Here is a 103,487-nt window from a genome sequence, read left to right on the forward strand (position 1 = left end):
ATGGAATATTTCTTCCATAACGTGGTGAACATCACTCTAATTAAGGATTTTATGCTAGTGAAATGAAAAATTTCAATTAAAAGTGAGGAATGTTAGAGATTTTAACAAGACAATTTGAATTTTTGCTTATCTGCCCTTCGTCAATCTGCTTCTATGTGTTAAACGGATAGGGCTTGATGCCCGAAAGTGGTAGATCTTGGCTCGGTTTTACTTTATACCCATACCTTTAGTAACAAGTAAAGTTCTTATCGAGGCCAAGAGTTTAATAACTAATCACCAAATCAAAATGAGTTATGAAGCAATCAACTGTCTCTAACCTCCTCATCTGACGTGTGTGGGTTGGTCACGGAGAGCTTCCTCGGGAAGGTGTCGACTTCACCCGAAGGAATGGGCAATTTCAACGGAAAAGTTACGTTTGAAAGGTATTGTTCCCCTTTAACTTCGTTCCTAGTGCGTTTCTTGTGCGTTTACTCAGTAACCTGACTTTAAAATGCACCTTATAAAATGGAGAGCCTTTCCTTTCTCTATAATGGCTCAGTTCTAAAATTTGTCGAAGATGTGAGTTCGTAATCCAATTTAAAACCCTCGTACCTTAATCCTGAGCGTAAACGCACCAAACAAAAGAAAACAATCCTTTTCGGGACGGTAAACAAACGGGAGTGGAGAGAAGCGGGACCTTGTCTACGTGAGGCAGTACCCTCGCCGCCAGCGTGAAACGAATGCGAGGTTTCCCCTCTCCCTCCCTCCCTCCCGTTTCATCTGGGGGGAAGGGTAAGGCTACACGTAGGCCAAACGGGCCCGGAAGGTGGGTTTGAGGTGTGCGTGACCACAACCGGATACCGTGTCTCCAGACAACCAATAAGAGTGACGAAAGATTAGGATCAGACTTTGGCTTGGAGTGGTCCACTGTGTAGTGGCGTACTCGATTTTCGGTTTTGTTTGTTACAAAGAGGCATCGGTCCAGGGAGTAATTAAAGTGCAAACCTGGCGTTTTTCAGTTCAGTTTAAGATAAGTCAAAACAAGGAAGTTCCGTCTATTTTTTATAGTGAAGATGGAAAGTTATCAGTCGACACTACCGAGATCTATAACTAACGTAACGGTGGGCGTGCTTCTCCGGCTCCATCTCGTGAAATTAACTTATTATTGAGATGATTGAGGGGAAAGTTTGCGACCAGCTTAGGTTAACGAGATCTGTAGAAGCTAGAAACTTTTTACCGTTTTAGTTAGATTTTTTAGTTGAATTTACGGCTCTAACTTCAAATCAGTAAGGAAAAGAGTTGTTAATTAACCACACACCAATTTTGCCTTGTAGGAATTCGAAGATTAACCTGATTACTTTGAGTGACCTCGTAAACTGATAAGTTTGAATCTACCGGATCGACTGCAACCTTATGGATCTGGGGTCTTTCAGGGAATAATTGTAAGGGCCTTTCCGCACTGGCGGAAAAGTTGTTTATCTAGTCAAATTTCTGTCATCAACATTTTACTAGCTCTGCATAAAAAAATCTGTATAAGGACCCTTCCTTCATTAGAATATACACAGCCTAAGGGGAGGTATCCTAAGGGGAGGTATCAGGAAAATTTTATTGTGACACGACCAAAATCCTTCAGAAGTTAGAGTACTTTTCACTGACGTATTCAAGAGATTTTCAGTTTCCTCCGTTTCAAACCTAAAATGCTAACTTCAAAACAGGATATATACTATTATTGTTATATTTCATTGGAATTTTTATGTTAATAGATCAAGGTAAATAAGTCCTTCTCATTATGTCTTATATTTAAACTTAACGGAAATGAAAGCAAAATAGAGTCTAACACAAATTTCTCTCCCTATAAACAAGTACGGGTAACGGTCTCTTTTCATGGCCGGTTCAAATAAATGCATTCTACGCACACTTTTTAGAAATACAGATCTGACCCGTTAACAAATGGCAATTTTCTTTAGAATCACGCTCTTCTCAAACACTCTCTGTGTAAGTCAGCGATTGGTCGAGGCCATTCTGAAGGTCAGCCACTCTTTCGAAAACTGTCCATCATCTGATTAAAAACATGTCTGTCTACAACTACATAATAAGCCTTTGAATGTGTGAGGTCAAGCTAAATTTACACGATTCTCAGAAATCTTGCATATCGAATATGCCAAAGACAACTCTCGTGTAATTGGTCAAAATTAATAGCATTTCTATCGCATGACTACTTTGTAATTTGTTTTACGCTTGTTTGATTCATGAAGCGAAAGCCTTATCAAGCCTTTAATCATGGATATCAAAACGTTGCTCGCCAATCTTCATGAAGAAGTATCCTGCTCTGTGTGTAGGGTCACATTTACTGAACCAAAACAGCTTCCATGTTTGCACAGCTTTTGCCTCCACTGTTTAGCAGGAATCCAAAGAACCAGCGGCCGCCATGATGTCATAACATGTCCTGAGTGTCGAAGGGAGAGTCGAGTTCCTGGAAAAAATCTTAAAGATCTGCCCACCAACTTTCGCATCAACAGCTTACTAGATGTGTTGGCCATAAGGGACTGCAATTCTACTGGAGTCAAATGCGGAAACTGCGACAAACGAAGAGTAGAAAGTTTCTACTGTTTTCAGTGCTGTTCATTTTGGTGTGACGAGTGTATCACTGTGCATAACTTACTCCGAGCAAATAAAGACCACCGAGTTCTTGCGCTCAAAGATTTTGAAGATCAAGACATCGAGGATGTCTTAAAACGACCAGCATTTTGCCCACGACCGGGCCACGAAAAGAAAGAATTGGAATTCTTCTGTAAGAAATGTGAACAAGCCATTTGCAATTCTTGTGTTGCAACCACTCACGATGGACATGTTAAGATACTACTAGAAGAAGCGGCAAATGAAAAGAAATTGCAAGTCATGTCTGAGATTGAGTCCAGAAAAGCAAGAGTGCAAAGGATGAGAAACAAAATATCTCAACTTGACGAAAGCTTTGATAGAATCCAAACCCAAGTGGCAAAAGTAAAAAGAAGCGCGCAACAGTTTGCCGAAAGCATGATTGCTGTCATCGAAGCCAAGAAACAGGAAATCTTTTCTGAAGCGGATCATGAGGCACAACAGTACCTGGAACGTTTGCGAATACAAAGGATCGAGATTGAAAACAAAGTAAAAATGGTCGAAACAGCTGTAGGAAAATCTGAAACACTATTACAACGGAGCACAAACGCAGAGCTTGCACAGTTCGATGAATCACGAAACACAACACTGTTGAAAGGCGTTGATGATGAGAGAGAAGAAGTCGACTGCAACCTTGAACATTTAACATTTATTTTCGAGGAAAACAAAGCTTTGAAGAGAAAAGCAATCCACGAGGGAATCGGCTCCTTTAGAGCATTTCTCAGCAAGACCAGAGCGGATCAAGCAACTGCTGTAGGAGAAGGACTCACTAAGGCGATCGTTGGAATTCAAGCAAAATTTGTTTTGACGACAAGAAATGCTGAAGGACGACAATGCCACGACGAGCGTAACCGAATAACAGTGGAAATTAAAAATCAGCAAGGCCTTGACAGTGCGACGGAAGTGCGAGTCCAAGATATTAAAGAAGGTAGCTATAAAGTCGGTTATTTTTCCAAAGAAACTGGAAGATGTAAGGCAGAAGTTAAACTAAACGGAGAACATGTTGCAGGCAGTCCATTTGCGGTTCGAGTGAAACCCAGACAATTCAGACCCGTGCTATCTTTTGGCCAACGAGGTTCGTCTGCTGGAGTGTTAAAAGAACCCTGGGGAGTGGCAGTGAATGAACGCGATGAAATTGTAGTGAGTGAACTAGGTAACAACAGGGTTCAAATATTCAGTAGTGATGGAACTTACTTACGGTCGTTTGGTAGACAAGGTAATAAACAGGGAGAATTTAATTGCCCACGCGGAATGACAATACATGAGACTAATAACATTATAGTCGTGGACAGCAGTAACCACCGTGTTCAATTGTTCAGTGAGCAGGGTGAGTACCTGAGCCAGTTTGGTGGTAAAGGAAATCTTGATCACCAGCTGTCTAATCCTTTCGGTCTATCTGTAGATAATAAAGGCAATATTATTGTTGCTGATAGCGGTAACAAATCAATTAAGATCTTTTCTCCTGACGGCCATTATTTAAGTAAATTCGGGGATGAGGGTTCTTTTACCTTTCCCTTTCACTGCATACAATATGACAAATATCTGATAGTGTCAGACAATGAAGAACATTGTATCAAAGTGTTTGATAGAAATGGTAATTTTTTATACAAATTTGGAAATATGGGGGAGGGGGACGGGGAGTTCAATTACCCTTATTGTTTATCAGTTAACAAGGCAGGACACCTGATGGTTTGTGATACATTTAATCACAGAGTACAAGTATTTGAGCTTAGTGGAAAATTTGTAACAAAATTTGGATCAGAAGGAGAGAAAAAAGGAGAATTGGATTCCCCTACCTCTACTGCAGTTCTCAGTGATGGTCGAATAGTTGTGTCTGACTTTTTTAACCATCGCATTCAGATATTTGAATAGACATCACATCACTATGCCTTACCAGCAGGTTTGAGGTCATTTTTTCAAACTTTTAAGCATGAAACTGCTTTTGACACGTGATTTATATTCTCTGTAAGAATCTTCTGAATGGTCACTGAAATTACAACATTATAGTTTCAATTAATACTACATCCAAGATAAATATCTTGTTACACCTATTTTATATGATATTGTTAATTAAGTAATTACAGAATTTACTACTATTGTCATAAAACAGATCATCTATTCCACTGGTTTAACTCAGAAAAAGGCTCCAAAGTAAAAAATTGTAAATAATCAAACGGTAGAAATGTGTCATTAAAGTATTTGTGATTGCATTTGCAAACTTTGCCGTATAGTAATTACTTGGCAAAAACAAAAAGGAGGGATGTGAAACTTTCCGACTGATTTTAGTCCAATATATCTGAGAAGGTCACAATTACATCTCATTCATAATGAAAGGAAGCTAGGATAAGAAAAACCTTAAAAAATTTTTAGGATTTGGGGTAGTTTCCGCCGTTCTGTCTTTCAGGATTTCGGGCAATTTTTACGTCGCTTCGTCTTTGAGGACTTGGGGTAATTTTCCGCCGTTCGGTGTTTAGGATTTTGGGTAGTTTTCCGCCATTCCACCATTCCATCATTCCACCGTTCCGGTGTCCTAGCGGAATTGGACCCTAGATTTGGAACCCCCAGTCCAAATCCGCTAACGGATATGGACCCCCCTCCGCAGATTTGGAACCCCCCCCCCCCCCAACAGAACTGAGTCAAACACCATCATTAACGTTCTCGTAGAAATAGATAATACGTTTCGGTGCGTACTAAAGTATGTTTTTAATTCAAAATATGCGTATCGCCGATGCATACGAACTGGCAAAATGTGCAAACATTTTGTTCAATGTTCGGATAAGGTCGTTTTTGAACCTTTTCCGCGGTAGTCGAACACCGCTAGATTTAGTAAGAGACAAACTTATGACACTAATTTATTTTGTTATTGTTCAATGCCCAAGTGTTGAGACGACATGGTACACTGCAAGTTTGTCGTTTCAGATCCCTCGACAGTTAATAATCGTTAAAATTAGAAAATAAAATTTGTCTTTTCAGATCCCTCGACAGTTAATAATCGTTAAAATTAGAAAATAAGATTGAGTTCGATGAAATAGTCTCCACTTTGTAAATAGGACCTGAAAAAATTCAGGCCCGTACGGGATTTGAACCCATGACCTCTGCGATACCGGTGCAGCGCTCTACCAATTGAGCTAACAAGCCAACTGGGAGCTGGTCAATGAATTGGGTCCAAATAAACATCCAAGTGAATGAAGATTTTAGATATATGAAAATTCACATATTTGCACTGCGGTGGAAAGATGAAATTAAGAGATCCTCGCAGCTAAGAACACTACTGAAACGAGTAGTTGTAAATAGGACCTGAAAAAATTCAGGCCCGTACGGGATTTGAACCCATGACCTCTGCGATACCGGTGCAGCGCTCTACCAATTGAGCTAACAAGCCAACTGGACCAGCTCCCAGTTGGCTTGTTAGCTCAATTGGTAGAGCGCTGCACCGGTATCGCAGAGGTCATGGGTTCAAATCCCGTACGGGCCTGAATTTTTTCAGGTCCTATTTACAACTACTCGTTTCAGTAGTGTTCTTAGCTGCGAGGATCTCTTAATTTCATCTTTCCACCGCAGTGCAAATATGTGAATTTTCATATATCTAAAATCTTCATTCACTTGGATGTTTATTTGGACCCAATTCATTGACCAGCTCCCAGTTGGCTTGTTAGCTCAATTGGTAGAGCGCTGCACCGGTATCGCAGAGGTCATGGGTTCAAATCCCGTACGGGCCTGAATTTTTTCAGGTCCTATTTACAACTTGACCAGCTCCCAGTTGGCTTTATTGAGGAATGTTGTGTTGTAATTGAAAAGAACATCGACAAAAAGCTTGCAAATAGAATTAGTTATCAAATATGATACAATCGATGCTTAAAAGGAAAGTTTGGTGGGGGGATCCAAATCTGCGATCTGGGGGTCCAAATCCACTGTGAGGCCAGGCCATGTGCAGCCATTCCTCACACAAATCGCACTGCAGCATGTCGTCCCAGCACTCGGGCATCGAGCAATAACAAAATAGGCCAATGTCGTATGTTTGTCTCTTATTGAATCTGTAATTGTAATGTAATGTTTTTACTCAGTTTTGTTAAAGGGGTCCAAATCCGCGGAGGGGAGTCCATATCCGCTAGCGGATTTGGACCGAGGGGTCCAATTCTAGCGGGGTCCAAATCCGCTGGGACACCGGCTTTAATGGTGTCCTTTCCGGTGAGATGTCTAAAAAGCACCTCGTGGAAGGTAGTGACCGATCAAATAACATATTTACTTCAATCTCATCAGCAATTTCCACATTAATGTTATAGGAAATGTCTCGTAATTGCGGAAGTTCCGGGTGAATTTCAGGGAACGCGGTTCGATTAGCTTTAGACACCAGTTGTTTGTTTGCTTGATATGGAGGGCGCCCTCTAGGTTTTTTCACACAAGAGCAATCTTGTTCACGATGAGATGTCCACATATAGGGTTGTTTGAAGTTGAAATGATTTTTTACTGAGCTGAGTTTTCTCGGACTTGATAAAGTATTCTTTTCCTTACCGAGAGGACCCATTTAGGATAAATTCCTTCAAAACCCTGGTCGATATCATTTTTAATTGAACAGAAAGCTTATTTTTGAATAAGCTTTTGTCAGACTGTCTTACTTGAAAGTCCTTTGTCATGAAGTCGACAGACTGTTCTCAAGAAGGAGATATGATAATCCATAAGCTGAGACAAAAAACGAAATGACCTTTATGAATACCGAGAAAATCACTAGCTGGTAAACGCCATGACGTCATGACACCGTAGGACATATGTCACAACAAGAACAGCCATGCACATAAATACGTTTCTCGGCGAAACCAAAGCGGATCAATCAACTTCTAAAGGAAAAGGACGCACGGAAGCGATTATTGGAACTCAAGCGAACTTTGTTTTCACATAGAGAAATGCTGAAGGACAATGCCACGAGAAGCGTGACCAAATAACAGTGAGAATTAAAAATCGGCGAGGCCATGACTGTGCGACGGAAGTGAGAATTCAGGGTAATAAAGATGGCAGCTACAAGATCAGCTATTTCCCCAAAGATAGCGAAAGATAAGAGGCAGTAGTCAAAGTGAGCAAAGAACAAGCTCGAGGCAGTCCCTCTCCGGCTCTAGTTAAACCCAGACAGTTCTGTCCTGTGTTATCTTTTGGCCAACGAGGTTCGTCTGCTTGAATGTTAAACAAACCCTGGGGAGTGGCGGTGAATGAATGCGATGAAATTGCAGTGACTGATACTGGTAACCACAGGGTTCAGGTATTCAGTAGTGATAAAACCAATACTTAAGATCTTTTAATAGAGATGGTGATAAACAGGGAAAACTCACTCGTCCTAGAGGAGTAGCATTTGATAAGAATAATAACATTATAGTGGTGGATACTCTTAACAGCCTTGTTCAATTGTTCAGTAAGCAGGGTGAGTACCTGAGCCAGTTTGGTGGTAAAGGAAATCTTGACCACCAGCTGGATTATCCTCATGGTTTATCTGTAGATAATAAAGGCAATATTATTGTTGCTGATAGGTATAACGAATCAATTAAGATCTTTTCTCCTGATGGCCATCACTCATGTAAATTCAGGGATGAGGGTTCTTTTACCTTCCCCTCTCACTACGTACAATATCACAAATATCTGGTAGTGTCAGATGCAAACGAACATTGCATCAAAGTGTTTGCTGGAAATGGTAATTTTCTTTACAAATTTGGAAATAAGGGGGAGGGGAATGGGGAGTTCATTAACCTTTGTCATTTGTCAGTTAACAAGGGGGACACCTGGTGGTTTATGAGACTTCAAACCACAGAGTTCTGGTATTTGAGCTGAGTGGAAAATTTGTAACAAAATTTGGATCAAAAGGAAATAAGGAAGGAGAATTCAATACTGTTATCTCTACTGCAGTGCTTAGCGACGGTCGCATACCAGTAGTTGTTTCTGACTATTTGACCCATTGCATTCACATATTTGAGTAGACATAACATCACCTTGTCCAAACATATTTGAATCTAATTCATCAAATCTTTCATACATGTAACTGCCATCGGCTAGTGTTTTATATGATCTGCAAGAATCTTCTCACTGGTTATTGAAACTTTAACAAAACCTACAACATTGAAAATTTCAGAGAATCTCCATTAACTTAAGTGTAGTTTTTTAGTTCATCGTGTTTACAATCTTAGCTTGATCAATCATGGACATATTTCAATATTTTTCTTTGAGATCGAGTTTTTAATGACGTAAAACTACAAATTAAAAATGCTGCTATAAATTCTTAGTATAATCATGTTTAGAAATGAAACAACATTTCACTCAAATGTACTCAAATGTTGTAGGAGGGCCACAAGTGTATCAGCATTGTAACTGTTTCATGCCACCCTTGACAAATAAAGTTGGGATGATTGATGGATTGAAACAACAAGTAATGCTACATTAGAGGTAAGGAGTTTGTTACAGCCATTACTCCTCCTTAAGCTATTTTTAACTTTGTAAATTTGGAAACTTATCACTGAGGTAGGAACTTACTACTGGGTTTAATGAGAAGAGTGAATGGACTTAACGGTGGCTGGTAAGAACAAAACAGAGTCACAAAAACTACAACACAAACACAAACTTGTAGAGTTTTGTGTTAGTGTTGTGGATTTTGTGATTCTGTTTTAAGTTTGTGTTTGTGTTGTAGGTTTTGTGACTTTGTTTTATTCTTACTGGCCACTGTAATGGACAGTTAACTGACAAAAGCAGTTATTGAATAATTGACCACATCATTCCAATTTTTAAACTTTTAAAAGTTAGAAGTGTGTCAATAAATGTTGTTACAATGGTTCAAAGACTTTGCTGTACAGAAAGTGTTTGATGAACTAGAAAAAAAGAGGAGAGTGTAAAAAGACTTATTCATTCTAAGTGGATGTCTAACCATTGTTTTTATGGTATGAGGATGTGCAGATTTTGAATTAAAATATATAGAAAAAAAATAACATGCTAGGCAAAAGTAGTGTTTTACACTTGCTAGAAACAACTAATTGAAAATTCTTACAGTGCAGCATTAAAATTTCATGATGCATCATGCCCCTACTTCAAAATCTGATTGATAAAATGTTTAGGTAAAGTTTGAATTTGCACTTTCAAGTGCTAAGTTGTGAGACTGCATGAATTTTGAGACAGAATAACAGAAGAAACCCATGCTCTTTTCCTTTTTAACCCTTTACACCTTAGCATCAGTATGCATATTTTCCTAAGGCGCTGACAAGAAGAATTTGTTTGCCAATCTAAGGGTTCTTTTCATGGTGATCATTCACTTTATTCTCATGACCTTAATGTGTGATTAAGGGCTGATATTGTAGGGAGAAATAAGAAGCTGGTCAATCTTAGGGTTTAAAGGGTTAAGTGGATCTGTCATTCTTATTTTCATCAAGCACCCTAAACAACCACCAGCTGAGTCCTCTTATCGATTGACAGTGGATGAAGGATGGTGGAATTTGCAGTGATGCTCAGTTGTTATTTATCAAATCCAACACTGTGATATGACAGTGATCTAAATCTTACAGAGTGTGTTGTTTGTTTTGTTTAGGCTCCCATGGGCGGAGTTACATAATTGATTGCATTGTTGTGGTTTTGCTGTTCAATGAACCTTTGAGCAAAAGTCGTCAACACTTGCTGTCCTTGTCAGAGTAAAAATTTACCAATGTTTAAGTTTTGACAATCTATTCTTTTATGTCTGCTCTGTAATAAATAACTGGAATTTTTCTTTTTAATTCCGCACTTCAATTGGGTGGATAGCTCAGTATGTTTCACTATCACTGATCTGCTAAATAGGGATTTATTTGTAGGATAGTCTCTTACAGTGTATGCCCTCTATGCAACAGGGGCCTGTTCTGTGAGATTATGACACTCAGCTCTATTGAAATGTTGTATGCAATACTTGTATGCTGTTGTAGCTCATGATAGGGCTTTTCAAAGTCATCATTATTTTTCATGTAGTTCTAGCCACCTACTTTTTGCTTTTCATTTAACTTGGTTTTATACAAGAAATGAGGGTGATCAGTAGAGATGGAAAGCTTTTCACTCACGGGAGCTTTAAGGAGCTCTGTTGCTATAGGTTGTTTCTTGTAGTGCGATATTGCTGTTGGGTGGAAGAGTGTAAGGGTGCTATCCCTTCCCCCCGTATGCAGGGGAAGAAGTGGTAATTTATCATAATCAAAAGCTAGGGATGCTTAAAAATGCCTGTAAGGTATCAGTGGAGAAGCTCCGCCAACCCCTCTCTATAGAAAGAATCTTGCTTAAAGCACTACTTCTTTTAAATTCGTTCCTGAATTTTTTTCTTAACCCTTTACATCAGCATGTATATTCTCCATACTGTTCTTCAGACATTTCCTACGGCTCTGACAAGGAAATTTAAGTGAAAACTCAAGAGCTTTGCAAGCTAATGAGTATTTCTTCAATTTTTCTTGAGCTTAATGTTTGGTTTAGCAGTGATACCTTAGTGAGAAATTAGATGCTAGTCACCCTCAAAGGTTAAAGGGTTAAGAGTGTGATGTATCGCTAATTAAAAGTAGATTCAAAGCACTTTGTTAACAGAGTACTAGCTTCGATTCATAAGTTTGTCTTGTATTTGTTCAATCGGTGCTCTATGTCGGAGGATGTTCTTTCCACTTACCGATATCGTTAATTCCCTAAAACTACTTTTCCGCAACAAGGTTAGCTGGTGGTTAGTATCGCTGAGGCTTCTTTCCATACTAATTTAAACCATTTTGTTTTCGGTCCATCTTGAAGGTGTTAACGTGTCTCGGTATTCACCTGTGGGAAAGACTTCGTCGACTGTGGCAGAAACTAAGGGCTGAGGAGCAAACGTGGCAGATGCTGTTTTATCTGGGAGTGGAAGCTCTAAGGAAAAGTTTTGAGGCAAGATAAGAGGCGCTTTCATTTTATTTGTTGACTTCCTTTTCATTATTTGCTGAGGAATAGTTGGATTGACCAGAGTTTGAATAGAACGATTGATTGAATAAACAAGAACCGGATTCCTTAGCTTCACGGAACGATCAACGGAAGCTCTAACTTTTAACCCAATCAAACCGATATCATACGAAGATACGCAAAAAAGGAAACAAACAAACAAAAAACAGAAATGAACAAACGAAGGAACAAACGATCCACAGTAGTTACCGAGTGAAATAAAGAACGAGCGAACGAATTACATGATCAAACCAAAAAAAAACCAGGTTATTTTACCTGTTGATTATCTTTACGGAACTTGACCATAGTTCCAGCAACAAGTAATGTTGGTTGGCGATGTTTTGAGTTGTTTTTCACATGGGTGCCGTTTTGACTTTGTCAGGTGGCGGTTGAAGAAAAGCAAGGCATATCGCGCCTGGAACAAGTCGTCGAAGAGATTTCTGAGGCGGAGAGAGCCAAGGAACTCAGAAGAGAGCAGAAGCGATTGAAAAAGAAAGCGAGACGCAAAGAGAAATGTAAATGTGGTACTCACTTAACTATCTCGACAGCGAACAATGAACTGCAAACAGAGGAAACTGCGAAAAATGAGGAGGAATTGGAAGAGGAAGAGGTATGTACGAATGAGATCGTGGAAGAGACAAGGGATATGAATGGACATGGCGATAGCTGTGAAGATGATGAAGACGACGGAGACAGTGGCGGTTCACCGTGCAGTTGTGAAGATTTGAGCAACTCTGAGCGAAGCAAGAGCAAAAAATCGGGTTTTAGGAATGGTGACTGCGGGTACGTATCTTTTCCAGGTTACCAGACCCAGTTGCTCAAAGGGTGGCAAACGCTATCTAAAGGATAAATCGCTATATAAAGGATAAATTGCTATCTAGCGGATAAGTGTGAAGTAAAGGTGCAGGGCTATCCAATGGACAGATATTTATTCAGTGGAAAGTGTTATCCAACCTTCAAACAACCGGGGCCAGATTGTTAGCATCGAAAACACTTTTGTGTAGCTTGTTACGGAGGAAGTTGATAAAGTACTTCAGAGTTAAACCGACGCTAAAATTGCTAGTTGCCTTTCCTGGTTGATCTTTTGCGCCTTAAAATAAGTATGTAGAAGGTGAGTAGGTGTATATTGTCCATACTTTTCGCTTTACGTTTCCTAAGGAAATGACGAGGAGAATATGTGAAACAATCGGGAGCTTCTCATTTTCTTTGTTCTCATGACCTTAATGCTTGATTCATAGACGATGCTGATAAATTAGAGTCTAGACGCAGTATTGGTTTAAGGATTGAGAAACTTTTATACTGTAATCCCAGCTATTTTCCTTTCATTTATTGACTTGAAGTGATCTGTTTTAGGTACGTAGCAGATTACAATAAATGGTCCAGGATGGTACACCAGAGTGGAGACATGTGTAATCATGGCGAAGATTCTTCGACGCTAGGAGCAGAGGAAGAGGATATATGTACAGATTGTTTGAGTGGGAGCCCAATTAGTGGTGGATCTCCACAGAGCAATAATGGAAAGGGAAGAAAGAAGAAGGGAAAAAACAAGGAGAAGAAGGTAAACATATAAGCTTCCTATCCACACCCCTTCACGATGCTTGATTAGTTATCTCTTTTCACTCCCATGAGCGACCAAGAGAGAATTTCTCCTAACAATATCAATACAATCTCAATCAGACAAATGATGAGAATAAAGAATAATATCATTTAGGGGATTATAAGTTGATCCAATATCAAATTCTCTAAACTAACATCGCAAGAACTGTATGGCAGACAGTTAGGAGAATTACTAATGAGATCTTGGGAGTTAAAGGGTTATTGTGCGGTAGTTTCAATCGTCATGCAATCTTGTCACTCTAACTAAGGCGGTCACGCTTTTTTGCCGTGTGAAGCTTGCGTGACTAGAGGGAAGATGCTAAATGTAATTTTGCAAATCGTCACTTTGTCCTTCCTCACCGTTAAGTCAATGAAAGTATTCACTCCTTCATTCATTCATTCTAGTCTTCAATATTGTTTTTATCTATCTCTTTAGCAAAATTCGCCGAGACATGAAAAGCAAGAAAAGCTTGTAGAAAATATTGATGACGAAGAAAAACGGCTCCTGAAGCTAATGGGTTGGAAGGATGGAGGAACAGAGTCAATGGTGAGTTATTTTTAACTATACTTCCGTCGCTCTATGGCGATTTAGGTTTTCTCTGGGATCCGATACCCTCAAGGGTAGAATATCCCCTGATCTCAAACTTCCTGTTGCGTCACGATTTGTGCTTCTTGAAAAAGAAAGCTTAAGTTTAGATAGTCTTTCTTAATTTTTATGTACAATCTGCTTAAGTCTTCTCCATCCTTAGCTATCTTTACTTCCCCCTAGTTTATCTTTAACTTATCTTCGTTTGTCTTTATTATCGTGTTAGTATTTTGTATTCTCCGTCACGTTGGGCACCACTGAGCCAGTTGCGACTGGTCACGCGATCATAAATTAATGCGAGAGGTTACGTCACACAAACGTATATTGGGATCGTGAACAACAGGACGCCTTTCTCTCGATTGGTATGCTATCGATTAACCTTTGTCGTCTTTCTTCATTTTACATCGTAGGAGTGTTTTTCGTCGGAGGAAGATCTCTGTATATCCGAGCAGGAAATTCTACGGTTCAAAGCGAACCAATCGTCAGTGTCACAGCAGCGACGGAAGCTTCGAGAGAAACTTCGCCAACAATTTAACAATTTGACGCTTAAGGAGGGTCTTAACGTCGCTATTGTTCATTAGGCCTTGTTAAAAATGCAATCACAACAGGAGATGGGGAGATGGGCGATAGGAAATGGGCAGCGGATAGTGGGGATGGGTAGGAAAGTGACTGTACTAGAGAGACAACTTCCCTGCCCCATCCATGTTGGTAGAAAGTAGTCACGGGTTTCTGTAGTTACGGTGGAAAGATTGTGTGTGTGTGTGTGTGATGTTGTTTATTGTATGCAAGTGAAGTCCGCAAGGTGTGCAGCGATGTAGCAATGTTAATAAGGTTCTCCTTTGTTTTAATTCTTTATTTTAATTTTACTCCCTGATTACACTGTAAATCAGGATGAGTTTATGTGAAAACGGAAATAAATCTCTTGAATCAGATACTATCAGATATCCAGGCTGAATCTTTACTCGACTTATAAAGTCTTTGTTTTCAGTCGTTTTCACCAGAAGCAAAGTTTATTCACTTGTCTTGGGAATTTCCCCCGCTATGGACTTACGAGTGTCATTGTAGAAATACCAAATAGTAATTTGCGTTTGCGGCAAAACGAAAAATGAATTTCAAAGACTGTACCTTTTAATGGGAACTCCTCTTTTGCTTGCTCTTACCTGTTCTTTGAAACTTATTGCTATACTTTGCCCCTTGCTCGAACTCATGGTAGGGCGAAAGTGTCAGCCGAGATGTTTGATGGAATATTTCTTCTAGAACCTGGTGAACATCTCTTTAATTAAGGATTTTATGCCAGTGTAATGAACAATTTCCATTAAAAGTGAGGAATGTTAGAGATTTTAACAAGACAATTTGAATTTTTGCTTATCTGCCCTTCGTCAATCTGCCTCTATGTGTTAAACGGATAGGGTCTGATGCCCGAAAGTGGTAGATCTTGGCTCGGTTTTACTTTAAACCAATACCTTTAGTAACAAGTAAAGTTCTTATCGAGGCCAAGAGTTTAATAACCAATCACCATATCAAAATGAGTCGTGAAGCAATCAGCTGTCTCTAACCTCCTCATCTGACGTGTGTGGGTTGGTCACGGAGAGCTTCCTCGGGAAGGTGTCGACTTCACCCGAAGGAATGGGCAATTTCAACGGAAAAGTTACGTTTGAAAGGTATTGTTCCCCTTTAACTTCGTTCCTGGTGCATTATTTCTACGTTTACTCAGTAACCTGACTTTAAATGCACCTTATAAAATGGAGAGCCTTTCCTTTCTCTATAATGACTCCGTTCTAAAATTTGTCGAAAATGTGAGTTCGTAATCCAATTTAAAACCCTCGTACCTTAATCCTGAGCGTAAACACACCAAACAAAAGAAAACAATCCTTTTCGGGACGGTAAACAAACGGGAGTGGAGAGAAGCGGGACCTTGTCTACGTGAGGCAGTACCCTCCCCGCCAGCGTGAAACGAATGCGAGGTTTCCCCTCTCCCTCCCTCCCTTCCGTTTCATCTGGGGGGAAGGGTGGGGGTCATTAGCATATACACAGCCTAAGGGGAGGTATCCTAAAGGAAGGTATCAGGAAAATTTTATTGTGACACGACCAAAATCCTTCAGAAGTTAGAGTACTTTTCTCTGGCGTATTCAAGAGATTTTCAGTTTCCTCCGTTTCAAACTGAAAATGCTAACTTCAAAACAGGATATATATTATTATTGATATCAGTTTCATTGGAATCTATATGTTAATAGATCAAGGTAAGTAAGTCCTTCTCATTTTGTCTAATATTTAAACTTACGGAAATGAAAGCAAAATAGAGTCTAACACAAATTTCTCTCCCTATAAACAAGTACGGGTAACGGTCTCTTTTCATGGCCGGTTCAAATAAATGCATTCTATGCGCATTTTTTTGGAAATACAGATCTGACCCGATAATAAATGGCAATTTTCTTTAGAATCACGCTCTTCTCAAACACGCTCTGTAAAAGTCAGCGATTGGTCGAGGCCATTCTGAAGGTCAGCCGCTCTTTCGAAAACTGATTAAAAACATGTCTGTCTACAACTGCATAATAAGCCTTTGAATGTGTGAGGTCAAGGTAAATTTTCACGATTCTCAGAAATCTTACATAACGAATATGCCAAAGACAACTCTCATTTAATTGGTCAATATTAATAGCATTTCTATCGCATGACTACTTTGTAATTTGTTTTACGCTTGTTTGATGCATGAAACGAAAGTCTTATCAAGCCTTTAAACATGGATATCAAAACGTTGCTCGCCAATCTTCATGAAGAAGTATCCTGCTCTGTGTGTATGGTCACATTTATTGAACCAAAGCAGCTTCCATGTTTGCACAGCTTTTGCCTCCACTGTTTAGCAGGAATCCAAAGAAACAGCGGCCGCCATGATGTCATAACATGTCCTGAGTGTCGAAGGGAGAGTCAAGTCCCTGGAGGAAATCTTAAAGATCTGCCCACAAACTTTCGCATCGACAGCTTACTAGATGTGTTGGCCATAAGGGAGTGCAATTCTACTGGAGTCAAATGCGGAAACTGCGACAAACGCAGAGTGGAAAGTTTCTACTGTTTTCAGTGCTGTTCATTTTGGTGTGACGAGTGTATCACTGTGCATAACTTACTCCGAGCAAATAAAGACCACCGAGTTCTTGCGCTCAAAGATTTTGAAGATCAAGACATCGAGGATGTCTTAAAACGACCAGCATTTTGCCCACGACCGGGCCACGAAAAGAAAGAATTGGAATTCTTCTGTAAGAAATGTGAACAAGCCATTTGCAATTCTTGTGTTGTAACCACTCACGATGGACATGTTAAGATACTGCTGGAAGAAGCGGCAAATGAAAAGAAATTGCAAGTCATGTCTGAGATTGAGTCCAGAAAAGCAAGAGTGCAAAGAATGAGAAACAAAATATCTCAACTTGACGAAAGCTGTGATAGAATCCAAACCCAAGTGGCAAAAGTAAAAAGAAGCGCGCAACAGTTTGCCGAAAGCATGATTGCTGTCATCGAAGCCAAGAAACAGGAAATCTTTTCTGAAGCGGATCATGAGGCACAACAGTACCTGGAACGTTTGCGAATACAAAGGATCGAGATTGAAAACAAAGTAAAAATGGTCGAAACAGCTGTAGGAAAATCTGAAACACTATTACAACGGAGCACAAACGCAGAGCTTGCACAGTTGGATGACTCACAAAACACAACACTCTTGAAAGGAGTTGAAGATGAGAGAGAAGAAGTCGACTGCAACCTCGAACATTTAACATTTATTTTCGAGGAAAACAAAGCTCTGAAGACAAAAGTAATCCACGAGGAAATCGGCTCCATTAGAGGGTTTCTCAGCAAGACCAGAGCGGATAAAGCAACTGCTGAAGGAGAAGGACTCACTGAGGCGATCGTTGGAATTCAAGCGAAATTTGTCTTGACGACAAGAAATGCTGAAGGACGACAATGCCACGACGAGCGTGACCGAGTAACAGTGGAAATTAAAAATCAGCAAGGCCATGACTGTGCGACGGAAGTGCGAGTCCAAGATATTAAAGATGGTAGCTATAAAGTGGGTTATTTTTCCAAAGAAACTGGAAGATGTAAGGCAGAAGTTAAACTAAACGAAGAACATGTTCCAGGCAGTCCATTTCCGGTTCGAGTGAAACTCAGACAATTCAGACCCGTGCTATCTTTTGGACAACAAGGTTCGTCTGCTGAAATGTTACTCAAACCCTGGGGAGTGGCAGTGAATGAACGCGATGAAATTGTAGTGACTGAACAAGGTAACAACAGGGTTCAGGTATTCAGTAGTGATGGAACTTACTTACGGTCGTTTGGTAGAAAAGGTAATAAACAGGGAGAATTTTATTACCCACGCGGAATAACAATACACGAGACTAATAACATTATAGTCGTGGACTGCGGTAACCACCGTGTTCAATTGTTCAGTGAGCAGGGTGAGTACCTGAGCCAGTTTGGTGGTAAGGGAAATCTTGATCACCAGCTGTCTTATCCTATCGGTGTATCTGTAGATAATACAGGCAATATTCTTGTTGCTGATAGCGGTAACAAATCAATTAAGATCTTTTCTACTGACGGCCATTATTTAAGTAAATTCGGGGATGAGGGTTCTTTTACCTTTCCCTTTCACTGCATACAATATGACAAATATCTGATAGTGTCAGACGTAGATGAAGATTGTGTCAAAGTGTTTGATAGAAATGGTAATTTTTTATACAAATTTGGAAATAAGGGGAAGGGGTACGGGGAGTTCAATGAACCTCATTGTTTATCAGTTAACAAGGCAGGACACCTGATGGTTTGTGATACATGGAATCACAGAGTACAAGTATTTGAGCTAAGTGGAAAATTTGTAACAAAATTTGAATCAAGAGGAGAGAAAAAAGGAGAATTTGATTTCCCTGTCTCTACTGCAGTGCTCAGTGATGGTCGAGTAGTTGTATCTGACTTTGATAACCATCGCATTCAGATATTTGAATAGACATCACATCACTATGCCTTACCAGATTTGAGCTCATTTTTTCAAACTTTTAAACATGAAACTGCTTTCAACACGTGATTTATATTCTCTGTAAGAATCTTCTGAATGGTCAGTGAAACTACAACACTATAGTTTTAATTAATGCTACATCCAAGATAAATATCTTGTTACACCTATTTTATATGATATTGTTAATTAAGTAATTACAGAATTTACTACTAGTGTCATAAAAGAGATCATCTGCTCTACTGGTTGAACTCAGAAAAAGGCTCCAAACTCAAAAATTGTAAATAATCAAACGGTAGAAATGTGTCATTAAAGTATTTGTGATTGCATTTGCATCGCCCAGAATGCTATTGTCTTTCGCGACATGTACTTGCAGTGCCCATTTAATCAGCGGGCAGCATAATAATTTGCATATCCTGAACTAGTCGGTTGTGATTGGTCAGCAGGTAAAGCTTTGGGAATACATGAGTCTCTTTGCAGATTTCAGCTGCTGTCAATCAAACGGTTGGATGCGTAAAGTAAATCCCAAGGTGACATAAAGTGAACAATAGCAATAATTAACAATAGCCACGCTCTTAGCAAAGCGTTTAGCAAATTCGTTTGCAGCGAATTCTTATATGGACTGACAGACTCCCGTTGGTCAAAATGTTATCGGAATTATAAAAATTAGTATCATGAAAATAGAAAATAGAAAAAAAAGAAAAATTTATAAAAAAAGTATCATGAAGAATCTACTTCGTTAAAATCGCTTGAATCGGTAGAGAAAAATATGAGCGATGCTTCCGACAACCGGCTTGTGAGTGCGACGATCGTCGAGATAGAACTAGGGTCTATCTTGCGACAATAATAGGAATGTGGTTTCCATATGATAGTAACGATTGCTGAATATTTCTGCAGCGATCTCAGCGATCATATCTTAAAAGCTTTTACAGTTTTTTAAGCATTGTCTAGTTACCACCTCAATTTCAATACTAATTAGGCGGCGTGTGCGCGATTGTTTGCGGAGGCGGAGCTTAACATACCTTGATATTCTCGCGGGAAGTTTAAAATAGGTCACTTGTATTCTCGTGGGGGTCTCCAAAGGACAAATTTGGATAGAACACTACGATGCTTAGCAAACGTTTTCGAAATTCGCGTTTTGCGACTACTTCCAGAGTTTGGAATCCCTTGAAAATTTCTATGACGCTTTCTAGAATGTCAAATAAAAATAACCATATGGTAAAAGAGAAATCTAGCAATTGAGTGAAGATAAATTACGCCTGAAAGTGCGCTGAGATCGACTTCTCATACAAGCAGGATGCTAACATAGTCAATTTTCAAGGAAAATTTGCGACCTCTTCTGAAAGCGCAAGAACAAAGTGAGAATGATACACTATTCAATTGAACTTTCCTCTTTAAAAGCCATATGGTAAAAGTAGCATTTGAAAAGTAGTTTATCCGTAAACGAAGAGAACGTAAGCCTTCCTCGACATTTTCAGCCCTTTTCCTTTATTGTTTGACAATCATTTTCTAATTAGCTTTTAAATTTAGCGCCAGCGTTCTAGAACCTTTTCCGCGATAGTCGAACACCGCTAGATGAAGTAAGAGACAAACTTATGACTCTTATTTATTTTGTTATTGTTCAATGCCCAAGTGTTGAGACGACATGGTTCAGTGCAAGTTTGTTATTTCAGATCCCTCGACAGTTAATAATCGTTAAAATTAGAAAATAAGATTGAGTTCGCTGAAATAGTCTCCACTTTGTTAAGACGTAGACATGTTGATTTGCATCTGAAAATAAGCTGAGAGTTCCAATAGTTCAGAATAGAAACATTTTTTCTTATAATAGGCTTTACGAACGACTTGTAGTAGGAGTTGTTACTTCCTTCTTGTTTAGAAACTGTTTAATGTTATTTAATTAGAAAATCAGACTGAGTTATTTTTGTGACTGGACGCAACAGTCTCCACTATTATTATGACGTTTCGTATCAATGTTGATTTGCATCAGAAGAAGCAAAGATTTATTGTTACAATTTCAATCGTTCGAATGCAGTAGTTTGTTCGCATCTAATTCTTGCGTATACTGTACGACTCGCTCTAATAAATGCGGCAGGATTGGAGCGAAATGGCTGTTTTTCTTTACCTTTATTTAGGAATGTTGTGTTGTAATTGAAAAGAACATCGGCAAAAAGCTTGCAACTAGAATTAGTTATCAAATATGATAAAATCAATGCTTAAAAGAAAAGCTTGGTAGGGGGATCCAAATCTGCAAAGAGGGGTCCAAATCCGCTGTGACACCGGCTTTAAGGGTGCCCTTTCCGGTGAGATGTCTAAAAAGCACCTCGTGGAAGGTAGCGACCGATCAAATAACGTATTTGCTTCAATCTCATCTGCAATTTCCACATAAATCGGAAATGTCTCGTAACTGCGGAAGTTCTGGGTGAATTTCAGGGAACGCGGTTCGATCAGCTTTTGACACCAGTTGTTTGTTTGCTTGATATGGAGGGCGCCCTTTAGGTTTTTTTCACACAAGAGCAGTCTTGTTCACGATGAGATGTCCACATAATGGGTTGTTTGAAGTTGAAATAATTTTTTGTCGAACTGAGTTTTCTCGGACTTGATAAAGTATTCTTTTCCTTACCGAGAGGACCCATTTGGGAGAAATTTCTTCAAAACCCTGGTCGATATCATTTTGAATTGAACGGAAAGTTTATTTTTGAATAAGCTTTTGTCAGACTGTCTTCCTTGAAAGTCCTTGGCATGAAGTCGACAGACTGTTCTCAAAAAGGAGATATGATCATCCATAAGCTGAGACAAAAAACAAAATGACCTTTAGGAATACTGAGAAAATGACTAGCTGGTAAACGCCACGACGTCATGACATCGAAGGACAACATGCGACAACAAGAACAGCCGTGCACGTGAATACGTTTCTCGGCGAAAACAAAGCGGATCAATTAACTGCTGAAGGAAAAGGACGCACTGAAGCGACTGTTGGAATTCAAGCGAACTTTGTTTTCACATAAAGAAATGCTGAAGGACAATGCCACGAGAAGCGTGATTGAATAACATTGAAAATTAAAAATCGGCAGGGCCATGACTGTGCGACGGAAGTGAGAGTTCAGGGTAATAAAGATGGCAGCTACAAGATCAGCTATTTCCCCAAAGATAGCGAAAGGTAAGAGGCAGTAGTTAAAGTGAGCGAAGAACAAGTTCGAGGCAGTCCCTTTCCGACTCTAGTTAAACCCAGACAGTTCTGTCCTGTGTTATCTTTTGGCCAATGATGTTCGTCTGCTTGAATGTTAAACAAATCCTGGGGAGTGGCAGTGAATGAACGCGATGAAATTGCAGTGACTGATACTGGTAACCACAGGGTTCAGGTATTCAGTAGTGATGGAACTAATAGATAGGATCTTTTGATAGAGACGGTGATAAACATGCAGGGAAAACTCACTTGTCTTAGAGGAGTAGCATTTGATAAGAATAATAACATTGAAGTGAATGAAAGTGATCCTCGCAGTAATTTGCACTACTTAGGCAGTAGTGAAAATAAGGCCTGAAAAAAAAAAAAATTCAGGCCTGTACGGGATTTGAACCCATGACCTCTGCGATACCGGTGCAGCGCTCTACCAACTGAGCTAACAAGCCAACTGGGAGCTGGTCATGAAGTTGGTTCTAAATAAACCCGTGAAGTGATTGAAAAAATGGTTAACCATTTTTTCAATCACTTCACGGGTTTATTTAGAACCAACTTCATGACCAACTTCATGACCAGCTCCCAGTTGGCTTGTAGTAGAGATGGAAAGCTTTTCACCCACGGGAGCTTTAAGGAGCTCTGTCGCTCTGTCGCTATAGGTTGTTTCCTGTAGTGTGATATTGCTGTTGGGTGGAAGAGTGTAAGGGTGCTATCCCTTCCCCCCGTGTGCTGGGGAAGAAGTGGTAATTTATCATGATTAAAAGCTAGGGGTGCTTAAAAAATGCCTGTAAGGCATCAGTGGAGAAGCTCGGCCAACCCCTCTCTATAGAGAGAACCTTGCTTAAAGCACTACTTCTTTTAGATTCGTTCCTAAATTTTTTCTTAACCCTTTACATCAGCATGTATATTCTCCATACTGTTCTTCAGATATTTCCTACGGGTCTGACAAGGAGATTTAATTTAAAACTCAAGGGATTTTCAAGTTAATGAGCATTTCCTCGATTTTTCTTGAGCTTAATGTTTGGTTTAGAAGTGATATCTTAGTGAGAAATTGGATCCTAGTCACCCTCAGAGGTTAAAGGGTTAAGAGTGTGGCGTACCGCTAAAGTAGATTCAAAACACTTTGTAAACAGAGTACTGGCTTCGATTCATAAGCTTGTCTTAAAGTTTGAATATGTACTTTCAAGTGCTAAGTCGTGAGACTGCATGAACGTTGGATCACAATGTCCTCCATTGACCCATAGGACTTGAAACATAGTTGGATACAACCAAAACAGCCAACAATTAATCTTAAAAAGTGTGGCAAAATCAGCTACCAGAATCCAAGGTTTGACTTTGTTTGAAATAGTAAAATACATTAGTTACTAATGACACTTCACTCTTGTTTTGAGAGACACTTTAATTGTCACAATGTACTAACAAATTCTTTCCCTCAAACAGGTGATGCAGATTGACTCCAATGCTCTGCTTGACACATTGGAAAATTACCTCAGAAAACATAGGTAAATGTACATAGATGATCTTTCTAACATCTGTTGATTTTTTGTACTGAGTTCCTTAATGTCCAAGTGCCCTGAACCCTTTCACTCCCAAGATGAAAAGATCAATTCTGTGCTCTGTACTTCAAACATTTATAACAAGTTTGGCTTTGATAATTTTTGTCAATTAAAAAAATATACCTAAGCTAATCTTCTCCTTTCTTTCTCAGTACCTTTTTATTTGAATTTGTGTTAATATTGTAAGGAGAAATTTCTTTTTGGTCACACTAGGGAGTACATGTACATGTGCATGTTTTATTTTACCATGTAACTCCTATAACTGACATATTATATGTGTATAGTATGGTTATGCTGTTCTACTTTCAACCAGGAGACACATGTGCACTGTGTTCAGACAAAAGCTGTTCACTTGAAGTTCATCATGATTACTTAGCTCATAATGGAAAGGGAAGAAAGAGGAAGGGCAAAAGCAAGGGGAAGAAGGTAAACATATAAGCCTCCTATCCACACCCCTTCACAATGCTTGATTAATACAGTAAATGGTTTGAACCCGGGGGTAACATGTAATAGTGTAGTTTGATCATCCAGGTGAGTGTAGTCCTGAGAAGGACTGTTGTGGGTAATGGCGACTGACGTTTCAACAACCTGAGCGGAAGTCATCATCAGAGTCAAGTGAAAGGTTGTTGTGGATTTGACTCTGATGATAACTTTCCATCACATATTCGAGTAGACATAACATCACCTTGCCCAAACATATTTGAATCTAATTCATCAAATCTTTCATACATGTAACTGCTATCAGCTAGTGTTTTATACGATCCACAAGAATCTTCTCACTGGTTATCAAAACTTCAACATTGCAAATTTCAGAGAATCTCCATTAACTTAAGAACTTAAGTGTAGTTTTTAAGTTCATCTTGTTTACAATCTTAGTTTGATCAATCATGGAACATATTTTAATATTTTTCTTTGAGATCAAGTTTATAATGACGTAAAACTACAAATTAAAAATACTGCTATAAATTCTTAGTATAATCATGTTTAGAAATGAAACAACATTTCACTCAAATGTACTCAAATGTTGTAGGAGGGCCACAAGTGTATCAGCATTGTAACTGTTTCATGCCACCCTTGACAAATAAAGTTGGGATGATTGATGGATTGAAACAACAAGTAATGCTACATCAGAGGTAAGGAGTTTGTTACAGCCATTACTCCTCCTTAAGCTATTTTTAACTTTGTAAATTTGGAAACTTATCACTGAGGTAGGAACTTACTACTGGGTTTAATGAGAAGAGTGAATGGACTCAACGGTGGCTGGTAAGAACAAAACAGAGTCACAAAAACTACAACACAAACACAAACTTGTAGAGTTTTGTGTTAGTGTTGTGGATTTTGTGATTCTGTTTTAAGTTTGTGTTTGTGTTGTAGGTTTTGTGACTTTGTTTTATTCTTACTGGCCACTGTAATGGACAGTTAACTGACAATAGCAGTAATTGAATAATTGACCACATCATTCCAATTTTTAAACTTTTAAAAGTTTGAAGTGTGTCAATAAATGTTGTTACAATGGTTCAAAGACTTTGCTGTACAGAAAGTGTTTGATGAACTAGAAAAAAAGAGGAGTGTGTAAAAAGACTAATTCATTCTAAGTGGATGTCTAACCATTGTTTTTATGGTATGAGGATGTGCAGATTTTGAATTAGAATATATAGAAAAAAAATAACATGCTAGAAGGCGAAAGTAGTGTTTCACACTTGCTAGAAACAACTAATTGAAAATTCTTACAGTGCAGCACTAAAATTTCATGATGCATCATGCCCCTACTTCAAAATCTGATTGATAACTTGGTTAGGTAAAGTTTGAATGTGTACTTTCAAGTGCTAAGTTGTGAGACTGCATGAATTTTGAGACAGAATAACAGAAGAAACCCATGCTCTTTTCCTTTTTAACCCTTTACACCTTAGCATCAGTATGCATATTCTCCACACTGTTCTTTATACATTTCCTAGGGCACTGACAAGGAGAATTTGTTTGCCGATCTAAGGGTTCTCATGGTGATCATTCACTTTATTCTCATGACCTTAATGTGTGATTAAGGGCTGATATTGTAGGGAGAAATAAGAAGCTGGTCAATCTTAGGGTTTAAAGGGTTAAGTGGATCTGTCATTCTTATTTTCATCAAGTGCCCTAAACAACCACCAGCTGAGTCCTCCTATTGATTGACGGTGGATGAAGGACGGTGGAATTTGCAGTGATGCTCAGTTGTTATTTATCAAATCCAACACTGTGATATGACAGTGATCTAAATCTTACAGAGTGTGTTGTTTGTTTTGTTTAGGCTCCCATGGGCAGAGTTACATAATTGATCACATTGTTGAGGTTTTGCTGTTCAATGAACCTTTGTGCAAAAGTCGTCGACACTTGCCGTCCTTGTCAGAGTAAAAATTTACCAATGTTTTAAGTTTTGACAACCTATTCTTTAATGTCTGCTCTGTAATAAGTAACTGGAATTTTTCTTTTTAATTCCACACTTCAATTGAGTGGATAGCTGAGTATGTATCACTATCACTGATCTACTAAATAGGGATTTATTTATAGGATAGCCTCATACAGTGTATGCCCTCTATGCAACTGGGGCCTGTTCCGTAAGACTATGACACTCAGTTCTATTGAAATGTTGTAACTTAATTTCACTGTGACGTTGGATCACAATGTCCTCCATTGACCCATAAGACTTGCAACAAAGTGGGATACAACCAAAACATCCTACAATTAATCTTAAAAAGTGTGGCAAAATCAGCTACCAGAAGCTGAGGTTTGACTTTATTTGAAATAGTAAAAGACATCAGTTACTAATGGCACTTCTCTCTTGTTTTGAGAGACACTCTCACCTAATGCACAGGAATACTTGACTGTAAAAGTGATATGATATCATTTACAATTTTCCCACTTACCAAAAGATGATAAAAAGGCATTTAATTGTCACAATGTACTAACAAATTCTTTTCCCTCAAACAGGTGATGCTGATTGACTCCAATGCTCTGCTTGACACATTGGAAAATTACCTCAGAAAAGATGAGACAGTAAATGTACATAGATGATCTTTCTAACATCTGTTGATTTTTTTACTGAGTTCCTTAATGTCCAAGTGCCCTGAACTCTTTTACTCCAAGATGAAAAGATCAATTCTCTGCTCTGTACTTCATACATTTATTACAAGTTTGGCTTTGATAATTTTTTGTCAATTAAAACAATATACCCAAGTTTATTTTCTCCTTTCTTTCTCATCACCTTTTTATTTGAATTTGTGTTAATATTGTAAGGAGAAATTTCTTTTTGGTCACACTAGGGAGTACATGTACATGTTTTATTTTACCATGTAACTCCTATAACTGATATATTTTATGTATCTAGTATGGTAATGCTGTTCTACTTTCAACCAGGAGACACATGTGCACTTTGTTCAGACAAAAGCTGTTCACTTGAAGTTCATCATGATTACTTAGCTCATAATGGAAAGGGAAGAAAGAGGAAGGGCAAAAGCAAGGGGAAGAAGGTAAACATATAAGCCTCCTATCCACACCCCTTCACAATGCTTGATTAATACAGTAAATGGTTTGAACCCGGGGGTAACATGTAATAGTGTAGTTTGATCATCCAGGTGAGTGTAGTCCTGAGAAGGACTGTTGTGGGCAATGGTGACTGACGTTTCAACAACCTGAGCGGAAGTCATCATCAGAGTCAAGTGAAAGGTTGTTGTGGATTTGACTCTGATGATAAGTTCCTCTCAGGTTGTCGAAACGTCGGTCACCATTACCGACAACAGTCCTTCTCAGGACTACACTTACCCAAACGATCGAACTACACTATTGAATGCTTAAATTAGTTATCTCTTTTCACTACCATGAGCCACCAAGACAGAATTTCTCCTTACAATATCAATACAATCTCAAGCAGACAAGTGATGAGAATAAAGAAAAATATCATTTAGGGGATTGTAAGTTGATCCAATGCCAAATTCTCCAAACTAACATTGCAAGAACTGTATGACAGACAGTTAGGAGAATTACAAATGAGATCTTGGGAGTTAAAGGGTTATTGTGCTGTAGTTTCAATCGTCATGCAATCTTGTCACTCTAACTTAGGCGGTCACGCTTTTTTACCGTGTGAAGCTTACGTGACTGAAGATGTTCAAATGTAATTTTGCAAATCGTTACGTTGTTCTTCCTCACCGTTAAGTCAGTGAAAGTATTCGCTCATTCATTAACTCATTCATTCATTCATTCTAGTGTTCAATAATGTTTTTATATATCTCTTTAGCAAAATTCGCCGTGACATAATAAGCAAGAAAAGCTTGTAGAAAATATTGATGACGAAGAAAAACGGCTCCTAAAGCTAATGGGTTGGAAGGATGGAGGAACAGAGTCAATGGTGAGTTATTTTTAACTATACTTCCGTCGTTCTATGACGATTTAGGTTTTCCCTGGGATCCGATAACCCCAAGGGTAGAATATCCCCTGATCTCAAACTTCCTGTTGCGTCACGATTTGTGCTTCTTGAAAAAGTAAGCTTAAGTTTATATAGTCTTTCTTAATTTTGATGTACAATCTGTTGTAGTTGTAGTTTGTTTATTAATACCAATTGCAGCCACGAGGCTGGATTACAGGTACAGCGCAACACCCTAATTAACAATACTGTGTGCATAACGAAACGTTACAAAATCTTTAAACCTATTAGTATTAACAATAACCTTGTGTTGAAGCTGGTGCCTTAGATTGTATTTTGATTCATTATTAACCAACAACCCCTCACATATGGGAAGCAGTGGGTTGCCAGATTTAACGCTTTTCACGAAATTGACGCACGACTCAGCCCTACGAACTTCCAACGGCGCAAAGCCGGACTGACACAGCGCTTCCTGGTACGATACTCCAGGCAAAATAATTGACAATGCACGCTTTTGCATTCTTTCTGGAGCGTAGCATAGAACTGCGGGCAGATCTGAAAATACAGGCGACGCGTATTCTACAACAGAACGAATGACTGCGCAATATATGTATAATCTGCTTAAGTCTTCTCCATCCTTAGCTATCTTTACTTCCTCCTAGTTTGTCTTTAACTTATCTTCGTTTGTCTTTATTATCGTGTTAGTATTTTGTATTCTCCGTCACGTTGTGCACCACTGAGCCAGTTGCGACTGGTCACGCGATCATAAATTAATGCGAGAGGTTACGTCACACAAACGTATATTGGGATCGTGAACAACAGGACGCTTTTCTCTAGATTGGTATACTATCGATTAACCTTTGTCGTCTTTCTTCATTTTACATCGTAGGAGTGTTTTTCGTCGGAGGAAGATCTCTGTATATCCGAGCAGGAAATTCTACGGTTCAAAGCGAACCAATCGTCAGTGTCACAGCAGCGACGGAAGCTTCAAGAGAAACTTCGCCAACAATTTAACAATTTGACGCTTAAGGAGGGTCTTAAAGTCGCTATTGTTCATTAGGCCTTGTTAAAAATGCACTCACAACAGGAGATGGGGAGATGGACGATAGGAAATGGGCAGCGGATAGTGGGGATGGGTGGGAAAGTGACTGTACTAGAGAGACAACTTCCCTACCCCATCCATGTTGGTAGAAAGTAGTCACGGGTTTCTGTAGTTACGGTGAAAAGATTGTGTGTGTGTGTGATGTTGTTTATTGTATGCAAGTGAAGTCCGCAAGTTGTGCAGCGATGTAGCAATGTTAATAAGGTTTTCCCTTGTTTTAATTCTTTATTTTAATTTTACTCCCTGATTACACTGTAAATCAGGATGAGTTTATGTGAAAACGGAAATAAATCTCTTGAATCAGATACTGTCAGATATCCAGGCTGAATCTTTACTCGACTTATAAAGTCTTTGTTTTCAGTCGTTTTCACCAGAAGCAAAGTTTATTCACTTGTCTTGGGAATTTCCCCCGCTATGGACTTCCGAGTGTCATTGTAGAAATACCAAATAGTAATTTGCGTTTGCGGCAAAACGAAAAATGAATTTCAAAGACTGTACCTTTTAATGGGAACTCCTCTTTTGCTTGCTCTTACCTGTCCTTTGAAACTTATTGCTATACTTTGCCCCTTGCACGAACTCATGGTAGGGCGAAAGTGTCAACCGAGATGTTTGATGGGATATTTCTTCCAGAACCTGGTGAACATCTCTTTAATTAAGGATTTTTTGCCAGTGTAATGAACAATTTCAATTAAAAGTGAGGAATGTTAGAGATTTTAACAAGACTATTTGAATTTTTGCCTATCTGCCCTTGGTCAATCTGCTTCTATGTGTTAAACGGATAGGGCCTGATGCCCGAAAGTGGTAGATCTTGGCTCCGTTTTACTTTATACCCATACCTTTAGTAACAAGTAAAGTTCTTATCGAGGCCAAGAGTTTAATAACCAATCACGAAATCAAAATGAGTTATGAAGCAATCAACTGTCTCTAACCTCCTCATCTGACGTGTGTGGGTTGGTCACGGAGAGCTTCCTTGGGAAGGTGTCGACTACACCCGAAGGAATGGGCAATTTCAACGGAAAAGTTACGTTTGAAAGGTATTGTTCCCCTTTAACTTCGTTCCTAGTGCGTTTTTTCTACGTTTACTCAGTAAGCTGACTTTAAAATGCACCTTATAAAATGGAGAGCCTTTCCTTTCTCTATAATGACTCAGTTCTAAAATTTGTCGAAGATGTGAGTTCGTAATCCAATTTAAAACCCTCGTACCTTAATCCTGAGCGTAAACGCACCAAACAAAAGAAAACAATCCTTTTCGGGACGGTAAACAAACGGGAGTGGAGAGAAGCGGGACCTTGTCTACGTGAGGCAGTACCCTCGCCGCCAGCGTGAAACGAATGCGAGGTTTCCCCTCTCCCTCCCTCCCTTCCGTTTCATCTGGGGGGAAGGGTGGGGGTCATTAGCATATACACAGCCTAAGGGGAGGTATCCTAAAGGGAGGTATCAGGAAAATTTTATTGTGACACGACCAAAATCCTTCAGAAGTTAGAGTACTTTTCCCTGGCGTATTCAAGAGATTTTCAGTTTCCTCCGTTTCAAACTGAAAATGCAAACTTAAAAACAGGATATATATTATTATTGATATATTTCATTGGAATCTATATGTTAATAGATCAAGGTAAATAAGTCCTTCTCATTTTGTCTTATATTTAAACTTAACGGAAATGAAAGCAAAATAGAGTCTACCACAAATTTCTCTCCCTATAAACAAGTACGGGTAACGGTCTCTTTTCATGGTCGGTTCAAATAAATGCATTCTACGCGCATTTTTTAGAAATACAGATCTGACCCGATAATAAATGGCAATTTCCTTTAGAATCACGCTCTTCTCAAACACGCTCTGTAAAAGTCAGCGATTGGTCGAGGCCATTCTGAAGGTCAGCCACTCTTTCGAAAACTGATTAAAAACAAGTCTGTCTACAACTGCATAATAAGCCTTTGAATGTGTGAGGTCAAGGTAAATTTACACGATTCTCAGAAATCTTACATAACGAATATGCCAAAGACAACTCTCATGTAATTGGTCAAAATTAATAGCATTTCTATCGCATGACTACTTTGTAATTTGTTTTACGCCTGTTTGATTCATGAAGCGAAAGCCTTATCAAGCCTCTAATCATGGATATCAAAACGTTGCTCGCCAATCTTCATGAAGAAGTATCCTGCTCTGTGTGTATGGTCACATTTACTGAACCGAAACAGCTTCCATGTTTGCACAGCTTTTGCCTCCACTGTTTAGTAGGAATGCAAAGAAACAGCGGCCGCCATGATGTCATAACATGTCCTGAGTGTCGAAGGGAGAGTCAAGTCCCTGGTGGAAATCTTAAAGATCTGCCCACAAACTTTCGCATCAACAGCTTACTAGATGTGTTGGCCATAAGGGAGTGCAGTTCTACTGGAGTGAAATGCGGAAACTGCGACAAACGTAGAGTAGAAAGTTTCTACTGTTTTCAGTGCTGTTCATTTTGGTGTGACGAGTGTATCACTGTGCATAACTTACTCCGAGCAAATAAAGACCACCGAGTTCTTGCGCTCAAAGATTTTGGAGATCAAGACATAGAAGATGTCTTAAAACGACCAGCATTTTGCCCACGACCGGGCCACGAAAAGAAAGAATTGGAATTCTTCTGTAAGAAATGTGAACAAGCCATTTGCAGTTCTTGTGTTGCAACCACTCACGATGGACATGTTAAGATACTACTGGAAGAAGCGGCAAATGAAAAGAAATTGCAAGTCATGTCTCAGATTGAGTCCAGAAAAGTAAAAGTGCAAAGAATGAGAAACAAAATATCTCAACTTGACGAAAGCTGTGATAGAATCCAAACCCAAGTCGCAAAAGTAAAAAGAAGTGCGCAACAGTTTGCCGAAAGCATGATTGCTGTCATCGAAACCAAGAAACAGGAAATCTTTTCTGAAGCGGATCATGAGGCACAACAGTACCTGGAACGTTTGCGAATACAAAGGATCGAGATTGAAAACAAAGTAAAAACGGTCGAAACAGCTGTAGGAAAATCTGAAACACTATTACAACGGAGCACAAACGCAGAGCTTGCACAGTTGGATGACTCACAAAACACAACACTCTTGAAAGGAGTTGATGATGAGAGAGAAGAAGTCGACTGCAACCTTGAACATTTAACATTTATTTTCGAGGAAAACAAAGCTTTGAAGACAAAAGCAATCCACGAGGGAATCGGCTCCATTAGAACGTATCTCAGCAAGACCAGAGCGGATCAAGCAACTGCTGAAGGAGAAGGACTCACTGAGGCGATCGTTGGAATTCAAGCGAAATTTGTTTTGACGACAAGAAATGCTGAAGGACAACAATGCCACGTCGAGCGTGACCGAGTAACAGTGGAAATTAAAAATCAGCAAGGCCTTGACTGTGCGACGGAAGTGCGAGTCCAAGATATTAAAGATGGTAGCTATAAAGTCGGTTATTTTTCCAAAGAAACTGGAAGATATAAGGCAGAAGTTAAACTAAACGGAGAACATGTTCCAGGCAGTCCATTTCCGGTGCGAGTGAAACCCAGAGAATTCAGACCCGTGCTATCTTTTGGCCAACTAGGTTCGTCTGCTGGAGAGTTAAGAGAACCCTGGGGAGTGGCAGTGAATGAACGGGATGAAATTGTAGTGACTGAACCAGGTAACAACAGGGTTCAGGTATTCAGTAGTGATGGAACTTACTTACGGTCGTTTGGTAGACAAGGTAATAAACAGGGAAAATTTTATCACCCACTCGGAATAACAATACATGAGACTAATAACATTATAGTCGTGGACAGCAGAAACCACCGTGTTCAATTGTTCAGTGAGCAGGGTGGGTACCTGAGCCAGTTTGGTGGTAAGGGAAATCTTGTTCACCAGCTGTCTAATCCTCACGGTCTATCTGTGGATACTAAAGGCAATATACTTGTTGCTGATAGCGTTAACAAATCAATTAAGATCTTTTCTCCTGACGGCCATTATTTAAGTAAATTCGGGGGTGAGGGTTCTTTTACCTTTCCCTTTCACTGCATACAATATGACAAATATCTGATAGTGTCAGACAGAGATGAACATTGTATCAAAGTGTTTGATAGAAATGGTAATTTTTTATACAAATTTGGAAAGAAGGGGGAGAGGGATGGAGAGTTCAATGGCCTTCGTTGTTTATCAGTTAACAAGGCAGGTCACCTGATGGTTTGTGATGCATGGAATCACAGAGTACAAGTATTTGAGCTAAGTGGAAAATTTGTAACAAAATTTGGATCAAAAGGAGGGGAAAAAGGAGAATTTCATATCCCTATCTCTACTGCAGTGCTCAGTGATGGTCGAATAGTTGTGTCCGACTGTTGGAACTATCGCATTCAGATATTTGAATAATAATCACATTACTATGCCTTACCAGATTTGAGCTCATATTTTCAAATTTTTAAACATGAAACTGCTTTTGACACGTAATTTATATTCTCTGTAAGAATCTTCTGAATGGTCAATGAAACTACAACACTATAGTTTCAATTAATACTACATCCAAGATAAATATCTTGTTACACCTATTTTATATGATATTGTTAATTAAGTAATTACAGAATTTACTACTATTGTCATAAAACAGATCATCTACTCCACTGGTTTAACTCACAAAAAGGCTCCAAACTCAAAAATTGTAAATAATCAAACGGTAGAAATGTGTCATTAAAGTATTTGTGATTGCATTTGCAAACTTCGCTGTATAGTAATCACTTGGCAAAAACAAAAAGGAGTGATTTGAAACTTTCCGACTGATTTTAGTCCAATATATCTGGGAAGGTCACAATTACACCTCATTTATTATGAAAGAAAGCTAAGATGAGAAAAACCTTAAAATTTTTTAGGATTTGGGGTAGTTTCCACCGTTCTGTCTTTTAGGATTTCGGGTAATTTTTCTGCAGCTTCGTCTTTAAGGACTTGGGGTAATTTTCCGCCTTTCGGTGTTTAGGATTTTGGGTAGTTTTCCGCCATTCCGCCATTCCATCATTCTCCTGCTCCGGCTTTAAGTGCGTCCCTTTCCGGTGAGATGCCACTAATGTGGGGAATTAGTAAGGATAGCCCACACTGTCTCGTCTTCACTAGATTTTTATTCTTCTCCTCTTCTATTCTCGCTAGGTTTCACAACTGTCACAACTCCTCGACTCGACTGATTTTTAAAAGATTTCTTCGACTGAAAGCTAAATAAATCACAGACAATTGTTCCTTATCTTTGCGGGACACCTTAGTTAAAAAGAACGCTGATTGGCTAGATACAAATCTTCCAGACATAAGAATAACAAAATTTCCAGACAAACATTTCACAATCGCTATTTGATATCTATGCTATTATTCTGTTTCCGACAGCGTCCCTTTCCGGTGAGATGTCTAAAAAGCACCTCGTGGAAGGTAGCGACCGACCAAATAACATATTTACTTCAATCTCATATTCAATTTCTACATTAATGTTTTAGGAAATGTCTCGTAATTGCGGAAGTTCTCGGTGAATTTCAGGGAACACGGTTCGATCAGCTTTAGACACCAGTTGTTTGTTTGCTTTATATGGAGGGCGCCCTCTTGGTTTTTTCACACAAGAGCATTCTTGTTCATGATGAGATGTCCACAGAAAAGGTTGTTTGAAATTTAAATAATTTTTTGTCGAACTGAGTTTTCTCGGACTTGATAAAGTATTCTTTTCCTTACCGAGAGGACCCATTAATGGCATGAATTTCTTCAAAACCCTGGTCGATATCATTTTGAATTGAACAGAAAGCTCATTTTTTAATAAGCTTTTGTCAGACTGTCTTAATAACTTAAAAGTCCTTTGTCATGAAGTCGACAGACTGTTCTCAAGAAGGAGATATGATCATCCATAAGCTGAGACGAAAAACAAAATGACCTTTAGGAATACTGAGAAAATCACGAGCTGGTAAAAGCCATGACGTCATGACACCGTGGACAACAAGTTACAACGAGAACAGCGGTGCACATGAATACTTTTCTCGGCGAAACCAAAGCAGATTAATCAACTGCTGAAGGAAAAGGACGCACTGAAGCGATTGTTGGAATTCAAGCAAACTTTGTTTGCTTGTTTCCAAATAACAGTGAAAATTAAAAATAGGCAAGGCCATGACTGTGCGACGGAAGTGAGAGTTCAGGATAATAAAGATGGCAGCTACAAGATCAGCTATTTCCCCAAAGATAGCGAAAGATAAGAGGCAGTAGTCAAAGTGAGCGAAAAACAAGCTCGAGGCAGTCCCTCTCCGGCTCCAGTTAAACCCAGACAGTTCTCTCCTTTGTTATCTTTTGGCCAGCGAGGTTCGTCTGCTTAAATGTTAAATAAACCCTGGGGAGTGGCAGTGAATGAACGCGATGAAATTGCAGTGACTGATACTGGTAACCATAGGGTTCAGGTATTCAGTAGTGATGGAACTAATACTTAAGATCTTTTGATAGAGACGGTGATTAACGGGGAAAACTCACTCGTCCCAGAGGAGTAGCATTTGATAAGAATAATAACCTTATGGTGGTTGATACTCTTAACAGCCTTGTCTAATTGTTCAGCGAGCAGGGTGAGTACCTGAGCCAGTTTGGTGGTAAAGGAAATCTTGATCACCAGCTGGATTATCCTCATGGTTTATCTGTAGATACTATAGGCAATATTATTGTTGCTGATAGGTATAACAAATCAATTAAGATCTTTTCTCCTGATGGTCATTACTTAAATTATGTAAATTCGGGGATGAGGGTTCTTTTCCACCTTCCACTCTCACTTCGTACAATATGACAAATATCTGATAGTGTCAGATGCAAACGAACATTGTATCAAAGTGTTTGCTGGAAATGGTAATTTTCTATACAAATTTGGAAATAAGGGGGAGGGGAATGGAGAGTTCAATAACCCTCGTCATTTGGTTTATGAGACTTCAAACCACAGAGTTCTGGTATTTGAGCTGAGTGGAAAATTTGCGACAAAATTTGGATCAAAAGGAAATAAGGAAGGAGAATTTAATACAGTTATCTCTACTGCAGTGCTTAGCGACGGTCGCATACCAGTAGTTGTTTCTGACTATTTGACCCATCGCATTCACATATTTGAGTGGACATAACATCACCTTGCCCAAACATATTTGAATCTACTTCATTAAATCTTTCATACATGTGACTGCTATCGGCTAGTGTTTTATATGATCCGCAAGAATCTTCTCACTGGTTATCGAAACTTCAACAAAACCTACAACATTGCAAATTTCAGAGAATCTCCATTAACTTAAGTGTAGTTTTTAAGTTTATCTTGTTTACAATCTTAGTTTGATCAATCATGGAACATATTTCAATATTTTTCTTTGAGATCAAGTTTATAATGATGTAAAACTACAAATTAAAAATGCTGCTATACATTCTTAGTATAATCATGTTTAGAAATGAAACAACATTTCACTCAAATGTACTCAAATGTTGTAGGAGGGCCACAAGTGTATCAGCATTGTAACTGTTTCATGCCACCCTTGACAAATAAAGTTGGGATGATTGATGGATTGAAACAACAAGTAATGCTACATCAGAGGTAAGGAGTTTGTTACAGCCATTACTCCTCCTTAAGCTATTTTTAACTTTGTAAATTTGGAAACTTATCACTGAGGTAGGAACTTACTACTGGGTTTTATGAGAAGAGTGAATGGACTTAACGGTGGCTGGTAAGAACAAACAGAGTCACAAAAACTACAACACAAACACAAACTTGTAGAGTTTTGTGTTAGTGTTGTGGATTTTGTGATTCTGTTTTTAAGTTTGTGTTTGTGTTGTAGGTTTTGTGACTTTGTTTTATTCTTACTGGCCACTGTAATGGACAGTTAACTGACAATAGCAGTAATTGAATAATTGACCACATCATTCCAATTTTTAAACTTTTAAAAGTTAGAAGTGTGTCAATAAATGTTGTTACAATGGTTCAAAGACTTTGCTGTACAGAAAGTGTTTGATGAACTAGAAAAAAAGAGGAGAGTGTAAAAAGACTAATTCATTCTAAGTGGATGTCTAACCATTGTTTTTATGGTATGAGGATGTGCAGATTTTGAATTAGAATATATAGAAAAATAATAACATGCTAGGCGAAAGTAGTGTTTCACACTTGCTTAGAAACAACTAATTGAAAATTCTTACAGTACAGCACTAAAATTTCAAAATGCATCATGCCCCTACTTCAAAATCTGATTGATAACTTGTTTAGGTAAAGTTTGAATGTGTACTTTAAAGTGCTAAATTGTGAGACTGCATGAATTTTGAGACAGAATAACAGAAGAAACCCATGCTCTTTTCCTTTTTAACCCTTTACACCTTAGCATCAGTATGCATATTCTCCTCACTGTTCTTTATACATTTCCTAAGGCACTGACAAGGAGAATTTGTTTGCTGATCTAAAGGTTCTTTTCATGGTGATCATTCACTTTATTCTCATGACCTTAATGTGTGATTAAGGGCTGATATTGTAGGGAGAAATAAGAAGCTGGTCAATCTTAGGTTTTAAAGGGTTAAGTGGATCCATCATTCTTATTTTCATCCAGTGCCCTAAACAACCACCAGCTGAGTCCTCTTATTGATTGATGGTGGATGAAGGATGGTGGAATTTGCAGTGATGCTCAGTTGTTATTTATCAAATCCAACACTGTGATATGACAGTGATCTAAATCTTACAGAGTGTGTTGTTTGTTTTGTTTAGGCTCCCATGGCAGAGTTACATGATTGATCGCGTTGTTGTGGTTTTACTGTTCAATGAAACTTTGTGCAAAAGTTGTTGACTTGCTATCCTTGTCAGAGTAAAAATTTACCAATGTTTTAAGTTTTGACAATCTATTCTTTTATGTCTGCTCTGTAATAAGTAACTGGAATTTTTCTTTTTAATTCCACACTTCAATTGGGTGGATAGCTCAGTATGTTTCGCTATCACTGATCTGCTAGATAGGGATTTATTTATAGGATAGCCTCATACAGTGTATGCCCTCTATGCAACTGGGGCCTGTTCCGTAAGACTATGACACTCAGTTCTATTGAAATGTTGTAACTTAATTTCACTGTGACGTTGGATCACAATGTCCTCCATTGACCCATAAGACTTGCAACAAAGTGGGATACAACCAAAACATCCTACAATTAATCTTAAAAAGTGTGGCAAAATCAGCTACCAGAAGCTGAGGTTTGACTTTATTTGAAATAGTAAAAGACATCAGTTACTAATGGCACTTCTCTCTTGTTTTGAGAGACAGTCTCACCTAATGCACAGGAATACTTGACTGTAAAAGTGATATGATATCATTTACAATTTTCCCACTTACCAAAAGATGATAAAAAGGCATTTAATTGTCACAATGTACTAACAAATTCTTTCCCTCAAACAGGTGATGCTGATTGACTCCAATGCTCTGCTTGACACATTGGAAAATTACCTCAGAAAAGATGAGACAGTAAATGTACATAGATGATCTTTCTAACATCTGTTGATGTTTTCTACTGAGTTCCTTAATGTCCAAGTGCCCTGAACTCTTTTACTCCAAGATCAAAAGATCAATTCTCTGCTCTGTACTTCATACATTTATTACAAGTTTGGCTTTGATAATTTTTTGTCAATTAAAACAATATTAACCCAAGTTTATTTTCTCCTTTCTTTCTCATCACCTTTTTTTTTAAATTTGTTTTAATATTGTAAGGAGAAATTTCTTTTTGGTCACACAAGGGAGTACATGTACATGTGCATGTTTTATTTTACCATGTAACTCCTATAACTGACATATTTTATGTCTATAGTATGGTAATGCTGTTCTACTTTCAACCAGGAGACACATGTGCACTGTTCAGACAAAAGCTGTTCACTTGAAGTTCATCATGATTACTTAGCTCATAATGGAAAGAGAAGAAAGAGAAAGGGCAAAAGCAAGGGGAAGAAGGTAAACATATAAGCCTCCTATCCACACCCCTTCACAATGCTTGATTAATACAGTAAATGGTTTGGACCCTGGGGTAACATGTAATAGTGTAGTTTGATCATCCAGGTGAGTGTAGTCCTGAGAAGGACTGTTGTGGGTAATGGTGACTGACGTTTCAACAACCTGAGCGGAAGTCATCATCAGAGTCAAGTGAAAGGTTGTTGTGGATTTGACTCTGATGATAAGTTCCTCTCAAGTTGTCGAAACGTCGGTCACCATTACCGACAACAGTCCTTCTCAGGACTACACTCACCCAAACGATCAAACTGCACTATTGAATGCTTAAATTAGTTATCTCTTTTCACTACCATGAGCCACCAAGACAGAATTTCTCCTTACAATATCAATACAATCTCAAGCAGACAAGTGATGAGAATAAAGAAAAATATCATTTAGGGGATTGTAAGTTGATCCAATACCAAATTCTCCAAACTAACATCGCAAGAACTGTATTGCAGACAGTTAGGAGAATTACTAATGAGATCTTGGGAGTTAAAGGGTTATTGTGCGGTAGTTTCAATCGTCAGGCAATCTTGTCACTCTAACTTAAGCGGTCACGCTTTTTTACCGTGTTAAGCTTACGTGACTGAAGATGTTCAAATGTAATTTTGCAAATCGTTACGTTGTTCTTCCTCACCGTTAAGTCAGTGAAAGTATTCGCTCATTCATTCATTCATTCATTCTAGTGTTCAATATTGTTTTTATCTATCTCTTTAGCAAAATTCGCCGAGACATGATAAGCAAGAAAAGCTTGTAGAAAATATTGATGACGAAGAAAAACGGCTCCTGAAGCTAATGGGTTGGAAGGATGGAGGAACAGAGTCAATGGTGAGTTATTTTTAACTATACTTCTGTCGTTCTATGGCGATTTAGGTTTTCCCTGGGATCCGATAACCCCAAGGGTAGAATATCCCCTGATCTCAAACTTCCTGTTGCGTCACGATTTGTGCTTCTTGAAAAAGTAAGCTTAAGTTTATATAGTCTTTTTTAATTTTTATGTACAGTCAGCTTAAGTCTTCTCCATCCTTAGCTATCTTTACTTCCTCCTAGTTTGTCTTTGACTTATCTTCGTTTGTCTTTATTATCGTGGTAGAATTTTGTATTCTCCGTCACGTTGAACATAATTCTGTGCACCACTGAGCCAGTTGCGACTGGTCACGCGATCATAAGTTGATGCGTGACTGAGGATATGTCACACAAATATATTAGGATCGTGACCAACAGGATGCCTTTCTCCGAATTGATATACTATCGATTAACCTTAGTCGTCGTTCTTCATTTTACATCGTAGGAGTGTTTTTCGTCGGAGGAAGATCTCTGTATATCCGAGCAGGAAATTCTACGGTTCAAAGCGAACCAATCGTCAGTGTCACAGCAGCGACGGAAGCTTCGAGAGAAACTTCGCCAACAATTTAACAATATGACGCTTAAGAAAGGTCTCAACATCGCTATTGTTCATTAGGCCTTGTTAAAAATGCACACACAACAGGAGATGGGGAGATGGACGATAGGAAATGGGCAGCAGATAGTGGGGATGGGTGGGAAAGTGACTGAACTAGAGAGACAACTTCCCTGCCCGATCCATCTCGGTAGAATGTAGTCACGGTTTTCTGTAGTTACAGTGGAAAGATTGTGTATGTGTGTGTGTGATGTTGTTTGTTGTATGCAAGTGAAGTCCGCAAGGTGTGCAACGATGTAACAATGTTAATAAGGTTCTCTTTTGTTTTAATTCTTTATTTTAATTTTACTCCCTGATTACACTGTAAATCAGGATGAGTTTACGTGAAAACGGAAATAAATCTCTTGAATCAGATACCGTCAGATATTAAACATCCAGGCTGGAATCTTTACTCGACTTATAAAGTCTTTGTTTTTAGTCGTTTTCACCAGAACCAAAGTTTATTCACTTGTCTCGGGAATTTCCCCCGTTATAGCAAATAGTAATTTGCGTTTGCGGCAAAACGAAAAATGAATTTCAGACTGTAACTCTTCATGGGGATTCCCTTTTTTGCTCGCTTTGACTTGTTCTTTCAAACTTATTGCTATATTTAAAATGTCCCTTGCTCGAACTCATGGTAAGGCGAAAGTGTCTGCCGAGATGTTTGATGGAATATTTCTTCCACAACCTGGTGAACATCACTCTAATTAAGGATTTTATGCCAGTGTAATAAACAATTTCAATTGAAAGTGAGTGTTGGAGATTTTAATAAGACAATTTGAATTTTTGACTATCTGCCCTTCGTCAATCTGCTTCTATGTGTTAAACGGATGGGGCCTGATGACCCAAAGTGGTAGAACTTGGCTCTGTTTTACTTTATACCCATACCTGTAGTAACAAATAAAGTTCCTACAGAGGCCAATAGTTTAATAACCAATCACCAAATCAAAATGAGATATGAAGTAATCAACTGTCTCTAATCTCCACATCTGACGTGTGTGGGTCGATCACAGAGAGCTTCCCTGGGAAGGTGTCGACTTCACCCGAAGGAATGGGCAATTTCAACGGAAACGGATATTTACGTCGGAAGCGTGGCAAAGATCACAGTACTGCTTAGTTCCCTTTACTGGTCACAATAATTCTAAGCAACAGAACTAGGTACCCGCGGGGAAGTTACGTTTGAAAGACATCGTTCCCCTATACCTTCGTTCCCAATGCGTTTTTCCCTCGTTTACTCAGTTACCTGACTTTGGAATGCGCCTAATAAAATAGAAAACCTTGTTGAAGGCCTAAATGTAATAACTGTCCTAGATGTAATAACATTTGGTCCCAAATTTAATGAAGTCCTAAATATAACAACATTTAGTCCTAAATGTAATAAGCCTCCAATACAATCGTTTAACTCCGTCAGTGCATTGTTGTTGTAGCGGACATTCACAGTGAGATGTTTGAGTGACGGCTGTTGCATCGAGGAATCCTCGGACCAATATTTACGGTATATTGCGGGCTCGTAGATATTAATCAGCGTCTCTTTATTTGCTAGAGACGTAAGTCGAGAAGCAGTGGCCACAAACCCTTATACTGATGTGCTTTTGGCATCAAATTGACAGACATGAAAACAAATAAGCTTGGTCAAGAGAGAACATATATTCCACTTTCGATCTCAAATCGATCTCATTTCATTTTTTGTCTTTTTCTCTTCTCCCCGCCGTGAGGGGAGAAAATGAATAGATAAACAAAAAAATAAATGAAAGAAGAAAGCTCGTCAGTTTGCACTTATAGTTACATAGCACATGACCCGATTACCGAGGTGGAGTGAAGCCATAAAGGGATCCCAGGTGCGAAAAATGTATATTCGAGCCTGCAAATTGTCCTACAAGTCAGCGGACTCCCTTGTCCAAGTTTGTAATTTGGTTTGTGACTTGTTAACTCGATCACTGATCGCACAAGTGTCACGTTATCCCATTTTTCTAAAGGCTATTGTACCTGAGAGTCTGAGCCAGTGATATTTGGAGAGAGATATAGGTTAGCGTATTCATTGTTTTGCCAGCTGTTATTTGATGCTATATTGTTTATCAGTATAACGGTTTGCAGCTAATATTTCTCGACTTAGTTCTAGCAAATAAGAAGACACTGATTAACATCAACGAGCCCCCAATGTGACATGAATACTGGTCAGAAGATTTTTTGGTGCAACAGCTGTCACTTTAACATCTCAAAATGGATGTCCGCTACAACAACAATGCACTGGCGGAGTTATACGATTGCATTGGAGGCTTATTATATTTAGGATTAAATTTTATTACATTTAGGACTTTATTAAATTTAGGACCAAATGTTATGTTGATTTAGGACTAATTACATTTAGGACAGTTATTACAACTAGGCCTTCAACAAGCCCTTCCTTTCTTTCTAATGACTCAATATCTAAACTTTGTCGAAGATGTGATTTCATAATATTCCAATTTGCAACCCTGTTACCTTGATCCTGAGCGTAAACACACCAAACGAAAGAAAACAATCCTTTCCGAAACAGCAAACAAACAGGATCACGTACGTTAGGGACCCTCCCCGCCATGGTGAAACGGATGCGAGGTTTCTCCTCTCCCTCCCTCGCTTCCGATTCACCTTGGGGGGGGAGGGAGGGTAAGGCTACACATAGGCCAAACGGGACCCTGGAAGGTGGATTTGAGATGTGCGTGACAACGAGTGGATACTGCGTCTCTAGAAAATCAATAGGAGTGACGAAAGATTAGGATCAGACTTTGACTTGGAGTGGCCAGTGGCCAGTGTGGAGTGACGTACTCGATTTTCGGTTTTGTTTGCTACAATCCATAACGCAAAGGAACAAAAGACGTCGGTCCAGAGAGTAATTAAATTGCAAACCTGGCGTTTTTTTAAGGTAAGTCAAAACAAGGATGTTCTGTGTATTTCGAAAGGCTTTGATTTAGTAAAAGATGGAAAGTCACTAGTCGACACTAGTCTTGTGACTAACGTAACGATGGACTTACTTCTCCGGCTCTATTAGTTGAAATTAACTTACTATCGAGATAATTGAGGGGAAAGTTTGCGACCAGCTTAGGTTAACGAGATCTGTAGAAGCTAGAAACATTTTACCGTTTTAGTTAGATTTTTGAGATGAATTTACCGCTCTAACTTCAAATCATTAAGGAATCGAGTTACTGTTTAAACCACAGACCAATTTTCCGTGCTGAAATTTACTGCGGATGCAACAGACGAAAACAAAATGTGCTATGACAAAATTTCTCTTTTGATTTTGTTAGGACTTCACTAGTTTTGTCTGGTCTTCACTGTCTTTGTCTGGAAAGGCTGTGAGACAGCAAAATATTAATTGAAAGCAGGAGGAGGCTTAATATTTCGAATTTTTGCGAATGTCGTCGAGTATTTTTCCCTACGCTCGTAAATTACCAAAAGAAGCCATTACTTGCACATGTCACGCGGTTCAAGATGAACCCGCGTTTTATCTTTCTTTTTCGGAGGCATTTCGTGTCATGTTTCAAATCAATTGTATTGCCCTCACGAGAAGTACTTCAATAAGTACAATGCACTCACGTACTTTTAATGTTTCCATAAATGGTACAGCATTTCCGGGCTTTTCTTCGAACGTAACGGAATTTTTTCAAACAAGGCTCCAACGGTAACCAAGAAACCTTGAACACTCTTGCCAAAATCATTGTGATCGTCAGAAAGAAAATGGGATTATAAACGCCATCGGATATTTGACTTTCCTAGTTTGATATTGGTCTCATACTAATTCTAAATTGCTGTGTCGAGTTAGTTGTGCAAAATTTAGTAGAGGATAAATTTGATCTCAGGAGCCATGGGTCGAATTACGTTTTTTTGTGGGGGGATCACACTATTTTTTTTAGGGAGAGCAGAAGGGAATCAGTCATCGCAAGAGATTACACTCTCTTAGCCATCGCTTACGGAGTATAAAGGAGGGACTGTCTATAAGGGTTGAGGGGGGGGGGGTCATTAGAATATACACAGCTTAGAGGGAGGCATAAGGAAAATTTTATTGTGACACGACCAAAATCCTCCTCATCCCTCCTCCCAGGCAACAATCTACGACCGGTCTCTTTTAATAGACTCAATTTTTATTGGCTTAACACTTTACACCCTAACATCAGCATTCATTTTCTCCATGCTGTTCTCTGTACATTTACTAATGTGCTGACAAGGAGAATTTGTTTAACAATCAAGAGTTTCTTTAGTTGGAGACCATTTCCTTTATTCTCATAACATTAATGTGTGATTCAGCGGTGATATTGTAAGGAGAAATTAGATACCAGTCACTCTTAGGAGTTTAAAGGGTTAATAATGATGGTATATGAGCCATTATGAGGACAGCGGAGACCAAAACACCTGAAATGGTAATGTGAGAAAAAAAATTGACAAATCCGAACAACACAAACAAAAATGAGTTTTACTGAAGTAGTACAGTCGAACCTGTATTAAGCGGCACCGTATCAAGCGGTCACCTTGTATTAAGCAGTCAATTTTCAAAGACTCAAAATTAATTTTTTTCCTCATCAAGCGGTCACGGTCATCCTTTACTGAGTCCCAACGGCCTACTTTTCTTCCACCTGTATTGAACGGTCACGAAAACTAAGAATAATCTTTCAAGAGAAATTAAACCTATCTATTTATCTACGTTTATCATCGTTTCTATATAATATCCCTATTATGTGGAACCTGTATTAAGCGGTCTACCTGTCTCAAGCATTCACTGCGCCTTTCAACGTGGGTGACCACTTAAAACAGGTTTGACTATATTTAACAAAATTTGAAAATGCGTTCTTCATATTTTTATTATAAAGTTTCTATCTGCTGAAGGTAACATGGAAGGACAGAAATACAAGATGTGAGTGAAGCACTTTGAAATTTTTAAATTAAAATAATTTGTAACACCCTCACTAACTCCATTCACAGTGTTTTACAGTTTAGTTAATAACTTTGTGCGCTCTACACATAATTTGTGTTCTTGGCGATGACGTCAAGCATAACAATTTTTAATTGTGTACAATATCCTGAAGGCACTTGAAGCCTTGAATTCAAAATGCAAAGTAGTTCCTTTCTCGGATCACTTATAGTCCATTTTACAGTTGTGTGCTTGGTTGCCAAGCCTTTGAACAGAAATGAGGCTAAGTGTGACCTTGTTATGATACAAACCTTGCTGCTTTTCAAATGCAAATTATATTGTTATCATGCTAGCTAGATACTGGTCTCTATCACAACATAGTTAATCGAGGGGACCCAACAAGGTCACTTTCAGCCTCAGTCCAAATCAAAGGCTTGGCAACTAAGTACACAACTGTAAAATAGCTTATTTGTTTCGTTTCGAAAGCGAAAAATTTCACGGTAAAAAGGTCATTGCCTGTCTCGCACAGGCCTTCTAGTGTGAATTTCTTGGAAATTGTTTTGAATAAAGGCGACAGCTGAAAGGAAACAACAGGTAAACGCTTGGCAAAAACCAACGAGGACAATTCTACTGCAGACAAAAGGCTTTAAACTCCACGTGCACTTGTTCATCGCAAGATGGAAAAAAATGAATTTGAACCGCTACGGTAATTTCAAGTGCAATATTTCTCAATCTGACGTTTGTTTATAAACTTTTCTAAAACGTATTTATTTGCTCAGAGATTGATATCTTGCATATTGTAAGTTGAGCAATTTTCTTTCACAGGGAGGTTGAGGACGGCCCAGATGCAGATCAGAAGGTGGAATTAAAGTTTGAACAACGTCCCAAAATGTGAGTAAAAATTCGTACAGGATGTGGACTTCGGTAGAAGTTTTGGTAAAATTTCCGCACAGCCCCATACTTCATTATGCATTCAGTTCTTGAATAGAGAAAACAATGACTAAAACAATACATTGCCATTGGGAAAACAGATTTGTTTTACAATAGTATGGGGCTGTGCGGAAATTTTACCGAACTTAAAGTTCCAATTAGAATGATCGGTTTCATGGTAAACATCTTCGCTCTGTAAGACTGACGTGTTGAATCGCCATTGAATTCCGCGAAGTTGATTTCGAACGTATTATTCTTTCGCACCGTAATCGTGCTCGAAACAAGAGTCTTTGTGATGATTCCTACTAATTTGCGCAAAACCATGAGAATGTTTATTTGGATCAGTTAGTACGTGAGATACAAAAGAAGCAGCAGGTTTATTGCACAGTTTTTCGAGAATTTCAAGATCAACGATTGCAATAGCTTTGAGCAGAAACGACGATTGAATGTTGATTGCATGAGTGCTGATATTTTTCCTTTGCTGTTTTATTGTGTTATGGAGAAAGAAAACAAAGCCATTATATTGTTCGCTGGATTATCCAACAATTACTCTGTCAAACATGGCTCTTCTTATGACATAAACAGAACCGTAAATTACAGTTCTGTTTACGTCATAAGGATACGCATAAGAGATGTTTTAACATCAGAAGCCCTAGGAAGAGAAGGAAGAGAAAACCTGTGTATGAAATGAAGGCTTGTACCTATTGTCGCTTGGGAGCAACTTCAGAATACCCCGCAACTCATTTACATGTCATTGAATAAGAATAGCGTCTATTGTGTTATGCCTCGTGTCGCTTGTCAACATCGGAGTTAAACACACCAGTTGAACTAGACCTGTTCTTTCGGCTTCATAATGTTACCTGTTTATTACTGTGGTGCTTAAATGGTGAACATTTCTCTCTTAAGAGCATTTCGGTCTGTGGTCTTCGTAAACTGTTATAAACTCTCAATTGGACGAGTATGATTGTCAGAACAAAGGCCCTTTAAAATAGTCTAGACAACTGGTCCGGCTGCTTATCGAGCAAATATTAGCTACGGTTCATTAAGGAAAACTAAATTTGTTATAATCTTAAATTTGCATAAACAACTATTTGCCGGTGACACAGCAGATTTGGACCCCCCGCGGATTTGGACCGGTGGATATGGACCCCCTTCGCAGATATGCACCCCCCCTTACCAAATTTTCCTTTTAAGCATCGTTTGTATCATATTTGGTACCTAATTCTATCTGCAACCTTTTTTTCGATGTTCTTTTCAATCACAACACAACATTCCTCAATAAAGGTAAAGAAAAACAGCCATTTCATTGCAATTCTGCCGCATTTATTATAGCGAGTCGTACACTGTACGCAAGAATTAAATGCGAACAAACTACTGCATTCGAACCATTGAAATTGTTACAATAAATCTTTGCTTCTGCTGATGCGAATCAACATTGATACGAAACATCATAACAGTAGTGTAAACTATTGCGACCAGTCACAAAAATAACTCAATCTGATTTTCTAATTAAATAACATTAAACAGTTTCTGAACAAGAACGAAGTAACTACTCATACTATAAGTCGTTTGTAAAGCCTATGATAAGTAAAAATGTTCTATTCTGAACTATTGGAACTCTCAGCTTATTTCCAGATGTAAATCAACATTAATGTCTACGTCTTAACAAAAGTGGAGACTATTACATCGAACTCAATCTTATTGCCCAATTTTAGCGATTATTTACTGTTGAGGGATCCGAAATACCACCTTAACAGTTACGAAGACGTCTAGAGTCTGGCGGTCTGCAGACAATGCAGAGCCACTCGCCCTCCGGGGCAGTCTTAAATCCCTCGCAGCTCATGTGTAACCATTACTCGCACAACTCGCACTGTGCCATTTCGTCCCAACACTCGGGCATTGAACAATAAAATAAATTAGTGTCACAAGTTTGTCACTTATTGAATCTAGAGGTGTTCGACTATCGCGGAAAAGGTTCAAAAACGACCTTTCTCCAAACATTACACCAAATGCTTGCCCATTTTCCCTTGGTCAAAAGAAACATCCAACGAGTCCTTTCCGGCTGCCAGTTCGTATGCATTGGCAATACGCATGTTTTGAATTAGAAACATACTTTAGTACGCACTGGAACGTAAAGTATTATCTGTTGCTACTAGGACGTTAAGGATGTTGGGGGGGGTCCAAATCCGCGGAGGGGGGGGGGGTCCGTATCCGCTAGGACACCGGCACCAGACATCTTTAGGGGGGTGGGGAGGGAGGGTTAGTTGCTGGTGCGCAGAGCGCAAATAGCCAAGATAGCTATGGGATGAGAGTTGGTAGAAAAAGTCCCACGGGTATCACCATCACTTGGGAAGGGTCGCACATTCCCCATTTTCCCCACCGGCTTGTTTTCAAACATTATCTTATTTTTTACAAAGCGTAATCTCGGAAACAGAATTAGCTCGGTTTAACAGAATCATACTTAAAAGAATTCCCCCCCCCCCCTCCTCTCCACTCACCTCAGAAACAAAGCAATGAAGATTATGGACCAATGTCAGTATCTGAGCAACGGCATGCGTACTTACCCCTCCCCTAAGCCAAAAGTAACCCTAATTTGTTATCAGTTGACTGTTAATGGTTAGGAGAAGGGTAGGTGCAAAGTTGCTCAGGTACTTAGGAGTTTGCAAAACGACAACGGCGACGCCGTGAACAATGTCAGTTAAAAAATGAACTTATGTTTTACCTACGAATCTCGCACTGCTCTTAAGTTGTTAAGTTTGTTTCTCACTGTCAAAACTATCTCGAAAACTGAGTTTGGAACACAGGATTACAATTAAAATTAAAAACAATTAGCCGTCGTCGTTCACGCTTACCAGACTACGCAAAGTTTGTTCTTTCACGTTGTTGTTTTGCAAAGGAGGCAAAGAAATTTACAAAGATTTATGACGCACGTGTACAGCCATTGTTCTGCTTATTGAACCTTTTGTCTACTGCCGTTCCCGTTGGCGTTGCCATCGTGGTTTTCTTTAACACCCCACTTACATTGATCCGACACTATTATCATGTTGTCGAACTGAATCCCTGAGGGTTCTGCGGTTCACTGGTGCGACACATGCATCTTCACAAGTTATTGTCATCTTCAAATCGGCTTCCTAGGTCGATGCGTATATGCCATTATCCTCAAACCGTAATTTCAGATTTCGATAGGTGGTTTGCAAGAGACATTCTCTGATATGGGGTGATTTAAACATTCTGTTTACTTTTGTAGCTCCAAAAAATGGAAAATCATCATAGCAGTAGCGATTATCGTTGTGATTGTGATAATTCTCGCTATTGTTCTTGCCTTGGTGCTGAGAAAAAAAGAAGGAGAACAAGAAAAACAAGGAAAACAAGAAAAAACTGTGCCGGGGCCTACTGAGTTCATAGTGCCGCCGCTACCTACTGGAGGTAAGAGGCTGGACAGATACTGAAGCCAGTGCGCTTGCACGGCTTGAAATCGTTCTTAAATTTCATAACAAAATAATTCATAATAACATTTTGAAAGTTTTACAACGATGATGCAGGTTTTTATTTCCTAGATTTAGTGTACACTCTGATCACTTTATTTCTTCCTTTGCATTTTGTATTGGGAGAGAATTAAATAGAAGAGATTACTTTTAAAAAAACTTGTTCTTCTCGAAATATTTATCAGTACTTTACAAGATTTTAATCAAGTCTGACTGACTGATTTTAAAACTTAAGTTTCCTTGAGAAAAAAACTTTGATATTTTTAAAAAATTGGAAACCATCTTTTTTGCGGTTTCCCTTAACACGATTGATTTTTATCCTGAAGAAGCGTCTAACACTTTTTCTTGACTGTGGCTAATTGTGACGATCATGTCTTTTCACCTCACCCTAGCTCCCGCAGGGGCCGATGGACCTTACACTCACGGAGTAGTAGCAGCGGACGCCGCCCCTTGTTCAGTAGTGGGACGAGATATCCTCAAGAAGAATGGGTCAGCGGTGGACTCTGCCATTGCTGCCCTATTTTGTATAGGTATTATCAATATGCACTCGGCCGGCATCGGTGGCGGTGGTTTCATGACCGTGTATAATAGGAGTCTAGGACTGGCCAAAGTGTACGATTTCAGAGAAGTTGCTCCTGGGAATGCAAGCGCTAATATGTATGTCAACAGCAGCCTCAGCTCCAAATTAGGTGAGATATACAGGTTTTGTTCCTTTTGGAGGAATCCGCCCACGCTTAGCCAAAACGAGGAAATCATTTTCACCCACAATAGCTTGTTCATCACCTCACTGCGTTTCCGTTTTGAAAACGCTTACTCTTAAATGCGTTTTAACCTATCGTCCATGTACACTTGAAAAGTTCAGAAGCGCTCATAGCGCTTTCTTGTCCCTGCATCCTGCGGGAACCGTGATGAACTGTGGGCACAAGGCCCACTACAACGCATCACTACAACACATAATGACATATGAGGCTACAGGTCCCGAGAACACAACACAATAACCTGGCCAAGGTTAAACTGAGCAGTTATAAGAAAAGCTTCATTGCTAAAAGATAACCTCCCCTTTCCCCACCTTTTACTGTAGGAGCTTCAGCCACAGGTGTGCCAGGTGAGGTCAGCGGATACCTTGCAGCATGGAAGGCACACGGAAGGCTTCCTTGGAAGGATCTAGTCCAACCGGCTATTGATTTAGCCAAGAATGGATTTCGATTTGGACGTGCTGCACATTATGCGGCAAGCCGTAATTCCACGTTGGCAGCGATCAAGAAAGATCCTGGACTGAGGTAAAAAATGGGTTACTACCGTGAGAGGGATCAGGTGGTTTAGCGTGGTCGCGATGGCCTGATAATTGGCCTCACTAATGCACCTACTTACTCAGTCTACACTAATTCTTTAAATTGTGTGATTTTGCTCAAAATTAAGAGCGCCCCTCGGACGAAAAACTTTATGTTGCAAGTTTCGTGCCATACTTTTGTTTAATCTTGCTCTTAAGTATAATAGTCTGCTAGAATTTGATGAAAGATTTGTGGTTAGTTTCCTCGTGGTGATTTCGTCTTCGCTGTCGGGAGTAATCTCGGAACTGCAAAAAACATTTTACTTTGGCCTAGCTTAAAGTATGCCTTAAGGAATTGTAGCATTGGTTAACTGTGCTTCAAAACAGTTCTTTTTTCTCTTTAGTTCTTGTGCTTTGTCCTCTTTCAAGAGTAATTGTCTTGAAAAGGAGTCCAGGATAACTAGTTAGTCCGTGTTGTCGTAAATGAAAGCTTATGAGGTGGAAACACTGGTTTTTTTTTTTAATAACTACATATCTATAAAACATGCTGAGGTTGAATATGAATTGAATACATTGTTCTCCTTTAGTTAACCTCATTTTTGTTTGCATGTCTATTTTCAGTGAATTACTGTTGGACAGTAAAGGAAACTTGAAGGAATTAGGAGCCGTTTTGGAAATGCCAAAGCTCGGTAGAACTTTGGAGCGAATTCGCGATGATCCAAGTAGTTTCTACACCGGCGAACTGGCTCAGGACATAGTAAAAGACATTCGCGATGGTGGGGGCATCATTACCTTGGAGGATTTGAAAAACTACCAAACGGTAGTTCGTACGCCACTTACAGTAAAGATGGATAATTACACTTTATATACGAACCCACCTCCGGGTAGTGGCGCCGTCTTGTCGTTAATCATGAACATTGTGAAAGGTATGTGGTGTGCTGGTGTCGTAATTTCCTTCTGAATCAGTCCCTCTGGTGTTTTTTTTTCCTGTTTCATATAGCTCGTTCCTGATGTTCAACTATTTGGTAAAACAGAGTGAAAGAAACGAAAGGCACGAGCAAAACAAAAAAATCGAGTTTGAGTCGGGTCGCGCAAGGAACGTGACTCGACCCAACCCTCTCTCCTTTTCGCGCAGCTGCAACAATTGTGCCATTTACAATCCCGCCACGTTTAGTGATTGAGTGCATGTAAGAGGCTAATCTATTTAAGGTTAAGATCAGAAGGTCCTGAAGTTCGATTTCCAAGCAGGCATCTTTGAGAATTCCACGAAAGGATTATGTGGAAAGTTTAATACTAGCATGCGAGGTATCAAAGGTAGTTCATTCACAATGATAAACCAGAACAGAGCTAGATGTCACTGAGTCACCTAGAATTAAAAATAAAAATAAAAAAACAGTGTGATAACTAAGGTTTGCCAGGGCTGGAAACTGAAATTAACCCAACAGCGACCCAAAATAATCTAAGGGCTTATGCGGCATAATCTAAAAGTCGTTATGACGCAATTAATTTGTATCATTTGAAATGGCTAGTTCAGAGTTGAATACATTTAGTTATGAACTTCGATAGCAAAAAGAAAGCATAGCAAAATAAAAACTAGAATGTATCACTCTCTTTGCTGAGCAGCTTATCTCTGTCTCGCACGTGGTAATGAAACTTTTAAGAGCGGTAATCACTGTTGTTTCACAGGTTACAATATGACTGCTGCAGACCGTAAAGATATAAACAGCACAGTGCTAACTTATCACAGGATAGTGGAAGCTTTCAAGTTTGCCTACGCTTACAGGGCATTGCTGGGAGACGAAGACTTCTGGGACGTAGGAGGGGTAAGGCCTCATTTAAGATCATAAGTGAAAAATCCACAAATTCTCTTCATTCAATTTATCACTGCTGGAAAGCATATATATATATTTTTTAAGTTAAGATGTAACGAATTAGTGACAGTAACAACTTTTATACGCATGTTTGGTATTATGCTATTGCTAATGTTGGATTTTTTTCTTACTTTTTGTAATCACGATTGCTGTTGCTTAGGGACCATGTGCGCCCTTGCTCTAGAAGTTTTATGTCAATATTTGATTAAAATGGCATGGACGACACTAACATAACATTGTTTTCCTCCTCTACTACGGTCACAGGTCCCTTCCCTAAAACCAAAAATCTAAAATGGAAACGCTACATCCCCTTGTAAACATCCTTACTTTTAACTATATATGCTCAGGACTCAAAAATTGATTCAGTGGCCTGCATTATTGCAATCTTTTTAATCAGTGCTCATCTTTTTTCCAAGTTTAAAAAAAATCTGTCGTGTAGATTGAGAACCGCTTAAATTATCGGGCAAATTAAGGTGGCTCTGAACCTACTCCACATTTCCCTTCTACTTCTGTCGGCGATATATATCCGAGTTTGCCCCCTACCTTTAAACTTTTGGCAAATCTTTTGTAGTGATACTGAAATATTTCTTAGCGAAATCAGCGTTTAGCGCTTAATACATCAATCTTTGTTTCCAACAGATTGTACAAAATATGACCAGTTCAGCGTTCGGAGAAAGTCTAAGACAAAAGATTTACGACAACCGAACATTCGACTACAAACACTACGGGGACTTCTATTCTAGCGTCAATCCCGCAGGGACTACGCACCTGTCTCTGATTTCTCCTGACGGGGATGCTGTCTCCGCTACCACCACAGTAAATCTTTAGTAAGTCTTGCCATATACAACCTTTTTTTTCAGAAACGCTCAGTGTTAGGGGAAGAAAACATATCTACATCATATATCTTTTCGTAACCTATGAGCACTTTCCGAATGAGTGTCGAAGGTAAACCAGATTGTTTGGTTTGACTGTACTATACGCTCCAAGATTTGTTATGAGATTCTGCGTTACCGTCTGAACCAATCACATGCAAGAAAGCAACTAATCGCGACTTGCTAACTCTCTTTGACCTTTTCAAAACAAGTCACGATCTCCTGCGATTACTCTTCATGGGCGTAGCCAGGATTTTTGAAGGGGGGGGGGGTGGAAGTGTCACACTGTGTGGGTACTCACCAGTTTTCGCCACTTCACCATTGTAGATTGTTAGCTTGAAAAAAGGCTTATAAGGAAAGGGTCACATGCACCCGTAGACCCTCATTGCAAAGCCCTTGACGTTGTTCTCCCTAAATCAGCTTCCTCCCCCCACCCCCCCAAAAAAAACCTATTCCAACTTCTGAGACTAAGTTGTTTGATAGCATAATGACACCAAGGTTGTTATGGGAAAATAGAAATTACTTCTGCACGCAATTAACCTGGTATTAGCATCAATGGAGTGTCGAATAATCCTACGAAACTGAAAAAGGTGTCGGAGCTGGTCGGATGCCGTAACTACGAGTCACACTCGATAGACCCTTAAAAAGATTTTGAAGGCTTCATCTGTGCAGTTCTCTGATCACTTTATTAAATTATTAAAGTAAAAAAACGTCTTGCACTTCTGAGAAGTGAATCCAAAGTCTTATACCTTATCATATTAAGCTATTTATTCTGTCTTTTTTTTTTTCTTTAACTGCTAACTCGCAGCTTTGGGTCAAAGTATCGCTCGACGCGTACTGGCATTATTTACAACAATGAAATGGACGACTTTTCGACTCCAGGTGAAATTAATTATTTTGGTGTGGAACCATCACCGAGCAACTTCATCGCACCTGGAAAACGACCCATGTCTTCAATGACTCCCACCATAATTGTAGACCATAATAACGTTACCCGACTAGCTGTCGGGGCGTCGGGAGGCACAAAAATTACAACTGCCATTCCTTTGGTAAGATGTATTGACTCAAGTGAAATTTTTATCAAGTGAACGCATGTTGACCTTTCACACCCTAACATCAGAATGCGTATTTCCCATACTATCCTGCTTACCGTTCCTGAGTGTATATAGTTCTGACAAGGAGAATTAGTTTATCAATCAAGACCTTCTCTAGTTGGTGATCATTTCCTTTATTCTCCTGACCACAATGTTTGATTCAGGGATGATATTTTTAAGAGAAAAAAAAAGATGATGGTCACTCTAAAGGGATTAAATTATTAAAAGGACACCCTATATTTAGAGAGTACTGAACAGCCCCCGTGAAACGGATTTCTTCTTAATGCATGAGTAAATAGATGAATAATTAGAACAATGTAGAAATTTGTTCCAGTTAAATATACCTGATCCCCCTAAGGTTCTGTTTCTCCGCCCCTCGTTGGCATGCGCAGTCAATTTTCTACAGCCCTCCCCCCCAGTTATACTCTGTAAATGACAACTGATCTCCCCCTCCGTCCTACCCGAAAACCATTTTATTTTCCCCAAAACTCACTGACCTATCCCCCACAAGTGATAAATAATGACTTGCTTCCTCCCCCCCCCCCCCAAAAAAAAAAAATTGTGTTCATCCTACTACTGTTTTTCAAGCTTTTTTTTCTTTGGAACGTGGTTGTACTTACTGTAGAAATTTATGTTTTTGAATGGAACAGGTGGTGATGAACTACTTCTGGTTCAATCAAACGTTAACAAAAGCTGTAGAAGAACCCAGGTTCCATCATCAACTACTACCAAACTTCCTTCGCATCGAAAGAGTCCGCCCCATTTCCCTTGCAGTTCAAGAGGGACTGAAAGAGCTTGGACACAACATTACAGAATTCTCCTCTGCAGTGGTACAGGCGGCGGCCACAAGCCCTGATGGTAAACTTTACGGAAAGGCGGATCCCAGAAAGGGCTCCTGGGCCGCAGGATTTTGAAGATGATTTAAAAGAGAGCTGATAATGTAGTTAGAAACATATCTGAGCATATATTGTTATCTGCTGCTTAGCACTCCGGCGAAGCTTTTTTGCAGAGGGGAAAAGACCCATTAATCACGAAAATTTTTGTAACTTTTGTGTAGTTTCCTTTTGTAATTTGATGAGCGACGTCTTAAAACAATAGAAGACACTTTCTCTTTGCCACTAACCTTTTCGTTAAGATATTTATTGTCCTACTTGGTTATCAATACAGATGTATAAAGGGGAAAGAAAACAGGTTCAGTGAAGCTGTTGACTGCGATATGTCAACTGCTATACTGTTACTCTTTGTCAGACAACGAGATTGAGGGCTAGTGGCGCTGAATCGAGACGTCATCGCACTAGTTTTGCCTTGTGTCAAATTCGCTTTAAACCTTTCACTCCCAGATGGCATGAGTAATTCATCTCACTGTCCGTCATACAATTCTTATAATGTTAGTTCGCAGAATTTGGTATTTGATCAACTAATCATCCTCTAATCCCCCTGACGTTTTTCATTATTCTCGTCACTTTTCTGCTTGATATTGTAATGATATTTTAAGGAGAAATTCTCTCTTGGTCAATCATGGGAGTTTAATTAAAGGGTTAACTCGGAGTCTACAAAAGGGGATAAGTTTCTAAAGAAACTGTGGTGCTGCGTCGGTGGGAGAGTATAACAGGGTAATTTAGTATTATCAACTCAGTTAATAACGTAAATTGGCCACCGTAAAGGTATTATTTTAGCTCATACCGACAACCGACATGACCTCTAACGTACTCAACTTCGTCATCGAAAAAGCCTTACAATCTACTTGCCTAGTATCAAGTATCAACGGGTGCGAGGTTCTGCTATTAATCGAATTGCAATATTTGAATAATTTAGGGTCACAAAAGGGCGGAAAACTTTTCTTTGTAGTTGAGCAATTTAGTTTAAATAAAGAATTTAAAAACTAAGAAACGAATGCAATAGACTCTAGGCCATTAAAAATAGAAAACTTAAGTCAAATTTCACAGCTCTGATATTAAAAACACCTATTTTAATTGCGGTAGAGCAGCTTACGAAATAAAAGTGAGAAGAAGTAATAATTTCTGTTCAGTTATTTATGCGATGTTGGTGTTAAGTTTGGAAATGTGGCAACGTGAGAAAATTGTCCTATGTAAGGAAAGCAAACTTATCAGCCGACAACTTCCATGAGAACCAAATTTTCAGAAAGATCATCAACGCTTATATTTATATTTCCAGAGAGAACATTGACACTTTTATTTACATTCGATTTCAGTAGTAATGGTCATCAAGGCACCGACACTGAGATGTATAATGAAAGGCAAAGTAACCAGCAAAATGTACTAGTTAGCGATTCAAAAACTACTGTGGCTTTTCTATATTTTTTGAAATACTAGAGCGAAAGAACTTGAATGAATCGAAAATGTTTGAACATGAAAAGTTTTTGCGTAACTATGTTCCAAACACAATGAAAACTTACTAAATTTTCTCTAACACAATATTATCGAGCACTTCAACTCAATGTTAACTGCCCTAATAGATTTTCCAGTTTCACCGAGAAAAGCGAGCTTCCTTCGATGCGGTAGATTTGATCCGGTGGTGTTTGATGAAGGTTGGAGAAATGGATATAGTAAGCTTATTTTCTCCGTGAACAAGAATTTTCTGCTTTATGCAGTTGATCCGTTTGGCAGCAAGGGTTACGACTATGCAGCGACTTTGATGATGAGACAACTGCCTATTAATTTAAGTGAGAGAAGAGGATGCAAAATTAGGCGAAGAAGCCCGCGTTGTAAGCCTTTCCATTTCCTCTCATTCAACCTTGAGCGGTAACGTGTGAGGGTATCAGTCGGGGTAAAACTCGTGCCCAAAAAGCAACAAAAGGGGGAGGTTAGGGAGGGGAAAGAATGGCTCATTCTTTTACTTCCTTACCCTGTCTCTCTACTCGTCGTTTTCTTTGCTCCCTTTGCCCCATGCTCTCGCGCGGCTCATGCTCGGCTTACTCTTCCCCGTGTGAATAAAAGGAGTCGGAAAGACTTTTAACACTTACTCCTTGTAATTTGTTCTACTACTGTATTTCTATGCCAGGCAAAAATGGTTTTAGATTTAATCTAATCGGTTAGAAGGGTGCTGAGAGTTTCTAGAACAGTCAGAGAGTAAAGATAAGCAAAGCCAAGTCAATCACGGATTACTTTCGACAGGAGCCCATGGACTCCTGCTTTCGATGCTCATTTGAAAATTGCTCTGAACCATTTGCACTGAAAGAAACGAACTATAAATACGACCAAATTAAATTCAGGGTGAGGAAATATTGACTATTACACTAACTGCAACAAAAGTTGCACTGTGTCAGGTACTCCTGCGTGACGAAAAAAATATTACATCCTTATTTCATTCAGGCAGCCCAATAGAGAAAAAGTGCCTGCCTACAGCAAACTCTGATACAGCTTTGATAACTTTTTCAGATAACTGATAATAACCCTGTATTTTGCCTAAATGCTGTTGAATTTTACTTAAAATAAAAATTGCCTGTTTAATATCTTATCAACTTCTGCATTACTCGTTTTGTTAGGAACGAGGGGCAAAAATTAAAAAAAAACATCTGAATCCCTCACGTGAAGTTGAACCTTCGAAAGCTCCGATGGTCAACCCTTGAGCTACAGAGCTGTCATGGTCGTCATATCAACAATTATTATGTTTTGACGGTGATAATTAGACAATGAATCTGGCTAGGGTAAGGACTGTCAAACCAGTGTCATTGTTTCTACAAGACCACCTGTCTAGTTCGGCATGTCGTGTCCAATCTATTATTATGTGCATGAATATCATATTGCTGTTATAAAAGAGACCTGTATTACATTAGCATGTTTTGAAGACGCGGTAAAATTACGCCAACCGGAACCGCCATCCTTTGTTGCCCTGCAAAACGGTTACGTGGCTCCTATCCAAATTTGCGACAGGTTTGTTGTTTAGCTCAGTGAAGGCGACAAAACAAGTTCAGGCAAACATGAGCAGTGGTGATAACAAAGTTATATTTGAGGGTGAACCAAAACACCGGGAAAGGTGAGTCAAACAAACTGCCCTTGGAGAAATTTAGGAAATGCTCGCGGCAATTAGCAGGCGCTTTCGCTGCAAAAAAGAGTCTGTTTTAAGCAAATTCAAATAAGTCAATTTGAAGACGTACATTTAAAGAATCGAAGCAAGCTTACGGATAACGAAGGGGTCCGAAGGGGGAGGTAAAATTCGTATCGTGGAGGACTATCGTGTCAAATGGAGACAGGACTATCTTGAAATTTTGTCTTGCCTGTCAGTGCCTTCTAAATTAGTGTCAAGGCGTTTTTTTCAGAGGACGAGTAGGACTTTGGACTTCTTAATTTCGATCGCTAGGGCTTTTCTAATAAAGCTGTGGAGGTGGAAAATAGACACCAAGCTGAAAGAGACGGCGTCGTGTGACAGAAGTAGTATTGTCATATACAAAACATACCTATCAACGAAACTGAAGTTGATTTCTGTCATCGTGAACCTGCTAACAGCAGTTGTTGATCAATAGGCGATGCTTATCGTAGGAAACATGTTGCTCTGGGAAACCGTGCGATGAACACCAACCGATAGACACGAGCGGCGCGATAACAACAGAACAAATCGAATTTCAAATTCTATTCGAGAATAAAAGATAGCAAGATTGGTTTGTATTCAAAAACTGTTTCCTGTTTCTGATGTTTATTACAGTAAACGAGAACAAATAATTGTGATGACAGACAATGGATGTAAGACGTAGTGAACCAGGGAATATTTTCTTTTTTAAGAGAACTGAGTTAACTTCAATAAGAATTTGTCCAGGCACGTTAAGATCGGAGTGTTTTGTTTGATTCGTTTTGTACCATTCAGAGCAGAAATTTTGAAGAACCCCCTCAATCAAGTTTATTCTACATCGTGTGACAATTGAAATGTTTGTTTTGTGATGGTGTAACACTCTCTTTCTTTGTTTTATTTGTGAAGATGCGTTTTCCTGTTGCGTCAATTCTTGAGGGCCTGACTGTGAACATGATCAGTTAAAAAATTTTTCACTTACGCTTTAGGTATTTTTAAGCATCAATCACAAACTTTGCTATTAACGCAAACAGTATACCAAGTAATTGCTTAGTAAGAGTCACATGCTGCGGAAATATGCTCACAGATCTTGATAACAAGATATAAAAGTGAAAAATATACTATCGCAGTATTATGGCGTGACTTTTAAATATTGCAAACATCGGTTTCTTGAATAAATAAGTGAAAAATAATTATTCATAAAAAAGCCCCTCGCGTTTTGTTTGCAGTCATCTACATTTGGAAATACAGGTAAGGTCATCCATGTCGATGACAAGATTAAAGGGCGCCGAAGCGCCTTAAAGAGGTGTTCGGCTCGAGTTTCTTTAAAGATGAATCTTACTTGATTAAAATTTAAAAAACAAAGCTAAAAATTCATCCAAAGGTTGTCGGAGGACATCATACAGAGATAAGCTATTTGATTTTCGGCAACGAAATAACTGTCACAGTTTATTTGGTCACTCGAGCATCACCGTCTATAAGCCTGTGTGCTTCTGCCATCCCCCCTCCCTACAAAGGTTGTCTTGCAGAGCGCTATACACATCATCGTAGTCTATCAAGTAGCTATGGCGTGTTATCAGGGTCAATAAATTTTACAGTTCAAAATTCGGACTTTGCGTGTGTATCATGATTCAGCACAACAAACGCGCTGCAAACAGGAATTCATTTTTAGTAGGAGATGTCGAAGTAGAGTTGATTCATATATAGGCATCCAGCAAGAACAGTAACTATTAGAAAATACAGTAATTTCAAAAATTGTGATTGCAAATGAAAATATGGGTTTCGAAATTAAACTGAAATAAAATTTGCCAAGTAATTTAACCCTGACAACGGGCCATAAGATGCCGACTGAAAATAATCTGCGTAGCAAGTCTTTCCGAAGTAGGGAGGTGCTTATTTTTGCCCCAAATTGTAACCAGTGATGATCATTATTAAAACAACATAACGTTTACGCTTTAACAGCTCAAGTAATTTTTTCAAACCTAATGGGCCTGTTCTTTACACAAGGTCCAACCCAAACCACGGTTTTACGCAATGGATTTCGTGCTTTCTCTTTAAGGGGGTTAATTTAATTAAATAAACTGATGTCCTTACACTGTCAGCTTTCGACCATCTTGACATTGTCCACAGAAAAGATGTGTTCAGATAAAAGGTCCAGCGAAATTTAGGATTGTTTAGGAGGCGGTTTTGTCAACCATCGGCTAACTGAACTTTGTTTGAATAAACAGAACAACGAGTCCACGTGTCAATTAAGTGCGCTAAACTGACAAGCAAATCAGGAATCCTGTTTTATGTAACCAGTGGTCCCAACTCGTATGACAAAAGTCATTAACCGCTAGTTAAAATGTAGGCGGGGGGGAATGGACTCATTTTCGATGGAGGCGCAAATGCGAAGATTCATGACATCAAAAAGTAGTCACTACTGTTCAACAATAAAATCATTCGCCGTGTTTCGTCTCGGCCAAGAGACTCATTAGGTAACTTTCGTAACTTTTGTTGCCAATTGTTTGAGCTTTACGCGCAAAGTCTTCTCGCTCATAGAGGTCGCGTCGTTCCAGCCATAAGCTATTTTTACAATCTCAATCTTGATTTCACGTTACTGTGTTCAACAGATCAACAAAGCGACGGATGATCATCATCCTCGTCCTCGTCGTTCTTGTTGTGGTAGCCATCATCATCACACTTGCAATAGTTTTCACGAGAGACAGAGACTCCGAACCAGACGTTCCTACTTCGCAGCCCATCCTTCCTCCTCCTACTGCACCACCGGGAGCAGACGGGCCTTACAAACATGCCGTAGTTGCATCGGATGCTGGTCCCTGTTCGGAGATAGGCCGTGACATTCTTAAAAGAGGAGGTACGGCAATGGATTCAGCAGTCGCAGCCTTGTTTTGCATCGGAGTCTACAATATGCATTCTGCTGGTGTGGGCGGTGGTGGGTTCATGGTTGTGTACAAGAAGGGCACAAGGTCTGTGGAGGTAATCGACTTCCGTGAAGAAGCCCCAGGGAAAGCCAACAGAACGATGTATGTAGGAGGAAAATTGGACTCTAGAATCGGTAAGTTACTTTTCGACGGGAAATTTTTCCCGATCCTCTTTCCCTCTCAATTTCGTTATACCTCTTTAGTCTCCTTCGCAGCTGTTGCTGGCTATCGTCACGCAACGTGCTATCTACCCTACCTAAGAGCGCGTTGCGTGACGTAACCAAACGACGTCTACGTAGGAGACCATACCTCTTCAGTGCCAAGTAAATAATTCTATTGCAATTTCTGTCTCTTTCCCATCCAGGCGGAGCAGCTGCGGGTGTACCAGGTGAGGTAAAAGGTTTTTACGAAGCTTGGAAGAAATACGGGGGTAATATACTGTGGAAAGACTTAGTACAACCGAGCATTGACATGGCGAGGGACGGATTTCCTTTTGGACCTTCTGCTTATTACGCTGCAACACGGTCAAGTGTAAAACCGCGCCTCAAGGCAGATCCTGGGTTGAGGTTTGTTTAATGAACAAAGAACATGTATAAATATCCTTCCTCACGCGGGAAAAGCTGCTTTGAAATAAGGTCTTCGCATAAGTTGGTTAGTTCAAGAAATTAGATGCTGCATCATAGCCTACACTATTGGCTTATGGATGCACGCGGGAGGTTGCTACGCACTCAAGAAGCTCAGGTCGCCATCGGCTATCTCCTCGAGCGACTCTTACGCTTCTCTCGTGCTTTGCAAATCTTCCGCGTGTATCCATAACCGAGAGAAAATCGTGGATCCTATAATTTTCTCAATAGTGTACGCTGTGGTGTTTATCATTTGTTTTATAACATGACGTCGATACATTGAAGCTAAAGAGTTCCCTTTTCATCGAACTAAAAATGTTCGTGTGGTCTTACACGACCAGACGTTTTGTCGCGCGAAAGCTAATCATTGCACAATCTGCAGCGCAGCCTAAGTCGTCAAAACAATCGAAGATAAATGTAATCACGTTTCCTGAAATTCATTCTGAGCTTTGTATCCATAAACAGTCGGTGCTTTTCTTCAATCATGAGCAAATTCCTCTGAATTGATAAAACAGAGCGCGCGATTTACGTTGGTTTCATATATTATAATGATGGGCTCCTAGCAATGACAGGAGGCTTATAAAAACAACCAACACTATGAAAAGGATGGAGCACCATTCCCTAAAGCCCGCGGCCTTGGACAAACCTTACGGTTTAGGTAGCAGCCGTCTCGATGGCTCTAAGTCCCAGGCTAGTCATTCGGCACTCTCAGTCCTCTTTTGCTGCGTAAAGATTGGGGTGAAGTGTACGTGTGTCTCTTGATGATATCCTGATTGACTTTGGAACACTGGGGACTAGATTCCGCATGCACTACTAATAGCATGTACCAGTAATAGCATCTACTAGTAATACTTCGAAGGCCAGATCGTGATTGCTATCCAGTGGATAAGTGTAACATGACATGTTATCTAAAGAATAACCCCTGTTATCACGCATGTTCGACCAATGTTCGAATTAAGCTTTAATCTAGATTTCTAAATTGTATGATTTGAATAGCTGATCTTCGAAAGAGACCTTCACGTTTGACCTTAAAAAACTGATAATTCCTCTCAAAAAAGTGTTTAGTCGAATTTTATTATTTTTCTTTTCTTATTCGAAGGCAACTTCTTTTCAATGAAGATGGTGAACTAAAGAAGTTAGGAGAAATTTTATACATGCCGAAATTTGCACGAACCTTGGAACGAATCCGTGATAATCCAGAGGATTTCTATTTCGGAGAACTAGCTAGAGATGTTGTACAAGACATTAAAGATGGTGGTGGTATTTTCACCCGGGACGATTTGAAAAACTATAAAGTGAAGTTCAGGAAACCTATGGAAGGAAAGTTCGGAGAATACTCGTGGTATTCTACTCCACCCCCAGGGAGTGGCGTGGTGTTAAGTTTTATCCTCAATATCTTAAAAGGTATGTCGAGGCATGTCAGGGGAGGGGCTCGGACCTGGTTTGGAAAAAGGTCCTGAGAACGGTACTGCTTATTAGCACTTTGATATTCACTTGTTGTTTTTCCTCAAGTTGTTTCAAGATTTATTTTTATTCAGGATTATGGTAATTCGCCGTTCACCGTCCACGACCAAACGTTTTGAAAAGAGTCAAGTTTCTCTGTCACTTTTTCTTTATTCTATAGGATACAATATGAAACCTTGGGATCGGCATGGAATCAAAAACTCAACCCTGACATATCACAGAGTTGTGGAGGCTTTCAAGTTTGCTTACGCTTACCGAGCATTACTGGGTGACCAAGACTTTGCAAATGTTACGGAGGTAGGGTAGTCCTGTGGCTTATCTGAGATATCTATCTCGCGTTACATTGCTTAGAATCATTAACCAGCTGTCCTAAAAACTCCAAGGAGTCAAAAAACGAGTCTGCTAGATCCGTTTTCTCCGTTGGATGCTCTACCAACTGAGTTATCGAGAATCCTTTGGTGGACCAGCCATGTGCTAGTTCCTAAGAATAACACTGACCTCCTATCCTACATCTCGCAGATCGTCAAAAACATGACTGACGCCGACTTTGCCGAATCCATCCGCCAGCAGATTTGGGACAACCAGACATTCTCCGATTACAAACACTACGGCGACTTTTATCACAATTCCAGCCATCAAGGAACTTCACATTTATCTGTTATCGCCGAAAATGGCGATGCTGTTTCTGCAACCACTACGATAAATCTTTTGTGAGTATCCGATGTAGTGGGGTTTCGTAAATTCAGCTGGGGATCGGGGGCGGGGAAAGATAGGGATATGCATGTGCTTGTAGCCTGGCCTCTTATCCTTATCTGCCCTATCAACGAAGCAGGGTACGGTGGGGATTCTATTCTATTAAGGTTCGCCCCCCCCTCTCTTTTTTGTCATGAGAATTTCCTTTATAATTAAGATGGAAGATTCCTTTACAGAAAGAGTTGTCTTCTCGGAAAGTAAGCGTCATGATGGTCACGATTTTCAAATATCTTTTTTCTGTCTTTGTTTCTCCGCTTCTTTCTTTTTTCTTTCCCTCATTTATCTATTTATTTTTTCTTTTAACTCCAAACTCACAGCTTTGGGTCGAGATATCGTTCAACTCGTACAGGCATCATCTATAACAACGAAATGGACGACTTTTCTACTCCTGGTAAGAAGAACGCGTACGGTGTTGAACCGTCCGAGTCTAACATGATTGTGCCTGGGAAACGGCCCCAGTCCTCCACCGCGCCTTCGCTATTTTTAGATAAGAACGGAACAGCTCGTTTGGTGATTGGAGCGTCCGGTGGAACGAAAATAACAACCGCCATCTCTTTGGTAAGGTAGCAACAAGTTATTTTAGTGTGGTCCTATCGTGTTACCGATCTAAAGTCATGTATAAAAAGACAAATAAACCGAATCGCTACTGAGCTCGTTGCCCATGGTCTATCCCAGTGAAGTGTTGTTACTGACGTCACAAAAAAATTGTATCGACTAATTTGGCGAAAAGTTTTGAAAATGTGTAAATAAAAAAATATATATCCAGAGAAAGATGGAATGAAACTTTTGCTGGTAACTAATTCTCACGATTTTCTGCGAAACATTAACAACAAGGACACGAAATGTTTTAGAAATTTACTACTTGCTGAGCTTTACAAATGCAACACATGCAAAGTAGATGATTATTACATGAATATTTAGGTTAGGCCGGCGAATAAAGGTGCAAATAGACACTTAAACCAGGAGTGTTCATTTGACTGGAGATAGAAAGCTTTTCCGGCGTTATATTTTTTCGATGGTGTTTTCCCGCGAGAACATGTTTTTGCAGATCAAACACAATTTTCAAAAACAGATCATAGGAGTTAGAGTGTTGATTAAACTTCTCACTCTAAGTAGTGTTGATTGAACCTCTTACTCTAAGTGGCAACCAAATATGAACTTCTCCTTAATATATAGATTTAGGCAAGCCTAAAAGCGGAGCTCGCATTTTTTTTCTCGTACGTCTCTTCAACAAAACTAAAGCCCCTACTATGGATAAAGTGCGTGGTAATATTGATGGATTTTCATTCGCGACTTCTCCGTGTCCGTGTAGAGGACTGATTATAAGATAGTGCCCGTGGTAAAGTTGGCCGCGCATGCTAAAAGGAGCACCTTGTACGGTCGGTCGTACGGTTGTACGATCGTAAGGTCGTACATTTAAATTTTTTCGGCTTGATGGGTTACTACTATTTTGTATAATTATGGGGCTACGCTCTACGAGCTCCGCTATAATATCAATGCATTTTTAAGATAGATATGTAGAGGTGAGAAAATTATCAACGAGGGGACATCCTTTTGATTTAATAAGAAGTTCTCTGATCCAAAATTTTAAGAAATGTATGGCTTACCGTTTGGAGAATTGATATTTAAATCTTGCGAGCGGAAGGGCTAATGTTTCACCAAAAGATGCCTTACCGTGTGTAATTAACTTCCAGGTTATGATGAATTACCTCTGGTTCAACCGTACCCTTTCGCAGGCTGTAGTTGATCCCAGGCTCCACCACCAGCTAATGCCGATGTATATCCGCATAGACAAAGACTATCAAATGCCCCTTGCCATCCAAGAAGGACTTCAGAGGCTTGGGCACAATGTCAGGAATATCAGTGGTTACGCAGTGGTGCAGGCTGCGGCCACAAATGATGACGGGACACTGACAGGAAAATCTGACCCGAGGAAGAGTGGGTGGGCTGCTGGGTACTGAAATTCTGCCGTCACGTGACTGTATATATCAGTATGAGTGAAGACTAAACAGGTCCCAATTAGTTTTCAGGCTCACTTTGTTGTTTTTTTTAGGGGCAATCGTAGCACAGTAGTGATATTTAACTCACTTTTACTTTTTCAGATAGCCTCACGCAGATTTTTAGATGTTCACACTCACAATTACTTCTTTTCCATTTATACTCAAGCATGCTGTGTATCTAAGCTGATGCAATCCTTGTGGTACTTTCAACATACTTTACATAGCACTCAGGTTGAAGCTTCGTTACCTTCAAGTTTACATATTTTCATTTTGAAGGATTCGTTTGGTGATGATTTTTACCCTTAACCATCCTGTGCATTGTTGACAAAACGCTACTTTTTGCGACATGGGTGTAAGTTTTCTTATTTAATCACTTTCAAATGACATCACCCCCATAATGCATCCTAGTTGAGCGTAGCAATTCAAATAATCTCTACGTTCATGGTTTAAAAGAATGGGGATTTAGCAGTGGACATTAAACGAGGTGGCTCTTCTTGTCCACTGTTTCTTACTTTAATGAAAGGTGTGAGGATACGGATGAAGTTTGGGAACTACAATTTAATAAAAACAATATCGAATATCACCCGATATCTTTCTGTGTATACTGGTGAGATATGGACCCCGCGAGATGAATGGCAAATCGGCTGGCATGACTAGAAAAAATACAGAAAGGGGGGGGAGGTGGTTGGAGAGGTGGTGGTCTGGGGGAGGGGCGGTGGTTAGGGGGATGATCTTCAAAATGAATGTTGAGACAGGAGAGGATTTCCCTTTTTGGTTTAGAACAACCTTTCACCCTAGAGCATTATGTGGATTGCATGATCCTACGATTCATGAGCTAGTTTGAAGGCGTTCTTGTAACCCTCTGATGAATTTAAAGCATCTCCTTAGCTTCATTAGCATACACAGAGACACAGCATGCTTTTAAAGGCGAAAAGGAAACAAGTGTACAAACTAGAGAAGATAAAACAAGTACTGACCCGAGGAAGAGTGGGTGGGCTGCTGGGTACGGGTGTACTTTTTCGTTGGATTATACCTTGAAATACTTATTTCCTGCGTATGTTTGTGAAACTGATCATCAAGCAACCAACTCTCCCGGATTATCCGGGAGTTTCCCGGATTATCCGGAAGTTTCCCGGATATAGAGCCAATCTCCTGGGTGAACAAAACTCCCGGATAAAAGGAAATTTGGACCAGTTGCTCACAAAAAAATGAGATTTGAGCTCCGTATGTTCCAAAATTCCAAAATCATCTGGCTTCTTATGCTTGTATTACGGTTTCTGGCTCTATTTTCTTGCGTGATACACGTTGTTCGTTGCAAACAAAAAGAAGAGAGTTTCTTCTTTGTTACTCCTATAAAAGCGAGAGTCCGATTGGATGAGTATTTAACCAATTGAAGTTCCTGACAGATAGATTCAGGTTTTTCCGCGAAATTGCTCGGTGGTGGGAGGGTGGGGAGGTCCAATTCTAAAAAGGAAATTTTCCGGGGGGGGGTGCATTTTAATCAATTGAAGTTCCTGACAGATAGATCCAGGTTTTTCCGCGAAATTGCTCGGTGGTGGGAGGGGGGGAGGTCCAAGTCTAAAAAGGAAATTTTCTGGGGGGAGGGGCATTGGCAAATTCGGTCAGGGGGTGCTGGTCCGAAAAAAAATCTCCAGTTTGAGATCTCTAGAGGTTGGCATCTCTGATACCCCACTGTGGAAATAGTCGTGTTCGAATGTTTACCTCTCTGTATCAACATGCAATCGAATGAAACAAAAAATCTCCCCCACCTACACTCCACTGTGATTGCATAACAAGCCAGTGCTTTTATAAGCCTGATACAAACAAATAATTAGATTGATTTTAGTGGAAGTTAACTATTATGGTTAATGTCATGGCAAACAAGGCATAGTTTTACGGGAAGTGAGTGGTGCACGTCCGCTGACCTTGAACACATCGTTCAGACGTCACCACATTACAAACTTTTTAGAGGGGACGTGCATTCAGGCTAAAATAACCATGTTATCTTACAAGAGTTATAAAAAAAAACCACACAAGCGAGAAAATCGCGGTGTTTGAAAACCCTTTGACGTTTTTTATAAAGCCAAGAGATTATAGTTAATAATATCTTTGATAAACCAAAAAAAGATGCTAAATCCACATGAAACCTGTAATTAAATAAACTTTGTGTACAAAAAGTCTCAGTTTCCCTTTTCGCTTTTTGTGCTGCCTTTTTCAAAATGTTAGGAACGTTTGACTTTTTCTTCGCGTGTTTTGCATAGCGGATGTCGTTCTTATCTTACCTTTTATAATTTTTCGCGGGAAATCGGCGCCAGCCGGCTCATATCTATCCTCTTGCGCATGCCCTTCGACTGATCTCTGTGAGTTTTGAATCGGTGACTGTCGCTGGTGTTCAGTTCGTTTAATGAAACACTCTCCTCTTGCATACGAATTTACGATGTGTAACCGGAAAATGCAGCAGTTCGTCGTTTGCCAAGGTAGAATTAAGCAATATATGAAAGCGTTTAACAAGATATTAACCGTAAGCACGAGGTGAGTTGAATTCATTCAGAAATTTGATTACCTGTAATCACTCGTAGCGTGGTACGTAAAAATAACTATGCATGTTGTACTTCTAACCTATTTATATTTTCTAATTCTCTATGGTAATGTTGTCCTGATATTTATGGTGTAATTTTGTTCGGAGGATTTTTGAGTGAATGTCGCACAACATGGTCAGTTTTTTAGAAATTACACCAGCTACAGATGTTTGGCTTAACACTGCTTGAAAGGTTTCAGAGCTTTTTTCTATCTCTCTTTCCCATGGAGCCACGAGTAGCTACTAGTCTCTGCCGTGACTTGAAAGATTTCCATCGAAGAACAGACCACACTTCTATTCAAGGAAGTTGTGACTTAGCTAGTAGTCACACATTCTTGTGGTGAACGATTGAGTTGAGATGTCACGCAACGTGACATCATGAGAGCGGCAGCGAAGGAGACTGTCGTGAAGTTCACTAAAATCCGCGCAAGATCCCACAAAAGTTGATCGATTTCGAACAATATGCTATTAAGAATCACCAGGCATGACCTTTCTCTTTGTATCATGCTGTCCATTACAAGCAAATAAGGTAATGAAGTGATTTATTGTCAAAACAAAACTTTTATTTGAGGCAGAACTTGTATCAATTAAGACGAAATTGGACTGCGAAATCCTATTTTTCGTTCATTGTTTTTCGTGTCAGGTTGTAACATTTCATCCATTCATTTTAAATTATGTAAGGAAAAAAAACTTTTTAAATTTTAAACTCAACTTTGAAATCAGAAACACACCAGTTAGTGTTTTATTGTAATTTATTGAGCACTAAAAATATCAATTTTAACGAATGATTTGATCATGATTTGTTGTCGCACTTTTCGACGAGTTAGATGTTTTTTTATGATGAAAACGTGTAAACGATGGTTAGTATGTCACTCAATTATTTGTCACATCACTATTTGTCATAGTTTTGACAAATTGTTTACAGGACTTTTTACCTTCTATTATTATCATATCCGTATCAAACCTCATGCGGCTTCGCTACTTCACGCTTTAAAATGCAAACAAACCGCCAGCTTCGTATAGGCTATGGATCAGTCCTTGAGGTTTATCATTACAGTCGATTCTCGCACTGCGGACATCTCGCTATTACGGACACCCCACCATTGCGGACAAGAGCCAACCCCTCGACGAAATGCATAAAGAAATGACTGAAACAATTTCACGTTATTACGAACTCTCGCTATTACGGAAATTCAGACACTTTTATGCCCTCCCCGGCGCGATAATTCACTTGTTTTTTCACTCGCTATAGCGAACACTTACAGGGTTGCCACGGTCAGGGAAAAGTCAGGGAAAAACAAAAATTTTTCAAGGTCAGGGAAAAGTCAGGGAATTTTGCAAAAAGTCAGGGAAAATCTCAGTTCTTGTCAAAGTCAGTGAAAAGTCAGGGAATTTTGTCAAATGCCTTGCGTTCAAAATCCCGTGAAAAATGTAAAGAGATGGAACATGAAGAGAAGAATATCGATGGTCTACAGAAGAAACTGAAACTAATGTAAAAGTGGATTTACCAGTAGCTTATTTGGTAAGTCGCCTAATGCAAGGTCAGTGAAAATTGTTTTCAGGTCAGTGAAAAGTCAGGGAAAAGTCAGGGAATTTTTTGGGTTCTAATGAGTGGCAACCCTGACTTAAGTACCTCGTCCAAAATCCTGACTCGCGTAGTATAAAGCAACATTAAGATAAGAGAAAAAAAAGAAACTATTCTTCAGCTGAGTGCAAACATGAGAATTCCCTGCTTGCGACTGGATCTTTTTCCTGGTTCTTGAGGTCATGTAGGAAGCTTTATGTTTGCTTAGTTACATATATGTTTAAAGACAAAACGATTTTTTTCTCCCGTACCCCGCTATTACGGACTCTCGCTATAACGGTCACTAACTCTCCCTACCGAGGGTTTCTGCAATAACGGAAGTCAACTGTATTGCGCTACAAACTTTCAAGGGTGCGCCGGAAGTGCTCCCTGTTGGCTTGTATCTGCCAAGAGTAAAATATTTTTTTGGCATGTAAATTTAACTATTTATTGAGGTTATATTAGCTTCCTCTGGTGTAACCGAGTAAATATGGTGGATATCAAACTCTCCAAATAAATTGGTCGGAAATCAGTCGGTAAGTTCCAAATCACTCTAACTTCTTCGTTTTTATCAACACTTGCTTAAAAAAAAAGTTTGAAAACAGTCACAATCATAATAACTTGTATTACTCATTGTTCAGGTTTTTATTGGCAATATCCTCCTAGAATTAGATTTACAAGATTCCAAGGTTCTAGCTCGTCAAAAATTGACCATATGATAAATAGCTTGTCAAAAGCAGTTTCTTGTTTAAGGGTTTGATAACATTAATTCAAATTTGGTAAGTGTTCTCATGTTTACTCAAATATCTGAATGCAATGGTTCAAAAGGTCAGAGACAACTATTCACTGCAGTTGAAAGAGGAAGAATAAATTCTCCTTCACAATTTCCTTTTGATCCAAGTTTTGTTACAAACTTCCCACTTAGCTCAAATACCTGTACTCTGTGATTTCCATCACAGACTATCGGGTGTCCTGCCTTGTCAACAGAAAAACACTTAGGGAAATTGAACTCGCTATTCTCCTCCCCCATTTTTCCAAATTTGAACAAAAACGATACCATTTCTATCAAACACTTTGATACAATGTTCTTCGTGGTCTGACACTATGAGATATTTGTCATATTGTACACAGTGAAAGGGAAAGGTAAAAGAACCCTCACGCCCCAATTTGCTTAAATAATGGCCACCTTTCGAAAAGATCTTAACTGATTTGTTATACATATCAGCAACAATAATATTGCCTTCATTATCTACAGATAAACCACGAGGAGTATTCAGCTGGTGATCAAGATTTCCTTCATCACCAAACTGGCGCAGGTATTCACCCTGCTCACTGAACAGTTGAACACGGTGGTTATTACTTTCCACCACTACAATCTTATTATTCTTGTCAAATGCTATCCCAGCAGGATCGTGGAACTCTCTCTGTTTATCATCGTAGCTACCAAAAGATCTTAAGAAAGGTCCATCTCTAGTGAATACCTGAACCCTCTGGTTATTGCAATCAGTTACTGCAATTTCGTCACGTCCATTCACTGCTACTCCCCATGGTTTGTTTAATATTCCAGCAGGCGAACCTTGTTGTCCAAAAGACAATATGGGTCTGAACGTTCTGGGTTTGACTTGAACTTGAAAAGGACTGCCTCGGACGTGTTCTTCGTTCACTTTGACTACTGCTTCATATCGTCCAGTTTCTTTGGAAAAATAGCTGATCTTGTAACTTCCATCTTTGTCATCTTTAACTCGCACTTCCGTCGCAAAGTCATGCCCTTGTTAACTTTTAATTTCCACTGTTACTTGGGCACGCTTTTCATAGCATTGTTGTCCTACAGCGTTTCTTGTTGTTAAAACAAAGCTCGCTTCAATTCCAACGATCGCTTTAATGATTCATTTTCCTTCAGCAGTTGATTGATTCGCTTTGGTTTCGCTGGGTTGGAAGGTTGTAAATACACGGCCGATCCTTTCATCGATTGTTTTCGCCCTTAAGGATTCGTTTTCCTCGAAAATAAATTGACGTGGTCCTTCAAGGTCACAGTCCACTTCTCGCTCATCATCGACTTCTTTCGGGATTATTGTGTTCAGGGTCTTATCTAAAGGGCGTACCCTAGGTAGCGCCTCTAAAAGAGCTACGTAGTCGTATAAGTTATCTAATTACAAATTCAGTGCGGAAGATGAAAAATACTACATGTTTTCAGCTCAAGATGATTTAAAATTGCAATCATAAAATTTGCTATTCTCACTAAACTATTCATGAACTGTTTGTCGAATTCTGGCCTAAGTTCCCAGATAAGCCGTAAAAGCTCAAAATTTGAAGAGTTGGAAATATCTAAGGAATGAATGATAGCTATGAAAAATGCTTTTCTCTAATTTTATTGTTACTTGCAGGTACATCACTATGGATGATTGTATTTGTCGAGTTGAGTCTGATTTTGGTAGCTTGTGAAGATAATAGTCTTTAGTTTGTGTAGTGTGATCGTCCGGGTGAGTGTAGTTCTGAGAAGAACTGTTGTTGGTCACCAACAACAGTTCTTCTCAGAACTACACTCACCCGGACGATCACACTACACAAACTACTGATACTCCTGGGTTCAAACCATTTACTATAATAGTCTTTATATAAAACGTAACTACTGAAAAGTGTAAAGTGTAGACCTAACAGAGCTTACTCACAAAGTTGACTTACAGACTAACCTTAGGTAAACCCCAGCTTGCAGAGCAAGCGTCATTATTTTATTATTTTTTTCTTGGCAACAGGCTAAATTAATCCAAATTCTCTGCAACTCAAAATTTACTGCTTATATTGGGGCTTTAATAAAGTGCCGAAGGTTAGTGTCTGAAAGCTTTTACTTTTGTCATTGTCATGGTCATTTAAATTTCTTAATGCGATGGTTATTAAAGTCAGACAAACTTCGACAAAATTATAAGGTTATTTTTATGGTTTTAATGACCATGCATGCAGAAGGTGGTTACCTTTGAAAGATTAAGTTGCTGGCTGAAAGCTGTTACTTGTGTGACTACAGGACAGAATTAACTAAAATCGGTCACGTTCCAGCGATGTCTATCTATTCAAATATATGGATGCGATTGTTACCGAAGTCGGACACAGTTATTCGACCATCGCTGAGCACTGCAGTAGAGACAGGGCGATTAAATTCTCCCTTACTCTTTCCTTTTGATCCAAATTTTGTCAAAAATTTTCCACTCAGCTCAAATACCTGAACTCTGTGATTTGAAGAATCACAAACCATCAGGTGTCCTGCCTTGTTAACAGACAAACAACGAGGGTTATCGAACTCCCCATACCCCTTCCCCTTCTTTCCAAATTTGTACAGAAAATTACCATTTCTTTCAAACACTTTGATACAATGTTCGTACGCGTCTGACACTATCAGATATTTGTCATATTGCACACAGTGAAACGGAAAGGTGAAAGAACCTTCACCCCCTAATTTTCGTAAGAAGTGGCCAAAAGGAGAAAAGATCTTGATTGATTTATTTTTTGAATCAGCAACAATGATATTTCCGTCGTTGTCTACGGATAGACCAAGAGGATTAGATAGCTGGTAATCAAGATTTCCTTCACCACCAAAATGCCTTGTTTGCTTACCCTGCTCATTGAACAATTTAACACAGTGGGCTCCATTTTCCACCACAATAATGTTACTTTTCTCATCTAAAATTATTCCGGCTGGGTAGCTGAACTCTCCTTGTTTATCACCGTTCCCACCAATCGACCGTAGGTAAGTTCCATCACAACTGAATACTTGTACCCTTTCGTTACCGATTTCAGTCACTGCAATTTCATCTCGTTCATTAACTGCCACTCCCCAGGGTTGGTTTAACATTCCAGCCGTCGAACCATGTTGGCCGAAAGATATTACGGGTCTGAATTGCCTGGGTTTCACTTGAACTGGAAAGGGACTGCCTGGAACATGTTCTTCGTTAACTTTGACTACCGCCTCACATCTTCCACTTTCTTTGACAAAATAGCTGATCTTGTAGCTAATCCATCTTTCTTATCTTGGACTCGAACTTCTGTTGCACAGTCATGGCCTTGGTGATTTTTTATTTCCGCTGTTACTCGGTCACGCTTTTCGTAGCATTGTTGTCCTTCAGCATTTCTTGTTGTGAGAGCAAAGTTCGCTTGAATTCCAACAATCGCTTCAGTGAGTCCTTTTCCCTCAGCAATCGACTGATCCACTTTGGTCTTGTTGGGAAACGTACGAATACAGCCGATTCCTTCATGGTTTGTTTTTGTTTTTAAGGATTCGTTTTCCTCGAAAATAAATTCACGTAGTCCTTCAAGGTCACAGTCCACTTCTTCTCGCTCATCATCAACCTCTTTCGGGATTATTGTGCACAATGTTTTATCTATCTGTGCAAGCTCTGCGTTTGTGCTTCGTTTTAGTAGCGTTTCAGATTTTCCTACTACTGCTTCGATGTTTTTGACCCTGTTTTCAATCTCGATCCTTTGTACTCGCAAACGTTGTAGAGATTGTTGCGTCTCATGATCCGCTTCAGTAAAGATTTGCTGTTTCTTGGCTTCGATGACAGCAATCATGCTTTCAGCAAATTGTTGCACGCTTCTTTTCACTTTTGCGACGGTTGTTTCGATTTCATCACACTCGTCGTCAATTTTAGATATTTTGTTTCTCATCTTTTGCAGTTTTGCTTTTCTTGACTCAATCGCAGACATGACTAGCAATTTGTTTTCATTTGCCGCTTCTTCCAGTAGTATCTTACCATGTCGATCGTGAGTGGTTGCAACACAAGAATTGCAAATGGCTTGCTCACATTTCTTACAGAAGAACTCCAATTCTTTCTTTTCGTGGCCTTGTCGTGAACAAAATGCTGGTCGTTTTAAGACATCCTCGATGTCTTGATCTTCAAAATCTCCTAGCGCGAGAACTCGGTGGTCTTTGTTTGCTCGGAGTAAGTTATGCACAGTGATACACTCGTCACACCAGAATGTACAGCACTGAAAACAGTAGAAGCTTTCTACCCTTCGTTTGTCGCAGTTTCCGCATTTGACTCCAGTAGAACGGCACTCCCGTATGGCCAACACATCAAGTAAGCTGTTTATGCGAAAGTTGGTGGGCAGATCTTTAAGATTTCCTCCGGGAAGTTGACTCTCTCTTCGACACTCAGGACATGTTATCACATCATGGCGACCACTCGTCCGTTGAATTCCCTCTAAACAATGGAGGCAAAAGCTATGCAAACATGGTAGCTGTTTTGGTGCGGTAAATGTGACCATACACACAGAACAGGATACTTCTTCATGAAGATTGGCGAGCAACGTTTTGATATCCATGATTAAAGGCTTGATAAGGCTTTCGCTTTACGTACCAAACACGTGAAAATCAAATTGCAGAGTAGACATGCGATTGAAATGCTATTAATATTGACCAATTAGATGAGAGTTGTCTTTGCAAGACTTCTGAGAATTGTGTAAGCTTACCTTGACCTCACACATTAAAAGGCTTTACTATGTTGTTTTAGACAGGCATGTTTTTAATCAGATGATGGACAGCTTCAGGAGGAATGGATGACCTTCAGAATGGCCTCGACCAATCGCTGACTTTCACTGAACGTGTTTGAGAAGATCGTGATTCTAAAGAAAATTGCCATTTTTTCTAAGGTTTTTTGTATTTCTAAAAATTGTGCCTAGAGTGGATTTATTTGAACCGGTCAAATTTATGATTATCTCTATCTTACTTTTATTTTCGTGAAGTTTAAATATCCGACAAAATGAAATTACTCGTTTACCTACATTTATTAGTTTATCGATTCCAATGAAATCTATCATTCATAATATATGTCCTCTTTTTAGGTTAGCACTCTCAATTTTAAAAGGTGGAACCTGAAAATCTGTTGAAAACGCCAGGGAAAAGTACCCTTTGCTTCCGGTTTTCGTCCACGCCCAGTGGGGAAAGAGCAAATGGAAATGAGATTCGGTAATTAAGGCGCACGTAGTCTACTTGATGGTTTATTGTTCATTGATATTTTTTAAATAAGAATTTTAGTTGTTCTTCACTAATTTATCAAGTGTGTTGATAAATTAAACGAACAAATTCAAATTACCTATCACAATTGAGAGAGGAAACTGAAATCTTCCAGTCTCCTACGTCTTTCCATTCCTTCCTCCAACAATTCTTTTTCCCCTCCCTTCATTCACGGTAAGTTTCGCTTTTTCAGCTAATTTAATTGTAAAAAGTTTATTTATCATGAACATGAGCCAGAGGCTTCGCTTTTTAATCACTAATGAGAAGAACGCGATTGTCCTTATTGTGGAACAAATTTGTTTAATCCTTAGTCGTTGTGAGAATTCTAAAGAACATCGATTTTAGAGAGGAGTGAGGGGTGACAGCAGCCTTGGTTACCAGTTCCTCCTCACATGACTGCGAAATTTGATATATATTTCGTACGTCACAACAGGAGAAAAACAAAAATGCGACCTGAGGCAATGAACAATTTATCAAATTGCGTTTCGTGCCGGCACGTCATCTGTTTCTTTTTGTTGAGAATTCCATTTCTTTGTGGTATAAAGTTGAAACTATTTCAAGGATTCAAAGCAAGGAAACTCGCTGACTTACACTGCGATTGACGATGACGGCATGTAGCAACTTCGCTAAATTATTTTAAAAAAAGTAGTATTAATATTGACCATGAGATGCCCAAAGACATACTCGACATGGAAGATTTCTTACAATCGGGCAAGTTTAGCTTGACCCCACACAGTGTATGAAAGCTTAGTATGTAGACTAGCCTACGTGTAGTCGTACCTTCCCTCCCCTCCACCCCAAAGTGAGACGGAAGCGGGGGGGAGGACAGCTCTACGTAAGCTATATGCAGACCTATGTAGCTGTCAACAGACGTCTTTAGATGATGGACAGTGTGTCAGAAGAGTGGCTAACCCTCATTATGGCTTCGACCAATCCTGAAGTTTTCCTTAAGGCTTTTGGGAATAGCATGACTTCTAAGAAAAGTTTCTCTGAGGTCTGAAGTCAAATTCATTATTTCTTGTGTGCAGAATTCTAATTACTTCTGTATTTGTTCTTTTTCAGCTAGATTCTCTGGATGTCTTGCCCATAATATAAGGAATATTTTATCAGGGAAATATTTCCTGTAACTCCATTCCATTCAAGCCCAGGCTGTTTCAAAGTCAAAAGTCGTCTGATAATTTATGCAAATTGTATGCCATTTTCTTAGCATGATTTAAAATACATGGAGTTTTGATATAGCACTTCTCACTAGTGTAAATACTATTGACATAAAAAATAAAAGAAAAAAGGATGTCGTCACTCGCCATTTTTTTATGTGTGCAATAAAGAGTTAAAAGATTCAGGTATTGTATCGATTACTTTTCCGCTGAGCCAAATGTTTATTTGTCCAAACTTAAAGAACATAAAATTGACCCATGTGATAAATATTCTACTTACTGTGGATGCTGATTCATTAAATAATTGCTGATTCATTAAATAATTGAGCTAGATGGTCCTCTGGGAATCCTTGCCTTAGTCTACACATGACTATAAAAAATTCATCAAGGGGCCTTAAAGATCTAGCCCTCCCCCTTTTTGTAAGTAGTCTGTCCTCACTGTCATCAGACCCAGATATGTTGTCAGTTTTTGACCACCAGTAGGAAATGATAAAGATACTAAAAAAAGGCCATTAAAGTGTTCCAGCTTTGAGAGCCAGTATAAAAAGCAGCATTGGAATCTTTTGACTTACAGTTTTCAAAGTTAAACAATCTTTTATTAAGAGTATCACGTTGCCGCTGGGTATCTTGCAGTTGGCGCTTAAGTTCCTCAATTTCCTGTTCGAGTTTATGAATCTTCTTATTATTGTTGTCAATAATTTCTCTCAAGTAGGCCTCCTGGTCAGTAAAATCAGTTTGTGTTTCGTCTTCGACTTTTAAGCTACAATCTGGTAGATCTGGGACCATTTCGTTTGGTGATTCGTTTGACGATTCACTTGATAATTCTTCAAGAACAACAGTGGGGTAGACAATTTTCGTGATGCACTTTTCGAAGCTGTCAGTTCGAAGTTTCTTTCCGCCAGCTCCTTTCCTTTACGTGGCGATGTTCGAATCCATGAAAACACAAAAGGGACAACTCCATCTCTTAATTCATTTTTGACAACGAGATATTTCTAATATAACCCTTCCTGAAATGCTGGGAGCATATCTTTGTATTTTCAGTTACCTTGAAGTGCTTTCTTTCGTCTCTTCTTATCGCGTGGAGGCATTTCTTCTTAACGGGTTCTCGGTCGGAAATTAAAAATAAGACACTTTTGTCCCATCGTCTGTCCGGTAACAGTTCTTCGTACATTCTGGAACACAACAATGAGTCGGCATTTCCTCTTCTTGTAAATAATTCGACCGAATCGAGTCAAAACAGATCACCTATTCAACCTTAATTGACCTTTTGTTTACAGTGTTGTCCTCAAGCGTGGCCTTTCTGACCTTGGTTTCATGTTTAAGTAATTACCAGTCTCGCCCGCCGCGGCTATTATGAAAATCGTGTATATAAAGCTTTGAGTCGTTGTAATCTGTCAGGCACTTTCGCGTGCTGTCCAACGCACGGCACGCACACAAGTATCTTCTTGTGCCCGAAAAAATCCTTGTCACCGTGAAATATTTTGGATCCTGGTACTTTGACACGCTGCCAAGGAAAAGGAGAAAACATTTGAAACTTCCTGCGTGATTGCCGAAAAAATCCTTGTCACCGTGAAATATTTTGGATCCTGGTACTTTGACACGCTGCCAAGGAAAAGGAGAAAACATTTGAAACTTCCTGCGTGATTGCTCGGGTCATCCCCTGATTTTTCGTATTTGTGGTAAATAAGACGGCTACTAAGATTTTCCTCCAAACGTCCGGCTCGAGCGAGAGCAACAACACGTTTTGAGAAATGGACCACACGAAACGCCAAGGTTTGATGCTCGTTCTGGCGCTTAGTATTTCGCTGTGTTCATTAGCCGACGGTGCTTGCGTTCAGGAAGAAAACGGAGGCCCCGTTCATTGCTGTGATCAAAGAGAACATGGCGGTTCTCTTCAATGTTCCAGCGGCAGAAACAGCAGTTGTGGCATGGAGGACTACGTTCATGATACTATTTGCCACTGCGATGAATTCTGTGAGACGGCCGCGGACTGTTGTCCTGACTTTGAAAGTGTGAAGAGACCATGCGGTTGGGGAAATGGTGAGTGGCTAGAATTCTTATGAAGAAAAAGCCCTGAGGGTTTGTTTAATCAGTGATGCGACACTTTTGTTATTTATTACTGGTTTTTTTAGGTAAATATAAGTGTTAATGGTTTCTCTGGAAAAATTGGTTTTCATGGTAGTTAGCAGCTGAGTTTATACTCGTAGCTTTAATTTCTTTTCATACGATAGTTTCCACACCAACCTTGCATAGATAAGCAGAAACTTTTAATTGCTTTTCCGTTTTTATTTCCAAAGCTGCGCTGCTGCAATTAAGATAGATATATTTTCTATACCAGAGCAGTGAATTCGCACTTAAGTTTCCTATTTTTATTGGCCTCGAGTTTATTGCATCCATCTTTTAATTTTGAAATTCTTTCCGTCGTAGAAACAGATGGAATATCTAAGTAGTTTCCGTTTAACTTCAGAGACTTTTTCCGCTCCCTTGTGTCCTTATTCAAATGTTGCGATTTGTGTAACAATAGCACCTCACACCAATTAGTCAAGTAAATTACCTTTTACCGGGCAAACACTTGAACAACAACAAAGGAACATTCCTGGAATTAAACAGTGCAAGAATGAAAAAAAAAAACCTGGAAAAGTTTTGAAGTTGTTGTATCAACTTGTACACTAGGATTATTTTCGAAACTAGACGATTGATATTTTAAGCTCATTCGCGGGCCTGACCTTGTCGCGGTCAAACCTCAAAGTCTCTAATTTTTTGGCAGCAGATTTTTCTTAAAAGGCCAAGAATTTTTTTGCAGAAGAACTATCAACAGCTGCTATAATTAGAAACTCTTGCTTCTCTATTGTTCTTTCGTTAATCTTTTATCATCAAATTTGAACTTGACTAGAAAATGTAGTAAATCCCTAAAGCAGTGCTCTTTAAGATATGTCGAGAGAGTTCTTTCGGTGTCCGGTTTATGAAAATTAATCCTGTTTTTATTCAAAGGACAAACACTCTGAAAAAAGACAGTTAAGGAGCATATAATGAGCTTTTCGGAATGGCTTCACCCGCTAAAAGGACATCGTTAACAGACTTTAACACGCTACTAGTTGATAGCATAATATTTTTTAGCATTCGTCGTTTTATTGAACTGGACCAACGAAACGCAAATTGCCACATCCCTTTTCTCGACTCCTTTTGAATTTGTGACGCCATCCACCTAAGTTATTTTTCCGTTATTAATCTTGGTAGTTTACATGTGACATTATATTTATCTCTAATTAAGTGGGATTAGACCATGGCCAGATTACTGTATACTTATTGTAGAAAAGCCCATAATTCGGCTTGAATAATTAGATACAGTCGTCGACTTTTCCAGCCATCTCGCTCTTTCATCTTTAGAATACGTTCTTAAAATCTTTGTCGGTAAATATCCGATTGCTGCTTTAATTCTTGAAGAAGATGTTTGCTTTTTAGCAGTTTTCAGTTTTTGGAGACACGATTCGTGCCTAAAAAGGATATGTCAAACTTGTATGGATTTATGGGCTGACTAAATTACCTGACATTATAATGTTGTCTGATATGGTTTCCTTTTTGAAATTTTTTCTTATATCCGAGATCAAGACACCAACAGTTCTATTAATAGTAAAGCTCTATATGTTTTCAGTATGAGCTAGTGCTAACTTAATCCCCCACCCTCCCCTCCCTCTCAAATTCTCAGTCTCTCATTCATCCCTTTGTTGACCTCCTCTGTCTACATATTGTCCTCAGTTGTTGATTATCAAAACCATTCTCTGCTTCAATTTGTCCAAGCCATAACAGAAACAGTCAATCTTCCTAGCCTAAGATAAACTCTCATCAAGTGACGATGACATAATTTCATCGCAATAGTTATTGATGAAATAAACTTCTTCCAGGAGAAGATCTTCTTTCTTCGCGGATAAACTCACGAAAAATGGAAAGTTGATATAACTGTCGTGATATGAAGTCGCGCGATTTTCACCCACGCTGGTACAAACTGAACAGACTAGAAATTCCTCTACCATATATATGAAATGATATCAAGAAATTAGAATAGAAAAAAGAAATGACAAGCGAACCCCCTCTTAGAAAACGTCTTCTTCTGCAGCCTCCCCCCACGTAGCTCAAGCCCTATGAATACACGAGTGGAACTTTTCCAATGACGAATGACTGAACCCAAAACACGAGTTGTGATATATTGGTAGAGAGGTAGACCCTACCTTATCCCCTAGAACACCTCACATACACTTACACTCTCCATTATGTCATCTTTCTTCGCCTACCTTTTTGATTAGCATTGTCTGCCACTATAGCACACCTCAGACGTATTCAGTACCCCACCACAACATAGATAGCTGTATCACAAAAATATTTTCCATCCCTGATGACGCCGTGGATCTGCGACAGCGTGGAAGCTTATTTTTAATACAGTAACTCAAGGCCTCACTTGAAACCATTACACTATTAACAATTAGATGATAAGCTGACAGAATTATACACGTAATTTTTATAAGTTCTTACCGATAATTTTCTGGAGGACAGACGTAGAGGTGAAAATGATGGTGGATATTTTTTGCCCTATATGATAAAAAAGCAAAATGTCGTTAATGATGACGTCATCTATGCGTCTGTCCTCCAATAGATCAGCGGTAAAAACCAATTAAATGCGTGTAGCATTCAGCTCACCATGTGATTTTAAAATGCTACTGAAAGACAACATGCAACGGTTACTGTAAATATATTCCTGTAAGTAAGTAAGCGATTTTATTTAACCAGGGCAGCCCATTAAGCAACGAGGCTGGTATCCATAGGGGCCCTTGGGAATAAAGATATGTGCAATTTATTAAAATCTGAAAAATAAGTACAATTTAAAAATTTCAAATTAGAGTAAAAATTATAAAAATTCTAAAGAACATTTAAAAGGCTAAAATATACAATTGTGATAAAATGTTTATAGATTTCGAGAGGATAAAAATTACAAATAAAAATATTTAATTATCAAACTTTTAAAATGACTCAAGGAGGGGCACTCTGGTAATGGTTACCTTCGTACTATGTTGTATTATTCTGAAATTCTGACGAAGCTATCCTTGTTCTTTGTGTAGGCTAAGCTATTGTATATACTACAAGGTGCAGTTCAAGCATCCGCACTGTAGAAATACCTGGGCAGAAAAGCTTGACCCACAGACCCCAATTTGTGTTAAGTGTCAAAACGATGCCATGAACAAGCAAGGAAAGTGTAAGGGCCAAGGGCATCTTGGGGATGTGACGCTGTGGGAAGCAGTCGGCCTCAAAAGCTGTTACGGTGGCTGGCTGAAGATTGGGCCAAAGATTCCCAATTGTGCGTGTGAAGATAAACAATTCAACAATTTTTTATTTACATAAAAGCACTAGCAGTATTTAGCTCATATAATCAACAGCTTGCTTCATAAGGTTGTTACCGGTGTCCGCGATTATAATGTTATTAGTCTCGTGTATTGTTATTCCGCTTGGGTAATCAAACTCTCCCTGTTTATTACCTTTCCTACCAAACGACCGTAGGTAGGCTCCATCACCACTGAATACCTGAACCGTGTGGTCACCAGTATCAATCACTGTAATTTCATAGTGTTCATTCACTGTTACTCCTCCGGGTAGTTTTAATATTCCAGCAGACGAACCGTATTGTCCAAAAGATAGCACGGGTCTGAACTGTCTGGGTTTCACTTGAACCGGAAATGGACTGCCTTGAACTTGTTCTTCGTTCACTTTGACTACCACCTCACATCTTCCACTTTCTTTGGCGAAATAGCTGATCTTGTAGCTTTTATCTTTCTTATCTTGGACTCGAACTTCTGTTGCACAGTCATGGCGTTGGTGATTTTTTATTTTTGCTGTTACTCGGTCACGCTTTTCGTAGCATTGTTGTCCTTCAGCATTTCTTGTTATCAAAACAAAGTTCGCTTGAATTCCAACAATCGCCTCAGCGAGTCCTTTTCCTTCAGCAATCGATTGATACCCTCTGGTCACGTTGAGAAACGTTTTAATGAAGCCGATTCCTTCATCGTTTGTTTTTTTCTTTAAGGATTCGTTTTCCTCGAAAATAAATTGATGTAGTCCTTCAAGGTCACGGTCCACTTCTCGCTCATCATCGACTTCTTTCGGGATTATTGTGCTCAGTGTGTTATCTATCTCTGTATGCTCTGCGTTCGTGCTTCGTTTTAATAGCGTTTCAGATTTTCCTACTGCTGTTTCGATGTTTTTGACCTTGTTTTCAATGTCGATCCTTTGTACTCGCAAACTTTGCAAAGATTGTTGCACCTCATGATCCGCTTCAGTAAAGATGTGCTGTTTCTTGGCTTTGATGACAGCAATCATGCTTTCAGCAAACTGTTGTGCGCTTCTTTTTACTTTTGCGATGTTTGCTTCGATGTTATGACAGCTCTCTGTTTTTACTGTACTGCTTTACAGTCGGAAAGCTTTTAAACTCTCTTCTTTTTTCTTGTTCATCAAAAATTACTGTACAGCAAAGTATGTGACAACATTTATTGACACATTTCTACCTTTCGATAATTTAAAAATCGGAATGACACAGTCAATTACTCAATTACAAAATTTACTGCTATTGTCAGTAAGCTGTTCATTCATTCTATTAATTAAAATCGGCAATAAGTTCCTAACTCAGCAATAAGGTTCCAAATTTACAACTTTATAATTATTTTAGGGAATAGTAATGGCTGTAACAAACTCTTTATCTTTGATGTAGCGTTACTTCGTGTTACATTTTTAAATATGATTATAGTAAAAACATATAGCAGCATTTTTGCAGCTTTTACATCGTTATTAACATGATATCAAAGGAAAATATTGAAATATGTTCAATGATTGATCAAACAAAGATTATAAACGAGATGAATTTAAAAACTACACTAAAGTTGATGGAGATTCTCTGAAATTTGCAACTTCGCAGGTTGAAGGTTTTGTCGAAGTTTCGATGACCAGTGAGAAGATTCTTGAGGATGATAAAAATCGCTAGCCAACAGCAGTTACATGCATGAACGTTTGATGAATTAGTTTCAAATATGGTTTGTCAAAGTGATGTTGTCTACTCAGATATGTGAATGGTTCAAATAGTCAGAACGTGATTAGATACCACTAGCCCGATTTGAGAACGAATTATGATCGAATGATTTGATCATAATTTCGCCGGGATGAAACGTTCATTTGAGCGCGACGCTGTCACACTTTTCGCCGAGTTAGGGGTTGTTTTTGATGAAAACGTTTGTTACTCGAATTTAATTTCTCATATTGTTAACGAATTGTTGACAGGACTTCGAGTCGTCCAATTCCGTTGTTAATCATGTTCGTAATTAAGTCGTCCGATTTTGTTAATTACGAGTATGATACCGAACCGACTTGGACTCCACTCAGTCCTTTAACCAGTAATAAGCAGATACGTTTTAAACAAGGGCGAGGACAACTTTTTTGGCGCATTTGCACATCTACCAATTTACTGGAATTTACTTTAATATAAAATCTTTAGGTAAAAGTTAAAAGGTTCAGCAGGAAACGCAAGAGAGACGAACAATCATTTTTGGAGCTTTCGTCTCCGCCTTAAAAGTGGAATGATGGACGAATGGGGGATTAGTCGAAGCTAACAGAGTATAAAAGGGGACTAAAGAAAATCGACTGCCGATTAACTTCCCTGAGGGAGGAGAGGGACCATAAGAATATTACAGAGCCTTATTTATCGTGACACAAAATTCTTCCCCTCCCCCTCCTTCCTAAGGGTTGAATAGTGAAGTCTTCTCTCGCAAGCTATCAATCTTGTTTTTCCCTCTAATTCCTCTAATGCCCTCTTCCCATTTTTCTTGCTCTCTTCTCCTTTTCTTTGCCCTCGTTTGCATTGCCTCCGTTAGCTCTATCCCATTCATAATCCTGCTCTCCTTTTCTGGCTCCATCTCCGACCCTATCTGTCCCCTTTCTGTAAAGCTTTCTCCCATTCACCCTCTCTCAGTCCGTACATCTTTACCTCGTCATTCTTGTTCTTCTCACTTCGTTTCCCCTCCACTTTTACCTCTATTCTATCCATTCCTTCCTCCATCCCCTCCTAGCGCCTACCCCCACTTCCCTTCAACCTTTGGGTTTGTTTTTCTTACCTCAATCGATTATTATTTGTTGTGAGGTACGTACAGGTAACGTGTCAGAGAGTTATTGTTTTCAAATTACAACAACATGGTAATTATTGTACGACGAATCTGCTTCTTAGTTTTCGTCGTGTGAGTTTTTCACAAATATCAATTTTTAGTGAGGAGGGAGGGGTACCAGCAGCCATGGTTGCCAGTTCCTACATACTTGGTTGCGAAACTGACTTCGGCATTTTCGTACATCAGATCAGAACAAAACGGAACTGTGACCTGTGGCAGCGAACAATCCATCAAAATTGCTTCTTATGGCCGTCATCCTTTTCTTTTTTTAAGGATTCCACTTGTGTTTGGTGTGGAAATTAAATCGATGCCTAAGAGAATACAGAGCAAAAAACTCGAAGATCATTATTTGTTTTTCAATTTTCACTTTGACAACCGATTTTAACAAGATATCTCGACTTCTTTTGTTCTGAAATCGTGGAGGAGGTTTTCCCTCGTGAAAGGTGAGTCATTATAAAGCTTAGGAAACATAAGAATCAAGTTGCTATATAAGTTGCTTACAAGTTGAAAGGTAAACTTTTAGCTTAACCCATTTGCCGACAAAAACAATGCGTGTTCTCTCAGTGGGGTTTATGAATGTGTACATATTCATTTAAAATATTGTTCTCCGGTTTACGTTAGCTTTCACAAGTAAGTGTGATGTTTCACTTTGTAAAATACACTTTTTATGGAGAGATATGATGGCAAATATACCGCGATTAAATGTTAGAATTATCGCTGAGGATTCAAGTGTCCCAGTCTTAGAAAGTGTTCCAGGGGCCAAACGTGGTGCTCAACCGATTCGGCTGAAATAAAAGTTGGGTGTGAAACAAAAGTTGGGTGTGATACGATATTTCAAAAGCCACTTTGGCTCGCTTCTCTGACTGTTTGTTCTGGAGTTTCAGGGGTAGAGCACTACAATTCAGCCCTCTAGGTGGCATTTCGAAAGTGCTATAAAACTCCATTGGTAAATTGTGCTGCAGGATGAATCTGACCATGGACTCTACTATAGTGGAGTTTCTACTTCATAAAAATAACTTTGTTCTCAAGTGATTAGACAGAGAAGAGCCTGGGGCTAAATTAAGGTCAAATTTGAGATCAAAATCACCACTCAAAATTGTCGTTTTTCGAAAAAACCATTACATTCACCTGCCTTCTTGCATAACGTTCGTACTAAATCCAATTTTTACTTTAGTGACCCATTTATCAAACTCAGTTGAGAAAAATTTGGCTCATTAAGGTTTGTTAGTTTTTTTGGCACAAACTCTCCATGCCCCTCTATGGCCGAGCAAAATGGAATTTTGAGCATAATGCCACCAAGAAGGATGAATTTTTTGGTGCTTCATAAGCCAGAAATGGGACCCCCCTCAAACTCCGGAACAAACAGTCAAAGATGTAAGCCAAAGTGGCTTTTGAAATAACTTACCACACTCAACTTTTGTGCCAAGTTTTAGCCAAATTGGTTTCCCACCACTTTTGGGCCCCTGGAACACTTCCTCATCCAGGGACACTTAAAGCCTTATTTGGATAAGGTGTCGTGACAAAATCAATTATACTTACAGTTTCACAAGATACATTTGAAAAACAATTGTCATTTAACATCAGTAACATTTTTTAGCATGGAGAATTGTTCTGATAACTTCCAACTTTTCTTTGGGGATTACATTGGTTTTCATGATCCTAAGAACAGAGTTGCCAACTATATGTTGGGAAGAGATGATCTGGGATACCTAGTTGGATTCCTTGTTTAAGTTCTCAGTTGGTAAGGGTAGACAAATAAATATCTGAGTATATTTTTGTGCCAAATCGAGGCTATTGTTTATCTAGATGTTATGAGTTGTGCCATATTTTGACAAGCCCACATGGCTCGTCAAAATACAAATAACTAGTAAATACTCAGTTAAGCTACACACCAAATCATCAGTAGGTTATTTATTATCCAACAACTCTTTTATGCTTTTTTTTATTAAGAGGGAGATGCTGCAAAATGTAATGCAATGAAATCCTTGCAAGCAATGGCAAAACCTGTCAAACAGGTTGGCTATTAACTGTCCAAATACTGTGTAATACATATTAATACTCTGTCAGTCATTCTTTGTACTCTATTTAGTGTAGTTGGATTATAAGCCAATCATAAATTCTTTTTCAGAAGTGAATAAATGTACACATGAGTTAACTAAACTGTTAATTTGCCTTAATAATTGTGACCAACAGAATGTGTAAAATTTGCAACATGGCTTAAAAATTTTTTGAGATTTTTTTTTGTTTGCTAGGTACAATTCCATCAATGACTGTTTTTTTTGTTTTCAATATTAAATAAAATGGCAGGTCTAGCAGAGTATGTGCATTAAACCAGCAAATAAGTTTTGTAGCCTTAATGTTGAAAGTGTAGTTCATAGTCTTCTTTATCTTTTGATTTAATGACATGAATCCAAAGTTTTGATGCAAAATAAATATAAACTACTTTTGAGAAGGTGAAGTGACCAACAGAAGGTGTAAAATTCACAACCTGGCTATAAAATTTTTTTGTGAGATTTTTGTTGTTTGCTAAATTTACAATTCCATCAATGACTGTTTTTTTTCATTAATATTAAATAAAATGGCAGGTCCAGTGGAGTATGTGCCTTAAACTAGCATATAAGTTCGGTAGCCATGTAAGGAAATATTTAAGTCACATGAAAGTGTAGTTAATAGACATCTTCTTTATCTTTTGATTTAACTGTCACATGCACCCAAAGTTTTGATGCAAACATCAATGTGAACTACCGTACAGAAGGTGAAGTGAAGACCATAAATTAAGTTTTAATTTAAGTACCTTGTTTGTGTATGTGGATGTGTTTGGGCCAGAGTAATTTAACACAAATGAATCATTGCACAAATTAAACTTAAAAAAATACTTTTTGAGCAAAAGCCTATTAACCCTTTCACTGTTAGGAGTGCTTGGTACAAGAGACAGGTAATAAATTGCTGAAAATTGTGAAGACAGGATAGTTTTGGATGAAGCACCGGTTATTAGGAATTAGAACTATAGCTAACATAAATAGGTAATTGCATCAGTGAGGAAATTGAACTCTATCAGTGAGCAAAACAGGAGTTGTCCAGACAACAGCCTTAATCCCTTGACTAACACCTGGAATCTGAGAGCTCAACCTCCTTACAAGGATCTCTCCTCTTCATGCTTACTCTTAGAATCGAAAGGATTAACCATTTTACTCCCAGACGTTATCAACATGAAACTTCTCCCCACATATATAATATCCATACATTATCTAGTAAACAGGTAATGAGAATATTAAAACTTATCTAGTAAGGTTTTTATCTTGATCTTACACCAAATTCTCATAACTAACTTACAGGGAAATGTGTTGTAGCTAGAGGGTAGAACTGACAACCAAATCTTGGAATTTAAAGGGTTAAGAAAAAAAGATTGCCTTGTAACCCTTACTATAGAAGTGATTCTTAATATTTCACTTATATCAAGGAAAGAGGCCACTGGAAACTCAATGACAGTTTTTTTTTTCACTTTGGCTCAGCCTGATAAACACAAAGTCCTGAACAGGGGTTCATCTCACTTATGGGTTGTGGCTCCTCAGAAAGCTACAAGCACAGGTAGGCTAACTCTCCAATTTGTGAAAAATGCAGCTACTTAGTGATGAGCCTCTTGGTTTATGTACTCAGTGGTGGAAATCCACTACTCATGGAGGACCTTGCATTTTTCTAGATAAGTGGTAAACTGTTAAAGAGGGGCTTTGAAAACTAGTTATGATATTTAAAGGATATTACACGGCCATGCAGAGATACAAAATTTCTCCTTGAGTGTTGAGATATTTTTCTACACAAGAAGAGAAATTTCGCTTCTCCAAGCAGCCATGTGTAGTATTCAGTTTATTATATCTACACCAATGAAATACCAATACAATGAATTACAAAGGAAGGTGCAATTTTTATTTGTAATTAGGGCAACAGTGATATTTTCACGTGTGAAGATGACATGGTATCTTCAAGTTCTGTTTTTGCAAGGGTGCTTTTGTGCAGTGGCAAGTACATATTGTTTAGAAATTGCCATATTTTTTACTTTTAGTCAACATTCTGATGGGTCAACTTGTAATTTTGAACGATAGAATGACAGAATGGTGGAATGGCAGAAAATTACCCAAAATCCTAAACACCAAATGGCAGAAAACTACCCCACATCCTAAAAGACAGAACATGGCAGAAAATTACCTCAATTCCTAAAAGATGGAACGATGGAAATTTACCTCAAATCTTAAAAATTTGTTGAGGTTTTTATTATCTTAGCTTTTCTTTATAATAAATGTGGTGGATTTGCAACCTCCCCAAATAAATTGGTTGTAGATCAGTCAGAAAGTTTCAAATCACCCCTCTTTGTTTTTGTGAAGTAATTATTACTTTACAGCAAAGTTTGAAAATACAATCACAAAAACTTTAATGACATATTTTTACCGTTTGATTATTGACAATTTTATATGACATTTTTAATTAAATAATTACAGAATTTACTACAAACTGTTGTCTTAAAACAGATCATTCTGCCCACTGGTTTAACTCAGGAATGGGCTCCCAACTCAGCATTGTGTTGGAAATATGTAAGGAAATAATTATAGGTGTAACAAGATCTTTATCTTAGATGTAGGATTAATTAAAACTAAATCCCTCGGTGAGATTAATGAGGAAGTAGAACTGAAAGTTGTGGCCTTTTCATCGAATTGAACTTATTGTCAAAAAAAAGTTTTAAAACTACTTTAATTATTGACCTAAAAGAGGTTATTGAATAGGCTGACTGACAGATTACACTAAGTTTTCTCCATAATCTCTGAAATTCATGACGCAATAGGTAGTGTTGTAGTTTCAGTGACCATTCAGAAGATTCTTACAGAAAATGTAAATCGCGTGTCGACAGCAGTTTCATGTTTTGAAGTTTGAAAAAATTAATTCAAATCTGTTAAGGCATAGTGATGTTATGGTTATTCAAATATCTGAATACGATGGTTATTAAAGTCATACACAACTATTCGACCATCGCTGAGCACTGCAGTAGCGATGGGCATGTCAAACTCTCTCTTTACTCACTCCTTGTGATCCAAACTTTGTTATAAACTTTCCACTTAGCTCAAAAACCTGAACTCTGTGATTTGATGCATCACAGACCATCACGTGTCCTGCTTTATTAATAGACAAACAACGAGGGTTATTGAACTCCCCATTCCCCTTCCCTCTCTTTCCAAATTTGTACAGAAAATTACCATTTCTATCAAACACTTTGATACAATGTTCTTCCCTGTCTGAAACTATCAGATATTTGTCATATTGTATGCAGTGAATGGGAGAGGTAAAAGAACCCTCACCCCTGAATTTACTTAAATAATGGCCATCAGGAGAAAAGATCTTCATTGATTTTTTATGTTATCAGCAACAATAATATTGCCTTTACTATCTACAGATAAACCAAGAGGATTAGACAGCTGGTGATCAAGATTCCCTTTACCACCAAACTGGCTCAGGTACTCACCCTGCTCACTGAAGCATTGAACACGGTGGTTACCGCAGTCCACGACTGTAATGTCATTAGTCTCATGTATTGTTATCCCGCGTGGGTAATTAAACTCTCCCTGTTTATTACCTTTTCTACCAAACGACCGCAAGTAAGTTCCATCACTACTGAATACTTGAACCCTGCTGTTGGCGGATTCAGTCACTGCAATTTCATCGCATTCATTCACTGCCACTCCCCAGGGTTGGTTTAACATTCTAGTAGACGAACCTCGTTGGCCAAAAGATAGCACGTGTCTGAATTGTCTGGGTTTCACTTGAACCGGAAATGGACTACCTCGAACTTGTTCTTCGTTCACTTTGACTACCGCCTCGCATATTCCGCTTTCTTTGGCAAAATAGCTGAGAAATTTCGAGACATAAACCTTCCATCTTTCCTATCTTGGACTCGAACTTCGGTTGCACAGTCATGGCCTTTGTGGGTTTTTATTTCCACTGTTACTCGGTCTCGCTTTTCGTAGCATTGTTGTCCTTCAGCATTTCTTGTTGTTAAAACAAAGTTCGCTTGAATTCCGACAATCGCTTCTGTGAGTCCTTTTCCCTCAGCAATCGATTGATCCACTTTGGTCCTGCTGGAAAACGTACGAATACAGCCGATTCCTTCGTCATTTGTTTTTGTTTTTAAGGATTCGTTTTGATCGAAAAAAAATTGACGTAGTCCTTCAAGGTCACAGTCCACTTGTTCTCGCTCAATATCGACTTCTTTCGGGATTATTGTGCTCAATGTTTTATCTATCTGTGCAAGCTCTGCGTTTGTGCTTCGTTTTAGTAGTGTTTCAGATTTTCCTACTGCTGTTTCAATGTTTTTGACCTTGTTTCCAATGTCGATCCTTTGTACTCGCAAACGTTGCAAAGATTGTTGCGCCTCATGATCCGCTTCAGCAATGATTTCCTGTTTCTTGGCTTCGATAACAGCAATCATCCTTTTAACAAACTGTTGCGCGCTTCTTTTTACTTTTGCGGCCTTTGCTTCGATGTTGTGACAGTCTTCGTCAATTTTCGATATTTTGTTTCTCATCTTTTGCACTTTTGCTTTTCTGGACTCAATCGCGGACATGACTTGCAATTTGCTTTCATTTGCCGCTTCTTCTCGGAGTACCTTAACATGTCCATCATGAGCGCTCACAACACAAGAACTGCAAACGGTTTCTTGACATTTTTTTACAGAAGAATTCCAGTTCTTTCTTTTCGTGGCCAGGTCGTGGGCAAAATGCCGGTCGTTTTAAGACATTTTCGATGTCTTGATATTCAAACTCTTTTAGCGCGAGAACTCGGTGTTCTTTATTTGCTCGGAGTAAGTTGTGCACAGTGATACACTCGTCACACCAGAATGAACAGCACTGAAAACAGTTTCGCAGTTTCCGCATTTGACTCCAGTAGAACTGCACTCCCTTATGGCCAAGACATCTAGTAAACTGTTGATGCGAAAGTTTGTGGGCAGATCTTTAAGATTTCCTCCAGGGACCTGACTCTCTCTTCGACACTCAGGACATGTTATGACATCATGCGGCCACTCGTCCTTTGAATTCCCTCTAAACAATGGAGGCAAAAGCTGTGAAAACATGGTAGCTGTTTTGGTTCGGTAAATGTAACCATACACACAGAACAGGACACTTCTTCATGAAGATTGGCGGGCAACGTTTTGATATCCATGATTAAAGGCTTGATAAGGTTTTCGCTTCACGTACCACACACGCGAAAAACAAATCGCAAAGTATTGCGATTGAAATGCTATTAATATTGACCAATTACATGAGAGTTGTCTTTGACATATTTAATGTGCAAGATTTTTGAGAATCGCGTTAGCTTACCTTGACCTCACACATTCAAAGGCTTACTATGTAGTTGTAGACAGACATGTTTTTAATTAGATGATGGACAGCTTTCGGAAGAGGGACTGACGAGGGAGGAAAAAAGATACCTTTATTTTCCTAAACCACTGGGTGTTTGTAGTGCTAATAAGAGGCCTTCTTAGAGCATTTGTAAGCTATGAGTCGAGGTATTTCTAAATAATGACACTGATTTGGCTTTAATGTTTCATATTCACTCACCCAATACAAAATAAAGGCTTTATGTCAAGAATTTGGTGTGTTTATAACATGAATTATGCTCAAAATTCCATTTTGCTTGACCTTAGAAGGGTATGGAGAGTTTGTGCCAAAAACCTAACAAACCTTAATAAGCCAAATTTTTCTCAACTGATTTTGATAAATGGGTCACTAAAGTATATAATGCATTTGGTATGAAAGATGCAGGAAGGCAGGTGAATATAATGATTTTTTAAAAAACGGAAATTTTGGGTAGTGATTTTGACCTCAAATTTGACCAAACTTTAGCCCCAGGCCCCTCTCTGTCTAATCGCTTGAAAATAAAGTTAGAGTTACAAAGTAAAAGCTCCACTATAGTAGAGTCTACGGTCAAATTCATTTGGCAGCACAATTTACCAATGGAGTTTTATAGCACTTTCAAAATGCCATCCAGAAGGATGAATTTTTGGTGGGACCGCCCCTGAAACTCCTGACAAACAGTCAGAGAAGTGAGCCAAAGAGGCTTTTGAAATATCTTATCACACCCAACTTTTGTGCCAAGTTTTAGCCTAATTGGTTGACCACCACTTTTGGCCCCTAGAACACTTTCTCATACAGGGACACATAAAGCCTTATTTGGATAAGGTGTCATGGCAACTTTGATTATATTTGCAGTTTCACAAGATACATTTGAAAAACAATTGTTTAACTGAAGAATATACTGAAGGCAATCAACTAATTTTCCTAAAAGGTCAAAGTATGAAAAAAAATGCAAACAAAATTATCTAGTAATTTATACAAACATTTCTTGCATATGCCATTTAATATCACTAACATTTTTGAGCATGGAGAATTGTTCTGATAACTTCCAATTTTTCTTTGGGGATTACTCTGGTTTTCATGATCCCATGAGCAGAGTTGCCAACAATTGGACTCATTGTTTAAGTTCTCAGCTGGTAAAGGCAGACAAATAAATATCTGAGTACATTTTTGTGCCAAATGGAGGCTATTGTTTATCTAGATGTTATGAGTTGTGCCATATTTTGACAAGCCCACACAGCTCGTCAAAATACAAATAACTAGTAAAAATACTCAGCAAAGCTACATACCAAATCATCAACTTTTTATTTATTATCCAGCACCTTTATATGCATTATTTTATAAAGTGGGAGATGCTGCAAAACACAATGCAAAAAAGCACTTGCAAGCGATAACAAAACCAGCGTCAAACAGGTCGGCTACTAACTGTCTAAGGACTGTGCAATACATATTTATACTCTGTCAGTGCATTCTTTGTACTCAGTTTAGTGTAGTTGGATTATAAGCAAATCATATTCTATTTTCGAGGTGAATTAAAGTACACATGAGTTAACTCATCTGTTAATTAGTCAGAATAATTTTGACTGACAGAATGTGTATAATTCGCAACATGGCTTTAAAATTTTTTGAGATTTTTTTGTTTGCTAAATACAAGTCCATCATTGACTGTTTTTTTTCAGTATTAAATAAATTGGAAGGTCTAGCAGCCTTGTTAGGAAATATTCAATTTAATTTACTTGAAAGTGTAATTAATAGTCTTCTTTATCTTTTGTCACATGAATCCAAAGTTTTGATGCAAAAATAAATATGAACTATATTTGAGAAGGTGAAGTGACCAACAGAAGGTGTAAAATTTGCAACCTGGCTATAAAATTTTTTGTGAGATTTTTGTTGTTTGCTAAATTTACAATTCCATCAATGACCGGTAGCCTTGTTAGGAAATATTTAAGTTACGCAAAAGTGTAGTTGATGGTCTTCTTTATCTTTTGATTAAACTGTCACATGAACCCAAAGTTTTGATGCAAAAATTAATGAGAACTACTTTTGAGAAGGTGAAGTGAAGACTATAAATTAAGTTTTAATTTAAATACCTTGGTTGTTTGTTTGGATGTGTTTGGGCCAGATTAATTTAACACAAATGAATCATTGGACAAATTAAACTTTAAAAAAATGCTTTTTGAGCAAAAGCCTGTTAACCCTTTCTCTGTTAGGAGTGAGACAGGTGATAAGTTGCTGAAAATTGTGAAGACAGGATAGTTTTGGATTAAACACGAGTTATTAGGAATCAGAAGTATAGCTAACATAAATAGGTAACCGCATTAAGGGAAAATTAAACTCCAATCAGTGAGCAAAACAGGAGTTGTCCTTACAACAGCCTTGATCCCTCGACCAACACCTGGAATCTGAAAGCTCAACTTCGTTACAAGGATCTCTCCTTTCCATACTCACTTGTAGAATGGAAAGAATTAACCCTTTAACTCCTAGAAGTGATCAACATGAAACTTCTTCTCTTCTCTTCTCATAATATCCTTACATTATCTAGTAAACAGGTAATGAGAATATTCAAACTTATCTAGTAAGATTGTTATCTTGATCTAACACCAAATTCTTGTAACTAACCTACAGGGAAATGTGTTATAGCTAGAGGGTAGAATTGACAATCAGGTCTTGGGATTTAAAGGATTAAGAAAAACCTAAGAAAAAAAGATTGGCTTGTAACCCTTACTAGAAGTAATTCTTAATATTTCACTTACATCATGGAAACAGGCTGCTGGAAACTCAATGACACTGTTGTTGTTGTTGTTTTTGTTTTTTTGTTTTTTTTTCCACTTCAGCTCAGCCTGATAAACACAAAGTCCTGAACAGGCATTCAACTCACTTATGCGTTGTGGCTCCTCAAAAGCTACAAGGACAAGTAGGCAAAGTCTCCTATTTGTAAAAGACACAGCTACTTAGGGGTGAGCCTCTTGGTTTATGTATTCAGTGGTGGAAATCCACTGCCCATGAAGGATCTTGCATTTTTCTAGATGAGTGGTAAACTGTTAACGAGGGCCTTTGGAAACTAGTAATGACATGTAAAGGATATTACACAGCCATGCGGAGATACAAAATTTCTCTTGGAGTGTTGAGATATTTTTCGACACAAGAAGAGAAATTTTGTATCTTTTTATATAGATTTAGCCAAGCCTGAAAGCGGAGCTTGCATTTTTTTTTTTTTTTACACCAATGAAATACCCTTACAATGAATTACAATGAAAGGTACAATTTTCTTATGTAATTATGGCAGCAGTGATTTTTTCACATGTGAAGATGACATGTTATCTTCAAGTTCTGTTTTTGCAAGGGTGCTTTTATGCAGCGGCAAGTACATATTGTTTAGAAATTCCATATTTTTTACTTTTAGTCAACATTCTGATGGATCAACTTGTAATTTTGAACAACGGAATGGTGGAATGGCAGAAGTTTACCCAAAATCCTAAACACTGAACGGCAGAAAATTACCCCACATTCTAAAAGATGGAACGTGGCGGAAAATTACCCCAAATCGTAAATGATGGAACAATGGAAATTTACCTCAAATCTTAAAAATTTGTTGAGTTTTTTATTATCTTAGCTTTCCTTTATAATAAATGTGGTGGATTTGCAACCTCCCCAAATAACTTGCGCGTAGATCAGTCAGAAAGTTTCAAATCACTCCTCTTTTTTTTTGTCAAGCAATCACTTTACAGCAGTTTGAAAATACAATCACAAAAACTTTAATGACACATTTCTACTGTTTGATTATTTACAATTTTACATGACATTGTTAATTAAGTAATTACAGAATTTACTGCTATAGTCATAAAACAGATAATTCGCTCCACTGGTTTAACTCAGGAATAGGCTCCCAACTCAGCTTAGTGTTGGAAATATCTAAGGGAATAATTATAGGTGTAACAAGATCTTTATCTTACATGTAGCATTAATTGAAACTAAATCCCTCTGTGTGATTAATGAGGAAGTAGAACTGAATTTTGTAGCCTTTTTATTGTATTTAACTAACTATGAAATAAAAGTTTTGTAACTAATTTAATTATTGAGCTAATAGAGGTTATTGAATAGGCTGACTGACAGATGACAGTTAGTTAACTGCACAATCTCTGAAATTTATGATAATAGGTAGTGTTGTAGTTTCAATGACCAGTCAGAAGATTCTTACGAAGAATATAAATCGCGTGTCGAAAGCAGTTTCATGTTTAAAAGTTTGAAAAAATTAATTCAAATCTGGTAAGACATAGTGATGTTATGTCTATTCAAATATCTGAATGCGATGGTTATATAAGTCGGACACAACGATTCGACCATCGCTGAGCAGTGCAGTAGAGGTAGGCCAATCAAACTCTCCTTTACTCTCTCCTTTTGATCCAAATTTTGTTATAAACTTTCCGCTCAGCTCAAATACCTGAACTCTGTGATTAAATGTATCACAGACCATCAAGTGTCCTGCCTTGTTAACTGATAAACAACGAGGGCCATTGAACTCCCCGTCCCTCTCCCCGTTGTTTCCAAATTTGTACAGAAAATTACCTTTTCTATCAAACACTTTGATGCAATGTTCTTCATTGTCTGACACTATCAGATATTTATCATATTGTACGCAGTGAATGGGAAGGGTAAAAGAACCCTCACCCCCGAATTCACTTAAATAATGGCCATCAGGAGAAAAGATCTTAATTGATTTGTTATATCTATCAGCAACAATAATATTGCCTTTATCATCTAAAGATAAACCATGAGGATGTTCCAGCTGGTGATCAAGATTTGCTTCACCACCAAACTGGCTCAGGTACTCACCCTGCTCACTGAACAATTGAACACGGTTATTACGGGTGTCGGCGACTATAATTTTATGAGTCTCATGTATTGTTATCCCGCGTGGGTTGTTTAGCTCTCCTTGTTTATCACCTTGTCTACCAAACGACCGTAAGTAAGTTCCATCACTACTGAATACTTGAACCCTGCTGTTACCAGTATCAGTCACAGAAATTGCATCGCATTCATTCACTGCTACTCCCCAGGGTCTGAATAACATTCCAGCAGACGAACCTTCATGTCCAAAACATAGCACGGGTCTGAATTGTCTGGGTTTCACTTGCACCGGAAATGGACTGCCTGGAACATGTTCTTCGTTCACTTTGACTACCGCCTCGCATCTTCCACTTTCTTTGGCAAAATAGCTGAACTTGTGGCTTCCATCTTTATTGTTTTGGACTCCAACTTCTTTTGCACAGTCATGGCCTTGGTGATTTTTAATTTCCACTTTTACTCGGTCACGCTTGTCGTAGCATTGTTGTCCTTTAGTATTTCTTGTTGTTAAAACAAAGTTCGCTTGAATTACAACAATTGCTTCAGTGAGTCCTTCTCCTTCAACAGTTGATTGGTCCGCTCTGGTCTCGTTGAGAAATATTTTAATGGAGCCGATTCCTTCATCTTTTGTTTTTGTCTTTAAGGATTCGTTTTCCTCGAAAATAAATTGATGTAGTTCTTCAAGGTCACAGTCCACTTCTCGCTCATCTTCGGCTTCTTTCGGGCTTATTGTGCTCAGTGTTTTATCTATGTGTGCAAGCTCTGCGTTTGTGCCTCGTTTTAGTAGTGTTTCAGATTTTCCTACTGCTGTTTCGATGTATTTGACCTTGTTTTCAATGTCGATCCTTTGTACTCGCAAACGTTGCAGAAATTGTTGCGCCTCATGATCCGCTTCAGTATAGAATTCCTGTTTCTTGGCTTCGATAACAGCATTCATGCTTTCAGCAAACTGTTGTGCGCTTCTTTTTACTTTTACGACCTCTGCTTCGATTTTATGACAGACCTCATCAATTTTAGATATTTTGTTTCTCATCTTTTGCACTTTTGCTTTTCTGGACTTAATCGCAGACATGACTTGTAATTTGTTTTCATTTGCCACTTCTTCCAGTAGTATCTTAACATGTCCATCGTGAGTGGTTGCAACACAAGAATTGCAAATAGCCTGTTCACATTTCTTACAGAAGAATTCCAATTCTTTCTTTTCGTGGCCCGGTCGTGGGAAAAATGCTGGTCGTTTTAAAACATTCTCGATGTCTTGATCTTCAAAATCTCTAAGCGCGAGAACTCGGTGTTCTCTATTTGCTCGGAGTAAGTTATGCACACCGAGACACTCGTCACACCAGAATGCATAGCACTGAAAACAGTAGAAACTTTCTACTTTTCGTTTGTCGCAGTTTCCACATTTGACTCCAGTAGAGCTGCAGTCCCTTATGGCCAACACATCTAATAAGCTGTTGATGCGAAAGTTGGTGGGCAGATCTACAATATTTCCTCCAGGGACTTGACTCTCCCTTCGACACTCAGGACATGTTATCACATCATGGCGGCCACTTGTCCTTTGAATTCCCTCCAAACAATGGAGGCAAAAGCTGTGCAAACATGGAAGCTGTTTTGGTTCGGTAAATGTGACCATACACACAGAACAGGATACTTCTTCGTGAAGATTAGCGAGCAACGTTTTGATATCCATGATTAAAGACTTAATAAAGTTTTTGCTTCACTTACCAAACACGCCTTAAACAAAGGAAAGCAATACCGTAGTTATTCGGTTATAGGGCGCACCGTTTTTTTCAAGAAATTCCTAATTTCTACTAAAATTTACCGCCAAAGTTTGGGTGCGTCTTATAGGCGAATATTTTCCCGAAACAATCACTGTTACTGGTACGATTTCAAGCAAATAAAAGGACACAGTGTTGATCATTGACTTTTATAAATATGGTGGTTCTGAAAAGACGAGCGAAGTTAAATTTGCATAGATATGGATACGTGCTCGAGAGCACCTGCTCAGTAATTTTTTGTTTGTGCGCGTGGTCGCGTGTGCGACAATTCTGCTTTTGTTAATTAACGGTAAACTAAAATCAATACGCGACTTTTTCGCTTTTTTGTAAGTTTATGAAAGAATTTATAATAAACTTGACCGATCTTTACTCTCCAAACAACGGTGCGCCTTATAACCAAGTATTTTAGCGATATTTTCAGTTTGAAAACATGCAACAATGAAGCTGCCGAATTGGGGGTGCGTCCTATAGCCGAGTGCGCCTTATAACCGAATAACTACGTTATATATCATCGTCCTAAACCAGATGAGCCCACGACATATCAGCGGCATCTTATACGAGTATCCGCAGTTTACAACGTGACTTCCGCTTTTTCTTGTTGACGCGTACTCACAGTGTACTCGAGTGTTAGGAAGTTCGCGTCGTGCGTCTGAGCCAGTTTCTGCCAGATTTGAACAGAAAAACAGGTCCTTTGTTTGACTGTAATGATACTTTGATCGATGGCGCTGTTAACGAAATGTTTGGCCGGTTCGTAAGTTGTCAACCTGGTTTCGGTCGATCTGATTGATTGGCAACACCTCTGAAATCCTACACACCATCGACCTAAACCTCATAGCTGCTAAGTGAGCAGAAGAACAATGACATCAGAATACTCGAGAAAGATAAGTATTAATTTTAATTGCATTTGTGTTAAACTTATATGTATAGAAATTTCTGAAGAGGTACTTAATCAGAAGTTTATCACCTGATAAGCCTTCAAGCTTGTATTAAATAAATTGATGTACATATTTCACAATTTTGAGATGATTGTGTGATGACAGTACACCGACGGTCAACATTCGAATATTCAGCTTGAGCTTCCTCCTAAATGTTAAGTATTTCAATTTGAACTTGTAGAATATAACCTATGGATTAAATGTGGGTCTCTAAGTATCATCCATGAAATTCTTACAGGCAATTTTCATCCCAGAGTAAGCATGACACCTTTATACATCCTTCTCACTTGTAGAAAAAAAACTTTTATATATCTACATTCTCTGAAAACACCTTAGGGCAAAATTTCCGCACAGCCCCATACATCATTATACATCCATATATGGGGCTTTATTATTCAGTGTATCACCAGTAAGATGTACATGCATAATTAAGTATGGGGCTGTGCGGAAATTTTTCCCACCTTAGGCCTAAAATCATAGTCATGTGATATCAATATATAACACACTGAGATCTAAGGCCAAGATGAGCTTTTGATTCCTTACCTTCTGTACTCATTTGGCAGAAATTGTGTCACTAAAACTGTGATGACACCACTTAAGGTCTTGTCTCTATTGTCTGCAAGAAACTGGTGCTTATGTCCTATTCTTTCTTTCCACACCATTGGTAGTGTTCACTTTCACATTGAAGCGGTCCTTCCTGTATGCCCAAACCCAGTGCTGCCAATAGAAACAAAGTGTCCAAGTAAACTTCATGAATATAAGCTGCATGTAATCTGATTTTCACCTTGCAGATCTCCTTGTAAGAGCATCTTGGACTCATCTCAGACTCATGCTGAATGATTAATGGCCCAAAATGACATCATCCGAGGAGATGGCCTGTTTGATGTTTAAAGTCAGAGTGACAAGGATTTTAGTGAACATAATAAGATGTGTGTAATTTTTAAGCCAAAAATCTTGAATTGTTGCTGGATAATTTATAAGGGATAATTCCACAATTATTATAATGTATGCAAGGGATACACTTGCCTGTCTTTCGGGAAGCCATGTTGTGTTCATCCACTTTTGGAGTCTTGTATTGGTCCTCCACAGTTCACTGTCTTGAAGATCTCTAAGTGCTAAATTGAAGTCCCCTTCTGTGGAAGTTCTTGCAAGGTTTTGCAAACTGTTCAGGAGGTTGTCTTTCTTGTCTTTGTTAATGCCATTCTTTGAGTTGTTGATCCACCGTACCCATGCTTGTTCTCGATGGAAATCACAAATGTACACAAGACAGCCTGGAACAGTTATAAAACTGAGTTGTAAAATCTCTCTGATAAGAGAATACATGCTGCCAACCACTTCAGCTAACACAAGGCCTATTGTAAGCAAAAAATTAAACTACCAACAGAGGGCGCCTAGCATGACCTGTGAGCCATGGAGTAAAATAATAATACTATTACTACTACTACTACTACTACTACTAAAAATAATACTAATAATGCTAATAATAATAATAATAATAATACTAGTAATTTATTATTATCATTATTGTTATAATAGTAACATTGATTTTTTCCAGGAATCTAAAATGCACATTGACCCTTTTGCTTCCAAGAATGTGAATTATCCTTACCATCATCTACACATTTCTTATTTTTTAATTGATTCTAAAAGATTTCTTAAACTTTCTAGGACCAGAAGCCTTTTTCCAGGACTTTCCAGTTGTGGAAATGCCAAAATAAAATTCCGGGACTTTCCAGATTTTCCTGGACAAGTATGAACACTGTTGATATTTTCATGAAATTAAAGTAATGATTTTGGAATGTCTGGAGAATTACTGGTAATTGGCAATAATTTATTGTCATTATTTTCAGGTTAGTCCTGTAAGAAAGAATTTTTTTTCTTTTTTTTTTTGGGGGGGGGGGGAAAGAAGTTATTCCCAATAAGTATTGCCTCTCTATATTTCCCACATGAAATAAAGAAAATGGTTATAAAATGGTTATTATCGATATTTACCAGTATATGTTTACATGCTTACTTGGAAACAGCCTTTCAATGGCATTGATCTCTGCCTCACTGAAGTCCACCATAAAGAAATCAGGGTTCCATGTTGGGTTCCAGTCCTTAATGAGCTGTAGAGCTTCATTAATGGCATCTGCATTTTCCAGCTGAACCACAAAAGAAGCAACAACACAGTAATCTACATTGGTTTTCACACACAGAAAGAATATGGGGAGGGCAATTAGTGTGAAGTTTTGTATGTTGCATCCAGTAGGCAAAATTCATCACCATATTTTAAAAGCAGCTCTCTTTGCCACTTCGTCTGGTGAACAAGGAGGAGGTTGTTGGATGGATCACCTATACTTATTTTAATTACATCAGTGCTGTCTTCTTCCTTCAGTGACTGTGGTTGTTGATAGGACTCACTATCACTTGTAAGGCAGTAAGGCCTGAAAAAGAAATTATCATCTGGGCTTTCTTCTTTCCACTTCTTGATT

The 103,487-nt window shown here is 38.8% G+C and overlaps 8 protein-coding genes and 3 pseudogenes across 23 annotated transcripts; 7 read left to right on the plus strand and 4 right to left on the minus strand.

Moving 5' to 3' along the window:
* The first annotated feature begins 953 nt into the window (after positions 1–953).
* LOC113681267 (glutathione hydrolase 1 proenzyme) lies at positions 954–56,791 on the plus strand. 3 transcript variants are annotated; one of them, XM_089190718.1, is made up of 11 exons: positions 954–1,006; positions 45,211–45,257; positions 46,080–46,145; positions 49,432–49,610; positions 50,062–50,358; positions 50,751–50,949; positions 51,561–51,865; positions 52,626–52,762; positions 53,450–53,637; positions 54,491–54,731; positions 55,427–56,791. In XM_089190718.1, exons 2-11 carry the CDS (start codon positions 45,235–45,237, stop codon positions 55,688–55,690), a joined length of 1,899 nt encoding a protein of 632 aa, XP_089046844.1. In that variant the 5' UTR covers positions 954–1,006; positions 45,211–45,234; the 3' UTR covers positions 55,691–56,791. The 3 variants fall into 3 exon arrangements, with proteins under 3 accessions (XP_089046844.1, XP_089046843.1, XP_089046842.1); XM_089190717.1 differs by lacking the exon at positions 954–1,006 and adding an exon at positions 42,930–43,274 and having other exon boundaries at positions 45,214–45,257; XM_089190716.1 differs by lacking the exons at positions 954–1,006; positions 45,211–45,257 and adding an exon at positions 45,587–45,960.
* On the plus strand, positions 1,740–4,852 carry LOC149036255 (E3 ubiquitin-protein ligase TRIM45-like). Its single transcript, XM_089190712.1, has one exon. The coding sequence runs from the start codon at positions 2,260–2,262 to the stop codon at positions 4,504–4,506; it is 2,247 nt and encodes a 748-aa protein (XP_089046838.1). The 5' UTR covers positions 1,740–2,259; the 3' UTR covers positions 4,507–4,852.
* Positions 7,394–14,682, plus strand: LOC149036256 (uncharacterized). Its single transcript, XM_089190720.1, has 7 exons — positions 7,394–7,885; positions 8,955–9,057; positions 10,187–11,517; positions 11,951–12,351; positions 12,922–13,126; positions 13,601–13,711; positions 14,161–14,682. The coding sequence occupies exons 3-7, from the start codon at positions 11,473–11,475 to the stop codon at positions 14,329–14,331; spliced, it is 933 nt and encodes a 310-aa protein (XP_089046846.1). The 5' UTR covers positions 7,394–7,885; positions 8,955–9,057; positions 10,187–11,472; the 3' UTR covers positions 14,332–14,682.
* On the plus strand, positions 16,281–19,078 carry LOC113681265 (E3 ubiquitin-protein ligase TRIM45-like). Its single transcript, XM_089190711.1, has one exon. It carries the CDS (start codon positions 16,491–16,493, stop codon positions 18,735–18,737), a length of 2,247 nt encoding a protein of 748 aa, XP_089046837.1. The 5' UTR covers positions 16,281–16,490; the 3' UTR covers positions 18,738–19,078.
* Positions 21,610–41,125, plus strand: LOC149036257 (uncharacterized). Of its 12 annotated transcripts, none has more exons than XM_089190721.1 (11): positions 21,610–22,102; positions 23,359–23,420; positions 23,788–23,900; positions 24,505–24,607; positions 26,439–26,510; positions 26,865–26,977; positions 36,419–36,521; positions 38,350–38,421; positions 38,785–38,895; positions 39,652–39,762; positions 40,226–41,125. In XM_089190721.1, exons 8-11 carry the CDS (start codon positions 38,353–38,355, stop codon positions 40,394–40,396), a joined length of 462 nt encoding a protein of 153 aa, XP_089046847.1. In that variant the 5' UTR covers positions 21,610–22,102; positions 23,359–23,420; positions 23,788–23,900; positions 24,505–24,607; positions 26,439–26,510; positions 26,865–26,977; positions 36,419–36,521; positions 38,350–38,352; the 3' UTR covers positions 40,397–41,125. The 12 variants fall into 12 exon arrangements, 10 of the variants coding, with proteins under 10 accessions (XP_089046847.1, XP_089046850.1, XP_089046854.1 ...); XM_089190723.1 differs by lacking the exon at positions 21,610–22,102 and adding an exon at positions 23,074–23,245; XM_089190724.1 differs by lacking the exons at positions 23,359–23,420; positions 23,788–23,900 and having other exon boundaries at positions 21,622–22,102.
* On the plus strand, positions 30,878–33,671 carry LOC149036258 (E3 ubiquitin-protein ligase TRIM45-like). The gene has a single exon (XM_089190713.1). It carries the CDS (start codon positions 31,082–31,084, stop codon positions 33,326–33,328), a length of 2,247 nt encoding a protein of 748 aa, XP_089046839.1. The 5' UTR covers positions 30,878–31,081; the 3' UTR covers positions 33,329–33,671.
* A 1,686-nt stretch (positions 56,792–58,477) lies between the features above and the next one.
* LOC113681268 (scoloptoxin SSD14) lies at positions 58,478–67,146 on the plus strand. 2 transcript variants are annotated; one of them, XM_027198349.2, is made up of 8 exons: positions 58,478–58,772; positions 61,412–61,857; positions 62,088–62,289; positions 63,446–63,750; positions 63,971–64,107; positions 64,330–64,520; positions 64,881–65,121; positions 66,258–67,146. In XM_027198349.2, the coding sequence occupies exons 1-8, from the start codon at positions 58,717–58,719 to the stop codon at positions 66,522–66,524; spliced, it is 1,845 nt and encodes a 614-aa protein (XP_027054150.2). In that variant the 5' UTR covers positions 58,478–58,716; the 3' UTR covers positions 66,525–67,146. The 2 variants fall into 2 exon arrangements, with proteins under 2 accessions (XP_027054150.2, XP_089046845.1); XM_089190719.1 differs by having other exon boundaries at positions 66,300–67,146.
* Positions 67,147–71,534: 4,388 nt separating this feature from the next.
* LOC149036259 (uncharacterized) lies at positions 71,535–73,430 on the minus strand (annotated as a pseudogene).
* On the minus strand, positions 73,371–76,067 carry LOC149036260 (E3 ubiquitin-protein ligase TRIM45-like; annotated as a pseudogene). Its single transcript, XR_016182030.1, has one exon. The product of XR_016182030.1 is annotated as an E3 ubiquitin-protein ligase TRIM45-like (transcript).
* A 14,392-nt stretch (positions 76,068–90,459) lies between these two features.
* LOC149036261 (E3 ubiquitin-protein ligase TRIM45-like) lies at positions 90,460–93,271 on the minus strand (annotated as a pseudogene).
* A 3,915-nt stretch (positions 93,272–97,186) lies between these two features.
* LOC149036262 (E3 ubiquitin-protein ligase TRIM45-like) lies at positions 97,187–100,029 on the minus strand. The gene has a single exon (XM_089190732.1). The coding sequence runs from the start codon at positions 99,988–99,990 to the stop codon at positions 97,744–97,746; it is 2,247 nt and encodes a 748-aa protein (XP_089046858.1). The 5' UTR covers positions 99,991–100,029; the 3' UTR covers positions 97,187–97,743.
* Positions 100,030–103,487: the final 3,458 nt, after the last annotated feature.

Source organism: Pocillopora damicornis, chromosome 12, assembly GCF_964200805.1.
Source record: "Pocillopora damicornis chromosome 12, jaPocDami1.2, whole genome shotgun sequence".
Classification (NCBI taxonomy): Eukaryota; Metazoa; Cnidaria; class Anthozoa; order Scleractinia; family Pocilloporidae; genus Pocillopora; species Pocillopora damicornis.

Bases quoted from the DNA above. Each gene is read 5' to 3' on its own strand.
- LOC149036262 (XM_089190732.1), bottom strand. From the start codon at position 99,990: ATGGATATCAAAACGTTGCTCGCTAATCTTCACGAAGAAGTATCCTGT.
- LOC113681267 (XM_089190716.1), top strand. From the start codon at position 45,932: ATGGAAAAAAATGAATTTGAACCGCTACG. The intron at 49,611-50,061 runs GTAAGAGGCTGG...ACCTCACCCTAG, and splicing joins GCCGCCGCTACCTACTGGAG to CTCCCGCAGGGGCCGATGGA. The intron at 53,638-54,490 runs GTAAGTCTTGCC...GCTAACTCGCAG, and splicing joins ACCACCACAGTAAATCTTTA to CTTTGGGTCAAAGTATCGCT.
- LOC113681265 (XM_089190711.1), top strand. From the start codon at position 16,491: ATGGATATCAAAACGTTGCTCGCCAATCTTCATGAAGAAGTATCCTGC.
- LOC149036258 (XM_089190713.1), top strand. From the start codon at position 31,082: ATGGATATCAAAACGTTGCTCGCCAATCTTCATGAAGAAGTATCCTGC.
- LOC149036256 (XM_089190720.1), top strand. From the start codon at position 11,473: ATGCTGTTTTATCTGGGAGTGGAAGCTCTAAGGAAAAGTTTTGAG. The intron at 13,127-13,600 runs GTAAACATATAA...CTATCTCTTTAG, and splicing joins GAAAAAACAAGGAGAAGAAG to CAAAATTCGCCGAGACATGA. The intron at 13,712-14,160 runs GTGAGTTATTTT...TTTACATCGTAG, and splicing joins ATGGAGGAACAGAGTCAATG to GAGTGTTTTTCGTCGGAGGA.
- LOC149036255 (XM_089190712.1), top strand. From the start codon at position 2,260: ATGGATATCAAAACGTTGCTCGCCAATCTTCATGAAGAAGTATCCTGC.
- LOC149036257 (XM_089190721.1), top strand. From the start codon at position 38,353: ATGCTGATTGACTCCAATGCTCTGCTTGACACATTGGAAAATTACCTC. The intron at 38,422-38,784 runs GTACATAGATGA...ACTTTCAACCAG, and splicing joins GAAAAGATGAGACAGTAAAT to GAGACACATGTGCACTGTTC. The intron at 38,896-39,651 runs GTAAACATATAA...CTATCTCTTTAG, and splicing joins GCAAAAGCAAGGGGAAGAAG to CAAAATTCGCCGAGACATGA.
- LOC113681268 (XM_027198349.2), top strand. From the start codon at position 58,717: ATGAGCAGTGGTGATAACAAAGTTATATTTGAGGGTGAACCAAAACAC. The intron at 62,290-63,445 runs GTTTGTTTAATG...TCTTATTCGAAG, and splicing joins AAGGCAGATCCTGGGTTGAG to GCAACTTCTTTTCAATGAAG. The intron at 65,122-66,257 runs GTAAGGTAGCAA...ATTAACTTCCAG, and splicing joins TAACAACCGCCATCTCTTTG to GTTATGATGAATTACCTCTG.